This window comes from Nyctibius grandis, chromosome 6, assembly GCF_013368605.1.
Source record: "Nyctibius grandis isolate bNycGra1 chromosome 6, bNycGra1.pri, whole genome shotgun sequence".
Classification (NCBI taxonomy): Eukaryota; Metazoa; Chordata; class Aves; order Nyctibiiformes; family Nyctibiidae; genus Nyctibius; species Nyctibius grandis.
In genome coordinates, this window is record NC_090663.1 from 37,544,291 (window position 1) to 37,650,225 (window position 105,935).

General features: G+C 40.4%; 2 protein-coding genes across 2 annotated transcripts; both read right to left on the reverse strand.

Moving 5' to 3' along the window:
- Positions 1-10,180: 10,180 nt before the first annotated feature.
- LOC137665279 (coagulation factor XI-like) lies at positions 10,181-79,499 on the reverse strand. The gene is given in 17 exon segments (XM_068404151.1): positions 10,181-10,301; positions 12,153-12,214; positions 26,563-26,576; positions 29,955-30,051; positions 63,733-63,872; positions 65,243-65,338; positions 65,646-65,821; positions 67,761-67,935; positions 68,322-68,437; positions 68,566-68,725; positions 68,814-68,923; positions 69,708-69,867; positions 73,294-73,403; positions 73,984-74,143; positions 75,716-75,822; positions 76,486-76,648; positions 79,442-79,499. Coding segments are annotated over 17 exon segments (2,025 nt in total).
- A 4,639-nt stretch (positions 79,500-84,138) lies between these two features.
- Positions 84,139-105,404, reverse strand: CYP4V2 (cytochrome P450 family 4 subfamily V member 2). Its single transcript, XM_068403452.1, has 11 exons — positions 105,078-105,404; positions 103,303-103,415; positions 102,339-102,424; positions 98,454-98,644; positions 97,964-98,033; positions 96,694-96,820; positions 90,909-91,100; positions 89,438-89,540; positions 88,951-89,085; positions 88,600-88,779; positions 84,139-86,972 (listed from the first exon to the last, which is right to left on the reverse strand). The coding sequence occupies exons 1-11, from the start codon at positions 105,286-105,288 to the stop codon at positions 86,797-86,799; spliced, it is 1,584 nt and encodes a 527-aa protein (XP_068259553.1). The 5' UTR covers positions 105,289-105,404; the 3' UTR covers positions 84,139-86,796.
- Between the last annotated feature and the right edge of the window lie 531 nt (positions 105,405-105,935).

A 105,935-nucleotide genomic window follows, 5' to 3' on the forward strand; every position in this document is an offset into this window, starting at 1 on the left:
ACTGGCATATGTTTTATTGAACCAGCAGAGTAATCTTTTCTTTGTTCCCTTTTTATGCTGGGTTTTTATATGATGTGAATAGCTGAGAGGTCGTAAGTGCAAAATGACTCATAAGGAGAATTATTAATGCTGGTAAATTGGATGATACTACATAGAATATGGCATAGTAATTACTTTTCAAGAACTCCCCACTCACCTCAATATGCACTGATAATATGCTCTGTACATTTATTTATGAAGTCTATGCTTTAACGGATAAATTCTTCGGATTTTTCTTTTCAATTGTATGTACCAACCTGTAGAAATAGTACGTTTTCCTCGCCATGTAGAAATGTATTTTTCTTACTGCACACACTTCAAAGATTTGTAAATAAGTAAGAAGATGAAACAACATTTACCAATGAGTGTGATCTCTCCTTTGCATGCCAACAAATATGAGATTAGACATTTCTCAGGGGAAGCAGTGGATTATCTGACAGTTGGTTGCCAAGGATGTTAACGGTGGAGATCTGAGGTAGGTCACAGATGCACTGGCTGTAAACACTGTCAGCTTATCCATTGCATATTCTTTGTTTACCTCTTTTCCTTTATTTTTTATTAATATTTTAAATTGTATTGTCTTTCTAATTTTACCTTTTTTCTCCTTGAGGTTTGGTCCTCCTCTTAACTATCTATCTGTAAAGTGTCCTTAAAGGTTAAACAAGCTATATATTCTGTGATTCGCATTTTACTGACAAAAAATACATCTCATAACTGCAGAATTTTCTAAGTCCTATTGATACATATCCTCATGGTGTGTTATAATTCTGAATTAATCTGCAGATAAACAAGAACATCCATTTGGTGAGCAAAAATGTCATTTGTCCAGCAGTTTTCTTCAGTCTTCTCTGTCTTCCATGTTGGACACAGCTTTTACACAGACAGATAACATGTAACTTCTCCAATTGTTTCACAGGGCCATAAAAAAGACACAGACCTGATTATAACGAAAGAGTCACTGGCTACATGGAGAACGGAAGAAACCAAAATGGCAGTTGTGAAACTCATGCTGGTATGAATACAATTTCTTCCTACTCCCTCTCATCCATCCTCTTTCCTCCTCTCCGGTCAGCCTTACGTTACAAGGAATGCTAATGAGAACTGAAAAAAATGTAGCAGCATTTTTGATTGTCACGTTTTTGAGGATAGATTAGATGCACAGCAGCAATAAAATGGAAAATAAGTGAGAAAAATGTGCTGGTTTTGAAGGCTGATCATGCTCAAGGGCTTAATACATACAAGGTGTTTCAAACCCAGAACAGCAATGAAAGGGAAGAAACTGTTAAAAACCAGTGAAAGGGATACTAGGGACCATGCATTCCAGAGCAGAAATGCTTATTGCAGAAGGTAAGAACTCACAAAAAACATGAACAATAAAATTGGTTTCCTACAGTCAAAAAAATTATATTAGTTTCAAATATTTAGTTCAGAATATTTTCTTCAGATCTTGGGTACAAATGCAAAGAGCAGCTGTTTTTCACAGATTCTACACATAGAGGAACTGAGGCACTGAAAAATAAAACATCTGCCATAGCTCAGCTACTGTTTCAGCAGAAAATCCACAAAATGGTGTTCAAGGGATCTGAGCTCTAATGAAGACATTGCTCTAGGTACATAGAGTGTAGTATCACCAAGGAAGTTTGCATCTTGAATTTAGAATATGAGAGTTCTGTTTTAGAGACCAAACAGGTCTCTAATGCTTTCAGATACATTGCTAGAAAAGGAAAAATGAAATGGTATACAAAAATCTAGATATGGCAATATTCATAGGCTAACCTATAGTTCAAGGAAAAATGTTAATTGGGCCCTGAAGGAGGCACATGTGCCCTCAGAGGACCAGAAATACCCATATGTAAATATCAGAAGATAAATAGTGAGTGGAATTTTACATAAAATACAAAAAGCAGAACTAAAATCTAGTCAAACAAGACTAAGGTCAACAGCACAGCTGCTAGTATGAGGGCAGAATATGGCCGTTTGGTAAAAGCATTGGGCAATTAGCCAAAAAAAAAATAATTGCAGGTGCTGATATTAAATGCATCACCTTAAAAATGTCTTAACATCCCTATCTAAAAGTATTTCTATAGTATTTAAGAAACAGCAAACCAGAAGAATTAGTAACAAAATATCCTCAAATATTCCAAATCTGTCATACAAAATACACACAGCAGTACACACAAAAGTTGCAAAGCGGTCTAAACAGGGCAAAGAGCCCTTTGATGCTTTACGAAGTATAGGTGAAACTGAAATCCTAATATGTAGCCAAGCTGTCAGCCAGGGATGGCTGGGAATAACTACTGAGATACGAAGAAAAGCAGCAGAAGTAGAGGTTGGGATTGAGCTAATATGGACGGAAAGTGCTGGGTCTCAGCAAGAGAGTAATGCTCCAGTAAAGCACTAATGATAGGAAGAGTAACTAAAAAAGAGAAATATTTAATTTAAAACATTTTCAAGTGGAAGTTTTTCAGTGATTTTTTTCTTCACATACTGTTTTAATAGAACACAAGATTTTTTTTTCCCATTTTTAAAATTTCCTCTCTCCCCCCAACTTTTTCCCTCATTTACTGTCAGAGTGGGTTAGGCTTTTCAAAGGGAGCCTTAAGGTCTATCCTGCTGTGCTGGTTTTGTCTGCGATAGAGTTAATTTTCTTCATAGTAGCTAGTATGGGTCTATGTTTTGGATTTGTGCTGACAACAGTGTTGATAGGACAGGGATGTTTTCGTTACTGCTGAGCAGCACTTACACAGAGTCAAGGCCTTTTCTGCTTCTCACAGCACCCCACCAGTGAGTAGGCCGGTGGGGCACAAGAAATTGGGAAGGGACACAGCTGGGACAACCGACCCAACTGACCAAAGGGATATCCCATACTGTATTATGTCATGCTCAGCATATAAAGCTCGGGGAAGAAGAAGGAAGGAGAGGACATTCATAGTGATGGCTTTTGTATTCCCAAGTCACCGTTACACATAATGGAGCTCTGCTTTCCTGGGTATGGCTGAACATCTGCCTGCCGATGGGAAGCAGTGAATTAATTCCTTGTTTTGCTTTGCTTGTGCATGCAGCTCTTGCTTTACCTATTAAACTGTCTTTATCTCAACCCAAGAATTTTCTCACTTTTACCCTTTCAATTCTCTCCCCCATCTCACCAGTGGGGAGTGAGCAAGCGGCTGTGTGGGGCTTAGTTGCCAGCTGGGGTTAAACCATGACACCTGGCTGGACTCTACTCAACATTTTTCTTAGAGATTTGAATGATGGAATAGCAGAAGGCTTGCAAATATTTTGTCACAAATTTCAAGAATATAAGGAAGGAGACATGACAGCACCTAATCAAACCCCAGCAACAGTTGCAGAAGGTGCTAAAGACTGCAATAAATTACTTTAGCTAGACAAAGTCAATTCGCAGTTTCAAAACATTCTAACAGTACATTTAAAAGAGAAGTTGTCTGACAATTCCAACTTTGAAGAAATCCTGAACTATAAGAAATGAAACATCCTGAAAAGAAAAGTGAATGCAAAACTTGCTGCCATAGATTTCAGCAGATCATGAAAAGTGCAACAGCAGCACAGGAGGATAACTGCTCCCCACCTGCCCCTTGCAGGGACTAGATCAAACCCGAAGCCATGGCTATCACACACTCTGGCCTCAGCACAAAACTGCTGTCCTGGCTTTGTGGGGATAAAATTTATAGAATCACTTTTCTGTTACATTTAGCTTCAGTTTGTGGCCAGCTGTGGGATGGTGATCAAGGCCATTAGCAGTGACAGCCAGGGCAGCTGGCCCAGGCTGGCCCACAGGTGTATTCTGTAACATTAACGTCAGGGTCACTATAAATGGGAAAGTTGCTGGGGACAGGGGGGGGCCTCTTTGCTCTCTTTTTCCCTTTGTCTTCTCAATGATTGCTATCCCTGGAGGGACTCATCACCACTCTGTGGGCTGAGTATAATTTTGTGTCTTTTGTATTAGTATTGACATAGGTTTTCTTATTTTATTAAATCTGTTTAAATTTCAACCCACGAGCCTCTTTCCTTTTCCCAATTCCCTTTCTCAGCTGTGGAGGGGTCTTGGGTGATAGAACAGCTGGTTATTGTTCAGCCCTGGGTGCAGGCTAAACGTAGACAACTGCTGAATAGAGAAAAAGTTTGGAACCTGAACACAGGACAGGTTTAGAGGTTGTTCTTGAAAGAAGAGCAGGTGAGAAAGGTTTTTGATCCACTCAGCTTGTTAATTTGTTTAATAATAGAGAATGAAAGGGTGATATTTAAGAGGACAAGCTTAAGCTGAAAACTGAACATTGACATACAGTCTGTGTTACACTATGTGACATAACAGTTCCTAACTCATGGGCATACATACACACACACTCACAGAAGCAAGCAGCAGACACAGGGACTAACAACAGTGGGCTAGTAGCACCAGAAGGGTGACTTCTACGTTACTTAAAGAAACAAAATACCTCTATATTTCAATACTGAAACTAAAAAGAGCATTTGGTTCTGCACCATACAAATGGAGCATACGTGGATTACAAGGGCAGAATTTAAAAGAGGTCATAATAGCATATAGATGTGTTATTTACACTGCTTCTTTAATCCCGTGCTGGTTTTAAATGAGAAAGGCCAGACTTGCTACAAATTCTGCACGGGGTCATTGAAATCAATGAAGATGCACTAGCTGGCTTCTGCTGGTGTTTAAGACCCATTAAGTAAAGCCTTCAAAGGCTTTCCTCTTTGGAGTCCTTCCTTGAATTAGTCTAGAAGCCATAGGTAGCAATAGAAATACTTCTTGGCAGAGAGTCTTTAAGCATGCATAATGCACTAGACACACTTCAGAAGTTCTAGCAGCTTTTTGCAGGACTTTTCCCTAAGAACACCCACCAGTAAGGCCCTCAGCTAGCTCTGCAGAGAGGGACTGGGTTAATGAAAGTAATTATGGAATCCATTCTTCTTGTAGTCTCATCTATGGGCCATTTTTGTTATTAAAAACTTAAATTCAAAGCTCATAGAAATTAATAATTATCTCATTTACATTTCTATAGAGTCATCATCACTGTAGCTGTTGACAATTTGTAGTGCTACATTCCTCCAAGCAAATAAAGTCCTGTTGGAAGTGTCCTGTCCTTCCACTTGCAAGAATTTTTTTTTTTAAAAAAATCTGAAGAAATCTTTGTTTTCAAGTCATCGCTGGTTGAACTCCAGTTCCCAAAAGCTAGGCAAATATGTATCATTTCAGCAACATGCGTATTGTTTCAGCATTGTGAAAGAAGTCTTGTACATACATTGTAATTGCTAAAACATCTGAAAGCCAAATTCTCTGGGACTGTCTTTTGCACCAAGTATGTTCCTCACTCCTCTCACAGCTCCAACTATGCAACGGCCCTCCTAGCAGAATGAACACAGTTTTGCTGTAGCCTGGTGTTGCTCCTATCAAACAGGTGTTTCTGCAACACCAGGCTGAAGACATATGTTCCCTGTGTGAGGGTGCAAAGCTCTGTGTATGGAAATATCCTACCCCACTTACATGAAGATAAGGGAAGGCAAAGGCAGGGGCACAGACAAAACAAAAATGGAAAACCAGGAGTCAGAGAAGTCAAACAAAAGCTTGAGGAGAAAAGGAAGAAGCATACTCTTTTTTATAACAATCACTTGAGTAAAGGCTACTCAAGAAACTCACTTTGAACCAGGACACCTGAGATTCCACATTCCTCCTTAGCCAAATAAAAATCTGTATCTTGGGTCTAAAGCGTACGCTTTTGTGTGTCAGAATGGAAACACAGGTTTAGACCAAATTTTAAAAAAAATGTGTCTTATACAGAGAGAAAAGCAACGCAACACCCAGTCCAAATGGTTCTGCTGGGCCAGCAAACAGAAGTCCAGAAAAGTCAAAATGGCTAAAAAACTCAAGGAGAAAGCCAAAGAGAAAAAATTTGCAACGTCCAGTGCTCCTCAAAAGACCCTAAGCAGATAGTGCTAGCTGCTGAGATAAATTCTTTGGATATCCTAGCAACAAGGGAGCAGAAGGAGGCCGTAAGTTTCATTTGTTGTCACTCAAGTTCATGTTGCTAGCATTGCAGATGGAAAAATTGGTAAGAAACATCCATAGCTTTGTGAAACCATGTTAGGCTTTGAGCAGAGCAACACGTGTAGGTGGAAGCACAGGTAAACCCTCTCTATGACAGTTCAGAAAAACTCCAGGCAGTGTGCACACAGTTCTGCTCTGCAGCAGCACCCTACAGACCACTATAGAGATTAGGGCTCCATCTCGGTAAAAAAAGTTTGTCAACAATTCAAGCAGGACCATATAATTAATCTCTACAGAGACTGATTTAGCCTGTCTTCAGAGTACTTTATACCCCATGAGAAGTCAGTAAGGCACTTAATGTCCTTCAGAATACAGATCACAAGCATCTACAATGGCCAACACCTCTCAAGTGGCTAATCAGAGTGATTCCAATTAAATCCCTTTTCCAAAATTTACAAGTGAACCCTGCTGATGATACTTTTTCTGCCTCTCCACATTTCCCACATTTCAGTCATCTCTAGTTCTCAACTTCCATAACCATGCACATGCTGCAAAGAACAATATGACTGAGGCACACTAAATTATGAATGGGATGAAGAAGGTGAATGGAGAAAAAATTTGCTGCTTCTTACAAAGTGAGAACTAGAGGATAATCAGAAAAAAAGCAGTATTTCTCCATGCAGCAATAAATGAACCATGCACCTCATTGCCACAGGATACTCTGAAGCATTGCCACAGGATGCTCAAAAAAAAAAAAAAAAACCACACAACCCACTGATGCTTAAATTAATAGGTGAGAAATCCACTAAGAACTAAACACACTTGTGGATACAGCCTCTCAATCAGGACCCCCACAATTTGCCAGAGAATAGATCACATTCAAGAGGAATTATCTATGTTAGTCCTACTGTTGTAACCTCATCCGAAGTATCCTTTATTACACACAAACATACACACACGGCGAAGAGACAAGTTACCTAGCTAAACTGATGTGTGATTTCACCTAATACAGTAGGCCTTTTTATATGCCACTGTCTCCTCCCCTCTCCCATTTGCCAACAAGTTCCCCTTAAGCTCTTGCCACCAGCTCTAGCAGTACCGGCCAGATTTAACTCTTTAGGGGGGACACCTCCCAGAGTGGTGTGTATGGCACAACATGAAGACACCAGTATTGTATTTAAAAGCACTGCTGATCAGTACATCAAACCCCATTCTAAATAATGCTGCAGCCAATGCACAGCTCTTCTTAAGTCCATTTGTAGTAAGTGTATGGTAATTATGCATACTTAGACTACCTGAGTGCATTCACCACAGTTTCTGAAAGGTCAGGATGTTTAGTAACTCATCATTTCAGCTAAAGAAGAGAGGTCTATAAACTACTTTCATCTACAAAATTAGAAGAGTAAAACCTAGTATCTCTGAAGCAGCTCAGGATGCAGCACTGTAGCTCTCCTCTGTCTGACAGGTAACAAAAGACCAGCTTCAACATCAAGCCTTCCTTCATTGTCACAGCTGTACACATTTGCACAGAGGAGTCCAAGGCTAAAGGACAGCTTTGTAGCTGTCTTCAGTACCTGAAGGAACAGAATTGGTCCATCTCTGACTGGTTGCAAACTGTCCATAGAAATTAATCCTCTTTTAGAAACTAAGCAACAAGATGCAGCAACTTAAGCTGTAAAGATGAGATGGGATCTTACTGAAAAGATCCCATAACTGTGACTATAAGTGAGCAATGTCTGAAAGCCAGTACTGAAAAGGCTGTTTATATTTTTATTTCTTCTGTGGTGATGTAAATGCAGCACATAGGAATACACAAACACTGTGTAAAATATACAACTTTGTATTTCATAATTCCCAGTACAAGGGGGTACATAATACAATATGTATTTGGTTCCAGGGTATAGTAGACATTGAACTAATGTTTTTAAGTCCCTCTTTTTTTCTTAGGTCATGTAGTAAAGTAATTTCTTCACACACACACATATGTACATGATCTAAATAATGCTCATGCTTGTCTAAATTCCGAAGAGGATTACTGAAAATAAAATGTATGTCAAATTAAATTATACCCAAGCTCTTTCATTTAAAAGAGATGCCAGTGAAAAAAGCTTGCTTTGATACAAAGCTGTGGATTGCCAAGTGCAGGTGTCACCCTATCCTCAAGAAACCTGGTACCAGAATAGTATTTCTAATGATAAAATGCACTTCCTGCTGTCCAAATCAGTACAGAATCATCTCTTTCCTTTCTTAGTAGAAGATGCAGGGAAAGCTGTTGTCATTATGGTTGTCTGCCTCCATCTAGTGACTAGAAAAGGTATATAAATGAACTCTACAATGATCAAATAATTGTTTGCCATTGGTGGATAAAACTTACAAATCACAAAACTCTGTTCCGACGAATTTTCAAGGGGTGGAGGAAGTTTATCTTCTCCCAAACAAACAGAATGGAGTGTCTCCAGCATGCTCAGAGAAATGCTAGTGTATTTGTGCAATGCATGTAGGACGTGTATCTCTTACAGAGACCTGGACAGGCTGGAAGGATGGGCCAGCAAAAACAGTATGAAGTTTAACAAAGAAAAGTGCAAGGTCTTGCACCTGGGAAAAAACAACCAAAGAGCCCAGTACAGGCTCAGATCTGTGTGGCTGGGGAGCAGCCTTGCTGAAACGGACCCAGGGGTCCTGGTGGACAACAAGCTGACCATGAGTCAGCAGTGCACCACAGCAGCAATGAAGGTAAATCAGATCCTGAGCTGCATTCACAGGGGCATTACTAGCAGAGATAGAGATGAGATCATCCCACTCTACTCAGCACTTGTCAGGCCACACCTGGAGTACTGCGTCCAGTTCTAGTCCCCACAACTCAAAAAAGACACAGACTCAAGAGGGTCTACAGAAGGGCCATGAAGATAATCAAAGGGCTGGAGAATCTGCCCTATGAGGAAAAACAGGAGTTAGGCCTTTTCTCCCTGGAGAAGAGAAGGTTCAGTGGGGGATCTCATCACAATAGTCCAGTACTTAAAGGGTGGCTACAAAGGGGATGGAGCCACATGGATAGGACAAGGGGCAAAGGATGCAAGTTGCATCGGGAGAGGTTTCATTTGATATAGGAAAGAAATTTTTCACAGTGAGAACAATTTATCACTGGAACAACCTCCCCAGGGACATGGTGGAGTCCCTGTCACTGGAGGTTTTCAAGACACAACTGGACAGAGTGCTAGACAATCTCATCTAAGCTCCCTTTTCCTTTAAAGGTTGGACCAGACCCCTTTCTATGGAAACCAGTGACACTGCGCCAAGAAAGCACAGGCAGAATTCAGCCTTCTGCATTTCTGCAGCCAGCAAGAAAGGAGGTTTAGCAGCTTGAGAAAAAAAGGAGGTAGGAGTAGACGGATTCAATTAATAACATGAGTTCTATTTAAAAGAAGAAAAACAGCCACTCCTTTGGAGTTAGGAATAGTATTCTAAAAACAGACAATCATTTCAGTACTTAAAATCTTACAGGGAACTTCCTGGTTTAGGCAGAGAGCCCATGGTAGTCACAAATGTCATCAGGGGTCAGCAATCAGCCTCGATGAAAAGTAATACCCCTCTCTTGTTGCAGACATGGACAATGATAATATTCATGGCAGCATCTACAATAAAACTTTTACTCAAAACACAAGCACAAACACTACTCCAGACACAAACCCTTTAAGATAGCGGGCTTTTATGCCCGCTATTCTTCCTAAAGTGGTTTTTTTTTTTTACAACCAATAACACCAGAAGATTTTTAATCCACAGCATGACCTGCTCAGAACTCTATCTTACTGCTTTTTTGTAGAGTAAAATTTTATGTCCATGAAAACCTTAATTTAGTTATCTGTAGATATTGTATAGAGATTTCTGAATAAGTTATACTTTACCCACACCTTTCCTTTTTCCTTCTGCCATCTGGAAATACTTATAAGTTTATTTAACATCCAATCATCTGTTTAGCAGAGATGCAGAAAGACCATTAGGGCACAGAGAAGACTGTGAAAGAAGTGTTTGTTCTTTGGTGAGGGAAAATGAAAGTAGGGGAAGAAATATATCATCAGCTCTACTTTGTCCTCTTGGTCTGTATCCTTAAGCTAAAATCACCCCTTAAACATACAGCCTGAGCACCTTCAGTGCATGCAGGCAGTCTTTGAGACAGAAAATTTTCTTCATTTGCACAGCATGGATTGGCAGCAGGCCCATTTCACTACTGCTACAGCATCCAAGTGGTTAGAGTAGTTCCCTGTGCAAGAAATCAAAGGGAACAGGTATTCCCCTACAGAATATGCCCCAAAGCTTGTCTAGCATACCGCATGCAAGGAAAGCCCCAGAAAAGTTGCAAACACAGCAAGGCTAATAACTATGTTCTGCATTTAGCCCTGTGGTCTTATGCTTTGCATAATCTACCTAAGAAAACCACGGGAAGCCCTGTGACTCAAATATAGCTGACTGATAAAGTTCCTTGTCATTATTCCTTGCTCTTAGAAGCATACTGTTTATTTGGTTTATAGGTGCAATGGCTACACAGGGCATGCTCAGATGAACAGAGCAAAAGCTATAGGCTTCGCCCCTTCTCCTTCTTCTTCCTTCCCTATGGTGTTCACAGTCTGCTTTCAGAGCAGCACCCCTGTGATAAAAAAATAATTAAATCAAGCTAAAAATGTGCATTTGGAAATTATTTCCTCTTGTCCTCATGCACAATCACATAAATACACACTCAAATCTGGCCCCTAGCTAAAATCTGTGCCTGAAGATCTTGACTGATCCTCTTGCAAGAAGATTTGATTCATTATTGGATTAAGATTTTTTTTTTTTTTTTACTGATAAGGAATTTAAGAGCACACCTTCCTCTCTGTTTTCTCTACCGGAAATAATTCTCAGATAAATGTGTCTCTCCATAGTTTTCATTCATTTAAGAGACCAAAAGGTATGCTCCTTACAAAAGTGTGTGACTGTTGCCCTGTATAGCATGTAACACAAGGCTATTTATAGAAAGCTGCTGGAATCAGCCACTTCTGCAAGGTTTACTACTAAAGTGAATTCCTTCTAGCCGGCTCCAGATGCAATGTAAGTCCTAACCCTCACTTCACCAATGTAAAACCAGGTCAAGGAAAGAGAGTGAATGTTCACAGATACATTTTTCCCTTACCGTGCAATGCTCTCTGTGATGTCCCAAAATATGGTTGAATGAGCAGAAAGTCAGAAAACAAATGCCAGAATCCCATCTCTCCACAGCAAGAGCCTCTTTAAGAGTGTCCATTCAGAGGGATTCTGCTGGTGGATCAAACCTGCCCATGTTACAAAATAAAAAAGGACATCAACAAGCGTTTATCCTCTGTTAATTACAGCAAGTGCTTTTCATTTTCCTTTAGAACAACCAGATATTTCGTTCAAGGTACACGCTTGTTTTTGCATCACAGAAAAGTCCTTTTTAATCAATATTCTCAAAATAATTCTGTCAGTCACTTACCTCTCATTTATGCGACATGAACAACTTAACCATTTAATCCCACATTAGGGTGATCAGTCTTCTGCACGCCCTGAAATAAAGGAGTGGCTGAACTAATCTCCTGGGACCACCTTCTGCCTACACAGATTTCTCCAGCTAGTTGTGGAAAACTCTGGGCCACTACTTACCTCCTCTGGGGAGGCACAATGATTATCTAGTCCCTAAATCCTCACAGCCAAGCTCCAGCTTTGGATACCATCCATAGTTAATTGTCTTTCTCCCTCTCCCATACTTCATCTCCCTCTTCACACTTTTGGAGTCCTAATCACGCTTATGTCACTTTAGCCCGCTGAACTCAGGAATTTCCAGAATTCTGGTACTTTTTTTGGATGTGTGGGACTTTGGAACCAGATGCCCGTCTCTGGAATTTCATACAGATTTCATGTTGAGATATCTGAAGAGAAGAAGAATGAAGTTGCACATCAGCACTGCATATCAAGTGCTGAAAGTTTTCAAGTTCTGAAAAAGAGGAACAGGCAAAGGAGAGACTGAGCAGATCAAATACCAGGTCTCTCTGGTGTCTGAAGTTCAGCTTTGAAAGTGTCTGTGTTACCTTCAACCTATTGTGGCCCAGGTCTAGCTGTAACATTCATAAGAAGAGGTGCAGCAGAGTGCCTTCAGTAGAATGCATCCTGTAAATAAAAACACTGATCTTAAAATAAAATTTTCTAGGCATGTGTTTATACCTTAAAAAAGTACAAAACTAGTTAAAGTGCTGCAATGCTGGGGAAATGTTGCTGTTTGACACAAAGTATGAAAATTATTTGTCAAAGCTGCTGTTTTTGCAATCGATTTCAAATTATCATATGATTAATGCTCATGAACTGTAACACTTGAATGTTTACTACTTCTACTTGACTTTAGTGAATTAATCATAGTTACATTGATCTACTCAGTCACAGGATGATGCCATTAAGGATAATCCTTACTTGAGTATTCTCTGTTACTGGAATAGGTTTGTGTTTCTATCAATCATGTATGAGTCTCATGGAGGGAGTCTTTAACAATAGATTTTTAATTTCCCACCATATTTTCATTACTTTTTCTTTAAAAATTTATGTGTGTAATTACTTTTGCTCCTATTTGTCCCAGTTTATCTTTTGTGCTAATAAAATAAAGAGAATTTTAAACAGAATAAGAATGACATATTTTCCTCCCACTCTTTTTAACAAGTGTTTCTTAAATTAGATTTCCCTGTTATACAAAAAACCCAGGCAACTTACACAAAAATCTCTGGGGAAAAAATGTAAGATTTAAGCTATATTATTAGTTAAAAAAATGTCAGGAATTAAAATTGGCTTATCCTACTCTTACCTATACTGCATATTATTTCTCAGATCACCCTTAAAAACTATGAAATAGTTTTTAATTTAACATTAAACAACAGAATTATATAATAAATTATATATATTATAATGTTTTAATTTAACATTAAACAACAGAATTATAAAAATTAGTCCATTTGCATGGAAATCCTAAAAGTTAATCAAGATTTGTGTTCCAAAATGGAAATAAACGTTCATATGATTAACAGTGTTAATGACTGAAAAACATATCCTTTAGTATCCTGAATTGCTTTTTAGCTGTAAGTTTCCTATGATGGAGAAAGAAAATCCTAAAAGCAATTCAGACTATATTTGCAAGCAAATTTCAGTTAGAAATGTCCACTTTTCAAAAGTTGGTTGTGCTCATGAAGATTTACAGACGTCCCAAGAAGGATGAACTCCAGGGTCACAGGATTCTTGAACACTCTACATTTTAGCCACAAACCACAAAGTTATGTTAGAGATCTGCTGGAGAGATCAGACTTAGCAAAATCCACAGAGAGAGACCGAAGTCTATAGGCCCATCATTACCACAGCTACATCTTTAATCATCCAGGCCAACAAGTCACGTTGAACTCTTTCCTACAAGGTGCTAAGATATTTAATCAAGCAGTCACAAACGTCTCTCATTAAACTTTCATGTCAATCCACTTAAAAACAATCAGTCTCACTTACATTTTTCTGCCAGATGTATTTACACTGACCACACGCTACCCCAGACAGCATGCAACATTTCTCCTTGCTCTGAGCAGCTTGCCAGGGCCTTGCTTTTCAGCTGCTATTTATAACAGATGCTCAGCTGTAACTTCTCTCTTGTCTCCTTAAGGAAGCTCCAAGTTCTTCCATAATTAATGAAAATCAATCACTGTTACTTCTTTCACGTACATGGAAAGCAGTCCTTCGGCTAAAAAAAAAGAGGTTTAATGGGGAAAATGGTCTGCCAGCTCTTACATTTCCTAGAAAAAACAAAAATCAAATTCTCTGATTTAACCTCCTTCCCAAGTACAAATGTTGCTGCTTTAAAGCACCAATCCCTTACTGAAGAGTTTCTACTATAAAAGCGGTGCCCAGTGAAAACAGTGTTCTTGCACTTAATGTTCAACGTAAGGCAGAAGGTAGGCACGTGGTAAACTGCTGAAGCTGATTATGGCGTGTTTTGACATCAGTTCTCATTCTGAGGAGTTCCATAAGATGAACATGGAAGTCTTCGCATATTTTCTTATTCTTCCTTTGAGCTTTGGGACTTTAAGTATTCCTCTTCCCGAGGTTCTTTTGCCCTCCAAGGAATAACTGTTTCAGGATCCCATAGTTCAATCTAAAACAGTAAACAAGGTAGCTAGAGAAAGTGGTTAAAAAAAAAATCCTGACATGAGCTAGCCATAAACACAAACCCAACATAACGGCCAAAGACTGCCTTGTTCCATGTGTCTGTCTCACCCAAATCAAGGCAGTTAATTGACTGAGCATGGTAAACTCCTTAAAAACAAAAGATACAATTGGGTTAACTAAATAAAAGTTTTCTGTATTTCCCCATGCTATTGATTTCTGTGGAATTTGCTATACAGGCAGCGTTACCTAAGAGGACTGAGCTTCTCTATAGTTTTAACACCTTTTTCTGCCCAGTGGTGTATTTTAAGGAAGGAGAAAGAGGCAAGGGGAAGTGTGATTAAAATCAAAATACTTTTCTTCTCCTTAAAAACGTTGTCATTTCTTTCTTTTGATGGCTCAGTTTAAAGGAAGGAAAAAAAACAAGTGCGTGCCTGCTGTTAGACTGCCTTTGTTATCACCACAGTCACCGCTGTAATTGCACTTTCAACGTCCGTGTCTGCCTCCACCACTGGCACTATTATGGGAATAATTATAGCAGTGTTGACTCTACCACCCTTTTTTCCAGCCTTGTCTGTAACATGTATTTAAAGTGTTTTATTCTACCTGCTTCCAGGCAAGACCAGGCACTTCCCTGTAGGGGAATAAGAGGCCCAAGCCAGCTCTTGCGTTCTTCACAGCATGGCCAGCCTGAGCGAGGCAAGGCACAGGCATTGCCTATGAGCCTGTCTTCTTCACTGCTTATGGACTGGGCAGGGCACAGCTGAGCCAACACATTCAATCACCAGTTACTGCTGATTGCATTGAAGGAACTCCTCTGCAGAGCAGGAGGAACTAAGGGATTAATCTCAGGTTCACCATTAGGCATGTGATGAATTGCTGGGCAGAGCACAAAGCTATCACCTTTCACTTATCTTATGCAACATCAAAGATCTGCTTGGCCCGTGTGGTGCAGAAATACAAATTTCAGTAGCCAGTGGCACAGTGGGAAATTATGTCACTGGACACATATCCAGCTTCCTCTGGCTCTACAGTACAGGTATGACTTTATCTGCATGCCAGACAGCAGTAGCCTTGGGTATATGTCCTAAGAAAACTTGAAGTTGTATTTAACTCTGCAACAAGAGATCCCTAACCCTCTGTTAGGAACTTTCATCAAACAAACAGGTAAAGGTATAACTCACATTTAGAATATGTAAATATAAGTTACATATGCTGTTCCAAAGTTCACACCTCTTAGACTTCTACTTTTTCCAGTATGACTGAAAACACATACAAGAAAGCATAACCGGTCAAACATACCTTGCCTTATATGAGTTAACAGTAAGGGACCCATGAAACAGAACAGCTTTGTTGATTGTATCCCATAAACAGGTGATCATAAATTTATGCCATTTTACTGCCAGAGGTACCAGTCAGTGAAACATGAAAATTACTGAAGTTGGCAGTTTAACATGAAACTACATGAAAAAGCCTACTAATTTGTTAATGTTCTGATGCTTACATAGAACAAAAAAAGGAATTACCTAAAGTAATTTAGAGTGTTTTGAAGACTAAAGCTTTTTCACTTGATATTTGAAAGAGAAACATATAAATAATGTTAACACACTTCAACATTTATGTAGGTCAGTTTTCACCTCTGCCCACAAAGAACCAAAAAAAAAAAAGATTATTTTTGTATACAAAATCTTAGAATTCTGAGATTGAGACAGTAATTTGACTCTTGAAGTGCAGAGAGTATTGGTTTTAGGGGATTTTTTTGTTTTGGTTTGGTTTTGCCAAAGCAGATTAAGCACAGCAAAGAAAATGTGCTTTTGTTCCAGAAAATGGAAATGCAGAGCATTCCATGCAGTAGATGTGCCTGTAAATTTTAATTTATACACAAGTTTTAGGGAAGCCTCTTGCTAATTCACTTTTTTTTTCCTCCTGGAGAAGAAGGTAAAGGAGTAATTCACGTATGTAAGCAATTGAGAAGATGAAAAGCTCAGGAAATCACACTCATCAATGCAAAGGCAAGGGAAGAGTTCAGGTTCCCAAGTTCAGATTAATTCAAGGGTCAGTGACTTCTTCCAAGTGTCTTTTGATTGTATTTCTCCTTAAAGTGGAACAGGAAAAGTGGAACTGTGTAAAACAGCCTCCCCAGATATAAACCAGATAGTGGAGATGGAATATGAGCAAGCTGCCTTCATGAGGGCTATAAATTTCCACAGTCCACTTGAAAGCTGAGGTAAACAAGCAAAGGCAACCTTTTGACCGCCACCAGCAACTCCCATTCACTGCACTTCAGGGTGTTGCTAAATGCCAGTGTAGAGTTTATAAAGCTTAACTGATAACACTTTAAATCCTGTGAATTAAAACTCTCAGTCCTTCTGATAGTGGCATCTCTTATCACAGGATTAGAGCATCAAAAATGCAGAAAAAGCTATTCGCACTTTCAAAGTTGTTTTCCTTCATTAAAAAAAAAACCACCATAATCCTTTATGATACATCCAATGCTATGTCTCCACTTCTTTTTCCACATTCACTGTTACTGCAATACTGACACATGACTTGATTACTCCCACAGACATCCCAGGAATGTTTAGGAAAACCTTCAGTTCACTTTTGTTCTCCTTTATGTCTCCCCAGGAGGCTTATTCCTGCTCATTTTAAATAAATTACCTATGCTTCAATTATGGACCAGTTGAAGATAATTCTCACATACATATGATGATTGAATAAAGTATGCTACAGACGAACAACTGATACAAATCCTTTTTACTTCTTGTGCATTACCATTTCTTCTTATGTGTTACAACCTATACAGTCATCTATTTTTTGTCTCTCAAGCTACATGTTCCTAGACAGAGTTTGTACCTTTCTGTGCCGTTCCAAGCATGTCTTCCAAGAGAAAATATCTCAAGATCACACAAAAATTCTAACCACCACAAGTCCAGTGCATCTGTAAAGGTCATCACACACAGTCATCATCTGCTAAGAAATAATAATCTTTGTACATAATCATTTGTACATAATGTTACTTGGGAGACCACTTATTCAATTTTCATAAGAACAGGTAGTAGTAAAGATATGCAAACAGCTCAGAAACACATGTCTATATTTTCTGCTCTTTCACTCATTCTTTGCTCCAGTTCCTCAGTTACCAGCTCTTTTACTAACTTGTTCTAATAGGGACTGCATAGTTGTTTAGACTGAGGGGTGCATGAGTCATGGTGTATTCAGCCTTACTATAAGTTCATAGAATAATATTTGAAATACACGAACATTTATAGAAATGAACATAAACTACAGTGGGAAATGACATCTTCTTCCAAACTTCTCTGTGTATTTTACTTCCTTTTCTATTAGCTTTTCCTTTTTTTTTCCCAGATGTTACAAATGCCTATTAAAAAAATTGACGTACCTTCTTGCTCTTAGCACTACCCAGAATTTTTAGAAGATCATCTCATTACTCATCAATTTCTGGGACATGAACGCTCTCCTGATCAATGTCAAATAGTAAAGGTTGCCATAGTTCTGTCTTAGATGACATTAAAATAACTAAGGATTTCATTAATAAGATAGATTAAAGGTAGTGATAATCAGTGACAACTTTTTCTGTAGTGGCATCAGTGTTGATGCATCTCTGACACCTGAAACACTCGACAATTTTCTTTCATTAAATGGACTTAAAACAGATTGGCAATATCCTGTTTCCCTGGGTATGTTGCAGGGAGCTCCTTCTAACACTGTAAGTAGCATGTCAAACTCAATGCTATTTTCCTAATAAAATGCTATTAACACTAAGTGTTTCAGTGGTAGAGTACAGTGAGATGTCTGAAGGGCTGTACTGGCTATTTTAGGTTCAGTTTCATTTGCCATTTATGATAAGAATATAAAACATAGCCAGAAGCATTTCTTTATCTTAAAGCTGTTTACATCATTTGTATCTTCTAAGTATGAAATCATTAATTTTCACTTCTGAGTAATCCGCAGCAGTGTTAGGTGTAGGGCTTTGGGTGTGACTAAGAGCCACACATACACTCAGACAGAGTGCAAAAATGAAATTCGTCTGGGGAAATTAGTTCAAATGGTGTCTAGACATTTGGGTTCTCTAAGGTTGAGGGTAGCAAGCACACAGGCTAAGATCCCAGCTTTCAATGAGGTACACACACAGATCTCAATATTCATGAATTCTGAGTCTAATCCCTTGCAGCATCGGATCTGACCTTCTGCTTCAGCCGTCATGGCTGTGAGTCAGTGGATTGCCTGGGCACAAGCTGGGAGCTCTGCCTTACAACACTGTAACATTAAACAGACTTCCCTTGGCTTCTCTTCATAAATAAATGCGGCTTGGAGATGTAATATAGCTTGAAAAAAGATTTAATTTAGTAATGGTAAGGACAGTTCCCTTATGTTAACTGAGTGTCAGGCTAAATAAAAGAGCAGGTCCTCCTGCAGTCAAATTTTAGATTAATTTTACCATTTTAAAGGCTTTGATATCCACAAGAGCCCTTACAAATGCAAACAAATTTATAGAAATCATACACTGAGAAACACAATAATATAACCCAATCCCTAGCAATTTTACTAATGCAGGGTCACCTAATTAGTTATGGATGTGGACACCCATCACTATAGTGATGTCCACTGAACCCATACCATCTTAAATTGTCGTGTGTTCCTTGTTAGAACATTGTTTGGAAAGAAAAGTTTGATTTCTGCTGAGAGAGTACTTACTGCTTAATATTCAGTATATCAGAAATTATTCAATATATATAGTAAATTGTGGCTAAAGTTACAGCAGACTTTGGTAGATATATGCTTATGAATTGCTTCTAAAGGCCAGCTAAAAGCATTTTAAAAAGATAAGTATTTTAACATTTACCTTTTAACTTCTAGCAAATAACTCAAGACATGTCCATTTAGTTTTCATATGTCTTTGCTACTAATCACTGTAACAGAGCTATCCAGTAAAGGAGAGAAAGGGAGCAAAGAGGCTAAGGGTAACCTACCACAGCCGAGAACATTTTCCGATTTCTGATCAGAGCTGACACCTTAGGAGGAGTCTCAGCTCTGCATCAGGACCGCATAGCTCAGTAAACATGATTTTTGCCATTACCAGGAGAAAGCACCAGCTTTGTGCTGACCTGGCAGTGGTCAGTGATTGCTGCCTGACCTGTTTTAGCTTGAATGATGGGAAACTGTATGTGGCAAAGGCCAATGAGCCCCAGGGAAGCAGTGTGCAACAAACAACAGCCCACTGGGGTAACAGGCCTTGGGGAGGCTGGGGGACATCTTTCAAACTTCAGCTGGGAAGAGATGAGAAAGAAGCAGACTGTTTTAAGAAAATGTATAAAAATAACCCCCAGGCAGACCATATAGCCAGGAGGAAGAACTTCCACCCCCCATGACCTTCCTACTCCCAGAGAAGGCCCTGGGATGTTGATCACACTTTGTTTTGCTGAAAGAAAGTCTAGGCACAATTCAGATGTGGCTGGTCCATCTCCAAAGAGATCAGAAGAGATGAAGGTGAGACATTCAGAGCATCAGGACTGCAGGATGCCCCACTGCGCACATCAAGAGATAAGTCTAGAAACAGCCAGAGTGATTGAAAGAAGGAACTCACTCCACATAAAGCTTTACCTGCCCTAATTAGACAACCTGTTTGGCAAGCTAGTCCTTGCTTATGAAAGGGAAAGAGGTAGGCAGGTAAATCTGACTTTGTCTACTATGTGACAGCGTGAATACCTTGCCCAAGGTCACATAGAAAGGATGAACTGAACCCACCTCTGTGTAACCTGTCCATATATCATTTAATGAACTTACCATTCATGACACAACTATTCATCTTTCACTGATGCTGTAACTGCTGCTCAGAGCTGCTAGCTATCGTCTTGTGAAAATTTCCCACTTTCCTTCTTTCCTTTAGTTGAATATCGCTATGACAGTAAAATTCAGCTATGTACAGCTGTTAAAACCTTGACTCTGAATAGAATAAAGAATACTCAAATGAGCAGAAACCTGTAGTAACACAATATTTAATTCTGAAACTCTGCTGAAATCTCTTTCTAGTTTCATCTTATTTGTGAAAAAATCCCAATCAACGTATTGTATAGGGGTTAGTTTTCTTAACATCTCCGCATAAGCATGGTACAGCAGATTTGACAGGCTGGACCTATGTGATTTAATAGGGACTGTTCTCTCCTCATGCAGCTAAAATAAAATAGATTTGCTTAAGGGTTGTGCTGGAATCCCTGAGGTCAGCCATATCCCTGTATAGGGGACAAACATGTAGCTGACAAAAAGCAGCTAAATCCTCCTTGGCCTGAGGCTGCACTACTAAGACTAGCAGGGCTGAAATTTTTCTTCCTTCAGACCGTGGGACTGCTAGGAAAGCTCCTCTCTAGCAGCTAGGCTGTAGCGCTGAGCTGAGGTAAGACATGTTGAGAAAGCCATACAAATCTTGCCTTTTTAAAAAACGGACAATTATTTAGAGGAGATACTGAGAGTGTCATAAAGCGGTAGGATGCTCCTAGCAGGACAAATACACAACAGAAGGTCAGGTTTTTAGACATTTAAGGTGAACTTCAGTGAAATAGCTGTTTGCACCATCCTGTACAGTCAGGAATCATGCTGTCACGGTTTAAGGCTGGGCCAGCTATTAAACTGGTGGCAGACGCTCTCTGTTAACCCTCCCCCCGCCGCCGAAGGGAAAGGGAAAAGGGAGAGAGACTTCTGGGTTGGAAAGTTAAAATAGTTTTAATAAACTATAACAATAAAAAAGAGTATAATAATAATATATATACAAATATATACAAAACCAAGATTGAGCTCCCCCGTTGTCGGTCACGTCACCACCAGCACTGCAGGGCAGGCTCCGGGAAGGCCCAGGCTGGGCCTAGCGACGGTCGAGAGCTGGATTCAGGAATGCACGGATCGGGATCGGGGGCAGCAGGAAAACAGACAGAGTCCTCTTTGGACACCGGCCATAGCAGAAAGAGAGCGAGACCCTCATGATCCCCCTCTTTATACTGAGAATGACGTGTATGGGATGAAATACCCTCGTTGGTCAATTTTTGGTCACCTGCCCTGTCCACTCCTCCCTGCAGGTGCGACCCCCCTTCGGCTCTTCACTTGTAAGCAGTGAGGAATTCAGCAGTGACCTTGGTTTCTCTAGGAATAAGTACAGCAAGAGCCTTTCTGCATAACATCCCTACCAGTGCCTCAGTGATAACTACAAACTTCGAGCGTTATCAGTCCTAGAAGCAGACACTGTCTGCAAAACACGCAGTTAGTTTCAGAAAGTGCAGTTACTTAGAGGAGACTTAGCTGAAAGTAAAAATCACTGAAAGGAAAATTGGCCTGGTTTAGGCCAAACCAGGACACATGCTCATTTCAAAAAGTGACAAGGCATGGCTTGAAGGAAACTTAGGAAGGGGAAAAAAAATGAAGTTTGCATTGCTCTAACTTTGTTATCTTTGTTCCTTGTCAATCACCATACAACAGAGGGGGATGGGAGAGTAACCTTGTAATGGATGATGCCCCTGATGTTATGCAGATATATCATATCGTTTGCTTACTATTCTAAAAATGGAATATTCGGTACTAAGCCATTGACTGATGCTCTTTGGTGTGAGAAAAAGGTTTCTGAGTAGCAGTTTAAACAGTAACATACCTCTAAGAGCCAGGTGGCTTCACCTCATCTTGTGAAGTCCACACAGGGAATGGTACTTGTCCCAGAGGGTAACTCGTCATTAGGTTTTACAAGCCAGGATGGGCTATAAGGTCTTCCAAACAATTTGGGCTAAGATTCGCTATGATCAAAACACCATTTTCTTACCTTCCTGGCAAGGGCAATGGCAATTTCTTAAATAACAGAGAACTTTTAAGGAAATATGGCTGAGCAATGCAAGCTTCTGCAGTGTTCTGCAAAGCTTGGAAATTAAATTCTCCTTCTTCTCAGGAGCGGATGTAAAAGCAGCTCTCCTTGAATTCACTGTGGCACTGGCATGTTCCCAGTTCCAGAGTCTGCCTCCACTAAGGTCAATATTTCCCCACTCAACAGAGCTGAAATTAATTGTACACGTAGAGAAAACATGGCATGCCATCTGAAGTCAGGGGAGAGAGCCGGGCAAAGACTCCAAAGTCTGATTATCAGCATTAAGTTATAAAAAAGGGGCATATAGTGAAAAAGTGTCCATGTACCACAAACTGTCTTTTATTTCTCTGGCTACTGTGGCCACAGTCACAGGAGGCCATAGCAGCCACAAACCCAATATAGGGGGAGAAGCTGAGGAGTTTCTATGATATCTCAGAGATGATATGCTTATATGTACGAAATAAAGATTCAACAAAAATTGTAAAGAAATTAGACTATTAATACTGAAATAAAATTTGTATGAAAAGTCGTTTCAGCTGGGTGCACATCTTGACAAGGGGATTCTGGATGTGGCCAGGGCTTTGTAGTCATACACACTCTTTTTCTAGTAAAGTGAAAATGGGATGTAGCTATGTAGGTACTTTTTGCAGTTACCCAAATAACAAATTTCACATATTGTCTCTACCACACGTGTAACCCCACTCAGCATCAAGAATTAAAATAGAGAGTGAAGAGAATTAAAAGAGAACATTGTGTCAAAAGGGGACTGCAGTAAAATAAAGTCATTTTCTTTGGAATTCACACCTACTTGAAAGTGCAATTTTACACAGACGGAAATTTGCTCAAGTTTAATAAAGAACTGCTCCGTAACAGCGATCTCATGAGGAACAAAAGAAAGCCAGTGTGGTTTACATGTACAGAAATTAAATCACTAAAATACTGACCAATAAAAAATTGCATAAGCAGTGGGCCAGCACAGTTTTTTTTTATCATTCCTTAAGCTTTTGCATGTTATTTCAAGTCTTGTAATCTTCCTCATTTAGACAGCCTCACATGGACAGGACATGTGAGCTTGTGGCATAAAGCATTAATGACACCAATGAGAACAGTTGTACAGAAGAGCAGAGGACTCACACTTAAGTTCTCTTAACTTCGCTGGTTCATGAAGTGATGTCTCCATATTGTTAAGTTCATCTCTATTCTGATCAGTATTTAAGAATGCATTTAGCTTTAAGCATATGCTTGAGTAATACTGAATTTGCAAAATTTAATTTGCATGGTCCTGAACAGAGATAATTTCCCAGCTCCAGTCCCAGGTCTTTAAAATAACAAACAGCTCACAGAGATCTGTCCATACCTAAGTCACGCACTGTTCGTAAATCATACCACAAAGTTCAAGTGCACAATATTGTACAAATATAAGTTAATATTCTGTAGGTAGCAATTTATTTTGTCTTGCTATGTTATCACCAATACCTAAAACCAATTTAAGTTATCATCTAAGGCTTTGTAAAGCCTTCCATGGACTATCCCCCTCTGATGCGGTTCTCTTCCACCATCCTGATACTGCGGTTTGACTATTAGCGAACTGAAAACCATAGATAAAACTGCTCAAAATGTAGCTTGGCTATTTTGTTCCAATGATTTCTCTATACTGTTCCTTTAGAAAGCAATCAGGAAATTTTACCTTTTGTTAATGCACTTTCATCCCAGAAGAGGGGCAGGAGATGAACAAGGAAAATAGTTGCATTAAAAATTTGTAATTCAAACTATGAAAACAACTTAGGGGTCATTTACAAAGAGAAAAAAAAAAAACATTCTATTTTTCCTGAAGTATTTCCTGGAAGCCCAAAAATCATTTTTTGTTGATGCACAAAAAATGACTTTCCTTCAGACCTGACTCCCTTCACTTGTTTATATATTTGGTTTAGATTCTTCAAAGTCACAAACTCATGTTCGCTTATGTTGCTATGTTACCAGAGTAATATATATGGTTATTAAGGCAACAGTTAATAGCTTTGCATGTATGTGTAACATGTTAATAATGTCAACACTGAGAACAGCATTGAAATATAAACTATTAATTTGTCTAGAAAAATTCTAGTTTTTTACTATTACTCATCTTTTCAAATGATACAGATTTTATGATCAAGTGTTTTGGTAATCCCTTCACAAGGAATTATTTAATTTACAAATTTCTCATTGCAAATTGGCAGTGTCATTTTTTGGACTACCTGGTTGCATGTTTCAGTAAACTCCACTTTCAGTACTAGAAAATCAAATGACCGGTTCACAGTGCAAAGCATTCACTGAAGATAAATTGTGATAGAGCTGGGTTAGGAGCACTTTATGAGAATAACTGTTTACTTACAATGTCCCATGAAGAATTGTTAATCCCTCTAAGGCACATTCTGTAGAGAAGAAAAGGAATTGGTGAGAGCTCTTAATCTCACTATTACATCTTTCTGTGATTAAAGGATTCTGAACAAACCTCTGTGCTAAAAGAAATTTCAAAAAAAATACTGAAGTTTGGTCATGATACAAAATGGTCTCTTTCAAGTTTTGATAGTAATAAGAATATGTTTCTCACATCTAAACTCCCGATTATGTTATACCACCCTAGGTTATGAGATTACGTCTCACACATGAGATTAGAATCTAGGGTAAAAAATCAGCAGTATCATTCAGTTGAAGACGTGGATGTAGAATATTATGTAGAGCAGTAGTTTCATTATCCTGACTGACTTAATTGACTTTACAAACGTACCATGACAATTTTAATTTACTGCACTTAGCCAACGATCCAGCCTTCAGACAACAAAAGCAGAGATAACATGAGCAGCAGTAAGCCTGGGAAACAGAAGCATCACCTCACCACTAGATTTAATTTGACCCAACATCAAAGATATTCATGGTACTCTGATGGATGTTTGATTTCAGAGTGTAGGAGACAGAGGTAATCAGTCTAATAATCAGTCTCTATTTTGCCTCATTCTGTACCCAGATTAAAAAAATCTACAGTACAGATACAACACAGGTTATAATACAGGACTTAGTTCTGCTTATTAGCCAGGAAACTCTGTTATTACACTAATTTAAAAAAACCTAAAAGATTGAAAATATGAAGCTGATCAATTGTCCCTTGATACTGCAAAGATACTGACAAATAGTACCTTCCCTATATACTTTGTTATTTTTTTTTTCACTAATAAATACTGGCAGAACACACCTCAAATGCAGTAAGTTTAACAATGTTCTGAATTTTATAAAAAAGTAATTAAATGGATTGAGAAATCAGTCTTGGAATATGCTTAAATTGTTTTTCCTTCACCTGATTCTCCTGACCACGTGAAAGACGTTATTTTTAACTGATATCTAAAGTTAATGTTGAAGATCATCCAGTGAACAGCAATGGACTGGTTTCCCCACAGAGCAACATAGGAAATACTTTGCCCTTTTAGAAATGGAAGATGTTTATTTTAGCACTTTCTCCCTTCTAGGGATAAACCAGCCTGGCTCGTTTTCATCAGCATGTTGAGCCTTTACCAGTAGGAAGAAAAGACACTGATGTACCAATTTAATAGTGCTTATCTCCAGCTTATATAGCTGAGAGGTAACTGGGAAGTAGGACCGTGTTCTGGACATGGAAAGGCTCCAGAAGAGGTTTAAAAACCATCCACTAAACACATTTTTTCAGGTATAAAAACATGTCATATACAGTAACAATCAGCTCTTGTACAATTTTGGTTTGCATTCCTGGAAATAAACAGCTCAAAACAACAGCAAAGCTTTGAGCTTTGTACAAGTAGGAATATGGGAGTGACACAACATTGTGAACATGTGGATCTGTACATGCGTTCTTATCTCCTGTGAAATAATGATTGCCCTGGTTTAGAAAGAAAGGTCAATTGCCAACTTTGTACAACTGCAAAACGGCTGCCAGAGTCCCTGGGGAGATTCTGCAGATGCAGGACAAGCAAGGCTGAGGGAAGAGAGTGAAAATTCCTTCCATCTCAAGGCAAACCCACAAGGATAGGCTTGTGGAAGCCCGTCCGTTCATTAGAGTCGCACTAGAGGAATTTTTACTGTAATGACTGGGGAACTACTGGCAGATCTTCCAGAACTGCAGAATGAAACAGGAGGGGAGAAAGAATAAGATGACAGTATGGAAAATCAAATCTATAAATCTTCTAAACCAGACATATATTCATTTGCAGGAGGGGCATACCTCTCATTCCCTTAATGAAAATGTACTTATTACATTGGGTCTCTTTGGTTATTTTTCTGAAAAGAGGAAAAGTATCTGACTTGGTCACAATTGTTTCCAAGAAAGGGCTCTAACTTGTCACTGCAGTGTGTTATTTATACATTTCATTACATACTTAGTACACACCCAGAACAGAATTATGGCAGAAACGCACTTGGGAAACAAGCACATTCCAGGGAGAACTACGAATCCCCAGGATACCTGTGAATGATGAACTGTGTATTCAGTTCTTAATTATACTGAAAGATGTGCGAAAACTCATCTCACCTGGGTCTATAAAGTTCAGGATTGCCTACACAAAATTTGCTCAGGCTCCAAGACATTCCTTTTGACAAAGGTATGAAACAAATCAGCATCCATAAATTGGTTCTTGCTTCATCTGCTCCAGCAACACGGTTTGAGACAGCTGCACATTCTGCTCATGGATGATCCATGCCCTCTTATTTTGGAGACCTGTTTTCACACACCTGAGAAACATGCAGATGTCTAAAGGATGGCAAAAATGGCACATCAACAGAAAAAGGCCATTGTCAGCTCTCTCTGACAGAAATTACTCCAAACTTTGAAGATCTCAGGCTCTGTGTCTGACAGAAGCCTAACTAACTGAATATCATTTCACTCATTAGCACTACATTCATTAGGTACTTTATATGCCACAGGTAGGCTCCACGCTTCCAGTGAATATACGAAAAATCAGTAAGTCTCCACAGAAACAAGCAAGCACTGGACTGTGTAATTTTACCCTCTAGATAATTTGTGGATATATATATAAACAGGCAGAAAGGAAGATGTTTACAATGGTGTAGCAAAGTGATTATTATAATCAACATAACCAGCTGATGTGACATTCACAAGAATATTTTAGAAAGTTTGTTTATTAGTTTAAATAAATTCAGTGTTGCTTTAAATTAACCAGGTGGCAATCTTTAAGCTGTGCTTCACACATGGCATCATAGAGCTTACATCAAAAACAAGGACGTGTTTCAGGTCCAATTTCTTGCCTTTGGATCCCGTTTCAATTCAGCAAGCAGAGAATGATTTCAGAATGAACTAGCAGTGCCCACACTCATCCTTCAGTTAAAATAGGAAATTACCAAGAGGACAGAGTTTTAAAAGCTTTATGTAGGTTGACAGTCACCACTGAATTTCTGAAACAAATTTCTACAATCACCATTTAGTTTTGTTGATGTGCTTCTTCATGGCCTTCTGGCTCTTATAAACCTGTCCTCTAAAAAGGTAAAATATCATTGATTCTATCTACAGCATTTTAACTACAGATAGGGAGCCCCAAAAAGCTTTATCTTATGAAGAAAGAATATCATGAGCTGTTGATCTGTGAGTTAACACATCTATGGCTATAATTAAGTTACAAATTCAACTAAGTTATGGAATGAACTAAGTGGAAATGGGCTTGTGTCCTAAAACTTCCACGGTTTAATTCATTTAAAAGAAAGTGAACAAAGAGATGTAGAACCCTTAGGTTCAGTTTTGCATTAGGTAGTTGCAACACGTTTCAAACTTCCCTTGCCCTCAGACAGTTTCAGGAACTTCTCCTAAAATGACAGATGTGCTTCCAGCTCTTCCAAGGCAGGAATTGTCTATTCTCCACCCCAAAGCATATCACTTGAATATATTTTAATTTCAAATTACCTAGATGCTATGTTGTTGTTTTTTTCCAGAAGTCATCACAATTGCTGTGACAATCTTCATGATACAGAACACATCAGCAGGAGCATTTAAATACTGGTAAAGTAGTTCAGCCCCTAAGTCACACTGATACTAGTACCTCCATATTAGTATATTAAACAGCATCAAGACATTGGGCCACAATTATCCATGTTATTTAAACATTAGCATACTCTGGCATAATTTTGGCCCATGACAATGCTAACAGATAATGCTTGGACACGGGTCAAGGGACAGCACATCAGTCATTGTTCACAACAGGCAATTTGGACTAGGCTATCCTGTTTTGAAGCAGAGAGGGAAAAGAGTGCCACTTACCCTCAGGGCTAAGGAACAGTCTCTCGGCAGAGTTAGTTACAAAAATAAACATGGCTAGAGTTAAAAAGCCAGTCTTCCCTACATCACCAGTCCCAGGGGACTGGGATTGTCTCTCAGGAGACAACCAAGACAGCAGGTGAACTGTACAACTTGCAACATACTAGAGAAGCCTCCAATTCATGCAAAAACGTGAAACACAAAACCAAATCCCAATCCTATAATGACTGGACAGCTAACTCAGGGAACCCATAGCACCCTGGAACCGTGTCCAGGGGATCCTGCTGCCCTGGGAGGGGAAAAGACTGACATGGCACAGATGGCCACCTAGCCTTGGGCAGGAACCTTGATCCCCCTCAAACCAGCGAGCAGCCTCCTCTCAGGAAAATGAGCAAATCCCTACAGATTATTCAAGTAAAGGAGTTTTTCCTCTCCGGTAAAGGCCATTGTACCACATCAAAAAGAACCCAAAAACGTTATTTGGAAAATAAAACCTGAATCTGACCCAGCATTCTAGTTTTTAGGGTGCTCAGCTGGGAGAAGGCAATCCTAAACTTCAGGCTCTGCTGCCTGGACAGCTGATCAGTTACATTCAACCTCTTGACTGATGCAAAATGCTGAAGCATCCCCTGTCACAGGCACAGGCTTCTGTCATGCGCCCCCCAGGGTTCCCGTGTCTTCGCCTGTCTGAGTGACTCACAAGGGTACAGTCACACACAGGCTCCTTTATTCTTTCCGGCTCTTTGAACCTGAACATTCAAAATACCATTTCAGGAAAGCAAGGCAGTAGACGACAGTTCTTTCAAGCAAAGGAGGAATTAGGGATGAAGCTTGTGTCTCTGCGAGCGCTACCCCACCAGCCTGCCTTGGTGTCAGTTACAAAGGAAAGAGCGCAAAGCCGACCCTCACAAGAGCGCTCTGGTTTGCATGCACAGCCTTCCCTTCCCTACCCCAACAGCCTAAGCTCCCGTAAAAGAGGCACAACTGATTGAAACACATGAATTTTTTCATTTTGTAGCTCTCCATGGCATCTGGCTTTGCCTTAGATTGCCCTGAGCCCACTCGGAGAAGCCCAGAGCTTCTTGCTGTGCTGGCGCAGCAGCTCGCTTGCCTCACAGGGCTGCCCGCCACTGCGAGACAGCACCTGAGCGGCACCAGCAGCAAAACCCAGACTCAGTCAAAGCTATCCCTTTCCCACGGCCTTCGCTCCCCTGCTCTGCAGGGATTCGTAGTCTGTTCACCTGATCAAGGCATGGCGCAGCTTTTGCTTTCTTTTGGGAACAGTGCAGCCCTCTTGCCTTGCACCCCTCTCAGTGCATCTCTGCTCTTCATCCCCTCCTTGGGTAGTCTCCCAAAGTTGCAGGAAATCATGTTATTCCCATGAAGGAGTGGGGCGGGACAGGACGGCAGCTGCCCTGGGGCACGGATACGGTCGGTGAGGCTCCTTGAGGGGATGAAATAGGGGCAAAGCCCCTTCGTGTGGTCAGGGCCCAGACCGTGCCTTCAAACCGCTAAAACTCACTGCTGCCTGGGTGTCCCTCTTCCATTTCATGGTCTCGCATAGGAAGAATAGTAAGTGCAGTAAGTGGTACCTGACCTTGCTGGCGGTGCAAACCAAGGAGGGAGCAGCTGAAACACCTCCACATTTTCACCTCTTGAATGGTCTGTCAAGGTAGAGACAAAAGCTCCCTGGAGGAGGAAAAAGATACTTCAGTGCAAAACTGTATTTTCAAGGTCAGTCATAAAGTTTCAGAATACTATTTTATGAAAACAAAGTGAAAAAGAAAGATGTAGCAATATGAACAATTCACTCTGTGTCAACAAGGACAAAACTGTTCTTGAAATCTGTTGCAAGGGGTTTAATAAGCTCTACCAAATGCTAAGTACTTTTGTGTTGAATGCACTATTTGAAACTTTCAGGGTGAATCAGCATCCTGGAAGATGTGCCTGAAAAATTCCTCAAAGCAAAAAGTAAACAAAATACTTTCTAATCAGTTACTAGTTGCATGGTTTGAAGAGCTGCAACCACCTTGTCCCCTTAGTGTTATCCAAGCAGCAGCCAAGCACCACACATATCTGGGTGCCAGTCATTGCAGTCGTATGGGCTGTCCAGGCCCAACCTTATTTTGGATCCACAGTATAGACAAAAATTGCTATGAGCCACTTCCAGTGTGCTATAGATAAGCTTAGATCAGTCTGTCTGCAGGTAACCAGCACAAACGGTGTAATACAAGCATTTTAATCGTAAACTAGACAAATTATGCATGTATACATCGTGTTGCACAAAGTGTTGGTTATTTTTTTCTTACAGAGTTTTTAAGTATCCTAGCTATAATGCTTAAGAGTACAGGATTTTTTTTCCTTAGTGATTTTTTTTGTTGTTGTTCAAAATATAAGAATACTCAGAGATTAAACAAGCATTCAGAGATGTTACAGAACTTTTCCCACCTTCTGAGCCAGAATTATGTAATTTTCTTTTCAAGATACTCTGATCAGATTTCTGAGTTCAGTTCATATGAAACAAGAAGAGCAAACCAAATACCATGACTATATCTGCTTTGCTTTAAGGGGTTTTAAGGTTGCATTAGAGGTTGTAAGAGACACAATGAAGAAGAGAAAGAAAATAGTCAATGTTTTAAAATAAACCAAGAATGGTCCCAGAGCAATGAATGGCACAAGAAGCAATATTTCAAAAGGGAGACAGAAAAAGAAATGCCAACAGAAACACACTTAGCACAGAAAGAAAAAGCAAAGACTAAACTTGACAAGGCTGAAAATAAATTTGACAGCCTTAGACAGGAAATGTAAGATGACCTCTGCTACACTGACTTGAGTAAGCAGTGGTAGACAGATGGCCAAAAGAAAAAAAAAATGGGTATTTTCAAGTATAAAATATTCCTGGGACTCTATAGACAGTGTTGCTGATTACGAATGAGGTCTGAAGAGTCAAACTAGATGTTGCAATGTAAAAAATGCAAAACATTATCTTCATAAAACAATCTAAAATGTCTTAACATAGTCTGAACACAAAAATATCTGTCACTCAGTAGAAGATATCCAACCATAATAACTGAAATTCAGAGAAAACAAAAAGTAATAGAGACATAATTAAAATCCCTGCTCACCCTTGGTATAATGTGAAGAGGATATATTTGAAAGACAGTGGAAATTTTATCATATATTATAACTCTTTCTGCAATTGAATTAATGCAGAAAAATCACACAGTAGTATTAGAAGTCATTATATATTCATTTTTAATTTAAAAATATTGATTCTGAATAAAGCAGACTAATTGCTGGCAATTTACAGTGGAGGGGAGAGGCGTGACTCCTGAAGCTCTGTCCTAGGTGTCCTCAGCTATGTGGTACATGAACAGTTTTGTCTAATCTCCCCATAAAATCTCCTTATGCCCAGCCTTGCAATGATGTCGCCGGGCATTTTTCTTAAGCAGCACTATGGGGGGTATTTTCTTTTGTAACTGCAGGTATACTCAAGTGTTTCTTCTGTGCATGTCTCCCTGCTACACCAGTAACAAACACATCACCAAGTCTGTTTGGATTTGAGAGACATTTGGTGACAGAGGCTTCCATGTTCCTCAGGTTGTCAGCATATAGATCAGCTTCAAGATAAATGGGGGTACAAACGTTATCACATTGCTTGGAGGTCTGCAAACTTCAAATAAATTTGAAATCATGACTTCTGTTTTCTCCCATCTACCAAGAATTGCAAAGGGCTTTTTGTGCTGGAGAAATATTTGGCTTACAGCTTTCATTTATTAATTAGAAATCTACAAAAATAAGAGGATAATTTTTAACATTTGGTTTGCTGAATTTTCCTCTATAGTAGTGAGCCCTCACATTTAATAATTCATTATACTCTGCTCATTCAGAGTCTATGGATGGTGTGACATTATATTTGAGGTTTTTTCCTCAAGAGTGACTTGCATTACTAAAAATGTTCAAAAGGAAAAAAAAGATCAATTAATATTTCATCTTGCATGTGGTGCTTGTTCTTTTCTCAAGAAGGACTGCAGAAGTTGCATACTGTGCGAGTATTTTAAACTTAATGAAACCTCAACAGCATATCAGAAATAATTCTGCTTTTTCTTTGATAAAAACACATGAGAATTTGGTTTGGATCCCTATTAAAAAAAAAATGAAGTACTTTTCATCACTAGACAATAACTGACTTTTTAAGTCAAGCTCCCTTAGATTTACTTGTAAGGCAACTTTACATTCATATGTATCAAATGTATCATCAGTTTAAGCTCTTGGCCACTATATCACAGTTCCCTTGTTTTATTTGTTCAGTTCTGAATGAAAACTACTTTCAGTATGCTTTCCATCAAAAAAGCTGTTTGTGGTAATCTAAATAAACATTCAGTTGTATTTTACATTATAATTCTAAAACTATACATTAATCATAGTTTAAATGACAATGGCTAACTATAGTTTTCTGATTGTGAGTGCTGAGATTGTGAGCGCTGTGCAAATCCATACCCTGCAGATGACTATAAGCAAATAATGTCTTCAGATGTCAAACTGCTGACGGGTCCTGGACAACCTTCTTCACAGCCCTACGAGATGGTATGTTTCAGTTCCTATTAAAAAAAGGACTCCATCAAGTACATTAAAGCACCTGGATAGGGATTATTAGAACATAATAATGGTAAAATGGTAGATGACCCATACTTTTCCCATAGCTGATGAGGTAATAGAAAAGGAACCGCAGAGGTACACATACATGCTTGCACCAGCAAATGGTGTGGGTAAGAGCTAGTGCTAATTTGAACATAAACAGAAATGAGAAGTGTGGATAAATACCAGTCATGGAGCCTATTCCAAAAAATAATTAATTTAACGGAGAAAATCCTACAGTTTGCTGCGGATTTGACATCTAATTCTGGTGGTAAGTTGTATGGTGGTATGATATAACCATTCTGACTGAAATGACCAAAACCAATGTTTCTGCCTCATTTTTCTTCCCAGGGGGATGCGGACGACAGGAGAATGGAGGATGGGAGGGGAAAGGGAGGAGGCAGCTACAAATTCAGCTCCATGTCTGGAGCATCAAAGCATAAAAAACGTTCTGTATTGATGTGGACATAACATTTTCATTTTGAGAGGAAAAATATCAGCAATACAGGTCAAAAACAGAATGACATGCATCTGTAAGTCATATTGGATTTTGCTAGTGTTAATTATGAATATGTGTCTTGTATGTAAGTTCAGAACTAAAAATAAAAATCATATTTTGCTGTCTGGCAAACTCTTGAGCTTCTTAGAGAAAAGGCTGTGGGGTTTGGCAGAGGGCTGTCCCTATAATTCTTATCAGAAAATAAATAGCCATGTTTCTTAGGTCCAAGAAGTCTCTCCAAAACTCTATTTGTTACACATTTTACATATTGATAAACATATCTGCATTACAAAAGAAATATTCTTGTAATTATTTCAGCGTTTCTTTTTATTTGTACTATCCGAGGCCAGAATTTCCGAGTAAACATACTTGTGCTTTGAATTCACAGATTAGAGTCTCGGTAATGCTCATTTTGATTCTCTGTTGCTGTTAATGTGTTTGAAATGGCTTCTGCTCTACAGAGGAGCTTTCATACAGATAAAAAGCCCAGAGAAATTTGCAAGTAAGTTATTTCAGCTGTAACAATCTCCCACTCAGCTGTCATTCTCACTCTCTTATATTTTTGTTAGCAAACCGAAACCAAAATACATCCAATGTTAGCAATTTCTCAAAACATATTGCTGTTTCATAATGGCATCTGAGCATAAAAGTTGAATGCTGTAACCAATGGTATGATGGCATGGTGAAACACCCAACCTGTCTGTGACTCACAGTTCTGATGGTCCCATTTCTATATGTCAAGAGCTATGGGCAGTCACCGTCTGTTACACATTTTCATTTAAGAGAAAAAAATCTTTTCCTTGTATCCCATAAACTAGATGTTCAAAGCACAAAACTTTGTTTTAAGGTCTACTGTCAGACTGGGATATATCAGATGCTTTTGTCTGGCAAGAAAATTTAAAACAAAACAAAACGAAAGAATGACCTGTTAAACCCAATTATTGTTATCTAGTACAAACCATCACTCTTCAGGGCATGAGCCAATCAAGTCACTTTGAATAAGAATAAATGTTCGCTACTGGGTTTCTGTTTCCTTCATCTAAAAATCCAGATCCTGCTTTTTACTGGAGACAGTGTATCAAATGGAGACATCCCATGTGAAATACCTGTCTCCTGAGCAAACCTGACTGATGAGGTAGTCAAAATTCATGTGTTTGCTTCATACTAAATTCTTTCCAGCTTAGTTAAGGCAATGAATTCTAAAGTGTAATTAACTTGTGTATTTATTTTTTTTAAATTGTCACTTTTTTACTGGATTGAACTTTTCTTGTACTTTTTTACTAGAATAAACAGGATACTAGGGTCACTTGATTTATTTCCTTTATATCATCCATACCTTTGTAACAATCCAGATCTAAATTAGAAAACCACAGCTGCGTATTACTTTTTACCTATTATATCAATGAAACTACTGAAAAATCACGTTTGACAGCCCATGTTAATTCTGTTCTCTGTGATATTGCCTGGAAGAGTTAGTGCACCTTATCTCCTTGTTCCCACTGGGCCACATGTACCTAAATCAATTCTCTTTTGATCTGCTTCAGAAGAGAAATTGAACACTCCTAGATTAAATAATAAAAAGCATTACATAAACATATAAATAAAAATTAATGAATATATTTATTTATATATATCTGTATGTAGGCATGCCTCAAAACATACGTTGCATGAAGATACATGGAAACTTAGGAATCTTTTCATAAGAATAACGATTTGCTTATTCTTGAAAGTCAATTAATACATTATTTTTTAAAATCACAGTGAATAAGTAAATGGTGCATACTTTAAAATTACCTCCATATTCAGAATTTTGAGTTACAACTGCAGTGCTACCTACAATGTACAATAACTCCTCCCATAGCATTTGAAAGGCAAAAAACTATAGAAATGTACAAATAAAATGGAAAGTTGAGCTCTAATAACAAAATTGACTACCTAACAACATTTTTCAGGCAGATGCACAACTAACTAAACCACCTTATCTGCCAGCTGTGGGAAATGTTCAGCAATTAAGGCCTATGCTGATTATGTGTGAGAAAATGGACTGCTTTACACAAACACAGAGAGCTCTTACACATATGCATATGCTGCTCTCCGTAATTTTCCACTGAGGAAAACGAGCTATTGAAAAAATCCATTTTGTAGTGGATATTTCCAACTCAAAATGGGGGGTTTGTCTTAAGAATTTGATTGCCTCCATTAACACCATCAGAAACAGTCTCCAGTTTGTCAGGGTTTTATTTACTTTGCACACCTCTGAATGGATCAGAATATGACTTTTACTTCAAACATCTAAGTGGCTCTTCAATGAGTCATTCTGCAAGTGACTTCTTCCTTCAGCCTCCCTAGGATAACTGAGGCCTATGTTCCAGGGGAGAAATATAAAGGAATAGTCAGCTGCGTTTCCCATCATGATGTTGACTTTCATTGCACTTCGATGCAAAGGTCTCAGTCAGTGATTACAGCTCTGTTTTACTGAGCATTCACCTAGTATAATACACTAAAATGTAGTTCCTCTCATTTTCTCATAAGACGTTAGTCCTTTTTTTTCATTACAAAGCTATCTAGTATTCAGTTGCCTTTTTAGCATTCAATGCAAAAATAAAGGGAAAAAAAATAACACAGTGCTACCAAGGACTGAAGTGTCTCCATCTGCTCAGGAAATAGTGGATGTACTCTGTTTTCATTATTTGCCTTGCAAGACATAAGCTCCCTTGTTCATTCATCAGGATTAAAGGCTATTTATCTCTTTTTTGCATTATCTGTCTCTTACTGCATAAAAATATTTCTTTGAATATAGAATGAAATTTTCTCTTTGTGGTTAGACCCATGCAATTATATATATTCAACATCTAAATTCTTGGTCTCATGCTCATTTCAAATTCCCCAGAAAACAGGATAAACCTCTGTAGCGTTAATATCTGTTATCCACCTTAAAAAAAAAGTTGTCATTGATTACATTCATCCAAGCACTGACTGCAAATTGTAGCAAGCTTTATCTTTAAAAAAAACACCACAAAAGAGGTTTAAAGAAATAGTATTTTCTCTTGCAATCTTTTACAAAGTATCCTACTATTTCCTAAATAACCATTTACAAACACCCCTCTCCCCTATCTTTCTCTCTTCTCTTCACGCGTTTTATATTTGTCTCTTCCTCTTCTCAGTCCTTTCTCTTTTCCTTTGTCTTCTACTCTTTTGGGATAACTTTTGCTGATCAGATTTTGCCCAGATTTAAACTTTGGGTGGCCTTGACACTTTTTAGTGAGGATACAGAGCATAAGTATCACAGTTTCACAAAACCTGCAGGGAACATCCTGCGCTGCAAAGTGACTTGCACTGAATAAAATCGAGCTGCTGGGGAAGAGGAGTGGGGTGCAAAAATAGCTGTCCTTTTTCTTCCTGCAGCAAAGGTTAGTTTCTTAGATTCTGCTCTGAAGATCAGCATGCAATATCTCCTTATGTCCTTTGGTCTAGATGCAGCAAACATTTAGATAACTGTTTAACCTTAAGCACACAGTTATTTGACAGAGTGCTTACTTAAATTGATTCCTCACTGTCCTACTCTTGCATAAATATTCTTAATTATTTGAGATGAATTAAAAAGTGCACGTTATCAGTGCTGGCTGAGATTACGTGTACTTACATTTTTGGGAACTGCCATTTCTTACCACAATTAATTTAATGGAAAATTACAAAATGAAAAAACTTGTCATTTTATATTGCAGCCTATGAATTATTAAAATTTAATTACAGTTGCTTTAGGTTTTTTAATCATTCAAGTTACCACTTATAGTCTGAAGTGTTACATACATTTTGAATATTTCATCTATTGATGGTTCAAATTAGCGCTAAGCCAAAGACTTCCCTAGCACTTTATGAATTTTAGAGCATTCATAACAGGCATGACCTAGAGGGCTAAATTTGTCATTGTTAAATCCTTCATGCATTGTGCATATAACTGAAAAAACAGCATGATGCTTCTTCACGGGGGAGCTTTCAGACAATTCTCATGTAGGGAAAAGAGGCAGTATCATAAAATTTTCCATTATTTTTCTCTCTGATGCAGGGACAGAAAAAAGTCCTGGCTAGAAAGTGATGCATTCTGCCAACTTTTGTCAGAATTGGATTATATACTGAATATGCTTTGATCTTCACAGGAAAATGTCACCTTTGCTTTCCTCCCCAATATCCAGCAAATAGCACTCTGGCCACCCAGGGATCAAACCAAGAAGCTTATTTTTCCAGGAAAGTCAACTAAAGCTGGGTTTAGACCATGCAAGGCTTAAAAATAGTTAGATAAAACAAGAATTTCAAAACCTCAAGCTTAAGGTTCCTCTTTATCCTGGCTTTGTGTCAGTTTTATGTACTACAGCCTGTCCATCTTTGTTGCAAACTCTTCCATTTCCTTTGATCCTCGCCTCTCTCTACCCAGCTGGAATTTAGAGCACCGCTTGACCTGGTGTTAAAGAGAGAGAGCAGCAACAGAGAGCACTCTGTTTCCCCAGGTAACATCCTGAGTCAAAATCCTGGCTCCATAAGAAGGCAGGATTTCACCTCTAGCATGACTATGTTCTCCCTTGTCACAGAAGAAATTCTGTAAATGTTAATGGTTCAATATTTTCAAGTCAATGACCCCCATAGCTTAAGTACTTCCTAATACTTAAAACTGTGAACACACGTACTTCCTTTACAATCTTTTGTGTAATATTATTTCCAGTCAGTGACCAGCAATCCAGACACATCCAATATGCAATTTTGCAATATTTAAAATACATTTTATTAACCCTGCATAGTAGCACAAAGGTGTCCTCAAAGGTTAGGATTCTCTCCTCTCTGTTACAAAGAAGACAGAGAAGTAATAAGGAAAAAAAATAGAGCAGAAAGCTGCTGAATCCAGAGCCTTTGGGAGGAGGTGAGAAGGAGCATTTAATGCAACAAGGAAAAGTTCAGAGATCTTTGTGCTGTAAGCTATGTTGTTCATAAAGGTCTAAGCTACACTCGCTTTGAAACTCAACTGTGCGGTCAGTCCTGAAAGCAACTAGACTGAAAAGTGTGAGGTTAGTCCGGGCAATTTTACATTTCCTAGGCTGAGTGGCTGAGAGTCTTAGAATCTGCTTTTCCTAAAATCTCCAGGCCATGGTTCCTCAAGACTGCTAAAGTAAAAGTTGTGGGATTCACCTTCTCCTTCTTTCACGCTTTGCTGTGAGAAAAATGAAAGATGTAATACGACACAGAACTGGGAACTCCATCTAAAATCCAAGAAAGGAGTCAATGCAAGATTTTACATTCAACCTTCCTCCACAAAAAAAGTCTCTACTGTGAAACTAGTATTTAAAGCCCTGCTCTGCTGATTCACAAAAATGGAGCAGTTCATTATCCAAACTACTTCAGTTGCGTGAGAAAATGTGTTACTTGCTCAGTCCCAACACAAACAGTCCAAGCAGCAGCCACTTTGCATCCCTGATACAGCAGCTGAGACAGACTGAGCCCAACTGAATAAGATAGTAGCTCCTCTGGTCTTAACACTTCAGCTGTGCCTGTGAGGTATGAAATAAATCTGAAGGTGTTTCACCAGGCTGTGAACAGAAACAGCACTTTCGGGATTAACAGGACACTGGATTTTTTTCCACAAAGCTAGTAGAAATTCTTATTACAAAATGAAATGCCTTCTTTCTGCCCAAATATTAACTGAAGACTTCACAAATTACAAAACTTTATATAATACTGAATGCACAGTTCCCAGGGAACTGAAATTGGTCATAAAATAGATTTGAAGAAGATGACACAGTTTAAGGTGAATGCATCTATAACCATTATATAGTTGTGAAAAATAACACTGTGTTTCTTTCACTTCAGGAAAACATTGAAAAAAAATTCTTCCAGTCTGTAAGAACAAGGTTTCCTCAGTTTTGTTAGAAGAAATCATAAATTCTACAGATTTAGGAGCTTAAATGACTGTAGAAATGCTTAAAACTTTATTAAAACTGAACTAAAAAGCAACCAGGAACACCACAAGCCAGAAAGACAATAAGACAGAAAGAATTCTTCCCCTAAACTCCTCCCCTGCTTATATTCAATATCTCTCTAAGCTCCATTCACTAGAATAGGACACTTGCACACAAGCCAGTTGGGGATAATTACATAACACAAGACGTGAGTGCAGTGTTATCATCTACTCAAACTCAGAGATAAGAACAGAAAAAGCATAGCAGGTCAGGCCACAGGCAAGAACCTTAATAAGGTTTTCTAACTCCTCCCTGCAATGCCTTATTTATATCATGTAGCATATGCTTAAGGTGACAGAGACAGCCCTACTCTGGCCGTGTTCAATGATGTGGGAACCCTTCCAAGAAGGTCAGACCTCTGCTCCTCCCTGTTCTGTGAAATGTCAGCAGCTTCCCTCAGTGACTTATCCTTTTGGATCCAACTGGCTTTTTTCCATAATTGGTTAAAAATGGACAGCATGAAAATGAAACATATTTGATTTAGCAAAGAAACTTGCTAAATTTGCACTGAAGTTTGACCTGAATATTCTTTTAAGTTTGGTTCATCTGCCAAGGGATAAAACCAATTATTCATACAGCTTTACTCAAAGCAGTTCTGCTGTCACCATAATATGTGATTAACTTTCCAAAAATAAAAAATGAAGTATTTTTTCCCTCCGTTTCAAAGACCTGACATAACCCCCACATTTCATGAGAAACATCCATGTCTTTGATTCCTTAGTAATTCCCAGGATAAGAAGATACATGTTTTACACAGTGACTAAGTACTACAAATAACAGAGTTTCAGCCCAGTGAAGCAACGGAACAGCCAGTTGCCAGAACAACAATCTTCAGACAATAGTCACCCCACCTCTGACCTCTCAGATCTCAGTTCCCTACTTACATGATCCCAAACTCACCCAAACCCCCCTGCTACCTTTTTTTTTTTTCCCACCTCTGTCTTGTTTTCATCTCATCACTATCCCCCAATGCTGCACAAAACACAGCCTCCATCATGAAGATGGGACTGCACAACCAGAGCAGGATCGTGAACTAGAGACGCAGAACCAGACCTCTACAGATGTTTACCAGAAGTTTTAAAGAAAATGTAGGAGCAACAATGTCTAGCTAAATAGCATGGACTAGAAGGAAAACTCTATTTTATGCCCATCACATTTTATTTCACTTCTACTAACCCACCCCCTTCTCTCTTGATCCGAAGTTCCTCCTCCTACCTTAAATTGTGCATATGTTTAACACAGTTTGGTTATGACCAGGACACTTGGTCCTACTTAGCTTGGTATTTGGTCTCTCTGTGTCAGATTTGACAAAGGGCTTATGTACCTGAAAGTCTGTCCAGATTTTTCAGGTACATCTATTCGTTCAACAATGTCTATCACATTATCTTACAATTCTCACTTCTTTTACATTATCCCAACATTGTGTGCAACATCTAAACAAGTGACAGACAGGAACCAAAAACTTCTTTCTGCCTCCCACTGGCCTAGGGAGAGAAACTTCTCATCTCTTCTCCTTCACACTCTTTGCTTCATAGTGACCAGCTGCAACAAGCAAGAGAGAGCATTTCACCCATTACATGTTTAGGACGTTCCGCACAGAAATAAGACACATGATTATGAACACCTTCTGACTAGGAGGACATGGATCCCATCTCCTGATTTCCAAATGGATGTCTGGTCACAAGATTGTTACCCATCACTGCCACTACAAGAAGATGCAGCAAGCCCAGTTTGTGACCAGGGAATTTCTAATGGGAATTTGTCTCCACAGGCAGGCTCTTTAAGTGTGAATTTTTCACAGTTCTTTGATATAAGTTCCTCATGCACATGTAAGTCTTGGTGCATGTGTCTAGACTTGTTAAACCTAAGTCTTGCAGAGGGTCCCTCAGCTTCAATCAGGACAGAGGGGCTTGTAAAGCACTTCATTCTTGTTTGTCCAGGTGTAAGTAACAGGAAATCAGTTCGATCTGTCCCTGTGTATGTGCATTTGGGCATTATTCTTGTATGTGCAAAGTCCCACTTTCTGAGCTTCTCAGTGCGATTGTTTTCCTGTAAAGCATTTTACTGGGCGCTCAGAATTTTAATTAATCATCATCTCTCTTTGCAACTCATCAACCTCTTTCACAAAAACACCAGTGATGTTTTTTATTGTGCTAAGTAGTAGGAAAGGATGTTTCTCAGTGAACAATTACAAAATACATCTTTCCTACACCTGTTATACTTTCAAGAAACTATTTATTGATCAGGGCAATCAAAGTGGATTAATTAAGAGGTTTAGATTACTAACACTTAACTGAAACACTCAGTTCCAGCCACAGGAATTAAATCCAACTGAATTTGAGACTGCAGAATTGGGGCCTGATTTGTCAGGATTGTTTATATAAATTATAATCTTAATTATAGCCAAAAAGCTGTCTATTAATAAGTGCACATGATGTGTCCCACCACAACTGTGATCTACTGTTGGCAGTTCTCACAGCCTGAATCACAGGCGTCTCAGTATTTGGTGTTCCTCTGAAAGCTGGAGTCCTAGTGTGAGAATTGCTTCCATAAAAACAATGCACAAGTACTGCCTAGCATTTAGCATTACCAGGTAAACACACAAACATGAACATAAAAAAGATTGAAAATTAACCAAATTCAAAATGAAGAAAACAGTAGTATTTGATTTTAAAACTGACCTCAGTATTTTGGTGTTTTTTTCTCCTTGTGCTAAGAAATGAAAGAACCATTTGCCCTATTTTCAGCCTGGCCAAATATGCCATTCTGTAGGATTATGAAAAAAGAACAGCATTTTAAGTGGTAGCCTTGAAAATCGTGCTTATCCAAGCTTAAATTTTCTCCCCCAGGCTCTAATAGTCAAGGACTTCCTACATCCCCAAGAGTATCTTCAGGAAATTTGGCACTTTCAAGCTAAAACAGACTCCAGAAACATCAAAGAAATCGAGGAAGGCTCAAAAAAGGCAGTTCTTCACATATTTGATCCCTATCATTGCCAATTAAGATTTGATCAAGAAACAAACGAACAACTCCAATATTTTAAATTTGTAACTGTCTGTTTCTTCCGCTGTCAAAGAAAGACACCCAGGAACCGAACAAGAGAGAGACAGTAAAAAGGAAAGAAAGTCTGTGTCTTCCTGTATGTATAGGTAAATAGATAGTGGGTGAATACAAGTACCTTTCTAAGTAAACATACTTAATTGTAATATATGATCCCACATTTGGAAAAAAAATGTGAATTCATTAGAGGAAGGACAGCTTTTTGTGATGTGTTGCTGGGGAAGATTCAAATAGACTAATTGCACGATCCCTGTAATTCTCAGGGGAATTTGTAGGGGAATAGATATCTAAGTAGTGAGAATTAAATTATCGCACTAAGAATTGCCATCTGAGTTCCTCTCTCACGTGATCAGAAAGACTTCAGAAAAAAAGCACTCTGCTTAACTCATGGTTAACAGATGCAAGACCTCTGACTTCATTTACAGAAACAAACACTCACATGAGCGAAAACAAAAACAAAACCCATATCCATCCAGGACCTCTTTTTCAGTGTTTCTTACAGCTGCTGTTTGTCCACGGGTCTTACGTGATGGAAAGAACAACAGACAACACACTCGTATTCCATTGCTTGGTCTGAAAAACACTGGTTTAGGATTTTATGTATCTTTTGGTACATGTAGATTTATATAAAGATAACAAAGCAAACCAAATACATCCTTTGGAATCACTTTGATTTCCAGTCCTGGCGTCCAACAGTGTTTGTATTATCATTCTCTTCTTATCGTGTTGATGCTAAAGAAGGGAAGGTAACTCAGTGCTTGTGCTGCTGGGTCCTGTGAGCCTGTACAAATGTCACCAGGATGTCAGATACGCTGCAAGCCACAGGATTGTGCAAAGAAGGAGGGGAAATCAGGAGAGAGGTGCCAGTATTTTATCCAGTGTTCATGTGATTATATCTGCAGTTCTTCTGGGAGAGAAGTTACTCAAAAGGATTTTCTTATTTAGCACTACAGCAGTGGAGCTTTCTTAAAAAATAAAACGCTCTTTGGAGAACTGAGAAAATATCGTGACTTTTTGACAAAAAACACATTTTTTTAAAAAAATGATGAACTAATTTCCAAAGCTGAAATGCGCAGACAGAACTGGTTGGCTTCTGGGGAGGATGAAGGGGGTAAAAGAGACAGAGATGGGGATAGGTGATGTTAAGAGTATGGCCCTGATGAAAAAGGCGGGGGCGGGGGGCGAGGGGGACAAGTGCTTTCACTGAGAAAACTAGATAGCTGTAAGATGTAGCATAACTTGAAGTTACAACTTGCATCGTATGTCACATGGCTGTTGCTACATTTACTCAAGTATTTACATGCTGTGAAAAGTAATAAGGATGCCTAAAAGCTTCAAAAAGCCTTTGAAAAAACCTCAAAAAGTAAACAGGCATAAATAAGCCATCCAAAATTGGTAGGTATTTAAAAATCAGTCTGGTATTAATGTATAATGTATATAAGAAAGATCCCTAGATTCAAACAGTTTAAAGACCAATCATTTGTGCTTCAGATCTTTTTACTGAGGTGGTTGTTTCCAAGGCATCTATCAAAGGAAAATAGTTTTAAACAAGACATTACAGCAGTGGTAAAAATGCTATTCAAAATGTAGTTTTTAAGAAGATAGAATGAGAACATCTGTGTGATAAGTTTTTCCAGACTAAGCCACTGTTCCAATGAAGTTTAAAAAGCAATCACGTAATAACTCATGTAGTCTTGTAACCAAATAAACCTTCAGGATTTCTTTCTAATACTATCATAAATGTTACATTTCTGAATTTTATTATTAATTATCTTTAAGCATGCTTAGTGAAATGAGTTCACCAAAAACCCCTCAAAAATATACATGTTTCACAATCTTATGTTCTAAAATTAATTACAGTGCTGCTAAATCTCATTATATTATCACAAGTCTCATAATTATTTCTTTGTTTTTTTCTCTTCAGTGCACAAACTTCTTTAGGCATAAGAATAGGTAAAGGATAAGCCTGTAAAGTAAATATTATGTCAGAGTCAAGGGACCCACAAGCACTTCCAAGCTCCCACATTCGGGAAGCACAGCCCAGGTTCAGCCTGTGTCAGGGTGAGGCCTGAGGACCAACCATTCCCCTCCTACACACTCAAGACCTGGTCCTAGTCTCAAGATCAAGGACTCTCTGTCTTACTCAATGTTTCTTCATGCTGTTGAAGATGAGATAGTCTTTGCACACGCATCATTACTTTTAATGAAGCATTAAATCTCAGAAAAGTTTTTAACAGCATCCCACCCACAAAGAAAAATCTCTGAAGTAAGGTTTTCAGAGAAGATGGCTGTCCTAGGTCAGATATATAAAATACCTTGGGCAGATGTGGAGACTTTGAGCTAATACCCATTACATAAAAGTTATACCGTATCTAGTGAAGTTTTTACTCTAACACAGACTTTTAAAGCTTGCTTTAGAGTACTATTAAGTTATCCTGGTGAAATAGAGCTAGTTCCTCTGTAGTCAGGTACATGGCCATTGATATAAATTTCTTTATTTCCAAAGGCAAGTTAGGCTATCAAGAATAGAAGATATAAAAAAAATGTGTATCCAAGGACATATGCTATATTACCCAGGAACAGATTTAATTCATGCCTCTCTGAATTCTTCAAAATGTTTCGTGCACTTAAATGTACTGTAACAGCTAACAAATGCTCATTCAACTAAAGGAACATCCAGCGTCCTCAGCCAACACAGACAAAGTCAGATGAAAGACAGAAGCTCTGCTGAATAAGTAATGATGGAAGTTCATGAACTGAGAAAGACAACTGATAAAACCACTGAGGAATGAAGAGGGATACTTACCAAGCGCTGCTCCTGGTTACTTGTGTAGGCAGTTGGGAAGGTTCTGCTTTGTAGGCATGCCCATACGGTGCAATTTAGCACCACGAGTAAGCACCCAAGCTCTGAACAAGCACCAAAACAAAACAGAAAGAGCAAGAACTCTGTTGCATTAAGACTATGCAGAATCCAGACTAATTAATGGCACCACTGGGACATGCCAGCCCACACAGACCTGGCTCAGAGATCATTTACAGGAACACAGCCCGCAGCCCTCTCCTGTGATACAGCAGAGCTTTTACAAATCCTTCTGATGACACCACTTTGCAGCCCTGAAGGCACAGCATAGAGAAGATACAGGCTGATATCCTGCAGAGAGAAGCTCTGGCCTCACTAAAGGGAGAGGTGAAAGACCCACTGACTTGAAGAGGTGCAGAGAAAAGGACTCAGCACACGATCCAATGTGAATCAAGCATAAGCAGTTTATTACTAAAAAAAAGCCCCTTTTTATAACATATTTGCTTCCGTACATGCAGCCAGGCACTGTCCATGCAAAACCCGATTGGTCGCTGTGGGGATCTGTCCCCTTCCTTTTGAGCATTGTCTCAGAAATCATAAACCACGTGCTTGGGCGACATCTTATGGCGGCTGCCTGGAATGCCTGAGCCCGGCAACGTAAGATGGCGCAATAAGCTAGGCGCCCGCCCTTCACCCACCTCCGGATGTGTGTCTCCGGTGACAGCCTGGCAAGGGGCCAACCCTACGGCGCAGGAACCGGACATGTCCCACCTTCAGACCTGTGATTGGTGCGAACTCTTGACTGACGGTTCCCAGTCACGTGACTCTGCCGAAAAACTCTATAAAAGAGGTTGGATCGCTCGAACACGCGGGACCCCACCGCCATCTTCCAAGTAGGAAGGAAGCATTTCCCGCGGGACGCCGCTGGATCTCAGGGTGGTGAATATTTTTTTTTCTCTTTCAACTGTTTTCTCTGTTTCTTTCTTTCTTTTACCTCTCTCTCTCTCTCTCTTTTCCTTGAATATTGAGTTGCCTCATTGTTGGACCATAAAGTCAGAGCCAAGTTTGTTGATACCGTGCCTCGGTTGTGCTTTGTCCGAACTCAAGGATCACGAATCTTTAATATTTCGGGTCAGGATCTTTTGGAGGTTCCTTTACCTACAGGCAGGTTAAGCATACCGGGTGTTCGCATTGAACCAGGCACGCCGCACGTGGGCTGCACTGGAATTACTAATTAGGCGGGTCTCTCTCTTGGAAGAGGGATTGTCTGCATTTTATTTCTAGATTTGCTCCTTTTTTACTAATTAGGTGGGTCTCTCTCTCTCCCTCTCTCTCTCGGGGAGCAGGGGGGGCGGACAGGGACTGTCTGCATTTTATTTCTAGATTTGCTTTGGAGGCGGACCTTAAATCCGGAACCCGACAGTCGCCCCGCTTCTGCCACACGCTGTCCACGCCCCCCCTTCAGCCTCCCATTGGTCAGGCCTTTCACCATCCCCCTGCGCTGTAACGTGATCCTGCAAGTGCCAAGTCCAGCACTGTTCACACTGATGTTTACTGTCAAGTATGCAGAGGCTCAGTGGGAAGCACACAGGAGATTGGTCTGTGACCTTGCAGGTGCTAAGTCTGGCAGAGGCTCTGTGGGAAGCACACAGGAGATAGGCCTGTGGCCTTGCTTGGAGAGCTTATTGACTTCAGCTCTTGATTCTTTCCGTTAGCTGCAACAATATCCCCCAACAAAGAGGGACAGAATTTCCTTTTCCTTGTAGTGAGTCCCAAGCTGTTCAACTCAGCATCAGCTACTTCTACTGTCATAAGACTTTACCTCTGAGTTCACGCCGGCTGGAAATTTTTGCTTAATGAGTACGGATCATCTTGGCCATGTCTGAAACTCTCTGACCCTCGGGGTTGAGAGGCCATGACATCCATTACATTTTTGCCACATCTCAAGGCTGTTATTCAGACAAGAAAGAAAAGGAAAATTCTTCAGAAGAAACTGAAGTAAAAGGCAGATGAGGAGAATGTAATTGTTGTCCTGGTTGAAATATAGCTGGGACAGTTCCAGTTGGCATCTGTATACTTCAAAAAAGTGCCAGAGTAACCACAAATGGTGGTGCTCCTTATTGTGCTTCCTTGAACTTTGAACATCCATCAGCAAAGTATAATTTGTACCACTACTCTTCCATTTTCTCTCTGTATTATGTATTTATATATATCACCTTATAGTGCTGATGGACAGAATCAGGCCTTTGTATTCTCTCTCTTTTTAAAGTATTGGTTTTTCTCATGCTTATGGAATAGTTAAAAGTCCAAAAGTCAGCAGTACTTCATTTTCTCCTCTTGCTTGCCATATTTTATGTTTGCGTGCTTCAACTGCCAAAGTATATTTAGCTCTCCCAGTCTATCCCTGTTCTTTTTTTCATCAGCAATTTTTTTGTGTAAGCTCTTTCAGCAATCTTCCCTTGAGCTGTAAATTTTAATCTTTTCTACAGTTTAAAATTGCACTGGAAGGGCCAGTCTTTCTATGTGAACTGCTTAGCACCAGCACATCCAGCTAGTTTCTTCTAGCTTCTTCATTGATGTCAAAAAGGTCTGTTGACCTCTCATTTCATCTTTAAAAAACAATTATTCCAGCAGATACTTATTTAATCCTCTCACACAAAGATTTTTGCTACACTGTTTACTTTCTCTGTAAAATCATATGGTGGGAGGAAAGCAACTTAATCTTTCTGATATAAAGAACATTTCTGACAACACAAAAAATGGTCTTTGAGGTGAGGGTGCTGGTGCCAGGAGATAAAGTGATGATAAATAAAAGTGTAGAAGATTGAAATGTTATTTAGTGTGGTTATCTAGGCTTGTATTCTTACAACTGCATGCAATATAGAGTGAAGGAGGAGTTTATCAGAGACCACAATGGCTTAAGATTCCTATTTACCAAATAAAAACTACGTAGTCAAAGCTGAAACCTGACAGACACACTAGGAATCCAACTTTCCACACACGTCACCCAAGTGCGGGTTTTTTTTTTTTCCTTTTGCCAGAAGTCAGCTATCAATAGCATCACTGTCGGTGCCTTCCACGCCTCGGGTGAGAGCTGGTCTCAAGCAGGCTGTGAGATAATCCACAAGCAAGAGGCTAACCCCCATCAATGGGTAGCTGCTTTATGGTACAGCATTCAGAAGTGTTTGGTATTTATAAACGCCATGTTGTGATTGAAAATTCAGGATTTCTTCTTAACCCTTAGAGGGCTCATATGTATGACAGATGTGCTCACTGGAGACTTACGGACCAGAAAAATAAACATTCGAGTAATAATGGAAATTTGCCAAGGTGGATTTACAAAAAAGATTTGGATGGCATTTTCGAAATGTCAAATATTTCCTACACTAGAATGCACGCAGTCAGATGCTCTTTTTTTTTTTTAAGGAGTGGGAGGGTCAAATCCATCCAATTGCTTCAACCAAAAAAACTAGAGTAAAATAGACAAAATTTAAAATAAAAAATATTCATATTTATGAATAAAAAATCCCAGTTTCTTTTTACTTAGAGTCTTTGTACAAGTAAATCTGAATTTAATCATGAGAAATGAATGAATGCCATAAAAATTTTCAAAAATAATTAATTTAGTCAAAAAATACGATGAAGTTTTTTCAATTGTTTGATTTGTCCAGTGGCCTGAAAAATTAAAACTTGATAAAATAAAACTGAGCTCAAATGTTAAGAGAACCAACTTCATATCAAATGAATACTTTGTTAATATACTTAATGAAAATGTCATAATCATCTTCATTAGAAGTGTTTGCAGACTAAAAATAAAGAACATACGAAAATTCATTTTGTTTTATGGTTGTTTACTTTCTGCCTTACTAGTGTAACTGCAGAACATAACAGCAAAAGCTCTCACAATGCTGTATCTAGAGGAGTTATCAGGTACACTAATTTGACCAACATCTCTCTGGGTACTTAGTCTTTACTTAGAGATTTTTTTTCTTCGTACTTTTCATATGCCTGTAAATTTAATAGGTAGTCTCTCAAAGCAAAATTGGTCCATAGCAGTTATAAACCTGTCTGGACTGTGCATTCATTCCACAAATCACCATAACCCCTTTTGCTGTGTCTACCATGCTTAGAAAAGCCTTTGATTCATGGGAAACATTTCATACACTAAACATTAATAAATGGAAAATGGAATGATCTCAACCAGTCAAAAATGTCTGTTGACTGTACACTACAAAGAAGATGCATAAACAACACTGAAAAAAAACAACAGACCTATTTACAAAACTGATCATAGCATCTGAAACACAAGTCCACTATCCATCTCAGTATTATATCTCAGTAAAGTACCAGCAGCTGATTTTAATATTGATAGTTTACAGTACCTGTTTCAAAAAAAAAAAATTATACGGACAAGTTATTTTATTTTCTGAAAAAGAAACCAACACATGCATATGAAAAACTTGTTCTTTATCCTCTGCATTCATTTGTCACTTCCCTCTCATCTACATAGAAATAATTCGTTTCACTATAGAATAACCTATTTTATGATGGTCTAGAAAATATACTTGTTTGTTTTGTTCTTGCAATCTATCTTAAGGAAATATAATTGCACCTCTATTTGAAACATCATTTTTACCTCATCAAAAGCCCTTCACTACCCATCCAGCTGGCCTTAAAATATTTTGCAGTGCTGTAACTAGAGATGAACAAAACAGAAATCAAAGTGATAAGTGTTAGTGAAGTGAGCTCTGCTCATGGAGTACCCAAGTCAGGTCCAGATCTAAATTTCTTCAGATATGGGGGAATGTCCCCCATATGAAGTCAAGTCCAACAGTTAAGCTTAGTCCATTCATAATGACTGGTTATCCTGCAACACTTACTACTACCAAGAAATTACGTTCTTAATGGCATACTAAATCCTTTGCATTAAGTTCATAGAGTATAATCTAGATTTTTGGTTTAATAAATCAAATGGCATGTATTAGATGTGTAGATGGTCATCACAGTGTTGTAAGTGTGCCTGTAAAACACCACAATTAGTCTCTCCATCAATCAAAGCACAGAAAGAGCAGCGGAAAACATTGCTATAATTTCCTAATGATAAAACATTATTATTATTATTTACTTTGGAGACTTCCACCAGTCAGGCCCGAGCAAAGAAGTGTAGAGAGGCATCATAAGTGATAATCCTGAAGCAAAGAAAGAATAAGCGACATGCTCCAAATAATCAGCTCTTTCAAATCCCAGTTTTAATTGCAAGATTACCCTACCCATCTGTTTTTCAAGTGTGCTTCTCTCAGGGTAATTTTATCTACATCTGTAGGTCTGGATAGTGTTGATACAGAAAGTTCACCTCTGGAATGGAGAAGTAACATCAAGTCCTGGCATATCATCTGTGGCCTGTCTACCGAGGGAGCTCTCAGGTTTGGGGTATTTCAGCAGTGTGCAGTGACCTTTGAGGAACCAACGTCAATGACTTAAATCATTTACAAAAGTCCATGTTATAGATGAAGCGGAAAGCAAGGAGTTCAGGTCAGATTTTGCTGAATTTAAGTTCTGGTGGAACATTTGACCTACATTTTTAGTTCAGGAGATTTACCCTTCATCTTGTCTGAAGGTTTATATGGTATTGTCAGTGCCACACGTGTGACAGCTGTGAGTCAGATCTCTGAAAATAATGAAAAAAGCTTTAATATCAGGAGGATTTTTGTTCAGAAAAACTGCTTACAGATCCTAATGGTAGCTTGTAAGCCTCTAGGATGGACACAGATCATGTTTTTCAGCTTTTTTCCCTGCAAAACAAGAGACAGAAATGTACTTTCTCTGTATAAAGGTGACCTTCCTACCCAGTCTTACGAATGTAGTAGCTGCAGCTTTAAAAGAAATACCAAATACAGAACATTCTGCAGAAAATTTAAAAATAATCAATACCAACAAGGACAAAATCTTTTTATGTTGATATCAACTGTATTTATGAAGACACTATGAGTTATTTATTTTACCAATGTTTTTTCATTAGGTAGCACCTGGAGGTAACTGAGATGAGTTTCCATTGCATCATGCAGAGTAATATGAGTTCAGAAGCAACAGAAAGAGTCGTGAAAGGAGTGATTTTCTTGTTTTTCAGTCAATGGCTGACAATATTCCAAACTGCAGTGCTGCTACCACCTTAGGATGGTTTTCTATTTTTATCTTGCATGCCGCCATAACCCAAGGTAAATCTCCATTTACTTTATGTCACACTGCAAAAATCTTGTGGGCAAAAGAGAATGCACCACACATGAAACATTCAAAATTTATTCCTAGTCCAGCTAATCCACATTGCCTAATTAACACAGAAAAGCTTCATTAATAATACAGGAAAAATTGCTATAGAAAGAAAATAGCCTTTCCTGCTACGTACCTCTTATCTGGTGTGTGCTTACTCTTCCCATATCCCCTTGGGTCCTAAGGTCAACGGTTTTCAGGCTTCCTTGAGAGGATCTCAGGGGGAGGGAGGGATGTTGGGGGTGTTGTGTGTACAGCAAGCATCAGCATCCTCAGTCCTTCACTGGGAGGAGTATGATGCTCATGATGGAGATCCCAATAATCCACTTCAAGTTATCTTTTTATGCTTTTTATCACAGTCGTCTTCTTTCTCATTGCTTCCCAGCTGAAGTTTGAAAGATGCCCCCCCAGCCCTGTTACCCCAGGGGCCTGTTGTTTGTCACATGCTGTTTCCCTGGGGCTCTTGAGCCTTTATCACATACAGTTTCAATCTCTCCGGCTAAAACAGGTCAGGCAGCAATCACTGACCACTGCACAACTGTTAAAACAAGCTACAAGCAGCTCAGGCCGAGGCACAGACAAGTGCTGGGTCCCTGCACTGATAGGTCAGTGCAAAGCCTGGTGCTTTCTCCTGGTAATTGCAAAAATCCCGTTTACCAGGCTGGCACAATTAACTCATGACTTTATATTAGTCATGTTCAGGCCTATTTTATCTTCTCATTTTTCTTGATTCCTTTCACTTTATTATGATTTTAAATGGACTTGAGCTTTCTAAACAAACAAAACTGCAGGGAAGGAAAATAAGTCCGTAACAAAGAATTCTGCTGTTTGTGGGAGAGTAAAAGGACTGAACCAGCTAAAGAATGGGTAAGAAACAAACAAACAAATATTCTTCTGATGATATTTCAAGTTTGAAAAGCCACATGTATTATAGAAAAAACCCACATCCATGATTTTGTGTTGCTGTTGTTGATCACAGGCAGCAGCTGAAAGGAAGATAGTCCAGTCCAACTCCCCTGAGCAAGGTAGGGCCAGTTACACCCCAGTGCAACCTAGCCCTAAATACTTCCAGTGATGGAAGTGCCACAATATCCTCGACTGTCCCCTACCCACTAATTTGCTTTGTCTACCCCAGAGAGTTTTTCTCAGCATTCTTCTTACTGTAACTTAAGGCCATTTGTTCTTCTTTAATCCACAAATATCTCTAAATATTTGGTTTGTTTACCTCATCAGTTCACTGATGCACTCAAAGAACTTCTCTCTCCTCCTGCCCGACTGGTGTAAGCTTTACTAAGATCAACGACCGCTTTGAGACTACAGAGTTGTAATAGAACAGCAAGATGTTATTTACCCTTCTGCTTCTCAAGAACCTGTAGTACCTGGGAGATCATTGAGCATGGTCCCTTTTGGTTGTGTCCAGAGCAAATGCTGGGGACTAACAATTCAGATTTTCATCTCTGCCCAATCCTGAGCAATTTCCCCATTTCAGACAATCTCACTATAGCATTTTCCAGACAAGAAAACCTGACAGAGAAATTCTTAACAGCTAGTCATATTTTTGCTGGTAAGAACCAGTCATATATTATTAAAGTACAGCCTAAATTTGCTTTAAGATTATAATGTGCAGTAGTGTGTGAGGGCCAGGCTCATGCATAGCTCCACAAGCTGAGGTTTTCCCCAGCTCCCCAATTCAGGGCCAAACAACCACACTGTGCCCAAGCTGTCCTCCAGCCAAGCCACCCCAGAGTCAGCAGATGTGCTCGTGGCTTTGTCAGTGCCTTTCAATGATTTTGATACATATTTATTAAAATGTGAAGTACCACAGGCTTCCATAGGCAGGGAGCTGTGGGGAAACAGCACTTACTTATCTTGAATTTGTGAGCCTTCATGTTCTACTGTCTCTTAATGTCCCTGTGCTGTGCAGAAAAGTAGAGCTAAACACATCCACTGTCTTTGAACTCTCCAAGTTCTGCAAATGAACATGCTAATTTAAGTATTTACTATTGTTTATCACCTATAGGAATGAATATGTCATTTTGAGATTTAGTAATCATACTTAACTCTTATCAAAGCTATACAAGAACAAGTTCCTTTTCTCACCATAGCTATTAAACACAAGAGAAATTAAAGCAAAAGTGCCACCTAGTGACAAAACCGCTGAAAGTTATTTTAGAATACATGAAAACACTTTTTTTTCCCTCCTGTAATTTTAGCCAAACATGCAGTGAATGTTAAAGAAATCAGAGGCTTACTGAGTGCCATACAAACCCTTCTGCGGATAAGCAGAATACCTTTACTGGAAAGAAATATACCACCTCTTTATTCCATTTCTTTGTTATGTTTACAGTTATTTCAGTGCTCTCACCAGCCCATTCTGCCCATCTTAAAGTTCTGAAGACTAAAGTTTTGGATTCTGTGGACTCATCCAATATGAACCGCATAAATTTTTTATTAACTGTTTATTAACTGTTCACTACAGTTCTTCCAAAAACAGAGTTCAGAAAAGTAGCTGCATTCAGTGATCACCCACGAGTTTACCCCTTCAAAAGTCATCTGCCAAAACAGCCAAATCCCAGGAAGCCCAGAAGAGAGAAGCAGCTCTAAAGAGGACATACCTTTGTCTTTCCCCTTTCTACACCTTCCTCCTGTCCCCCATGGGATGTCACTGCTCCTCCCTCCTCCCCCAGTCACATTGGGTCATCTGTTGAATACGTCTTGTTCCCTACTCAGTGTATTGGGCACAAGTTCAAACCTAAAATACTCATGCTTAGAGTTCTTAAATGGTGAACGACACACAGGACAAGGTAATCACAGCACAGAAACACAAAAGCTTCAGGCATGCTATACATGCTGTTTCCATAAGAGGTCCCTTTCCATAAACAGCACTCAGCCAAAAGGAATGATTGAAAAAGTGATGCTATACAAGGGACATGCAATGCAATAAACCTCAGCGAGGCCACATCACCCATTAACACCCCAGAATAGTGATTTCTCCAGATGTCCTATGATAATTAAACTCAGATCATTCTTCACATCACCACACATGACCTTTGGGGCAAAAATGAGTAAAGAGATAATCAGGAGACAAATCTACCAGATGGTAAGATCAGTGGAGAAAGGTGTGGAAGTACGGACACAATCTGGGCTGCTACACACATGCAGAGCAGCAAATCATAGCAGAGAGGTGTGTGGCAATAAGCTCGGGTCTGAGTGCAGCAGAGTCATGCTAGGGTAGCACTGCACTCCAGCCAACTCTACAACTGCCTAGCACACAAAAAGCTAATTAGCCTGTGTCTGCACCATACCTCGTTAATCTTCAGGTCCTGGAGTACAGTTGCGTGGGCCTGGAAGGGATGTCTAGGTGCTCCATCATGTTTTCAGTTCCAGGTGTCTAGATGAGTACTCACCATTTTGGCTGGTCTTTCTTCATGTTGCACTGATTCTTGTTTTGTTTGTTTCAACTCTTCTCTCAATAACTTCACCCCAGCTTCAGTTCCTATCATCTCCTTTTATTCTCTTCTCACATACCCTGTACATATAGTCCTCTTCCGTCAGTGTCGTCATCCCCCGTCCCTGGTCTTTACAAACAAACCAGCTAACAAAAATGTGGGAACTGACTCAACATTGGCTAACATCATATTGCGATATGAAAAGAGTATCAAATGTACAAATGTTGACTACAGAAAATGAAAAAAAAACAACAACAACAAAAACACAACCTCCCCCCTCCCCATATTCCATTTCCATGGCAGGTAGCACAAGAAGTGCTAGCATTAAACTGCAGGAAAGTTTATTTAAGTCAGTGATAAGGAAAAACTTTATGGCAGTAAAGATTGTTGAACACTGGACTAGCTTGTACAAGGTGACTCTAGAACCTCGGTTGTAGAGGCTAGAGAAACTCTAGTCATGAATGATATAGGCGTTCTTGATTGTGCATGAGGGCAGGATGGTGCCCGAGTTAATCTCTAAAGATCTTTTCCAGATGTCTTTTCTAGGATCCTATGAAAATTAAGAAACATTAGGAAGATGCAAAACAACTGTTGTACATCTTCACTGCATAACTCTCACGAAACAATTTCTTGTAACATACAACACTCCACAGTAACTCTAATACATCTATACATATCTATAACATGATTTACAACACAAAGACTACAGGAAAAACAATTAATTTACTATTCCAGGAAATGGTTGACTATAAATACGTAATATTTCATATCTGCTATTATTGTTCAAAGAGGAAAATTAATGTTGCCCTCTATTTGAAGTGGAAATGCGTTTTTAATATATTATAATGCAGATATTTCATAAAGAAAATAAGCTAGCAATAATTTTCCAAAGAATCCACCATACATACTGGAAATTAGGCAAATAAGAATCCACATTTTCATTTAACTGAGTTCTCCTACTATGAAGACTGCCACCATGAATTATTTTCATTCCATCCAGTTTCTTATTTTTCAGCGTCTGAGATGCCTTTTTCATCACAGCAGAAGAATAATTTTTCACAGAACAAGTAAAACATTTACTAAAAGCTTATACCAAATTGTTCCCTTCCCCTCTGCTGAGGAAGCAGAGGAAATGGGCATACTTGGTGATCTCTATACATCTTCACTGTAAGAATTTTTAATTGTCCCAGGTAGAAGAAATTAGAGGCTTCATGTCTTCTTGTTCACAACTCAGGTCACTTTCAAGAAGCCATACTCCAGCCTCAGACATTAGGCAAAGCATCAGCAGTGGTAGGAAACACACTATATCACCAGTTTAATGGGAAGCTGGGTTTGTTTGGTTTACAATTCCATTAAAATTACTACAGAGAAGGCTATTACAAGTTAAAGAGTCCACTTGAGCAGCACCACAGTATGCCTTATTTTATGATGAACTAATTGCTCTCCAGACTATCATGGCACATATAGTGTGTTTCATCTGTTCCTGAACAAGACTGTAAATTTCTAGGATCAAGGACTTATTTGTACCAAAACTCAGGACAGACTAATGCTGCCATTCAATACATCAACAGTGGTGCTTGCCCCTTGCAGGACTTCTGCCTAGCCAGTGTAAGAAAGATTATAAGCTTTACTGATTTTCAGTGTAACTGAAGAGCTGAATATAAGACACTGCCAGAGACACTTGCCATTAACCAAAATAGCAACTAAAGCATTGATGTTTATGTTCTGTACCAACATAAACAGAGGCAGATTTACAGTATAAGACCAGGCTTTTCTTTAATGAGATTGAGATAACTTTTGTCGTTGTTGTTTTTTAAAAATTATTTTTCCCCAGGGAGGCAGAGGAGAAGGGAGAATAAATAAAGGTCACAAACTACCTCTCATTTAGTGCAAGCTAGCTATTGATACCAGAAATCCTAAGCAACATAACACTTAATAACACCAACGTGTTTCTATCTATGAGTCTAAAGGTCTCAATGAATTACATATTATGCTGGTGTATAAATCCACAGAAAGGTCAGACATTCCCTCATGTAGTTTTTCTTAAATGAAGTCATAAGGACTTTGTATAGCTACCAGGAACTTCTGCATTCTCCACATAATATCTATTCCTGTTACTGACTTTAAGCTATCAGGAATTTGTTGTGGATGAACAGACAACTAACACAAAACTTCATTGAAAAATATCTGATCTAGGTGAAAATATATTGGAATAAGATATTTTATCTGGTCAACAGCTGCTCATGAAGGACGTATGTGGTCACTGAGATCCCTTATCCTTTCCACACGAACAGCTAAGTTTCCTTTGGCATATTTCTGTCACCAGGTATACCTCTGAGAAACAAAACATGGAGCTCCAGAGGTCTACGGAGCACTGCTGAGCTGCTGTTCCTCTTCATTACTCCAGTAGCCACAACCTGGAAAGTTGTAGCACAAAACAAAATGCAAAAAAAAACCCCAAACCAACAAAAAAAACACCAAAACAAGAGAGAAAAGAAAAGCACGTGCATTTGTGTGTGTTTGAAAAAGAAGATGATGGCAGCATTATTATGAGAAAGCATTAAAGGTTATCAGTTTGACATTGCATATGCTCTTTAGCATACACAGCTCAATTAACACAGCTTGAGTATTTCTGGTTGTCGTGAGGGATTTCAACTACCCTGATATTTGCTGGGAGGACTACTCAGCCAGCCATCCTCAGTCCAGGAGGTTCCTCCAGTGCGTTGATGATAACTTTCTGATGCAAATGGTGGATGAGCCAACTAGGAGAGGAGCGTTGCTGGATCTTATCCTCACTAACAAGGAGGGTCTGGTTGAAGAGGTGAAGGTTGAGGGCAGCCTTGGTTGTAGTGACCATGAGATGGTAGAGTTCAGGATCTCATGTGGCAGGAACAGAATAGCTAGCAGAATCACAACCCTGGACTTCAGGAGGGCCAACTTTGGCCTTTTCAAGCAATTGCTAGGGGAAATCCCATGGGACAGGGTACTAGAAGGTAAGGGGGCTCAAGATAGTTGGTTAGCATTCAAGGACTGCTTCTTCCGAGCTCAAGATCAGAGCATCCCAACAAGTAGGAAGTCAAGGAAGGTTATCAGGAGACCTGCATGGTTAAACAGGGAACTGCTGGGCAAACTCAAGTGGAAGAAGAGGGTGTACAGATCATGGAAGGAGGGGCTGGCCACTTGGGAGGAATATAAGTCTGTTGTCAGAGGATGTAGGGAGGCAACTAGGAAAGCTAAGGCCTCCTTGGAATTAAACCTTGCAAGAGAGGTCAAGGACAACAGAAAGGGCTTCTTCAAATACATTGCAGGTAAAGCCAACACTAGAGGCAATGTAGGCCCACTGATGAATGAGATGGGGGCCCTGGAGACAGAGGATAAAAAGAAGGCGGAGTTACTGAATGCCTTCTTTGCCTCTGTCTATACTGCTGGAGGCTGTCCTGAGGAGCCCCAGACCCCTGCGGCCCCAGAAGAAGTCCAGATAGAGGAGGAATCTGTCTTGGTAGATGAGGGCTGGGTCAGGGACCAATTAAGCAATCTGGACGTCCATAAATCCATGGGCCCTGATGGGATGCACCCGCGGGTGCTGAGGGAGCTGGCGGAAGTCATTGCTAGGCCACTCTCCATCATCTTTGCTAAGTCGTGGGCAACGGGAGAGGTGCCTGAGGACTGGAGGAAAGCGAATGTCACTCCAGTCTTCAAAAAGGGCAAGAAGGAGGACCCGGGTAACTATAGACCGGTCAGCCTCACCTCCATCCCTGGAAAGGTGATGGAACAACTTGTTCTTGGTGCTGTCTCTAGGCACATCAAGGACAGGGGGATCATTAGGGGCACTCAGCATGGCTTCACCAAGGGAAAGTCATGCTTAACCAACTTGATAGCCTTTTATGAGGACGTAACCCGGTGGATAGATGATGGTAAAGCTGTGGATGTGGTCTATCTCGATTTCAGTAAGGCGTTTGACACGGTCTCCCACAGCATCCTCGCAGCTAAACTGAGGAAGTGTGCTCTGGATGATCGGGTAGTGAGGTGGATTGTGAACTGGCTGAAGGAAAGAAGCCAGAGAGTGGTGGTCAATGGGACAGAGTCCAGTTGGAGGCCTGTGTCTAGCGGAGTCCCTCCAGGGTCGGTACTGGGACCAGTACTATTCAATATATTCATTAATGACTTGGATGAGGGAATAGAGTGCACTGTCAGCAAGTTCGCTCATGACACAAAACTGGGAGGAGTGGCTGACACAACGGAAGGCTGCGCAGCCATTCAGAGAGACCTGGACAGGCTGGAGAGTTGGGCGGGGAGAAATTTAATGAAATATAACAAGGGCAAGTGTAGAGTCCTGCATCTGGGCAAGAACAACCCCATGTACCAGTACAAGTTGGGGACAGACCTGTTGGAGAGCAGCGTAGGGGAAAGGGACCTGGGGGTCCTAGTGGACGGCAGGATGACCATGAGCCAGCAGTGTGCCCTTGTGGCCAAGAAGGCCAATGGCATCCTGGGGTGTATTAGAAGGGGTGTGGTTAGCAGGTCAAGAGAGGTTCTCCTCCCCCTCTACTCTGCCCTGCTGAGGCCGCATCTGGAATATTGTGTCCAGTTCTGGGCCCCTCAGTTCAAGAAGGACAGGGAACTGCTAGAGAGAGTCCAGCGCAGAGCCACGAAGATGATTAAGGGAGTGGAACATCTCCCTTATGAGGAGAGGCTGAGGGAGCTGGGTCTCTTTAGCTTAGAGAAGAGGAGACTGAGGGGTGACCTCATTAATGTTTATAAATATGTAAAGGGCAAGTGTCATGAGGATGGAGCCAGGCTCTTCTCAGTGACATCCCTTGACAGGACAAGGGGCAATGGGTGCAAGCTGGAACACAGGAGGTTCCACATAAATATGAGGAAAAACTTCTTTACGGTGAGGGTGACCGAACACTGGAACAGGCTGCCCAGAGAGGTTGTGGAGTCTCCTTCTCTGGAGACATTCAAAACCCGCCTGGACGCGTTCCTGTGTGATATGGTCTAGGTAATCCTGCTCCGGCAGGGGGATTGGACTAGATGATCTTTCGAGGTCCCTTCCAATCCCTAACATTCTGTGATTCTGTGATTCATAGCAGAGGGGAATTTTGGACAGTCTCTTGATGATTCTTCTTTAGGGAGTTTCAGTCTGTGTTTTCATACTGAAACAATTCCTTTGTTTCTTCAGCAGCTCTTTTCCAGCTGTCTTCACTCCTTCCCCATGCGGGCAGAACCACATTTGAATGCCAGGAATCTTTCCGGTTTTGCTGTGTTTTCTATTTTTTCCTACTCTTTCTCAATCCCTTGTTTAAGTCTCTAGCTTTTTGACAGCATGTCTGAGCTTTGCTGATATTTTAAACCAGTTGTGGATTAAACAGAGCATGAAAAGGACATCAGCCCCCGCTTTTATCTCCTATTCTGCTTCTGTAGTGTTGGCAAAAATTCCCAGCACAGTGATATGCCTTCCCTCTCCTTGATCCAATTCCCTCACTGCGTTCCAGACTTTGCCTGTTGGCTCTCTGAATATCTACAGCCTGCAGGGGGATTCCTAAAGCAGGAGACCTTCACAGCACTGTGCACAACCAGCGATGCAAGCCCCTGTCCCCGGGAGCCCACTGCAGGGCAGAGGGAAGGCAGCACCGTTCCCTCTCTCCTCCTGTTACATTTGGGCTGTTTTCATCCCTGCTTTGAATTTTGATTCTTTAAAAACAAACAAAACCAAACCCCCAGCCTTTGAATGCAGTTTTGGAATTTCAGGTATGTTGACTGCGGTCAGCTTAGCAGTGCACACCCAGAGAAGCGCTCTGACCCCAGGGGCTCTTTGGACAATTAGGCACAGATGCAACTGTTTGTAAGATTGTAGTTGTGGAATTACATTTTTCCTCAGAGTTATTTGCAGATAAAGCATCAAAAAAATTCAATGCAGAAGTCATTTTCAGCAGTTTGACTTTTTTCTCCCATAAATTTGACATGTTTAATTTCTAATTTTCACAACCTCATTTCGTTTACTTCTAAAGTCACTCCTGTTGTTTACCTCCACAATATACCCAGTGTGGGTGCGTGGCAATTATGAGTAGTGCTCTAGAACATATTTTCATAATAAGGTAATGTAGACAATTAGGAAACAAGCTCATGAGGTTTGGCAAAGACAATGCTAAGTCCTGTGCCTTCCTTTCTGATTCAGTGTGAAATGCTGCCTCTTACCATGGGAAAGTAACAACTTTTTGACTGCTGTTTCTCACACTAGCATTAATTTTGGCCACAAAGCACATTTGCTACCTGGCACAAAATAAGGAGAAAGGATAAAAGGAAAAAATGAGAAAAAGGAAAAGGAGAAAGCTGTTTCTTTGATCAAGAAGAGCTAGGGATCTGGAAAATAAAAATATATTATAAAGACCAATGACATATAATGTCTCTAAAGGGCACGATTCTTTTATTGATTTTCTGGATATTCTGTTTCAAGGTGAATAGACCCACATTATCATTTTTGTCACAAAACTTTCCACAGAAATTAGAATAATGTAAGTGAAAGACAGTGCTGTTACCATACTTGCAAAATTGTTACTGAAGAGCTTGCCAAGGCCTCTGGTTTTGTTTTTTCGGTTAGTACTGCCACTTTTTTGTCTAATTCCCTAAGGAAACAAGGTTTATACAACTGTATAGGCTTCTCCCTGCCTCAGCTTCCCTTCCCCAAGCCCCTTAGTAAGTTTGTAACTGGTTGGCCCATTTCAACCAAATTTGGACAAGGGAGGGAGATCTCCACTGCTGTCTTCAAACCTCAGAATTCAGAAGCAGTTCCCAGGTCCGAGGTCCATACATGCCCTTCAACCTCATCCACTCCCATTATACACTAGCAAGGACAGAAGAAATCAATGGTTCAGACATATTCTTTTTTTCTGCCAAATCAGTGACTATAGAGTTTACTTTTAGTACTGCTTTTTATTTAGTAATGGCAAAGTTCATTCATTCCTGCTTTTCTACTTTTTTAATCAAGTCTTTTACATTCCAGGCTAACAAGAAACACCATTTTTTAAAAAACGCTAATACACTTCATCACGTTGCTCCCAGGGTCATTATTGCATGACATCACTTTGAGCCAGTACGTAACTCTCATGCTACATAGTTTTTTCTAGAATCCAGTCTGAATACTCAGCAACTTTTGTGTAGACACCCGGCTGCCTGGGGCGAGCACACCCTTCGCCCCAGCTGGTGATGCCCACCAGATACCACACCTCCTCGTGCTTGCACGACAGCGGCCCTCCTGAATCTCCCTGGGTCACAGGAGAAAAAGAGAGCACGCAAGGAAGAGCTCTCATCAGCATTTCTCTCTCAAAGAAAGCCTTGATTAAAATCAGCATCATTCAGCGTTAACACCAGCATAACTGCCTAGATTTCAATCACTTTTGCTTAAGGCTAATTAACAGACTACTGAAGCAGGTTTTCTGTTTGTCTAGTAAATTGACTTCTAAATACTTTCCAGTCATTGCAAATAATTTCCACTTCCCATGAAGGTTCAAAACTACAGGTCTTTTTTTTTTTTTTTAATTTATCTACATACACCAATTTAAAACCCAATGAAGACTACATGTGCAAGTGAGAAAAACAGTAAATTTGCCATTTTTTTTCTCTTATGACCTTGGTTTTAATACGCAAAGCTCAGTTCTCTACGTGGCTTATCTTGCTTGAGTGACTCTGTTCCCTTCAGAATAAAACACCTCTCTGTTTTCTTTTCCTATTCCTAACTGATCTTTCTGAACATAAGGTACTTTAGTGTAGCTGTTTTGAGTTCTTGAGACAATAGCAAGTGTGTTATTTTTATAAAACAGCATCTCCATGTTCTGGTACACTGTATCAGATAAAGAAAGCTTAATTAGCATAGAGGAAATTTTACTTCCCAGCTCCAAGTATTTTTATTCCTAATTCTCAATACTGATCATAGTAACAGTAACATTTTAACATACAAATGTCAACTGTTAAATCTTAAAGCAAAAATACTATATTCGGTAGAGAATTTAATCTTACTAATCAGACTATTTTCTTCTCACATAATTAACTCAGAATATTTAAATTAATGGAAGTGCATGAGTTTACACTCGAGCAGAGAATTTGGCTCATTGAACTCACGCTGCTGTGACATTTTCAATTCTAATAATGAACAGACCAGTCTGCTCAAGTTGTCTTTAGCCTTCCATTCCCCATGCGTTTTAATGGCATTGCTAGCACCCCCCTTCTGGTTCATACACAGTGGATGTTTTAAAATAAACTTTCATGTACTTTATTTCATGTCAAGAAATAAAAGCATCACATAGGAAATCTGATTCTATTGGAGAAATGCTTTTAGATACTATACTTGCTCTCTTTGGATTTCTGATACTCTGAAGGAATACTGTTTTATTCCCTAACTGGATAAGATATACTTATATATATACACACTCTGAGTTTCTTATCCATGGAATCTATCCCTAAAGATTTTAATGTCACAGAAGAAATGTCTTATATATACCTTGACTTTCTTCACGTGCAAAAGTGACAAGTTAATCAACAGCTCTATTGATAACCATATTTTTTCTAATGGCAATTAAAATTAATTACAGTATTCAATTATATATTTGAACAAATGGTTGGAATATATGACTATATACTGCTTCTTTTCATTACCTTACAAGCGTCCCTTCCACCTTCATCATAGCCAGCACAGATCACTTTGTCACTTATCCTGCGCTTCCGGTACCTTGCCTGGCATTCCTCTGTTGACATGAGGGGAACAGTAGCCTTCTGAAGAATATCTTCTACACGACCTATGTATTAAGTGGTATGAACAGAGAAATGTTTGCTTCTAGCAAAATAAAAGTTAAAATTAAACTCTAGAAATCCCCATACAGTGATATAACAAAATTGGAGGCCACTGCTTTTATAGTGTTAGATGTTCATCACACTGATTTTGCTTTTTTTGTGTTAGTAAATAACGTGAATTGTGTGCTAATTTGAATGTTTTTATTATGCTGTTTTACGTCTCATGACTGGACAAGCTTCAAAACTCCCTTGTGATTTGCAATGAATCCTCACATGAGTATGGCTTTCAGGACCCTGGGCCTTGGAACCTGTCCTCCCATTAAGAGTATTGCTTTCTGTTATTAACAATTATTTCTTAATAATGTGTTACAATAGGTTTGGAATAACCTAGATGCCAAATCTGTGCTACTCCATGCCCTAGTAGTTTACAGGAAGGAGAAATTTGAACATAGAGTAAATAAGAGTATTTGAGAGCAGCCCTTTCTTAGAAATTAATAGAAGAAATTAGCTTATACAATATCTGCCTCAACTTGTTAGATTTCACATTGAACTCTAACCTTCAAATAGGAAGGTGTATAAAGGAAAGGAAACTGTTTTAATAGGTGTGTGTATATATATACATACACATAAATATTATACATATAAAAATATCAATAAATACATGTAAAACCAGACTTTGGTAATTAACAGCTATTTGGCCTACCTCTATATAAAATCAGAGGAGTTCAAATCCCATCTACTATCAAAACACAAAAGTCATTGGCATTGTTTACAACCAACCTTCAGAATCATAAAAACAACAAACTCCAATCTCCGATTTCTAAAGTCATATGAATACAATCACGTGGAAAAAAAAAAACAAACCATGTGTTTTGTGCAGACTGTAATTCAAAACCTCACAGTTCAGTGATAAATCAGTTGGCTTTTTTCATCTGGAGGCACAAAAAGGAGCATGCATTCCAGATATATACAGGGTTTTGCCAGTAGATTAAGCTAGAATCTAAGGAAAAGTATTTGATGGCTGTACAGGATATATTTAAGGTTCCATTCTTACGTATTTCAAATTATTGAATCAAACATTTTATAAAATCTAATTTTTGTGTCAGAGCATAGAGTTATTTAATGATAATTGCATACATCTTTCATATATGTTTTACAATGTCTTAATAGAAGTACATTCTAATTAAGAGTTATATTACAGTGCTGGACAGATATCAATAATGGTAGCCAAGAACACAGTAGAATTTTCTTTTAAAACCAAAGGAGTTTTCTTTTTTTTATTAAAAAAAAAGGAAAAAAGGGAGGGAGTGTTGTTTTTTTTCACCACATGAATTTTGGAAATACAAGAACTCACTATTTAAATACTTATCTGTACCTTTTTCTTTTCTGTAACCCCATCCAGTTACCCAACAGTCAGTGTAAAGTACGTTAGTGTCTTCTTTTGATGGCAGGCAAATAGGTAGTTGAAGATCTAAAATATGATTAAAAATATTAGTTTGACCAGCAGAGACAACTGCAACATTAAGGTTTTGTGGGCACCTACACGACCCCTGATGATAGCCTCCATGTTATGCTTTGTCTCTTACACTATATATCCTTCCAGTCACATAAATAAAAGCCACCCATTTTCTTTTTAAAGCCAACAGGATGAGATTCTCCTCAAACCCAAGTAACTGCATATTAAAGGAAGCCAGCCCAGGTGTCATGCACTGCCATACCAATGCCAGCCCTGTGTCATCCTGCACATTTTCAGAATTCCTCTGAAATACACTACATACCAGTAAAATTCATAGGCTTAGCAAGTTTCATTAAAGCAATGTCATATCCAGTCTGTGCGTATTTATACTGAGGGTGAACAATAATCTCTTCCACCTTGAAGAAGGGCGTATCCTCATTTATTTCTGATTGTTTTAAAATACCAGCATAAACACGCCAAATGTTGGGATTCTCAAGACTGAGGGAAAAAGACAAACAGTCAGTCTGTGGCAAAAGATTTGCACTGATTTAGAGTTTGTGTGCAGATGCCATCATCTTCTGTTACTCCTGCATGTACAGTGAACAGCACTGAGGTCATTCTTTCCATTTTTTTTTATTTTCACACTCTCAAAACTAAAAAAGGTTCATTTTGTCCATTCTCTCCACTTCTACTTCTTTCTGTTCCTTTCCCTATTCATATTTTCATCCCCCATCAGTTTTCTGTCTTCTTTATGTTCAGACTCTCATTGTCCTGATCCTTCTTCATCCTCTTTCCCCTTCTGCCTTTTCTCTTTTTCTCTTCTATTTTTTTTTTTTTAATTTTCAAGGGCCTAATGCAAGCCCTGAAGTAGTAAACAAGATTCTTTCCATTCATTCCAACACAAAAGCTTTTCTAGTAATGAAAATAAACTCAAGTACAGTCTATTCTGACACTTATTTTTTAGGAAAATGACCCTAGCCACGTAAATACAGATTAGAAAGTGTAATATCATAGACCTATACAAAACGTTCCACTTAATCTTTATGATTTCAACTTTACGTTAAGTTTACAGGATATTTCATTGTGATATTCTACCATTAGGGCAACCTAGAAGTTTTGGTACATGCAAGGAAGAAGATGCGAAACTTGTCTTAAATAAACTTCCCAAAAGTTTTGAAGATTTTATATATGAATTCATAAATATCAGGCTTAATAATTTCCGATTAACAAAGTCTATTTTTTTAATTTTTATTTTGCAAGCATATCTTCTCCCTTTGCCTTTTATAATACTGGTAACTTCTACACTAGATAGCTAGTAGAAAATGATATTTTTTTTTTCTAGAGAGTGTTTTTAGAGAGTTTAACCACTTTTATAAAGTTTGCCACTGTAGGCAAAATATTGGTAATACTATTCCACGCGGAAATAATAATGGGTAACATACTACATTGCGTGAGTAAAAATGCCTGATTTTGGACCATGTTGCTGGGTCAACATCCTCCTCTTTGAAGCATTTTATCTGTTACCTGTCCCTTTTCTCCCACCAGACTGCATTATAGCCTGACACTTTTCGCTCTGTAAATGACAGGATAACCTGCTTTACAGGTTATTTAACAATTTAACAAAGGAAATTAATCATCTGCATGACAATTAAATCAGCTCTTCACAACACAAGTGATTTCATGACCCAAATCTGATGGTAATTTGATTAACAATACAGACTATATGCATCAGTGCAAACTAACAATGTCTTCGATATCGGCTGCTTTAAATTTTGTTCTTACAGCTGAAATCTGCATTAAAAATAGGGTATTAATTGACTGAGTGATATAATTTGGAAAAAAAGCTGTTAAAGGAAAACCAGGACAATCGGGATGTTTCACTTCATGCAGAGATAGGTAGCTCAGGTACCAGAAGCAGCATAACTGGACCCCCACAGAGATTTACTTTGTGTCCTGGTCAAACAAGTTAACTTGCTGAGCACCCTGCTGCTGAAGCTATCAGATTAGTACCATTTCTTAAGCGCCACAGAGAAATCTCTGAGATAAGTCATTTGAAGTTTATGAAATGGAATAACCTAGCAACAGATTTTCTTTGATAGATAATATGATATTACAGTAAGAAAAATCTTATAACGCACGCTAATGTCTAAGTTTCTGTAGATATCTGGTGTCTGCTCAAGAATTTCATCTTCTAGATGCAATAAAATAATTTAGCATCAGTAGTACAACACTATGTTACAAAGGGACAAAATATGGAGTTCCAGTTACATTAAGGATATGAATAATCTACCTTAGAAGTTCACCTTTTGGTTACATTAAAACAATGCGTTTTACTCTAGTCCTCATTTTTATTTTTCTGAAATGTAGATCTCTCAACTCATCTCACATGCTGGATGAAATTTTTTGTTTTATTTGTACATTTACATTTAGGCCTCACCTCATGACGCAGTGAGCAGCTGTAAGAATCCAGTGGTTGCTGATGATAGAGCCCCCGCAGTGGTGTCTCTGACGAGACAACTTCACGTGCAAGCTGACTTGCCATGGCCATTCACCAGGGGAAGAGTCTGTCCCTCCAACGATCCTAATAGTTCTTGCAGAATGCTGCATACACACTATAGAAACAATTTTAAAACTGTGCTTAAAGATAATTTGTGCTCACCAATGAAAAATGAAGATGAGACTTCTGCTGATCCTTGAATAGGGACTGATCTAGTGCAAAGAAGGTGATGATACACGATACATTCTAATCCCTTTATGATTTATGATCATAAAGTCTATTAAAACCAAATTCACAGTGCTACTGTTGGTGTTTACAATGTGCAGACCTGGTCGACTTCACTTTTTCAGAACACTTTAACTTCACAAGGCGTCCCACTGAGACAATGCAACTAAACCAATGCAACCAATTAAAAAAAAAAAAAAAAAAGAAGAGGTTTTGGCTTCCAGTACTGAAATCAGTTAAGCACTGTCTCTTTTACATTAAAGAAGTTTTACTTACCAGTACTGGCTTTTTTTTTACATAATCTTAGTGAGTATCCAGAAATCCTTCCTGGCCCATGTACTATTTCCACTGGAGATCCATTCGAGGACATTCTTAGGTGACACTCACACTTTCTGCCAATGAATTAGTGCAAAGATTGAGTTTGTACTTTTTTTAGGCAGAACACATACATTACTCCCTCACCAAGTCTGTGGAATTATTATTTCAGCAATCTTTGAACATTTTAAAAAATATATCTCACCTTTCCTCATTGCATGAATCTTGGAGGGGAAAGTAGGTAAAAAATTGGCAGCGGATCACATCTGTGCAAACGTGCTGACAGGCTCTGTGTCCTTTAGTATAAGTGACATTGAGTTCCTCTCCCAAAAAATTCATATGCATGTAAGTGCGAGAATTGCAGGCTGTAAGAATGAGTGCATTCCAAGCATCAGAAAGTCTATTAATTCGATTAATTCAAAATTACTTTTTTTATTGTAATTTATTGTTTACCAGGAAAGGATCTTCTGCAGTTTAGGAGACCAAAGCCTGATACAGCATTTTCTCGTGATGTAAGTGCCTCCGGTATACCACTTGTTGATGTCTTCAGAAGGCAAAGATTTCTAAAATGAAAAATTTTTTACAATAATTAAATTAGTTCTCACATCCTAAAATTGATTGTTTAGGTACTGGTGAGGGAAGGTTCTTTCTTAAATGTGTTTTTTCTCCCAAGTCTATTATCTGTAAAATTATTTCATACGAAAATGCATTCACCAAGTTCCATAGTTCACACTAAATTCAGGGGGCTTTTGTAGTTTTGCGAAGTGGCACATGACTGCACTACTAACGGTTGTACAGTATTTATACATACATAGAAGAGGTGACTGTAGATGATATATGCCATCTCAGATTTGCTTCTCCCTGAAATTCCTTTGAAACTTTATTCTGTTTTGTGTGGATTGTAGATTTTTAACTATTCTCACTACTAAGTATGAAAGAAGGAAGCTCAATAGAAACATTTTTAAACCTGTTAACTTTATCAAAAACCTTTTCAAGTAAATAATAACTGCTAAGAAAGCAGATGACACCTTTGATAATTTCATAAAACTCAGCTTTAAGTCATTAAAGCAATCTGGAGGCCCACTGTCTCTTTGATGTGTATCACACTCTTCAGATTAACACCAGATATGCAGCTGCAATACAAAACCCCTGATCACACTGGAGAACAAATGAAATGTCCACAGGAAATTATGAACTTACGAATACAAAACACAAAAAGCTGTTCTTTACTGAAAATAGCCTTTTAACAAAAATTTCCCTAAGTATAAGAAAATAGTGGTTAAAAAACATTGTGTGCTTTTTTAAAAAAAATTTACTTAGAGAATTAAAGTTAGTTGTCGTATTCACCTTTGAGATTCTATTTGCCATTCCCTGGTAAAGAATGTAAAGAACAAACACTTTGGAAAATATGTACAAATAGTTTGGCAGACAGAGATATCGGGAGTGAAAAAACTTGTAATATTTATTCCTGAAAATTCTTGATCTTCAAAAGTGTCCATTTGACAATCTGTATAAGACAAGAACAAAATATCAAAATTCCAAAGATTTTATTATGTCATCAGAACATTAAGGTTTACAGATCATTAATTTCTATCCTTATTCACATTTTCCTTCCTTTGTGACTGATAAGCTGGAAAGATAACACCACACTTTAACCCAAAACTATTTCTCAAGAACATTTTTGAGTGTGTAAACTCATGGAGAGGACTACTGAGCCAGGATAAGGTTCGTATAGAGAAGAATAGAAATGACGTGTTAGAATTCAGATTTGCTAATCTAATAGGGAAGGTTTTAATTTAGGAACAGTGTAGATCAGTGCACAAATGCACAGTTAGGAATCAATCATGGTAATCTAGGCAAAGCCTAAAATAATTAAGGTAATGGGTATATCTAAGAGGATCACGGGAAGACTAGAAGAAAAATAATGAGATGATCCTCTTAACACTTTATAAAATGCTATTTGAAAAGTAGGCAGAAGAAGCAGGAGTAATGCACAGTCGGCCCTCTGACACAACCAAAATAACGTAACAGAAGCTTGGCAGGGTAATTCACACAACCAGACTATGGATATAGAAGTTACAGGAAGTACTAGGATGTTTAGAAAGAGAAGAATGAGTTGCCTTTTCCAAAGATATACTTGAAGTCCTAGTTAAAATCCCAGTGCCACAATAAAAAGAGGAAAAAAGGAAGCCCCAGCATGGAGGATGTTTCTTGAAACTATCAAGCTGTAAAGACAGTAAAAACAGTGAAATGATTCAAAACACAGGACTTGGTGGCAGCAGACCACTTCAGCTGTTAAGACAGTAGAGCAGCCAAATCAATACTACCCAATGAGTTATAGAAACATACTGGTAACATCTTACTACAGAAAGAGAAAAACAGTAACAGGGAGAGGTTGAGCTTAATGTGACTCCTGTTAATGCAATGAGGTTTTCAAAAAACATAAGCATGAAAGGACAACAATACTGGACAGTAATAACACAATAAGAACAGGAAAAACAAAAAAAAAAACAAAAAAAAACCCAAGAGACCAGAAAATAAGGGTCATTTAACTCTGACAATTAATAGGTAAGATCCCAAGTTAAGGGATCAGGGTTCAGGAGAATGGATAGTTTCTAAAGGAAATTGTATTTAAAGTACAAATGTGGATCTGGAAGTTTAGGGAAGGTAACCCATGATCTCAATGATCATGTTCAGTGATCGTTCAATATTCAATGACCCCAAGGAAGGTACTTTGCAAAGGGTAGAAATACAGACATATTGCTGTGGATGTGTAATAGCATGTGTGTATAAGGACAAAATCAGAAAGGCAAAGGCACAAAATGGAAGGCCAAATAGGAAGGAAAAAACTTGAAAGAAAAATACGCAGTACCATTCAATTAGCATTAAGAAAGGAGCTCAGGTTCTGCTCAGGGGAGAAGGAAAGCTGATGGCAAAGGACACAAGAAAGGCTAGAGAACTACTTTTCTTTTTTCTTCTCCTTTTTTCTTCATGAAAACAAACTGCAGTTAGATGATCAACAACACTAGCGTTACTGAGCAGAGGGAAGAGGGCATGGTAGAACAGGAAACTGAGAAATCCCGTAATATTGATTATTTCAGTGATCTTGGAATCTGACTGAAGCAACCTCAAAGTTTCTTGGTACAATTTAGCATTTGGTGTTCACAGAGGGTTGCTGTGATTCCAATAGCTCTGAAAGGGGAAGCATCTATTTTTAAAATGATGACACTGGAACATACACAATATAGGACTAGTCAGCCTAAATACAGTCAGAAAAAAATTAGAACAAATATTCACAGAATCACAGAATCACAGAATGTTAGGGATTGGAAGGGACCTCGAAAGATCATCTAGTCCAATCCCCCTGCTGGAGCAGGATTGCCTAGACCATATCACACAGGAACGCGTCCAGGCGGGTTTTGAATGTCTCCAATGTCTCCATTCAAATAAATCTATTTCAGATATTTACAAGACAACAAGACAGAAGGCGGTACTGAGATTTTATAACTACATTCAATAAATCTCTGTTTGGACAGGTATAAATGATCTGTCTTGGATTAGGACAGATGATAACCACCTTAGATGACCTCTTGATCCAATAGTACTGTCTAGGCTTCTATGATTCTATGATTTATTCCTTCTCTCTCTCTCTTCTTGCCTTTCTTGCAAGACACAGAAAGCAAGGAAAGACAGGTAGGAACAAGACTGACCTTCCTATGCTTTCAGAAATTCTGATTTAATTTGTGATGGATCATTACTGCCATGTCATCACTGTCATAAACCATGTGTGTCTTTGATAAAGTCTCACATGGCTTTTGATTTTTTTTTAAAATCATATTGTTTGCGCATATGTAACAGTCCCCAATCCTTCTCAAAGTCTGTGAGGAGGACCTTCCTGAATACTATGATTTTTCTTCTAACCATGAATATCTGTCTTTCCAGTATATCTTAATGCAAGAGTTTGGGAAAAACAAAATCTTCCCTCCATTCTCTCTCATACACATAGTGATGGAATAGCTAAATTGTTTTCTTTTCATCACAAAACTTTTTCTTCCTTTTTTTATTATTCATACTTCATTTTTAAGTGTCTTCATTGTTAAGATCTGAACAAAACTACTTTTTCAATAGTTTCCAAAGATTATTCCTACAGTAGGACTAGCAGAGTCTGAAGAAAACATATCGATATAGAAAAAAAAGATGCAGAGTCCCTACAAAATGTGATTTCTATGGGAAAACTAGATTATCTGTGAGCTAAAATAAGGCTATATGGAAGCAGAACATCATCATCACCATTAAGGGAAAATACTACACAGTAAGAAAAGGTGGAGGTAGATTTTTAAAAAGAAAAGAAAAAAGAAAAAAGTGAAAGATGTTTCAAATGAGAATAAGAAGGTATAACACACACAGTTTGATCTTGCACTCTTTAGAGTTTTGCCTGAGTAATGATTGCAGGAACAAGCACAAACACGGCTTTCATCACAGATCACCCGCAAAACACAGAATATATCCCTTCATATTAGCCAGTTGCATTAGAAAGCTGCAGGTATTCATTAAAAATTTCTAAGTGTATACACAGTATACAAACAGAATTTAGAAAGCTTTCTATTACTCCTGATCTTTGACTTTGATGGGATTTTATCTTTCATTTTTGTATCCACAGTACAAAGATAACACGCAATTTCATCAAGCTAATCTCATGAAAGAATTCTTCAGATCTTCAAAGTAGGCAACTGTTTTTGTAAGACAAATGATAAAATGAAAAATTAAGATATGAACGTCCTTTGTGCCTGAGAGCACTAACTATATTTGCAAGAATAAGTTTATATTAGAATTATTTTACATAATGAAACATTTATATGTCAGAGATGATAGACCGCGCTTTGTCATCCATAACCCTTAAAACTAAACTCAATCAGAGATTTTAAATAGTTACCTATTTCAGAAAGCTGGCATGGCTTTAAAGAGAATCCAGACACAACCTCATCAAGCACCTTTATGTTGGTTGGAGTTCCTACACTGGTATGTTTCGAGAAGCATTTTTTACTGAGTGACAAAGAATAAAGAAAGTGGTAAGACAACAGGACATCTTCCTTGGTCTACACCATCCTCCTGGTCCCATAATTCCTACCATGATGCATGTTCTGGCCATGGGCCAGAGCAATCTCCAGTCTCCAGAACAATCTTCAAATGAGGAACAGAGCTAGATGAACAATGTTTAACTTGTAAAATTGAGCAGGTTAACAGCTCAAAAACAGACCCGATAAAAATGAAAGAACTTTTCTGGCTGCTCTGATGATGTTATTTTCAGAGCAATAAGCAGAGCAAGGTTTAACAGAGCAATAATGCTGCACACCTACCAATATACTTTGCATTTCAATATCTTCAGAGGATTTTAATTTTTTTCAGTGCTATGATGATCAAGTTTATCTTTCTCACTGATGGACAAATGAAAGCTAATCTACTACAGACATTTTCCTATCTGTAAGTTTGAATAAACATTGCAAGGATGACAAGTCAAGGAAAAATTATTTCCTTGAATAAATTCTTGCACCTTAGACTGCTCTGAGATTTACTCTACTAAAGCACAGCGCTGTCCAAGGAAAGGGATCAAACCTGTATTTACCGAAAATTTGCATTGTGAAATGTTTCTGATGCATATGTAAAAAATTGGCAATGCTTGTTATTGGTACATCTCTTTTGGCACTGTTGATAGTTGTCAGCCATAGTAACATCATAAATTTTCCCTTCCATATCCAGTCCTACGTGGACATCTGGGCTGCAAGCTGTGAAAAAAAAGAAAGACCAAGTTCTGAAAACGTGCTTCTATTCTTTTCTCCACCCTGCACCCCAAACTGCCCAAAAGATAGCAGTTCGTATGACACAGCCCATATAATCCAGATTGCATATCCCATGTTCGTGTAACTTACATCATATTTCATACATGCTTCTAGTAACAAAATCAGAAGAGTAGGTACAGTATAGTATTGCATGGCAGAGAAAAAAAACTGGCAGGCTTTGACAGTGCCTCTGCCTACAGGAAATAAGAGATCTAACCACTATGGCTGAGACCATGATGACATTAACCAAAGCAAGAACTCAGGATTAATACTAAAATATACTTTCCCATTTCCAAATTCATAGAGCAGTTTAAAAGGCAAATTCTGTCCTCATAAGCAACAGACATCTCTCATTTGAGTCAGAAGATTTAATTTACACTCCACAGAGGGAGAACTGGGGCTGTGGGGTTTGAAATAGTTTTCCCCCATGCAGGTTTTGCCTCATGGTCAGTGGGGGTCTCTTCACAGAACACAAGTCAGCCAACCATTTGTGGGGTTTTTAAACATATATGGGTAGATTTTCATTGCAGTTACGTTAGTCTGATTCTAGAGTAACTCCAGTGATATCAATTAGTCTATATAGTGTAAAGAATAACATTCCACTGAAATCTATTTTGCTGGGCCAAAGCTACTCAGAAATATAAATGCAAGAGCACATTGGCAGGAAAGGGCTTTTAAAAGTCAAACAAAAGCAAGTACGACCGATTTGTCAATAGCTGGAATGGAGAATTTGCATAAAATAAGACCCATTTAGCCCTGGCATATTGAGGTGCTATACCAATAATACTAAAGAATTAGCCTGACATCCGTAAGACACTATTTAGCCTCAAAGTCAGGAAGTAAATACATATATTCTTGCTTATTCTGTTTTTCTGCAGTACCATGCTATGCTTAAAGCTTACCTCCTCTTAATGACATCATTATGATGGCACAAGTTCAAAATGTATTTAAAACAGCACATTTGATAGGCTTTAAATATGCCTGCTGATAACTCATAGGTATGGCATGCTGACATTAAGACTGTGCACAGCGCACACACACGCTAAAAGATGGAGCTGCTAACAAATTACACAGAATCATGAAGGTAGCAACATCACTTTGTGACTATGCACTTCTGCTTTGCTGGGCATCTGCTCTACAAAGTTCTAAAGCAGGGTCACACATGCTGTATAAGCAGCTTGTTGGAGTGGAATTGTAGTAGTAAATTAATCTTTAGAACTGGAGCTACCAGTTAAAGCACGTGCTCCCATCTGCCTCTAGCAAATGAAACAGTGACTGCAGGAGGATAATTTCCCTGTTACCTCGTCTGGGGAGCCTCAGTGGTGGATAGTTGAGGCTCAAGGGTGAAACCAGTGGCAGATTTTGTAAGCTGTGTTTGAAAGAGATCTGGCAAAGAACATACAAATCCCTGCTTGGGTGCTTCCCTGATTCTATTCCTGTTTTCGAAATGCTAATTTTCTAACATCTGCTACATGATACAGAGCATAAAATGCATGCGTGCGAATAACCATATCTTACCACTAATTTGGATGTTGCACTGTTTTAAGGAATGTCCTGAGATAGCTCCTTCCATATCCACTTTTGGCAGCATTTCTGTATCACTGTCTTTTAAGTAGCAGGAAAACCTGTGTTTTAAAATGCAGCAATTCACAGCTTTTGCAGCACAACATAGACTTTCATAATTGTTTCTCAGGTGAAATGCAGGCTGTCCAATACCTGTCAACATTAAAATTTAGACAAGTGCAATTTGGACAAAGGGTAGAGCTTCACCTGCTTTGTTGGCACTGGTGGCAGATGAGATTACTCATGTGTGAGCTCCAAGAGCTCTCATTAAAGTGAGAAGCAGAGCCCAGGGTTTGGAGGCCAGAAATGAACCAGGCATAGAGAGGGAAGACAACCTCATCCTCTCAGGCTACTGAAGTTCTTAACTGTAAGAAAAATATGCTAAAGAGATATGGTGGGGGACAGTAGAAGTGACCATTGGAGATGTGAAATTGTTCACATTGTCCCTCAACAATAAAGATGTGTCACAGAGGAGAGAGCGCACATTCAGTTCTGTTTCCTTGAAGGGGTTGGTATGTGAGTATGAAAGATTGGGCTTTGTTAAATTTAATCTTTCTAATTTAAGCAAATACTCTTTTAGATCACCAGTTTTGAAGATACATGACATTGCTTTCCATGGCAACCCTGTTGCTTTCCCTGTGTGCCTGTGTTCTGTCAAAATGTTACTGAATTTCTAAAATTATCAGAGGAGACTAGCAAAAGCCACACAAATATGAACATTTTACCTTTTTGCAGGATCTTTAGTCCATGTCGCTGGCAAATAGGTGAAGAGCAGACAGGTAGGATGGTAAGTACACACTACTTGGCAGTAATTGGCACTTGGTGTAAAAACCGTAGTGAGGTCTCCTCCTTGGAAGTATGTATTTTCATAGATCTGAGTCACACATTCTGGTATGGAATAACAAAATGTGTAAATTATTAGAGACGGGAGTGTGCACAGTTCACCAGGAGAGGGTGAAGCCACTGCTTCTCTTTGTAATTGACCTTGCTTTTAAGACAGTCCTTTGGCAGAAGAGGGTGAAGGGGGCTGAGAGCACAGTTCCTCTGAGTCTCGTCTTTGCTCTCCAGCACAAATAAAACTCTGGGGTGTCTCACCCCCGTTCCCCGCCTCGTACCTGATGCTAGAGCACAGCAACTTGAGCCAAGGCAGAAGTGCAAGCATCAGGATGGGCCACAAGGCAGATGTGCACAGCATAGAGGGAAGGGACCTTCTCATGGCAGATCTCAGGAGCAACAGAAGCATCTTCTGAGAGAGACCAGTACGGAGCACCATTAAGAGGAAAAGCAGGAGAAGGAAGTGCAGAGACCAAAAAGAGTTAGAAAGTCGTATGTGAAGACATGTTTAGGGATGCTCTGAGGCCAGAGTCACAGGCTGTGACACTGTGCATAGCTTCAATAGCTCCCAGCGTTTTATAAACCTCCTGCTCCCTCACACTCCACCTTGAACCCCCTCTGACTTGCTTTACAATGAAGAAAATAGTTACAGCAGTAGTGTCTCAGGAACTGTCCAGAACAAAAATGAGCTCAACTACCACCTCACATCTGCAGGAATTCATCATCAATCCCATATTGAACTCTAATGAAATCCACTCACGCTGCAGAGCTGTGCAATGAGGATACCTAAGCAGCAACCTGTTGCCATCTTTCAAAATGAAGGCATTTGTAAGATCTCTGTCTTAAAACACACAAGAGGGCTGGCTTTGCAGAGGAGCCCACTGTCTTGTATTTTGCCCTCCAAAAGAGTAGCAAATCAGCAAATATGCCAATTTTTATTCTTTTATCCGCAAAAGTGCTTTTTCTTAGCTAAAAGATAAAGAGAAAATACTGTATTTTTACAAATGGGAGGAAACCCAACTGAAAACATTTTTCTAGCTGCTTAATCTGTTACTATAGAGCTATTGTATTGTATCAAAACCTATTTAAAATGAAAACAAATTGAATTATCACATTGGATTTTATAGTTTTAAAATATTACAAGTCGATTTTATTTGTTAATATGATTATAAACTATACTGAGGTAATTCTATGTTTCCTGCACATGGGTAAAACTTATAATTTACCAAAAGAAAAAAAAAAAAGGGAAAAGTAAGGAATTGTCAGATATATGCGCAAGATATGTTAATATTTTTTAAAGGTTAATTTCTTGCTAATACAAAATTTGTACTTTATAAACATCCAAATTTTCTGGTATATATACTTTCAAGATCTTTCTCTAAAAATTGGTATTTACTATTCTCAGTAGAGTTTCTTTGCCCAACATTGTCATTAACAGAAAAGTATTTTTCTATTACTTAGAACACTCTGAGCAAATTCTAAAGTCAAAAGAAAAGAATATTGCAATTATTTGCTGTATCAGATATTTTGGATCTTCTTTACCTTCTTCTAGAGTAAATTAACAAACAAAAAAATTGATTTATGCTGTAAAACTATGTACCATGTAAAACTATGCCAGTTCTGAATATTTTAATTTAATAAAAATATTTCCTAGGCCTCAGAAATGTTCCAAGATTTTAGTTTTGCTAAGATTTCAATCCATGTAAAACATTTCCTTAAATAATATTACATTTATCAAACAGATTTTGCAAAAAGTTGAGTTACCTAATTGTCCTCCAAGGAAACAGTTAATGCGTTACTGAACATCAACCTGTGTTAGGTCTTAGTTATAATTTATCAGCACAGGGAACTTCAGGGAAATGCAATGCAATTTTTGTAGTTTGACTTTTGGTAACTGAACAAGGTAAATCATTAACACAGACTGACACTGAAAAACATACACAATCAGTAATTTTCCAGAGTATCAAGAGAATTCTAAAAAATAATTTACGGTAAAGCAATTGGTTCTGGAGTTATTCGCACTTATTGCAACAGTCTTTCAAGCACGATGGGTCGTAGGTGTTACACTGATACTTCTTAAATCAGTGATTTCACACAAAGGCAATGTGTGAATAAGACTGAAGGTTGGTGGTGTTTGTTTATTTAAAAAAAAAAAAATAAAAAGGAATGTTGGCTCTGAAGCTCAGCTGCCGTCCCCCAGTGAGGCTGCGGGGCCGAGTGCCTCCTGCACCATGGCCATCAGTCCTGCCTCCTATCCGAGGGCAGCGTCTGGGGAAAGGGCTGAGGCTCCTCTGCTGCCGGGAAGAGGCAGCCACCTTACCCCAGTACTGCTGGACTGAGCCTCCGGCAGCCAGCACACCTTCCTGCAAACTGCAGAGAGCTCTAATTTGAGCTGGGGAGAGCCAGGTTAGAGCAAAGTCAGCTGAGAAGCACAGGGCACCACTCCACGTCCTGGACCCCCCACCAACCGCAAAGGGCTCCCTTCCTAAGCTGCTGCTAAAGCTGCTGACCTTGCTGTTGGGTGCATGACACTGAACATCACACTAATATCACAGTTACGAGCCCAATGCAGCCTCAGTCCGATAGAGAAAGCTGCCGGTAGCATAGTGCCGTGCGTGCTGGGTGAGGTGACAGCATGGGAGGGGTAGCAGGACAATGTCAGTAAAGCCCCGTTAGAAAGTTCCATGTCAAGCAATAGGGTTATGTGAGTTACCCAAACTTAACCAAGCGCAACCCAGCAGAATAAGACAGCTCTCTCGGGACCAGACTGCAGTTACTAACCACCTCCCCTTCTAGAAGAGTTGCATTACTCTGTGTGCCTATCTTAGGAATTACATATTCACTTACCACTGTAAACAGAAGCAAGTAAGAAAATGAAATAAAAAGTCTGATAAATCCAAATCATCCTAAAAAACACAAAATCATTCTTTAGGATACACTTAATAAAGAGTGTATCATTAGTTTTATAAGTACTGCAAGGCATATCACTGGTTTATACTTGTACTGTTATACCATTAATTCAACATGACATTGACAATTACAAATTACAATTATGGCATATATAAAGTAGCATGAAAGAGCAACAAAGGTTTGTCCTTTACTTATGGTTGCAAGAAACAAAAAGCTCATAAAAACTTAGAGAATTTCTGCTTTGTTTAACAGCAGAATATTTATTCTTGCTTACACTGGGAGCAATATTCCATCAAAATGTCATTATTAACCCTGACTCTGTCCTGATAGTTAAGTGGATACTGTTATCAATATAGCAAACAAATAATTCACACTCACTGCTTCTGGTATATGTTATATGAATTTTAAACCATTTCTTTTTTTTTTTCCACATGCTACAACTTAATCTGTGAAAGAATCAAATAACTTAACCACACAACACAATCCAGAAATAGACCAACATACACTGTCTTGTTGCTATGAAAACCTTTCACTGAATATCAGTTGAAAAAATTATTACATACCTGAACATACAGTAGGTCTGGATAAATGGATAAGGTTTATGCTCTACTAGAAAAAAAAAAGTCAACAGTTTGTGTTAAATATTACTGTGCCTGCAATGCTAACTTATCTTTAATATTTACTTTGAACGAGTACTCTTTCTGTCAATATTGTTACTGACCTTGGGCCACGTTTTCAGAGCATACACCATCCAGACCGCACTGACATCAATGTCCAAGTTTTACACCAGCTGAGCATCTTTCTCTTGATGACATTTTAAAAAAAAAAGGCGAATCCCTGGTTCAGAATAGCCAGAGTATCTGCTACCAGCACAAGAACCTACATAAACAGGGAATGAGATTCGTCTCAAGAGTAATTCCTCAGCTGGGGCACGGGGAGGAAATTCACATGAAATCAGTAACACTAGTGACTCAGACCCAAGTAAATGACACCATTAGAAAACTACAGTAACCGAGGACAGAATTGTCACCTACGTTTTCTACTATTACACCCTTTTCTTGAGGCATTCCCCTGGCAAATAGAGACAGCTAAATTCTTCAACCGTGCATTCTGTGCTCTGTTTTCTTTAACATCCATTCCAGTTCTTATTCCTCCTTTTAAATACTCTGAAAAATTATCCTGTCTACATCTTCCAAGTAGTTTTACTATGGCCCTTTCTACACTCCTATTTTGTTGTTAGATGCAACTAAGAATGCCTTCAGTTTGCCAGAAGCCAAAAAAAAAAAAACCAAACCAACCTGTTTGCAGATATATGAAATGTAAATGCAAGAAGTCATGCAATTTATAGCTGACCTGAATCACTTGTTTTGACTTCTACAATTCTTTTTAACACATGTAACCAAAGCAAAATAAATTTCAAACCAAAAGAATTATTTCAGATCTTAAAAAAAAATAAAATAAAAAAAAAAAAAAGGTGTTTCTTTTCATAGTGAAATTGCCAAAGGGACAACTCTTCCCTCCTCCTTCCTCTTTTTCCTCTTTTCTTTTACACTGAATATGCTGGAAAGACAGATACACATGGTCTACTCAAAAAAATATCTAGATCAAAACATTTCACCCAGCTGTGACTATTTTGAGCATCCTGATAATTGAAATTACTTCTCCTTGACTTACGGGCCAGCAAGGTCTGCAACTCCTCCTTACAGAGGAAGAACTGTCTCAAAGTAAGTCCTCATACTCTCCTGTGTATCAATTTGCTTTGCCCTGACATGCTTGTAGGAGAGGACTCAAATGTTTTCAGTACATCAGCTTTCATTTTTATGTCCTCTCTTCTGTTTTAAGTGTGTAACAGCAACAAAGGAGAGTGCTGAAAGGCTTTACTGCAAAACACATTGATAGTTTATTTCTGTAACATGAAGTGTTTTGAGACTAAGATGTCTGTACGGCTCTGACCTTCAGCTCAGAAGAGAAGATTTTCCATCGGCCACAGAGTGTAGAGGTATCATGGGAGTACAGCTCTGGGAAAGCACACCACACCATCTCCAGCCAACACCACAGAAGCCTTCCTGTGTAACCACAGGTATGTCACTCAGTCTCTCTTTTCTAATCTATAAAATGATAATAATCTTTTACACCTCTGGAAAAATTATCACCTTTACTTGAAATGACAGAATTTTCATAATCCTGAAAGTCATCACAAAACCCACCGTGCATCTGAGTATTTATAAACAAAACAAGCTGAACTTACAAATTTTTGTGCAGCTTAACCTGCACTAGTATTCAATTAAAATAGGCATTTTTCATTTTTTTTGTGTGTGTTCATTTCACTTGGTGGCACAAAATGATTAGAACTTTTCTCCAAGGACTTTTAATTTCCTCACTTTTCATTTCTCATCTGTGCTGTCCAGCTCAGGTATTGGGCAGTGTTGTTCCAGTTCATTACTGTCTTATTAAAAACCAAAACAAAAAACCCCAAAAAGACTCCAAACCCACACTTTTGGAAAAATAAAGTATACAGTTCGAATTGGCAGAAAAAACAGGGCAGATTAATCATAAATGTCACCAAGATTTCTTATAAACAGATTTGTTTTTTTCTTATAAATGGAGAATCAAATAACTGCCCAAGGCCTTGCTTCTTGCAGCTAAAACACCCGATGCTGGTTATTGTTAGACATTAGAGAAGACAGAACGTTTCAACTGAAGGGTTCCAGTGTCTTGACCAGGCCCTGTAAATTGTCAAACTAACTCCTGAGTAAGTTGTATGTGTCCCTGAACTACTAGCCTGGAGTCAGGTCTGGAGGTTTGGGCATACAGTTTTTTGCTAACTGCCTGCCTCTCTTCACTCAAAATAATTTGCATTTTCAATGAACACTTTCCATCTCCACAAGCTACACTCAGGCATGAATCAGAAAAGCCCATTTGTTGAGCAAACAGACTCAAGTTCTCTGCTAACAGAGAACTCCCATTTTTGAAGAATCTCAGATTTTTTTTTAATTTTTTTTTTTTTTTTAGAAAGTGAGTTAATTTAGTTTTTAATCCATGAAAACTACGAAGATCTTCTAAATATGACCTGACTATGAACTGAGGTAGTACTATACTGGGAGGTTTGCCAGGGGGTGGCACTGATGCCGCTTTTAGGAAGGAAAGTGGGGTAAGATCCTCCAAATGCTCTCTGAGTCTGTTACCTGCTGGAAGAGGAGTATCAGCAAGATGACATGGTAGATCACACATGGCAAGAGGTTCTGTATGCAGCAGTGTACTAACATCTATACAAGAGTGTTTGTCTTTTGCTGCATGAGGATTAAATCCAGGAAGGTATGCAGATGTCTAGTAAGCACCAGCAGTCCAGCTTCTGCATGTGTCCCAAACATGCAGCTTTCAGAGCCCAAAAAGCAGTTTGTGTCAAGGTGGCTGGAAACCTCCAGTGCCTCTGAGGCAGCCCTGGAGGCACTTTCAAGCAGCACCACCCAAGAGGTCACACAGAGGGTTTGTTGTCAGTTTTCTTCATAACAGCTGTAAACCCATGATCTAGAAACACTCACGCGCTCCATTTCTGTCATCCCAGTATAAAGTTGTGTCCTTTCTGTCACCATACAAAAGGGATCTTTGTATGAGACTGTCCTGGTTTGGCCTAAACCAGGCCAATTCTCCTTTCAGTGATTTTTACTTTCAGCTAAGTCTCCTCTAAGTAACTGCACTTTCTGAAACTAACTGCATGTTTTGCAGACAGCGTCTGCTTCCAGGACTGATAACGCTCGAAGATTGTAGTTATCGCTGAGGCACCGGTAGGGATGTTGTGCAGTAAGGCTCTTGCTGTACTTAGTCTTAGAGAAACCAAGGTCACTGCTAAATTCCTCACTGCTTGCGAGTGAAGACTCGAAGGGGGGTCGCAGCTGCAGGGAGGACGGACAGGGCAGGTGACCAAAAATTGACCAATGAGGGTATTTCATCCCACACACGTCATTCTCGGTATAAAGGGGGGGGATCACGAGAGTCTCGCTCTCTTTCTGCTATGGCCGCTGTCCAAGGAGGACTCCGTCTGTTTTCCTGCTGCCCCCAATCCCGATCCGTGCATCCCTGAATCCAGCTCTCGACTGTCGCTAGGCCCAGGCTGGGCCTTCCCGGAGCCTGCCCTGCAGTGCCAGTGGTGACGTGGCTGACTTCAGGGGAGCTCAGTCTTGGTTTTGTATATATATTTGTATATATTTGATTATTTCTATTATTATTATTATACTCTTTTCCATTATTATAGTTTATTAAAACTGTTTTAACTTTCCAACCCAGAAGTCTCTCTCCCTTTTCCCTTTTCCTTTCCCTTTGTGGGGAGGGGGGGGGGAATAACAGAGAGCATCTGCCACAGGTTTAATAGCCGGCCCAGCTTTAAACCGTGACAGAGACAAGGCTATCAACTTCTTACAGCAAGGCATTCATATTCCAGAAACAGAGCCAGCACCACCCCATGATTAGCATCATTGAGATTACCCTATATGAACCATTACTCAGGAGTAATATTTGGGTTTAGACTTCAGCTGCTACCTTCATACCATCAGCAGATACCTAGCCATCAGGACAAACATCACAAATAGCTACCATGCATATGCGGGTTTTATTACACAACATTTTATTGTCCCATTACTTTAACAGGAAATCTGGCCAGGCAGCGCTCCATTCCTCAATCCTACAGGGTTAAAAAAACAAACAAACAAACAAACAAAAAAAACCACAAACCCAAAAGGTTGTTCCTGACCACAACCAACAACTACACACCACATGACTCAGGTTAATAAAAGAACACACACTACACAACGCAAGGTATTTAACATCTACTCTGCAGGCAGAAAGTTCCTGTTTCCACTACTGATTTCCTCAATATTTATTTCCTTAGCAGCCTCAGATTGTTTCAGAACCAGTTTTCACAACAAAAGATGAGAGGTCACTGCCTTTTCAGAACAGCTCTGAACACAAAGACTACAGGATTACATCAGTGCTCGTCTTGGTAAAAATGTTATGTGCATCATTAAATAGGGATTTTCCACTTTGGTAACCCTGTGCCAGCATTTGAGCCCATGCACTTTTCATAATGAGTTTCTCATTACAGTTTTATCTAGTTTTTGTCTCAATTATTTTTCTTGTTCCCATCAGAGATTATCAAGAAATCACAATTTACTTGAGATCCCATTATATGAGAAGAGTATGGTACAAAAACAAAGTGCGAGCAAAAATATTGGTTGTTGTGGATAGATGTCACAAAATATCTCCTTGGGGAGAGAATTGTTATAGTTTGGTCAATTTTAAAAACTGTTTCCACAAAATAGATCCCACAGAAGAAAAGGAATTAATATTAGTTTTCATCTGTCTTGAAAGTCCTCAATATAAGGACATAGTTTAACAAGACACATGAGGTACCTCTCCAGGTTGCAACTGCATACTGAATGTCCTGAGAAAATGTATTCTGGATGCAAACGTGGTATACTTGCAAAGCTCACATTACCAAGTACCCAAAAGCGTTAAATAATTCCTTAACTTAGAGTCTCTTTGGAAAACATGTATCATTTGTTTTATGTGCATTAACGTAAGAATGTAGTCTTGAAAGTTCTCATTATAAAGGAAACAATTTTTACAATCAGCCCTGTAAAGTTAAATTCTTGTTCTTATCTAGCAACAAAACCTGTCTTTGAAAATGAAGGCTGAAGAATCTAACCCTATATCATTGTTAAGTGACTTTTGTCTTCTTAATGGCAAAACAAAGGTAGCAATTACAATGAACTATTTGTCAAGGTCTGTGATTTCATTTATGTAAACTAAGAAGTTAAATCCTTTTTATAAGATCCTTAGAAAATGGTAAATCCTAGGTTTATCAGAATATAAAACCAATAAGGACAGATTACTCCTTTCTTACTCTGTAACACATTAATCATTAGAGGTGGACCAGTCCATATTACCCATACCAGCTCTGACCTCCAGCTTCTCATCCAGGTCACAGGTCACCCACATTCCCAAAACAACCTAAAGGCGATAGCACACCTAAAATCTCCGCACCAGCCACGGTGGCAAGAGCAACTGCTGCATCTGCAGATGAAGACAGAGGTGTGGTTACCGGTGTGCACCTTTCTCTGTACAGTGCCAGGGGTCATGCTGGGGGTAACATACACCAGCCAAAAGAAGTGCCAAAGCGTAGAGCAAAGGGCAGACCAGCTAGAGGACCTCTGCTTTGTCTAGCACCAGCTTTTTCTTCAGTGCTTACAAAAGTCATGGAGAGTCTGTTCTCCAGCTGTGTGGCTTGTTGCAGACTTAGACCTGTCCTGAAGGTACAAACAGTCAGAAACTTTTACAAGCGCTTCATTCCATCACTGTAATTCCTCTTTAACATAAATTAGCAAGAAATTCTCTATGTTGCCTTCACGACCCTAGAAGGCAAGAGCAGACTGGCTCATTGTTTCGGCTTTGACTAACACAGTAAAATCTGCTTGACAGATCACCCCAGAGGAACTGATGATAAGAAATAATTATCCATCAGTAATTTACCCACAACCAGGCATGTAATTTTTACAGATATAATTTCATTCCATATTGAGGCATAGGAGAAGTTTATTCTCAAACTTTGTAATAATACAGTGTTTCTGTCATTATGAAATCCTGTGTGTAATTTGCACACTAAATTGATGTTCATGATATGATTATACAGTTCATGATATAATTATACAGATTAATGCTTATGGTACACTTTGCTAAAAAATAATTCAGAGCACTCACTACTTAAGAACTACTGTAAATGCTTACAAAGGAGAAGTGAAATTATCAGAGATTTTTGCTTTGTCTTCATAGATGCAGTCATCACCAAAACAGAAAAAACATTGTGCCAAGTCAAAGAATTGATCACTTGTACCTTTCAGAACCAAAGAAACCTGAAAACTATACTAAGATTTGAGACTGTCAATTACCTCGCAAATGCTATGGAATACAACCAGATCACTCCATCACAGGCATTACTATTGTCACTACCATAATTTAAGTTTTTCTGCACTGTTGCAATAGAACAGTTTCATCCAAGTAGATAAGGCACTAAGATTTGATGTTTAAAGACTTGTACTTCAAAGACAAACATAAAGATCACATGTACTAGAAAAGTAGTGCAATTCAGGGCTATTATAACACCTTCTTTCATGAAACAATCAGTAATGATTTCAGTTTCAAAAAATTGCTGGACTGCCATCAAAATATCTGATTTAAAAACCTATCTCAGCCTAAATATCTTGGAATTTTTTGGAAAAGATAAAATCTTGAATTTCCTTTCATTCTGATCCAGCGTTTGGCCTCCTCTTCAGCTTAACCCAGATGCCTCTATTTGGACGAAGAACCAGTTCTCCAGTTATATGAAGCTCTTCTGGCTTATGACATGACTCCACCCAATAGCGCCGCAGGATGAGGGCTAGAAGAGCTTTCTCCTCTATTTGTGCAAAGCGCTGACCTACAAGTTACAGGGCAGCAAAAAAACCCGATGTTATTCTCAAGTTGCATCAACAGTTGCTGCATTTGCATGCTCACAGTGATACCCTTAGGAACACAGGACAGCAAGGACTGTGCATCTGCCTTAAGACCAGAACTGGCTTTAGGCCAAAATCGAGGTCATATGTATACTACTGAAACTAGCACTTTTCTGTGCATGACAACTCCAGCCTTCCTGGGACAATCCACAGTCCATCCTCCTTCCCATAGTACACAGAACTCAAACAGCAAAGTCTGAGTCAACACTTTACATGGAACTAATACAAAACACAGACTTGTCATGTCTCTTGGATGGACTAGGCAGTGGGGAATGGATGACAGACCAAAGCATGAGAAGATGCAGCACAGGGACTGCAAGGAGAGACAAATCCCACTGTTGCATATATGCAGAGAGGAGCAAAGGAGATACAAGTGCAACAAAACGACAGATGAACACTAAGCATCACACACACTGATGATCTGGTAGCACAGAGGGCAAAGTTTAATTTACATTTCAGAGAAAAGTGGAGGAGGAAAGGGGAGAACAGAGAAATATGAGGGAAACCAAACCAAGTGTCACAATCCAGGCAGTTCATTCAAACTAAACTGAAAAAGGGAACAGGGGACAAAACCCATTGCTCAAAACTTTTTCTGTGCTCCCTTGGGTATAATATGCACCGATGGATGTCTGTACACAGTGATGTATTTCTGCAATTATATTAATGAACCACCTCTGCTACACATGTTCCTGTACATCCAGGGACTAGCTAGACATGTAATATTACATTAGATTCCTCTTTGGAACATGGGAAGACCTAGTCTGCTGTTCTTATGGCAAGGGCACCTATTCCCAATGAGATAAACTAAAAACAAACAAACAAACAAAACAACCTGACGCCCCCCAAAATAAAACAAACAAAACCAAAAACCCAGAAGAAGCTGTATTTCCTGTTCTTGTAAATGGCATGACAATTGCTGAATCTTCCCCATCTGCACTTAAGATCAGTGCAGTCTTTTCAGGTGTTCTACAATATAAAGAACAATACCTCTACTTTGAGCACAGATAAATGCCAAGTGTCTCAGTGGCACCTGAAGAGCTAACAAGTTCTGGGACGACAGTGAAAACACCAGAGCAACAACAGTGTCAGAAAGAGGGAAAGAACATATCAGTTGCAGACTGCATCTTTGGGACCCCAGCTGAGATCATGAGATAGACAGATGAGATGTTTCCAGAGCAAAACAAGTGCAGGATATTTGCCTTCTCTCACTCTGTCTTGCTGACACTGAGGACCAGAAATTTGGAAGCAATCCTGTCCTAACACAGGAGCCCATTAACATGCTGCCAGGCTGCACAGGCAGTGAGGAGGAAACACCAGCATGACAGACATTGGCCCATGGGAAGAAAGGAAACCCTTGGGAAGAAACAAAATGTTCAGCTCAAGACCCAGGCTTGCAGGGGAGACAGTGCCCAGAATTCAGGGGCAGGTCAGGGGGAGGACAGGACACAACCAGCAGGCACATCACGACTTAAATTTCTGATACACTTGCTGCTGCCACAGTTACTGCACCAAAAGCAGCACTGTCACAGGGCTTCCTCTTCAGCTACCTACCAATGCAGTTTCTGGGACCAGCTGAGAAGGGCACGTAAGCATACGGGTGCCTTCCCTTACAATTTTCAGGGAAGAATCGCTCAGGCCTGAACTCCTCTGGGTCAGGGAAGATCTCAGGGTCTCTGTGCAGGGCATAAGTTATGACAAGCACATTTGTGCCTTTCGGTATCTGATATCCTCCTAAAGAGAAAAGGGAAAGGGAGAAGAAGAGCCAAAACAACAGCAAATAAGAGACTTTCTATACACAACAGCACAGTAATAAATAAAAGAATGCTGCCCTTCACCTGGGAAACACCTCCACTGAGGAGATGCTCACAGGATAGGAAGTGGCAAATGCAGAACACTGCTTACCAATAAAGCAATCCTCTCTCAAGGTACGGCCAAACAGTGGAACTGAAGGGAAGATCCGAAGGGCTTCTTTCGCAACACACTCAAGGTATCGAAGCTTCTTCAAATCGTCCATTGTAACAGGACGCTCAGTGTTCCCTGCCCAAAAACAAATAGGGGGATGAGTAAGACCAAAACTCCCCATTTCTGGTTAAACAAACCCATCCTGGCTCGCTCCAGGAACTCTCATCACACAGCAAGACCACAAAGAAGAAGGTGCTACGCATACATTGAACATGCATGACTTGCCCCAAAGACGTAAGGTTGGCTATACTCTCCTATAGACCTTCCAGCACCCGTCCCAATCACCTCTAGCTTTTGAAAGCTCCAGAAAGGCCACAATGCATGTTCTTACCTCCCCTTCTACATCTAGGCTTATAATGTACCACATTGCCATTCACAAATGCAACCACCACCACAAGCTCAATGAAGGGGGGAAATTCAAACGTACCAAACACCTCGTCCAGTTCTCTGTGAACCTTCTTCTGGGCTTCAGGATTATGTCCAAGTAAGTACAGGGCCCAGTTCGTAGCAGCTGCTGTTGTATCATGGCCCTAGAGGTCCAGATTTACAAAGACATTCACTTCAATGCTATTCCTGTGCACAAGTAGGCTTCATAAATACTTAGGTGGGCAGGTAGTATGGAAAGTGAGACTTATTAGTCCCATGACCACAAGAAAAACAAAAATTAAGAGTGTAGAACTCTATCCAACTTGCTGATTATCAGGATATAAGATGACCCATGATTCTGTTAAGTGCCTGAAAACTGACCCAAAGGGAAAAATGTTGAAATAACCCAAGCAAACATCCCTCTCCTCTGCCTCTCAGAAGCTGCATGAACTATCAGTATCTTACAAAATGAAACAGACGTATATTCATCTTTTTGGTCACTGTCCAGTCAACAACATAACATCTGGGGGGCCAACAACTACCACAGGAGAGATACAATGGACATGATCTGTAACCTTTACAAAACTACACAAAAAAGAGTCTAATGAGACACAGTACAGTGGCCATACGAGGCAATACTTCTTGGTTTCCTAGGAGAAGGGGATCAGCTACTACAGTCCTCAGCACCACATAAACACTTGGAAAGGAAACAGAGGAAAGAGGAACTAAAAAAAAAAAAAGAAAGAAAAAAGGAGGGGAACAGAAAAGGGAAAAGTTGACCAACAAAGGATTTTGGTACTAAAGAAGGTGCATTTGTTGTGAAGTTCAGGATGCTGAATTTCTTCAAAATCCAGCTATGGAAGAGAGTTTCTCAAGATTACAACAGCAGTAATATAACTCTGAACTAAGCTCTTCTGAAATAGAATTCAGGTCCACCTAATGGAGGTATGTGGAAAACTTGTGAAAGTCTTGATTAGATCCTTCATTGGACAGGGAACAAGACGTGAGAAGACAGTACACCAATGCACAGTTGATGACAGAACGAGGAGATTACAGCCAATGTGGAAACAGACAAAATGTGAGAAGAGCTGACAAAATGCAAGGTAAAATACTGAAACCATTTAGAGCTCTCTTTAGCATTAACGAGGTTTGCAACAGGAGCTGAGAGCCCATTGCCCATGTCAGCCATTAAACTCTTATTATTCACCTGCTTTCATGAATAGAGCCTCCACACATAGGCAGGGCCTGCCACATGTATTGCCCAACATTCTGCCAGGGCATACAATCCTGCATCAAATGTTTCTGTCCTTAGTAGTGTCTATCTTACAGATATTTGCTCTTAGGCTTCCGGGGCTAAAATAACTTAATACTAAAAGCAACCTCCTGAACTAAGAAAAGAAAGAGTCGCTACCTGCAAATGGTGAATCTCAGGTTCTGGGGAAAAGAAAAAAAAAAAAAAACACCCCCCCCCCAAAAAGAAAAAAAAAAAAAGCCACACACAAAAACCAACCACCAACGGGTTCCTTGGGTACCTCAAACATGAAAGTATCTACTTCCTCACGAATGTCCCTGTAGCTCAATTTGTTCCCTTCATCATCTGTTGCATTCAGTAGCATGTCCAGGAAAGCTTTTCTCGTTTTGGAGCCACTTTCTTCACAGTTGCCATCAGTATCACAATTCATTTGCTTGGTGTTTTCAAGTTCTGCAGCTTTTTCTGCAATGACCTGAGATTAGAACCATTACATTAGATATGATGCACGCAGCATATGCGCACAGCCTACATCACACAGGTTTTACCAACTTATTAAAACATCCATCTGTAGCAGTCTACATGAGCTAGTTAGCATAGCTGTCAGTATTAGCTCACAAATTTTAACTGAGTCTTTGTGTTAGTATGTGAAATATGACCAACCCCTCTTGTCCCAAGCAATAGAACAAACCTTGAATAGCCTTTCTGTGATCAAGAAAATAGACAGCCAAACTATGCAAACAACTTGTTGATCATCAAGAAGTGTAAACACATTCAAAATATCTGGAACAAGCCAATCGTGAATGTCAACAATAGCGAGAGCAAATCAAAAAACTTCACCACAGTTTGAACAGACTGATCACCAAGAAGATAGTCTCTATCCTATCCAATAACTAAGGACAGGATCACATCTCCAACCTCTGGGAAACCCAGGAGATTAAAAAGAAGCCATGGCACCCCACAACCCTGCATCAGCACTAGGCACAGCACAGCTGGAACCACTATAACAAAGCTCCCCAAATTTTCTTAAGTATGAGAGCAATGGTTGAACTTCCCTTTTTTAGGTCAAAGCACAGCTGCGGTGACAGACAGAAATTTCTTACTGTCACCACCATTGTTGTAACAGCAAAACAGAACCCCTCAATAAACTGGTATTGCTCTCAACAACAACAAAATAATTAAAAATAAAGGCTGTAGAGTATGCAATTCTGTTCAGAGGAAGCACTGAAACAGAAAAAAAAACACAGTTATATACACACACATTGTTTCCCCTCACTGAACATACACATAAAAAGACACACATTGAACCACCTTTTGTCTCAGTGCTTTCTGTCAGCACCCACACTAGGTGATATTACTATTTACTGTTCCTTTGCCATCTTCTAAGATTTGGCTTCTTATATTCAGTGTACCAGCCCAGAGTGGGAAGAGAGCAAGTGTTACCTTACGTGTCTCACTGCTCCAATTCCCAAGAAAAGGAAGAAAAACATGAACTACTTAAAACAAACGCAGAGTCAATGCGGCTCATTATATATAGTGAAAGTTCAGAGGTTACTTCCTGTTGAGGGCATTGATACAATGACATGGTGGGGTACACACATCTATGCCGGAGAGCTCCCAGGATCGAGGGGCCCCTGCACTCTGCCCCTCTCAGGTGGAAAACAATAACCTAGAGGAAAGGAGTGAATGGAGGCAAGTTTATGGCTGTGGCAAAAGGCAAGTGCCCACCTTGCCTACCTTGCCTCCACAGGTGCCTCTGAGCAATAGATATGAAGCCCTAGTGGAATACAGCCGGTCCAATGGGGATGTGGTGGAGAGGCAACCTATATCAGAGGTCCCACCACAGTCAGAAAAACCTGACAGGCGTATAGCTACCTCCTCCACAAGGAAGAAGAGAAGAGTTTTAGTGGTTGGAGACTCCTTCCTAAAGGGAACTGAGGGCCCAATATGCAGAGCTGACCCCCATCACAGGGAGGTCTGCAGCCTGCCTGGAGCCCGAATCAGGGATATCACCAGGAAACTCACCAGCCTCGTGAAGGCCACAGACTACTACCCCCTGCTGATCTTCCAGACAGGTGGGGAAGAAGCTGCATCCCGTAGTCTGAGGGGGATGAAGAAAGACTACAAGGCCCTAGGACGGTTGGTGAAAGAGTCTGGGGCACAAGTTGTTTTCTCCTCCCTCCTTCCATTTTCAGGTGATGACGTGGGATGGAATAGTAGGGTTCTCTCTATAAATGCCTGGCTACGAGACTGGTGCTACAGGCAGGGCTTTGGGTTCTTTGATAATGGCTGGTTTTATAAGACAACAGGCGTGACCGTAATACATGGGAAAGGTTTATGTCGTAAGGGCAAAAGGGTTCTGGGACAGGAATTAGCAGGGCTCATTCGGAGAGCTTTAAACTAGATTCGAAGGGGGATGGGGTAGTAGCTGGGCTTGCACCACTGGGGCAACGCTCTAGTGTTGAGGTAGACCAGGAGGCCTCCCATCCCCCTAGGGTGAAATCGGTGCGCTCAGCTCACTCCCTGAAATGCCTGTACACCAATGCACGCAGCATGGGGAATAAACAGGAGGAGTTGGAAATCCGTGTTCAGTCGGGGGGCTGTGATCTAGTGGCAATTACAGAGACTTGGTGGGACACCTCGCATGACTGGAATGTGGTCATGGATGGCTATGTCCTGTTCAGGAAAGACAGGCCACTAAGGAGAGGTGGTGGAGTTGCTCTTTATGTGAGTGAGCAGCTAGAATGTATTGAGTTCTGTCCAGGGGCGGATCAGGAGCGAGTTGAGAGTTTGTGGGTGCGAATTAAGGGGCAGGCTGGCAGGGGTGATACTGTTGTGGGTGTCTATTACAGGCCACCGGATCAGGATGAGGAGGGTATTGAGGCCTTCTACAGGCAGCTGAGAGCAGTCTCTCAATTACAGGGCCTGGCTGTCATGGGGGATTTCAACTACCCTGATATTTGCTAGGAGGACTACTCAGCCAGCCATCCTCAGTCCAGGAGGTTCCTCCAGTGCATTGATCATAACATTCTGATGCAAATGGTGGATGAGCCAACTAGGAGAGGAGCGCTGCTGGATCTTATCCTCACTAACAAGGAGGGTCTGGTTGAAGAGGTGAAGGTTGAGGGCAGCCTTGATTGTAGTGACCATGAGATGGTAGAGTTCAGGATCTCATGTGGCAGGAACAGAATAGCTAGCAGAATCTCAACCCTGGACTTCAGGAGGGCCAACTTTGGCCTTTTCAAGCAATTGCTAGGGGAAATCCCATGGGACAGGGTACTAGAAGGTAAGGGGGCTCAAGATAGTTGGTTAGCATTCAAGGACTGCTTCTTCCGAGCTCAAGATCAGAGCACCCCAGCAGGTAGGAAGTCAAGGAAGGGTACCAGGAGACCTGCATGGTTAAACAGGGAACTGCTGGGCAAACTCAAGTGGAAGAAGAAAGTGTACAGATCATGGAAGGAGGGGCTGGCCACTTGGGAGGAATATAAATCTGTTGTCAGAGGATGTAGGGAGGCAACTAGGAAAGCTAAGGCCTCCTTGGAATTAAACCTTGCAAGAGAGGTCAAGGACAACAGAAAGGGCTTCTTCAAATACATTGCAGGTAAAGCCAACACTAGAGGCAATGTAGGCCCACTGATGAATGAGGTGGGGGCCCTGGAGACAGAGGATAAAAAGAAGGCGGAGTTACTGAATGCCTTCTTTGCCTCTGTCTATACTGCTGGAGGCTGTCCTGAGGAGCCCCAGACCCCTGCGGCCTCAGAAGAAGTCAGGATAGAGGAGGAATCTGTCTTGGTAGATGAGGGCTGGGTCAGGGACCAATTAAGCAATCTGGACGTCCATAAATCCATGGGCCCTGATGGGATGCACCCGCGGGTGCTGAGGGAGCTGGCGGAAGTCATTGCTAGGCCACTCTCCATCATCTTTGCTAAGTCATGGGCAACGGGAGAGGTGCCTGAGGACTGGAGGAAAGCGAATGTCACTCCAGTCTTCAAAAAGGGCAAGAAGGAGGACACGGGTAACTATAGACCAGTCAGCCTCACCTCCATCCCCGGAAAGGTGATGGAACAACTTGTCCTTGGTGCTGTCTCTAGGCACATCAAGGATAGGGGGATCATTAGGGGCACTCAACATGGCTTCACCAAGGGGAAGTCATGCTTAACCAACTTGATAGCCTTTTATGAGGACGTAACCCGGTGGATAGATGATGGTAAAGCTGTGGATGTGGTCTATCTTGATTTCAGTAAAGCGTTTGACATGGTCTCCCACAGCATCCTCGCAGCTAAACAGAGGAAGTGTGCTCTGGATGATCGGGTAGTGAGGTGGATTGTGAACTGGCTGAAGGAAAGAAGCCAGAGAGTGGTGGTCAATGGGACAGAGTCCAGTTGGAGGCCTGTGTCTAGCGGAGTCCCTCCAGGGTCGGTACTGGGACCAGTACTATTCAATATATTCATTAATGACTTGGATGAGGGAATAGAGTGCACTGTCAGCAAGTTCGCTCATGACACAAAACTGGGAGGAGTGGCTGACACACCAGAAGGCTGCGCAGCCATTCAGAGAGACCTGGACAGGCTGGAGAGTTGGGCGGGGAGAAATGTAATGAAATATAACAAGGGCAAGTGTAGAGTCCTGCATCTGGGCAAGAACAACCCCATGTACCAGTACAAGTTGGGGGCAGACCTGTTGGAGAGCAGTGTAGGGGAAAGGGACCTGGGGGTCCTAGTGGACGGCAGGATGACCATGAGCCAGCAGTGTGCCCTTGTGGCCAAGAAGGCCAATGGCATCCTGGGGTGTATTAGAAGGGGTGTGGTTAGCAGGTCGAGAGAGGTTCTCCTCCCCCTCTAGTCTGCCCTGCTGAGGCCGCATCTGGAATATTGTGTCCAGTTCTGGGCCCCTCAGTTCAAGAAGGACAGGGAACTGCTAGAGAGAGTCCAGCGCAGAGCCACGAAGATGATTAAGGGAGTGGAACATCTCCCTTATGAGGAGAGGCTGAGGGAGCTGGGTCTCTTTAGCTTAGAGAAGAGGAGACTGAGGGGTGACCTCATTAATGTTTATAAATATGTAAAGGGCAAGTGTCATGAGGATGGAGACAGGCTCTTCTCAGTGACATCCCTTAATAGGACAAGGGGCAATGGGTGCAAGCTGGAACACAGGAGGTTCCACATAAATATGAGGAAAAACTTCTTTACGGTGAGGGTGACCGAACACTGGAACAGGCTGCCCAGAGAGGTTGTGGAGTCTCCTTCTCTGGAGACATTCAAAACCCGCCTGGACGTGTTCCTGTGTGATATGATCTAGGCAATCCTGCTCCGGCAGGGGGATTGGACTAGATGATCTTTCGACGTCCCTTCCAATCCCTAACATTCTGTGATTCTGTGATTCTGTGATTTCAGGGAAAGCAGCCTCTCTGGTAACATCGTAACAGTAGATTTGGCAGGGCAAACACTGGCAAGAATAGCATGGGAACTATTTGGTAAGAGAAAGGGGTGTTACTTGCACAGTCTAACATGGTGAGAGAACACTGCATTTTATGCCAAGCCAGTGACGTATGCTTAATGGTTTCTGTGTCCAACTGTCTTACTGCTGATGTGGGGACCTGCACGTGTTTGCGCATCTCAGCAGTTCTGCTCCAAATAGGAGAAAATGAATACAGGCTTCAATTTCTGAGGGCTGGACCAAGTGGCATTACCAAGTAGAGCCCTGTGCTTACTACTACAAACTTGGCAGTGAGCTGTTGCAGGTGATTCAGATGTGGAGCATCTGGTGCAGCATAAGAGTTCAATGAACTCCTGTTGTTTGTTTCAGTTGTCAAGGACCTGTAAGTCCTGTTACTCCCTCAGAGTTATTATACTCCCTTGCTTAAATATGACAGAGCTCCTGACATGGAAGTCAGCTGTTGACTTCTTTTCAGGGAATTCCTCGGCATCCCAACAGAGGGATAGTTCTATTAACAGGTGCATAACAAGGGGGATGAACCTCACCCCCATTTGGAAACTCTCTACTGAGTGCAAGACTTCACTCCAACAACTAAAATGTACCATTAAAAAAATATTAAGAAAAAGAATCTATACCGTATCTGTAAAATTGTGAAGGATCTTGAGCTTCCTCTCATGCTCTCTTCCTTCCTTGAACAGCATATACACAAGATGAGGCCAAAGCCAAGGGCTCATCTGCCGCCGTTGGATTAGATCACTCATCCTAGGGGCACAACAATTACATCATATAACATTTCTTGACAAAAAGCAAATTTACAGCACACTTTCAAGAGCCAAAAAAAAAGTTCTACCTCCCCCAATGAAGCAGAATTTAACATACTGTGTGGGTTTAAACCCATTCATCTGAAGGGAAGGCTGTTCATATTTGTTTCCTGATTTTAAACCATCTCAAAATTTCTGTCACCTATCCCAGTGTCACCACAATTTATATCTTTAAGCATTGATCTCTGAGGAGAGCATACTCTTGTTTAGTTAGAATCCTCTTGAAACAGACATATTAAGTCATCCAGTCCAGTCCCACTCCACATCAGTAAAGTATTGACCATGCTGAAAAGACATGTACATCCTGAAAAGACTACTCATGTCAGGGTTCCAGAATGTCTGTCCCGACGCCCCAGACAGCCACCTGAAAGCTTTACATTCCTACTTGACTGTCCAGATACCATTTATGCCAGGCAGGACACGAAATGTATTTAAAATAAAGAATATGAGACTTCAAGTATGTTCAAACACAACTGAAGCACATTTGGAAGGGCTTATTGTCATTGCTATTAAGCTCTTGCACATGCTTATGGTTGTAGAAAGAGACTTTGAGGAGTAATTATTACATTTAGGCCAAGGAACTGATGACAATCAAACCCTCTAATTCTACCCTTTTTTTGTAACACAGTCTCAACAAGCCCCATTGAAGGCTAAGGGTGAGATGTCACAAGCAGCTACATCTCATCTAGGCTGACACACCAGTGTGGTAGGAATATAGACCATGTTTCTCCTAATCCACTGGACAGTCACGTGCAATTTAAATGGCATAAATACTGCTGTGAACTGCAGAGCAGCAGTGCCTCAGCTTTTACTTGCTGTCTAAACCAGCACCCTCCCAATTCTGCCAGTCATGCTGATATGAAATGTTGCAGCCGACACCTCTTCAAAGCCTCAGCCTCCCATTGCATATACTCATACCAGAAAATGCACGAAAATCTGCAGGAGTTTTTCGTGCCTTCTTGGCTTTTTACCTCCATCTGTAACCCCCTGGCCCTCCCTCCTGCCTCACAGCAGATGAACTCCTGACACCAGCAGCATCAACTCCAGCCCAACTACAAAGCAGCCAAGGAAAATGTCCATTTACCTGTAGATAGCACGAACATACTCAGAATCCTTATTCTCCTGAGCACCCACGTTCTTGCCCATTGCTGTTTCTAGGAGGAGGAAATCATCAACGGTTCACGAGTGCAAGGTGAAATGCAGAGTCCCTGTACACAATAAGTTACTACTGCTCCCAGTTTCTGACTGTCACCACACCGTCCCTTCGACACGCGAATACACACATCCCTTTCCAGGTGATGAGCTTGCTTTACATTCCCACGCCCAGGAACCCTGCTCCTTAACACAACCTCACTTCACACTGCTACCTCTGCCCTGACCGTCCCATAAACTCACCTGCTCAGATGCACATAAGACACCCTAGGAGAAAGGATGGCCTTGGGAGGATGGAAATGCATTCACACAATATGCAGGGACATTCCTCTTCAACTGTCTCCTCAGACAACGTGGCACAGCTGTACTCATGAGCCTCTGCATCATTCACAGGCCCGCTACAATATCTGAAGAGGACTTACCACAGATGATATCAAGGGCACACAGAGTGATGTCCAGAAAGATATTAAATGGTTCCTTGTCAACATGCTTCTCAAGTTTCTTCAACAAAATACCTCCTTGTTCATTCATAACCTCCAGAAAGTCAGTTAAGATTGCAAAGTGGAATGTGGGAGTTATCATCTTCCTCCGTGACCGCCACTTGTCTCCAGTGCTGCAAAATTAACAGGGAGAAGGAAGGGTTAAAAACACCAAGTCAAAAATAAAACCCTCACCATCACAGGAAGTACACAGTAAAAACTGCAGCCTGGAACACCTTCACAGATGGACATGTAAATGACTCTTCAAGCTGTCCACAGCACTCCCCAGAAGCAGCAAAATGGAAATATTTCTTGCTCCAGTTCTTTGCGAAGCACAAGCCACCATTTACACAGCACGTACAGGACAACCAGAGGATCAGGCCTAGTCAGCTTGGGTTTAGGAAAGGCAGGTCCTGCCTGACCAACTTGATCTCTTTTTGTGACCAGGTGACCTGCCTAGTGGATGAGGAAAAGACTGTGGATGTAGTATACTTGGACTTCAGCAAAGCCTTTGGTACTGTCTCCCACAGCATCCTCCTGGATAAGCTGGCAGCCCACGGCTTGGACAGGTGCACTCTTCGCTGGGTTAAGAACTGGCTGGATGGCCGAGCCCAGAGAGTGGTGGTGAACAGTACTGCATCCAGTTGGTGTCCGGTCACTAGTGGTGTCCCCCAGAGCTCACTACTGGGCCCAGTCCTGTTTAATATCTTTACTGATGATCTGGATGGGGGGATCGAGTGCACCCTCAATAAATTCTTGGACGACGCTAGGTTGGGTGGAAGTGTTGATCTGCCTGAGGGTAGGAAGGCTCTGCAGAGGGATCTGGACAGGTTAGATAGATGGGCTGAGACCAATAGCATGAAGTTCAACAAGGCCAAGTGCCGGGTCCTACACTTTGGTCATAACAACCCCATATAGCGCTACAAGCTGGGGGAAGAGTGGTTGGAAAGCAGCCCGGTGGAAAAGGACGTGGGGGTATTGGTGGACAGCTGGCTGAACATGAGCCAGCAGTGTGTCCAGGTGGCCAAGAAGGCCAACAGCATCCTGGCTTGTATCAGGAATAGTGTGGCCAGCAGGACAAGGGAAGTCATTGTCCCCCTGTACTCAGCACTGGTGAGGCCACACCTCGAGTACTGTGTCCAGTTCTGGGCCCCTCACTACAAGAAAGACATTGAGGAGCTGGAGCAAGTCCAGAGGAGGGCAACAAAGCTGGTGAAGGGTCTGGAGGATATGTCCTATGAGGAGCAGCTGGGGGAACTGGGCTTGTTTAGCCTGGAGAAAAGAAGGCTCAGGGGAGACCTTATTGCTGTCTACAAGTACCTAAAAGGAGGTTGTAGTGGGGTGGGGGTCAGCCTCTTCTCCCAGGTAACTAGCAACAGGACTAGAGGACATAGCCTCAAGCTGCGCCAGGGGAGGTTCAGGTTAGACATTAGGAAAAAATTCTTCACAGAAAGGGTTATTAGGTGTTGGAGTGGGCTACCCAGGGAGGTGGTGGAGTCACCATCCCTGGAGATGTTTAAGAGAAGACTGGATGTGGCACTTAGTGCCATAGTCTAGTTGACACAGTGGTGTTAGGTCAAAGGTTGGACTCGATGATCCCAGGGGTCTCTTCCAACGTAGTTGATTCTGTGATTTCTATAGCTGCTCTCAACAAAAGGAGATGCCAACAAGCCTTCAGGCAATACAGCCTTGTGGTTGCTCAGTGCACAGGCTCAGAGGGGTCAAGTACAAGCCATCTATAGGACAAACCAGCTATTCGATATCAATGCCTCAACTCATCACATTGTCTCTGTGAACCACCACCCGTGCTTGCCTTCATCCACTGACTAGGAAATGTGGATTGCAGAGCACTAGGGTCCATGGACATTACACAAATGACTGCCTCAAGGTCTGGCTACAAAGTACTTCCTTGGAGACAGGCAACAACCTTCCACATGTCAGTGAAAGAGCATGGAGCCACAGCGGTTGACACCAGCTTCCTGTGCGTTCTTGTTTGCTTTTTCTGAATCACATGCCTCACAGGCACACAGCTGGCAGCTCTGCTTACAGGGTAAACCATCACACCACTTCTCCTGTTAACCTGCTATTGGGGCACTCCTCAGGCCAGCTTATCTGCTTGCTGTCTACCACTGCTGCCCTCAATCAGCAGAGACTGGAACATTTTCCTCCATTGTTTTTGCAAGCACAAGAAAGTCAAAACACCTCTAAAAGTCTACTGGAAACAAAATAACCAGTAAGGAAGAAGACTAACAGTGAGGACATACCATGCCTGATGCCCATGGACATCAACTCCCTGCCCTTTGCTACTGATTACTGCCTTCTTAAGGGCCATGAATGAAACTCAGGATAAAAGACATTCTTCATTGTCTCACATAAGCTTGCACCTCCCACACCACGTGATCACAGCTGGCTTTTACAACACCATGGTCCCATCATGAAGCACAAGGAGTTCATCTCCGAGGGCTCCAAACAAGCAACAAAGCTCTGTAGGACACCAACTGGACTGATAAACAGTCTAAACACCAAGGATAACTTGTAACCCCCCTGAAAACAAAGAACTGTTTACTCAGAAGGAGATGAACAGTAACAGGAGGCAACACTCGATATGGGAACAGAGGGTGGAGGTACCCTGAGCCTGTCCAAGAAATGCCTCAAACACTCCCAAGTGACACCAGATAAGAGGAGCAGCCTGCAAGCAGCTGGATGACTCAGCAGAAATCTGTAGTAACTGGGGGAAAGGTGATTCCCCCCCTGCACCGTTGGCTGGACCAATGCTGGAACCTGGATCGGTGATATCTTCACTCCGCCCCCGGCTCTCTACCTCTTCCCCTCTTTCTAGTTTCTCTAATCTGCTAACTAACACAAAGCCTACCCTGAGTTTGTGTTAAATCATATAGCTTGAGTGAATACATGCCAATACATATAATGTGCTCTGCTTTGTAGTAACTGCTTATGAAAGTTGTGATTTGTAGACAGACCTTGAGTGTCATTTCACCTTAATCCACACCTGGGGATCTGAGAATCTGAGTCACTCCCCCAAAATTTGATTCCCCTATTAAGAGATTAGCCCAGCTGCCCCTAGCCCCTCTAATTTCTGAGGATCGGCTAGAAAGCAAGGGGGCTCATCTCTTACCAAATTTATCCCTCTTCCCCAGGTGGGACGTGACAAGCTCTAATGCTAGCAGGGGAACCCTGACCTTCTCGCAAAAACACAGAAGAGGCACAAAGGCACCAGAGCCTCTCTACACTCACCTTGCTCTCTGACCCTTGAATATCAGCATCATTCAGACCAAATCTTCCTTGACCCTCCCAAGACCAGAGGACACCAAACCCTTACATCACTGCTCCTCCCTCTTCACTCCTGACTTGTGCTCTTACCCAGGCTCACCCCTTATGAGCCTCCACTTCATGAGGGAAATGCAGGACAGGGTGCAGATCCTACCCCATCCTACCCCAAAGCATCACCAGCCTCAGGCCCATTCTACTGGTTTGCAGTGTCATCAGCTGAGATACGCAATGCGCACAGTTGCAGTTCTGCCACAGTCCAACCACTCAACACACATCACAACATTCAAAACACCCGGCATGTAGCATTGCAGACTAAACGACACCACCTGCCATAGGATACAACTTCGCAAAACTCACTTTCATTTCAAGCCTCTGGACAAAAGAGCAACAATGGCCAAATTTGCCAAGAAACAGATAATGCCACAAGATTTTTATTGGACATTAGCTGCTAAAGAGCAGCCAAGACCATCACGAGGAATAAGACTTCTACAGCTATCATCTACATCTCTGTCCAGAGATACACACAGCATTTCACTATACCTTGTCAGAAGTCCGGTGCCCAGCCATGGATGCATGAATTCATACAGGTATGATTTTTCCATATGTTTTGAACTGTTCAGAATAACCTGTCAGAAAAATGAAAGGAGAAGAAAAAACACCACTTGTAGATGGAGAGATTTCTTCAGCACACTGAAGAAAATCACACTTCACACAACCCCAGTTTCTCCACAAAAATGCCCCGAGCCTCAGTAAAACGCACAATATTTCAGTACAAGCTCGTACACAGGGGGAACATTGGGTTCACACCCTCAAGTCTTTCAGTAAACATCCCAGTTCTGAGAAACAATGAAATACTCAAAAACTACCACTCCCACTCCCCTTACCTTCCTGAAAAAGAAAAATCTCTGTTACAAAGTCACAGACAGATCTCAGAGAAAACCCAATGGGTTCCAGCCTTAACCAAACTCACAAGAACTACCACCTCTTCAATAAACACTCCAGCAAATAAACAACTCTATCTTCCCAGTTCAGGGACAATCATTGTCAGTAGCAAAACTAACGACTACATTTCATGGCATCAAGACAGACCCACTAAGTTCTGATGCAGAAGTCAGTCAAACAGACACAAGTGTTGCAACCTGCATTTCACAAGCTTCTACCCCTATTTCAGTGGTCCCATCTTCCCTGCTATCTGCTTGTCCATTCTGATCTTGGGAGCAGAAGCTTTCACACATGTGAAAAACAAAGCTAAAGGAGATGCTTCTTTGTATAAGACAGAGTCGTTGCTTTCATTTGCTGGCCATCTTCAGTATTTATTTTTTCCAAGACTAGGCTTTTTATGTTCTTCTGCTTTCAGCCTTTCTTTAGCACTGGGTCAGAGGACAATCTCAAGTACAGTCAGTCTGAGCACTTTTTTGCAAAAATTACATTCAGAGAATAGAAACTAACAGGTTGGACACTGCTTTGTGTAACAGTAGAATAGACAGGAGACAAACACACTCACCTCCACACTCTCAGGGTGATACAAAATCATGACAGGCAATGGTCCTATCCAAAGTTTGAAGAATGGCAAACTCCTGAACTCTTCAGTGTAAGCTTGTAGTTGTCTAAAAAAACCTGGAATGAAAAAAGCAGATTAGAATTTTTTTAAAAAGGGTTTTTTGCTGAATAAGCAAGACTTCCATAATGAACTTTTTTTCACCATATGCCCTGTAATTATGTTTTTGTTGTAGTTTTATCTTGCTACTATGACCAAGCAGCATATTTTGCACCTATCTACTAGCTGTACTGCAGGAGCATTTCTTTATGGCTGCACCCGTGAAGGCACTCTGTTCTACATAAACCCTTCCTAGCTGTAGATAAGGCAGTTTGATTTAACCAGTCTCAAAGCACTGCAGCATGGGGCTTCTGTATTGCAATGTTCTTTGTAGCAATTAGAGCCAAATCAAACTTTATCAAGGCTATGCTTACACTTTGGCTTATCTGACACTAACCAAAAATGTATATCAAAATGCTTCTTTACTTTCCAAGTACAGCATCAAGCCTTTTCCCGTCCAAGATCTCCCTGATGGGTACTATGTCTGTGGTGCACACACAAGCGATGTTATGCACAGCAATGGCAGAGCACTGTGCAGGAACCAGTATCACTTCAAATCTCATATACACATCCTGACTATGATCCTGCTACTGTTTCCCCAAAGTCAACTCCAGGGAAAGCTGCTTGCCCTCACTTCCACCAAAGAAAGAGCTCTCATATCTTTTTGACATACGGGGTTGGATCCAGAGGAAAGATGCTAGTGTGTACCCTTGTGAACAGAGGGACCATGGCTCAGCATGTGTCAGCACTGGGCAATGTGTGCACCCATGCTACAGTTGTCTTTGCCTTCACCATGCTCCCATGCCCCAGTTGCTCACTCTTCTGGCAGCACATCTGGCAGCACAGCCACGAACACGTGTGCAGAGAGTAGACCGCCATACACAGGCATCACAAACACATCCAGAAGAGTCTGCTGGTCCCCTGAGAGCACAGCCAGAGCCACTTTCACACCACGGACTCCTCAAGAAACGTGCTCCTGTGCAAAACTGACTACCTAACAGAGTGGGAACGTGTAGCACATTTGTGCTCTCTCAAGCATCTGGGGAAAAAGGTACCATTGATCAACGTGAGCACAGAAAAGTTTGCTTTTGAGGGATGTACTGCAAATACCCATCAAGTTCTTTTGTACCTAATGCATCAATCTAAGGCACAACTAATTCTGAAAACTACCCAGCAGCTCAGCACGCTGAAGTCCCTTGCACATGCTCACTTGGGGAAAGGTCATTACTTAAGTGTTTTTCCTTCCCAAGCTAAAAGCTTTGTTTGGATCGCAGCTCATAGCCAAGGCGACACAGTGCTCTGCATTGTGAAACAGCACTTCCTGCGAGAGCACCCAGCACCTCTCCCTGTCGCAAAAACACTTTCCACAGCGTTCATGCTCCACCTCACCAACAACTGGAAATGGCTCCGAGTCCAGCAGCAGCATCTGGAAGCCACTGTCAGATTGACCCTCCAGCTAATCTCTGACTGATAATAACCCCGCATTTATGTGGTTCCTCTCCCCTCCACTGTCCACCTCACACAGTTCCCCTCTGCAGGTCGCCCACAGCCCCAGAGAGACCCAAAGCCAATGGCACACCCTGCAACCTCCACCACCCAAGCACCTCACCAGCGCTGGCTCCTCCAAAGCCCCACGCAGTGCAGGGACCTCACAGCTGGGCTTCGGCGCAAGCTGCCCTTACCTTCTCCTTCCTGCTCCAAAAGTAGAGCATTTCCCAGCACAGGATAGCAGGGGCTGATACCCGGGATCGGCCTCATCACCCACCATTGCCGCCAGTATTGCATCAGGAAGGGCAGGGACCACACTGCCACAACTGTCAACAGCAGAGCGACAACTCCAGCCCCGAAGTGCAGTAGCTGGAGCCCCCCTGCAGCTGGCTGGACGACCTCCATCGTCACCTCCCGGCCTCCTGCTCCAAGCCTTGATCCCTACTGAGGAACCGGCGCTGCCTGTACCCGGCTCTGCCTGTACCCAGCGCTGCCTGTCCCAGCTGCTGACGCGCTGCAGAGTGTGCCGGACCCGGGCCACAGGAGCGGGAGGCGGAGCTGTCACACAGGCCCCGAGACGCAGCTTCCTGCCAGGAAAACAAACACATACCCGGAGAGGCTGCCTGCAAGCACTTCATGACGGCAGAGCAGCCACAGGGAACAATGCCGTTCCCTTGCCCTCACTTGGCTCCTCTGACTCAAGTGAAGAGCGAGGAAGTTCTTCGCAGGGCCGTGCAATACCTCAGAAGGAAACGACACAAACTGCTGTCAAGAGAAAAACCACCTTTTCACTGATTTGGGGAGGACGGGTTTTCACAACACTGCCTTTCTCCATCTCTTTCCAGGTGCTCAGGGAACACCAGTTTTCCATACAGAACTGCTCAAGGGCTCTCCAACACAATGCATGAAGGGTTTCAAGTGCTTCAGATGGAGAGCACCTTTCTTAAGTTGTGTTGATGGCTCAAAGGGGTTACACAAACCAGAGCCCATACCGACCCGCAATCAAGAGCAGCACTGCAAAGCACACTGAGGCTTCTCTGCTCAAATGTCCT

Bases quoted from the DNA above. Each gene is read 5' to 3' on its own strand.
- CYP4V2 (XM_068403452.1), bottom strand. From the start codon at position 105,288: ATGGAGGTCGTCCAGCCAGCTGCAGGGGGGCTCCAGCTACTGCACTTC. The intron at 103,416-105,077 runs GTAAGGGCAGCT...TTTTCATTCCAG, and splicing joins TTTGGAGCAGGAAGGAGAAG to GTTTTTTTAGACAACTACAA. The intron at 86,973-88,599 runs GTAGGTAGCTGA...TGTAACTTGTAG, and splicing joins TGGTCCCAGAAACTGCATTG to GTCAGCGCTTTGCACAAATA.